We start from the raw sequence: 121,403 nt of genomic DNA, 5'->3' as shown, positions 1-121,403 counted from the left end.
GGTTTTACTTCAAAGTGAGATCTATATTGCAGTGTAAAAACAAAGCAGCCAGTATTTACCCTGCACAGAAACAAAATAACTCACCCAAATCTAATTATCTCTGCACAAGTTACATCTGTCCCACCTGCAGTGCACATGGTTTTGTCCATCTAAGAAGGATTTTGTCAGAGTGAACTAGAATAAGGCCCAGTGTCACCAGGTCGACCTATTTCATGTGTTAACCTAAGCTCTGTCAAACTGTATGTCAACCTTGATAGTGTCGACCTAGTGGCCATATCCTATTTTGCACAGCTGAGATGTTGGCATTCAAAGGGTTAAGGACAAAAACCTTCTCAGGAAAAACATAATATTCTTCTTTTAGAGAGCAGATAAGTGATGCCTGCAGAGAGAATGTATTAACTCACTCCGAAAGTACGAAGAGGCCAAAAGCAAATGTGCACAAAATGTTGAGATGCATGATCTACAAAGGGTATCGTACAGGTATTGTGCTGCAATAGAAGGCCTAATTCAGAGTTCCTGCCCTGCTAGCTTGGCACAAACCTTCAGATCATCTGCTCAATACTAATTGAGGGTGTACTTCACACTTACTCCCTAAAGGACCCAGAAGTGATCTCACCACCATATGGCAGTCTAGCCAATGGATATGGATTCTTGCCTTCGATGCTGACTAAACTGTAAAGTTTGTTGGGTCGAGGAATTAACGCCATCAAACAGATTACTTTAATTATCTGACCTTCACTCAAAATGATCTATCGGATTTAGCCTGCCTGATGGAGCCCGCTTGAGAACCATGTACCGATTTATATTATCAAATATATATATTCCCCTGCATATTAAGATATATATTAGTCCAAAATGAAAGGAGGCACTCAGACACAAAAATTTAAAAAATACAATAAACATCTGTATTCGCACCTAGTGCTTTCGGGGTTTCCCCCGTTCGCAGGGCATAATGCACAAGAATATCTATATTTCATTACAGAGTTGGTGAGATTGAAAAGAAGATATTCGTCCATTGAGTTCAACCTATACCAAATAAACATTTGGAATCTCACCCAATTAGTCCAGCCAAGATCACCCTATTGGCGAATCATTGCAAAAAATACAGCAATGAGTCCACAATCAGTATTCAATTACAGGTGTTCTTGACCATTTTAGGTCTGTTTTGGTCAAATCAGCATGAGTGAAAATGGCTGCAAATTTGCCGGAAATATCAAGAAAGAAAAAAACCACATGGAACGGCAAATTTGCTGCAAATACATGTGCTTTTCGCCGTTGCTGGATTTTTCATTGAATAGGGCCTAATCTATTAGGGAATCTAATTTACCTGGTAAAAAATCCTGCAGATTGAACACCCCCGTAAACCTGAATTAGGTAGTTTTAAGATAGAACTCCCAGTGATAATTGGCCAAGGTATTTAATAGTCGTCCCTCTATTATATAAACCAGAGTGTTGTAACCCTGAATATTTTTAGCCGCTAGAACATGTTCTTAAATGTATTTAGTGAGTCTGGTAGCACTACCTCTGCCGGCAGAGAATGTCATACCTTGACTGCTCTATCTGTAAAGAAACCCTTCCCTCATAGGGTACAAAATCTCTTATCTCAGGGAATGCCCACATGTCCTGTACATAGACCTCAAAGTGAACAGATCTAATATATGGAATCACAGACATGGGAAATGACAGGTTTAAGTCTGATTTGTTCTAGAGAAGACCGAATACCTTGGCTGGGGAGAATTGCCACTAATAAAATCACAATGCTCCCAAGACTTTTGGAGACAGGAGGAATCTCAACCAGTTTTCTACCTTCAGCAGGTAAAGGGTAGGTAGACAAAAACCTTTGAAAGGCTTGGAATTTTTTATGTAGTCAACCCTGCAATAAATGAAAATCCATTTCTTCAGACGGAGGTAAGGAGAATGCCTGTTTTGGTCTCTTACCAAAAAATGAAGAACAAGCAGGATCTGCAGCCTCGTCGTCCACATTTAAGTCTAGCTTGACCATGCCAAACAAATCCTCCAACCCCGGAGAAGCCTGTTCAGTTTACTGCGGTGCAGCCGCCTGTAAATCCTGCATGTCTGGAGGTGCAAAGTCTCCATCCTCTAACTCTGGCATTTCATCATCAGAGTGCGGAGTCTCTTTTTTTTGGTAAGAGAGTGGAGGACTTGAGATGTGGCTTGCTCTGGTGCCAGAGCTCTAGTTCTAGATCAGCTTGCCGAGATCTGGAGGTTTCTCTGTCTCTCTGGGAAGATATAAGCTCAGAGGACAGGCATGACATAAGTGAGCTGGCAAGGGTATCCCTTTGTGATTGTAACACAGGGGTGTCTACTGTACATTTATCACAGAACAGTATCCCTTTAGAAGTTTGTATAAATCTAATATTACACTACTTACAAGCAACCTTTTTGGAGATTCCTCCTGCTATGCTATATCTAGTGGTTAGCATTACTGCCTCACAGCACTGAGGTCATGGGATCGATCCCCAACATGGCTCTATCTGTGCGGAGTTTGTATATTCTCCCTGTGCTAGCGTGGGTTTACTCTGGGTACTCCAGTTTCCTACCACAATCCAAAAATATACAGATAGGTTAATTGGCTTCCAACAAAATTAACCCTAGAATGTCTGTGTGTGCTTGTACATGTGGTAGGGAATATAGATTGTAAGCTCCACTGGGGCAGGGACTGATGTGAATGTTCAAATCTCTGTAAAGCGCTGCGGACTATGTATGCGCTATATAAGAAACTGTTAATAAATAAATATTGTATACTCTACACACACACTGGACAGGAGAGACAGTATAAAGAATACCAGCCAACCCAGAAAATGGGACCGCATTTTTCTGTTTTCCATCTTACAACTGAACTCTGGAAACCCATAAGATGAGTACCCTCTTCACCTTTTTATGATGTTTTAACCATTTTTAATAAAGTCAATCATTTTACCCTACCTGCCATTTGGGACAGGGGGGGGATGCAGTCAAAATCCAGAATGAGTCATAATACCGACAAGGACAAAATCCCGACATTTAAAATCCCGACAAGGTCAAAATACGGACAGAATGTACAGGTGAAACTGTCAACATGACTTTGGGTCGACAGGTCGACATGGGTTTTTTGGTATTATGACCCATTCGGGATTTGGTCCTTGTCGGTATTATAACCTATTCGGGATTTCATACCGAATCCAGACAGGGAACACTGAGGATTCACTGATATGCCAACTTTACTCATACATCTGTGAGAAATTGAAGAGGGGGAAACCCCCAAATACATTATTTACACTGTATATGCATACTGTTACCAGAGATTTTGTGAGTAAAATCAAAAGGGAACACTCCCCGTCTCATAAAATCTTCATTTAAATACCGAGAAAATTCCATTGTGACATTATTACACGAAGATCTTTATGCTTTCTTTTTGCATGTACATCTTCTAAAAAAAACTTGCAAGGAAGAAACAAAGGAAACGTCCTGCACTAGGGGAGTAACATCCAATTTTGTTATTCAAAAGCGCTCACAACCAAAATCACAGGTTTCTTACCTAGTATAAAGAAACTCCTTTCTTTATACTAGGTAAGAAACCTGTGACTTTGGTTGTGAGCGCCACAGGCCAGCAACAGCGCTATGGCCTAATTTACATACAGCCCAACACTGTCCTATATTGCTCTAAACCCCACAGCTTTTACTATCTAGTTACATTGCCCTAAGGAGCAAGCACAAAGTGTGACCAAATCCCACATAGGAATGGAATCGACCATTTGAAATAATCTATGGTTTTTGGCCGATGCTGAATACCTTTGCCATCAATGGGGCAGAAGTAGATGGTTTTCCTCCATTGATGGCACAGCAAAACCGATGTTTTGCTTTTAGTTTTCAAAGTGCCAGGACATGAAGAATAGCCCCGACACCCACGAGGTCCCGTCCCGGTGTTTTGATTGACCCACAGGCCAATCAGTCAAACAAAATGGATGACCATCGATTGGTAAAGCTATCGATGGCCATCCCTACTCCCGCAGTGCACAATCTAAGACTGTGCCTGGGAGGGGAAGTAGAAGGGGAGGAGTTGGCCACATCCATTTAAATTGCCCATGCTCCCTGTTCCCCACTAAAAACTCCAGTGCCGCCTAGTGGATGAAGGAGAAAATATAATTTGTGGGGGCATTTGTTTTGGTTTTTGTTCTGGGAATGGCTACCAAAACACCCCAGTTATTTCCTATACTAATCTGGTCAAGCCGGCCAAAGGGCCCCTAAGGCAGGAGGCACGGACACCCTGGGCCCCCCACTTAATGGGACTCTGGTCCATATATGGAGCTAGACATGCCTTTTGGGTGGGGCATGACACTCCCCCTCAACGGGAAGCCATGCAAAATTCTAATACCAACTCTAATCTCTCTGAAACTAGTTTTCAAAAGTAGGCAAGTATGGGTCAGTGTAATGTTCTAATTTGTCTAACTTCCTATCCCTTTATGTAAAAATCTAGACTTTTTTCCAGGATAGCATACCTCCCAACAGTCCCGATTTTATCGGGACAGTCCCGATTGTCAGGGCCTGTCCCGATGTCCCACCCGCGGGCGGCAGTGTCCCGCGGTGTGGGGGGGCTGTTGGGAGTCCCCCCTGTCAGCTGCTAAGCAGCGGGGAATAAACGCTGTGCGCATGCGCACAGCGTCTATTCCCGCAGACAGGGGACTGGGGGCATGGCTAGAGGCTCACAGAGCCTCTGGGTCATGCCCCCATAGCGGCAAAATGGGGGCGTGGCCTCATGGAAGAGCCGCGAGTATAGGCCACGCCCCCGAAAATTTCGACGCGCGTCCGGCGCGCAGGAGCTTCGTCCCTCCTGCAGACCTTCAAAAGTTGGGAGGTATGGGATAGCCTGTACATTACTTTAGTCCTGGGGTAGCCAACCCTAGTCCTCGAGAGCTACCAACAGTGCATGTTTTGAAGGTCTCCTCACAGAATCACAAGTGAGCTAATTAGCTCCACCTGTGGATCTTTTAAAATGTGTCAGTGATTAGTGAGTGCAGCTGTGCAGCAGCTAGGTTGTCTGGAAAATGTGAACTGTTGGTAGCTCTCGAGGGCTAGGGTTGGCTACCACTGCTTCAGTCATTTGTAAATGGGGGGGAATATTGGGGGGGGTGGGGGTGTGTGTGCAATAATGTGCCTATGAACAGCCTGACCCCTAAATTCAAAAAGCACGGTGATGTCAATAATAGTTAATAAGCAGCAACATGAGGTCAATCTGTACTTTTTAAACCCCTGGGGAAGAGCACCGGGAGATCTTGGCCTCTGTGCTATGCTCAACCCTGTGTCACAGATTTCCGACAGCACTTTAATGGTTAGTTGTGTTGGATAGGAGAGCACTAGCTGTATGCAGGCTGGTGCTGTGCACAATCTCCTGCACTCAGTACTGATTATAAAGGATCAGCCTATAAGGGTTTAGTAGTACCCCTGCTTATATCCAATGTCACTGCCAGTGCGCCTCTGTGCAAGCTGCAGCCTCCAAATGGAAGTTATATCCAGATGATAGGAGGGATTTTCTGCAATCAGGCACCTTTACCAACTTTGGAGCTGGGGGTCCCAGAGCAGTATTATTAGCCCTAACAAGTTTCTCCTTTAATAAATAGCAGACATTTCTTCAGAGGGTTGACCACACACCTGAACATTAGAACGATTTTCCTACAATATTTGATGTGTAATTCTGAAAGCCATCTAAGTGCATGGAATACAGTTTATTTCCACTGGTTGTGAATGAGATGGTGGTCTCCATTTGTAGTTGGACTCTGCCATTTAGCGTCACACGGCGGGTCATTTCCAATGTTCTCTCTACCTTGATGAAAGGTCACTTTCATTTGTCTGGCTACATTAACCAGCAGCAGTTTTATTACTGGGCAGAAAACAATCCACATCAGCTTCTTCAAAGACCCCTACACAGCCAACTGGGCCATCTGAGAGCCGATTATCGTGAATCTGCGGCTGTGCATTGCAATCTCACCTGTATTTCACCTCTGCTGCTGCCTGATTGACAGGCAGGGGCATTGAGAAACTAAAAAATTATCAATAGCGATAAATCCAGCAGCACCGCAGGTAGCTGGATAATGCTATTGTGAGCTGAACAAACAATTTAATGATGAGACAAAAAGCTACACAGAAATTTTATTAAAACAAAATCATTGTATGAAGCATTGATGAGGTAGGAGTGAGCCAGAGGAGACGTGGCCCATGTCAACCAATCAGCTGCTCTGTATAATTTTATGTAATGCAAATCATAGATGTTTCAGTGCTGATTGGTTGCCATGGGCCACTTCTCCTCTGGCTCACTCCTCCCTTATCACTGCTTCATGCATCTACCCCATTATGACTGATCAAATAATTTCAGAATTGTGAACTAATTAATGGCAAACATGAATGAAGTCTGAGTGAAACAATAGGTTTGACTTTGTATGTTATTTATAAAATATTTTAATTAGTAAACATAAGTACATTAAACTGTACTTAAAAAATATTTTCCCCCCCACAGGCACACAACACACAGTATTATACAAGAATGACTTATGTATACAGGCATAGCAGACACATTGCTGGCCGATGTTATTCCACCATCGCCAGGTCTTTCAGAGCATGGCTGCGTGGTTTCTTGGCTTTATATCCTGGTCGGAGAAATTCAATTTTCCTTTTCTTAGCCTCAATCTTTTTTCTGTGTTTCTTAATCTTCCTCTTGGCTGCCAGGTCAGGGTTTGCCACAGCCTAAAGTAAATACAGGCACATACGCTTACATTAGTGTATTATGTTATGGTTCTTGTGTCCAAAATCAGACATAAAAGTTACAGGAACAGATTATATACAGTACAGGCCAGACAATGAAAGCATCTGTAGGAAGCATCACTACGGTAACCTCAATAAAGGACATTTGCAGATGCACACCTTATAGTACCAAGCACTGCTAATCAGAATAACTACAATGAACGCTGAAATCTAAAGCCCTGTACACAGTGAGATATTGGCTATTTTGTCTAAGTAATAATAGTCTATGATCTAGTCAAAATTGCCTTGCCTGCACAGTCAGTCAATCTATGCTAGAAAATATGGACTAAGCAGGAGAAAAACTGAGATTTTGGCTACCCTTCTAGGCAATTTTGACTATCTAGTCAAAATCGTCTGCCCAAATCTCAGTGTGTACACCCCTGTTACAGTGTGATGTCAAAGAAGCCAGGCCACACCCACTCAAGGGCCCCACATATGAGTACAACACAGGTTCTTAAAACCTCTGATAAATATACAATGGGACTGTTATATTATCAACTCACAGGCCTAATTAACATGTCCAACTGTTGTGAAATGACAAATCCCAGCATGCCCTGCCACAGTTTCAGCATTCCCTAACAGCACAACTGTGGCAGGGTAAGCTGGAACGTGTAGCTTAGCAAAAGTTGGAGAACCACTAGCAAATGTGTAACCATAACTGGACTAATTATGGAATAAATCCTTGTATATAGCAATCAATATATTGTTTGGGGGGGAAATGATAGGCAACCAATACCAGCAACCACTAGTAAAAGCATACATTACCTGCAGGGCTTTTTGTTGTTTCCGCATAGCTCGCTTCTGATTGACTTGCTTCTGTACACCAGAAAAGGACAAAGAGAAAGTCCCCAAACCAACCAGGTTCTTTAGAAGGTCTATGATTTCCTGAGCGAGGTTTTTCAACGTTGGGTCTAAAAAAGAAATAAAATAAAACATTTTTATAGTGTGTATGTATGGATTTATGTATATACCATATATACTCGAGTATAACCCTACTTTTTCAGACTGAAAAAAGAATAAAAAAATGTGTTCCTCCACGTGGAGTGGAAAAGGTGGCGCTTAGACCTGGGCTGGATCACTGGCAGCTGCTGGATAAAGTCGGATTTGTCAGGTCCGAACTATAGAAAACCACAAAAAAACAAAGAAAGCAGCGCCAATGGCTTGGTATTCCAATAAGTAAAATTAAATATAAATAATTCTAAGGATGAGATTAGACTGATTGTACAGTAAAATCAATACATTTTATTCAACCAACAGTGACCATAAAATACTGGTATTACATCACCTCACGTGAGGAATAAAAATGGGGGGGGGGGGGGATTGGGAAATAAAATATGGGCTGTCCGTTCCTATTGTGCCTTGGATATTGTGCCTTGGATAATAAAGTGCAAATGCAAGAAAACAAGGGGGGATAATTGTGTTACCGTCCACCTGTAGATCGAGAGTTCTGGGCATTCGGTTTACTCCCTGGGACTCAAGGCCTGAGTGTTTGTGGGCCGAGTCACCTTCCAGATTAAGGGAGTCACCCAAGATTTGTATTCCCAAAGCTGGTACTGGGGTCCTTTGAGGTGTTTTCGGATAACGTCCAAGTTTATGGAGATGTGGGGTCCAAGCAAAAGTGGGGAGTCCAAGGCTGGTCCGGATCAGTCCAACAGGTTGTAAAAGACAAGACACCTGACGCGTTTCGCCGTCTCAACAGCTTTGTCAAAGGTGATGGTATGGTGTGTTTGAGGGGTTTATATACCCGAGGTGTTTTAGGAGGGGGCTTGTATGCAGATTTCCTTGGGTCCTTGCTTCCTGTGAGGCCTCATACACTGTGCCGTAATACAATTTGCGCTATAAGTGATCTCTAATAGCGCAAATTGTATTACGGCATGGTGTATGAGGTCTCACAGCAAGGACCCAAGGAAATCTGCATACAAGCCCCCTCATAAAACACCTCGGGTATATAAACCCCTCAAACACACCATACCATCACCTTTGATAAAGCCGTTGAGACGGCGAAACGTGTCAGGTGTCTTGCCTTTTACAACCTGTTGGACTTATCCGGACCAGCCTTGGACTCCCCACTTTTGCTTGGACCCCACCATCTCCAAAAACTTGGACGTTATCCGAAAACACCTCAAAGGACCCCAGTACCAGCTTTGGGAATACAAATCTTGGGTGACTCCCTTAATCTGGAAGGTGACTCGGCCCACAAACACTCAGGCCTTGAGTCCCAGGGAGTAAACCGAACGCCCAGAACTCTCGATCTACAGGTGGACGGTAACACAATTATCCCCCCTTGTTTTCTTGCATCTGCACTTTATTATCCAAGGCACAATAGGAACGGACATCCCATATTTTATTTCCCAATCCCCCCCCCCCCCATTTTTATTCCTCACGTGAGGTTATGTAATACCAGTATTTTATGGTCACTGTTGTTGAATAAAATGAATTGATTTTACTGTACAATCAGTCCAATCTCATCCTTAGAAATATTTATATTTAATTTTACTTATTGGAATACCAAACCATTGGCGCTGCTTTCTTTGTTTTTTGTACTTTTTCAGACTATTTTGTATGCTGAAAAAGCCCCCCTCGGCTTATACTCGAGTGAGGGTCCCACTTGAGTCAATACGTTTTCCCAGTTTTTTTGTTGTAAAATTAGGTGCCTCGGCTTATATATATATATACACACACACACTTCTTCAGCTGGAGTGTAAGTGGATACACCAGTTATAAAACGGCAATGTCATTATTTGTTAGCCTGGTAATTTTCATTTTTTCCTATTAACAGGTTCATCCTCCCTTGACCAGTAGGGGGCACCTGGACTTAATGCATTAAGATCTGCTACAAAAATTAGCGTGCTAACAAAGATTTAACTTGACAGATATTGTATTGTTGTAATGTATTTATATTTTTTCTATCTTGCTTAAATAGATGTTTTTTTGTTAGAAGTGCAATGTGTTTGAGATATAAGTGTGATGTTTTTTTCTCTTTGTATGTAATCTTGTGGCAAGTAATTTGCATTTTTGTCTGTAGTATCACAGATTCACTCTGCATCACCTGATCACAACAGGTGTCTAAAGGCCCCTACATACGCAGAGATGTGTGCCAGAGATACATAACGGGAGATTCAGCACAAGAGATTTCACTCTTGTGACTCATTTCAGACAATGAGCCACATACAGAGAGATTTGTGTCAGAGATTCATAATGGGAGATTCAGCACGGGAGATTTCAAATCTGTCACAGAAAGTGAAGTAAAAACACTGCACTTCATCACAAAAATGTTATTATTACTGAACACATCTAGCACATAACTTTATGTCTTCTTTAATAAGTATTCTTTCACCTCCCCTAATATGCTACCCCCCCCCAAAAAAAATAAATAAATCATGGTGGCTAGTGGTTCCCCCTGAACCGAATGCAAACCCATATGCAAACTATTAAACGTTGGTGGTACAGTGGGAGCTGACAAAAAAATACTTACCAAGTCCGGGGTCCAGCGTCTCATCCTCTGTCATACAGACAATAATTTTGTAAAAAAAAAAATGGCATGGGGTCCCCCCCCCCAGGCATGACCAGCCCCGGGCTTTTTGAGTGGTCCTGGTTCCCAAAATCCAGAGGACAAAGTGCGTGGGGTCCCCCTGATTTTGGGGACCAGCACCAGGCTCTTGAGCTGGCCCTGGTTTCCAAAATACGGGGGACAAAATGAATAGGGGTCCCCCATATTTTGGAGACCAGCACCAGGCTCAACTAGCAAGGGGTGTAATGCCATAGCCAGGGGACACGCTTGATGGTGTCCCGTGGCCAAAGCATTACCCACCCTAACTAGTCAGCCCAGGCCGGGAGTTTTTGGGGAGGTGGGGACCCCCCAAATAAGGGGGTCCCCCCTCTCCAGGGCACCCCAGGCCTGGGCTGCAGCCCGGGGCTATCCCCTGCACCCCTGGGCGGTGGGTGCAGGGTTGATAGCTTATTTAACAGTAATATTGTCTTTTACAGTAGGACTACAGGTCCCAGCAAGCCTGCCCCACATGCTGGCACTTGGCAGAACCACAGGTACCAGCATGTGGGGCATTAAAGGCCCGCCGGTACCTATAGCCCCCCTGTAAAGGAAATATTAAAATAAAACAACAAACACTGGTTTTAAATGTTTTATTTAATAAAAACACAAACACAGAGTTTTTAGTATTTTATTAAACTGCATCTGGTCTTCACCTGGGGGCAGCGGCCCCCTAAGCTCTTTTGCATGGCCGCCGCCTCCCAGGGCTTCTGCCTCTTCATCTGTGTTCTTCACCTGGGGGGCGGCAGCCTTTTAAGCTCTTTTGCATGGCCGCCGCCTCCCAGGGCTTCTGCCTCTTCATCTGTGTTCTTCACCTGGGGGGCGGCGGCCTTTTAAGCTCTTTTGCATTGGCCGCGCCTCCCAGGACTTCAGGAGCTCTTCACTCCTCCTCCGCCGTCGGACTGACTGCCCCGACCCTGTCTCGAGCTGGCTAATATAGCCAGCTCTAGGGGGCGGGGCAATGACGCGGCGAGCCGTGATTGGCTGGCCGCGGCCATTTTGAAATTTGAATTTTTTTTTTTTTTTTTTTTTACATCTCCGTGACCCGTCCCGATGCCGCCGCGCTGCCGCCGAGAGGAGAGGTGAGGTGGGGGTGGCGATGGGTGCTCCTGCTGGTGGGGGAGGGAGGTCAGGGGTGGCGGCGGTGCGGGGTGCGGCGGTTCTGCGGTGCGGGGTGCGGCGGGTCTGCGGCGTCCGCAGTCGCTCAGTCCTGCTCATCTGCCCGCAGCCACACATGCGGGAGATGAGCAGGAGCTTTCTGAGCGACTGCTCTGAATTGTACAGCCCGTCCGTTCTGAATCTTGGACAGATTCAGAACGGCGGGTGCGCGCATGTAAATCGCTGTGTGGGCTATATACACAGCGATTTACATGCATCTTCAGGCATTTTCTGAGCGATTTGTTAGAATCGCTCAGAAAATGCCTGAATATCGTGCTGTATGTGGGGGCCATTAATTAAAGTCCTTCACACCTCAATAGGGGGAGGGAATGTTTTCACAAGGATGTGGCTATAAATACTGTGTATGTGTGTAACTTTTTATCCTGATGACGAGATTAAATCTCGAAAGATCCTGAACCTGTGTGTGGACTTTTCTTTCTCCAAGACGCCCAAAATTATTTGCATATTTGCACATGTAAAATTGATATATTGTGTATTTAATGAAATTGTATATTCATAAATTTCTTTTTATTGTTCCCAACATTGGAAACTTTGAAATGCCATAAACATTTTTGGTGTATATATATATATATATATATATATATATATATAAGGTGTTCCACCTTGATAATAATATATTTAACTATTCAAGGCACCTTTAAATCCGCATTAGATCTGTGGCTTTAATATTCTTTTGCACAAAGTGTGTCTGTGGTGAAACTCAAATCACCTGTATGGCTTTCACCCCACCTGTCATTAGTACATGACATCACCGGCATTTCAGAGATTCTGATTGGTGGATAGTTGGGATAAATTATCCTCGGGTAGTCACTGAACCACGCCCTCTGACGAAACATGTTAGGGCTTGGTCAGTGATACCCGTGCTGACTGTGTCCCGGCGCTGTCTTCTGCCTGTGTCCCCGGCCTCCGGTTTCCGAGTCCTGTCGGCGCAACCCAGCGTCTGCGAGTCCCTATCGACCTGATGCCAGTGGAGATGCGGTTGGAGCAGATTTGCCGTGGTATTGTTTGTTTAATCATGTGGTAACCAGCCCACACTGTTCTTTTATTGGTACGAGCAATTGCTTTTATCCTTTTTAAGGAGTGTTTGTTCCTCCATAATAAATATATCGTTTACATGCACCATGGAGCGCCCCTCTGTTCTATATTTTCTCTAGATTCATACGTCCTGATCCTGGATGCTTGGTCATTTTCCAATTGAGGGAGCTGCAGTCTATATCATTGGACTTTGGTGAAACTTCTGTGCCTCTTTGTTTAAAGGGCTAACATTGCTGTACTCATTAGAGACTTGAAAATCATCAGCGCCACCTGCACTACGGTTTTTTCTATATATATATATATATATATATATATATATATATATATATATATATATATATATATATATATATATACACATATATATATACAAACCAATGTGAGTTGAATCCAGGTCAGTGTTTTTATTTAATTTTTTTATGATGAATTGATTTTATTACATTATTACAGTAAAAGTCTGCTCCCCAGCAATGTCTCCTTTCCAGGTGCATTTTTTCAAGTATACCATGTGCAGATATACGGAATAAGTGTACTTTAATATCGTGCTCCAGCATATTGGTGCAAATAAGATTTCTTAATTGAAATTGGTTATGAAGTTGGGCGTGTTGCAGCAAAAGTGGTGGTGGGGGCAGAATATGAAACTGGAAAGGAAATCTGATCCCTCCCTTCCCTCCAATCAGTGATGAAGGGCAGCTCCTCCTCACCTTGTTCCGCATACGTGCTGTGGAGTTCTCTGAAGAGTGGAGCGATTATAGTCGGCAGAAACGGCGTCACGTTCTCCTTTCCAAGGTCTACTGCTATTGCGCCAAGGAATTTAAAAACAAATATCCTCTATAACAAGAAACAAAAGAATGCAAACAGATCAATAACCATTTATTTTCTCAGTTACATTTACTACACTCTAGAGCCGTAAAAATGCAGAACGAAGACAAACTACCCTGATTGCAAAATGCTTTGTTCTAAACATCACTATGCCATGGAACTATCCTACAGTTTGGATAGTTTGAAACGAAAGGCCACCCCCCCCCCCCCCCCCCCATCCCCTAGTGCGATATGAGCACTTTTCATGCTATTCCGACGCATTGTTGTGATGAATCGCATGAAAAGTGTAATATCGCAGGTCCTTTTCCTGCCATTGCGACGTGCATTCCCATGCGCCTCGCATTGCAAATCCGGCGGGCTGCCATGAATATTGGTGGCAGCCAGCAGCCCTTGCTGGGATCGCATAGGATACATTGTATGCAAATGGAGCGCATACAATGTATCGTATGCGTTCCAGGCGTCCAGGACCTGCTGGGTGAGTTGGTGGGGGTGGTGTCGCATGCAATATCTCCCACTAGTGAATGGGGGCCTTGAGTTGCAAAATAGTTGCTCTATTAGAGGACAAGAACATGCAAGTACATACAGGAGCATAGAACCAACATTATATTTCCCATCAGGAAAACCCCTTATTGTAGCTGTGATTTTGAATAGAACATATTTTGTATAGCCGATAATGTCTATCGCACCTATATTTTATGGGAATCACTGCCATAAAACATGTCAGGGTTCCGCCTTAGTTTGGAATAACTACTAACTCTGGTCATACCAGTGGCGTAAGTTCATCCATATAGCCCGGAGGCAAGATATAAGCTGGTGCCCCCCCCCCCCCCCCCATATAGAGAGGGAGAGCAATGGAGAGAGAGGAGGAGAATGATAGATAGGGAATCATGGAGAAAGATTGAAACAAGTGTCATAGTGAGAGAGAGAATGTCAGGGAGGGAGGGGGAGCCAGGGAAAGTGAGGAAATGAAAGGGTAAAGCGAGAGACTGTCAGGGCTAGAAAGAGAGTGGGTCAGAGGAGAGGGTGCCTGAGTTTGAGAGGGAAAGAGAAGAGGGTGGTGAGATACAGCGTCATGGATAGAGAGATTGGTGGGTGAGAGCATGGGAGGAGAGAAATGGTTAAATAAAGAGGGGTGACAGAGGGTGATATATATAGAGAGGGGGTGAGGCAAAGAATGAAGGGGATCAGGCAGAGAGAGAGGGAGTTGAGAGAGGGGTGTCAGGCAGAAAGGGTTCAGGCAGAGACAGAGGGGTGTAAGGTAGAGAGAGGGGAGTCAGGCAGAGACAGAGAGAAAGAGAGGGGGTTAAGGTAGAGAGAGAGGGATGAGGGGTCAGGCATATAGAGAGGGTGGTGAGCCAGAGAACAAGGGGGGTGAGAGAGGGGTCAGTTAGGTAACGTGCATGTATAGCTCCCGGCCACCAGCAGCCCCCTGACCTTAGCGACACCGCTAGAGCCGCGGTGCCGGAATTTGCATGACCTCCCGTGCCTCTGCTGCCTTCAAGGCCTCATGGCCTGCACGCCGTCCCATCATGGAGCCAGGCTGCAGTCCGCTTAGGCGGTGATAGACAGCTGCCGGCGCTGCAGATCTAGTACGGCCTTCAGGGGCTGAACACCCACAGACGCTGGGCTGCTTCTGGGCACCCTCTCCCTGCAGCCGCGTTCCCCTGCTCCCGCTGCCGCCACGCACTGAGTCGGAGACGCGGACGTGGGGCAGTGTTACACTGAACTAGCCCCGGCGCTAGAATAAGAACTGCAGTGGGCGGCTACAGCGGCGGGGAGTGTGTGACAGCCGAGCGAGTGCCGATACCTGCTGAGGGGAGAGGGATGGGGACCGGAGAAGTGCATAATGAATGAGCGGGTCCTCCGCAGCGCTACTAACCATCCGTCCATCCCTCTCCCCTCAGCAGGTATAGGCACTCGGCTGTCACACACTCCCCGCCGCTGTAGCCCCCCCCCTGAAATTCTTATTCTAGCGCCGGGGCTAGCTCAGTGTAACACTGCCTGACGGCCGCGTCTCCGACTTCATCATACCTATTGAGTGGGGCACTTTTCCTCACAGGGGCTGTGGAATCTCTGGCCGGACTCCCAGGAGGCAATGGAGCCAGTGCCCCCTTAAGGCTGGCGCCCGGCGGCAGATGACTCCATTGACTCCGGGAGTTCCACCACTGGGTCATACAGAGTTATGTTAATGAAATAAAAAAGGTACACACACATAGATGTGTACTCATACGCCATACTGTGTGAGTGAATCAGCATGGCAGAATACAGTCTTTTTCTCAGACTTTTGCATATTATTCACACTGCAAATAAAGCAAAACTCCACACAAAGGGCCTTATTCTAGTTTACTCTTAGAGGCAAATTCCTTCTCAAATGGACAAAACAATGTGCACTGCAGGTGGGGCAGATGTAACATGTGCAGAGAGTTAGATTTGGGTGGGGTTTTTCTTCAAAGTGAGATCTATATTGCAGTGTAGAAATAAAGCAATCAGTTAGTATCCCTGCACCGAAACAAAATAACTCACCCAAATCTAATTCTATCTGCACCTGTTACATCTGCCCCCCTGCAGTGCACATGGTTTTGTCCATCTCTAAGAAGAAGGCATAAAGTGTACTAGAGATACTGTGGTGCAACTTTAACCGCACAGGAACTGAGTTTTAAACATGAAAAAAAAAAAATTGTTGATTAAGAACTTGGCACAAGTACTGCAGCATCATAGCACTTATATATATATATATATATAGACATATATATATATATATATATATATATATATATATATATATATATAGACTTGTTTACACACAGATGTAAAAATGTCACTCATCAAATTGATCACTAAGCTAGCAAAGTAGTTTTGTCACTCCAAGTTGTTTCATTTATGCAAATAAGATACACATTTTGAGAAAGAACGACTCAGCATTGTCGAGTTGCCAGCGAGGAGCTGTTTGACATGACTATAGACAGTGTATTTGAACACATCTGTATTAAAACCGAATAAGGGTGGAACTCTGTTAGCAGTGGAAATTTACAGCAGGTGAAAAATGGTAGCCTCAGGCTATTCATATAGCTGGCAAACCAACGTTAACACGCTTTACCCCATAGAATCTGGCATAAACTCCAAACCCGTAGGTTAACATGATCGCAAAACCCGCAAATGGGCCATTTCACAGATTTCTTTTCCTGACGGCTCACACTCTAAAACTGCATCCTGATGCCGCCTCTATTTGCATATCCCCTTGGTAAATTAGTGAGATACTTCCACCATAAATTTGATTTGCAAACATATAAATCAGTCATACTCACTTTTAATGGAATTTTAGGTGTGTGGGCAGCTTCCCTCTTGGCCAGTATTGACAGTCTTTTCATAAGCCACAACAATGTGGCAACTTTTTCATCTTCTTTCTCCTTCTCAGCATCCTTTTCTGTGTCCAACTCATCCCCGGATGCTTCCTGCTCCATAGTATCATCTACTTTTTCTTCATTATGGTTTTGCGAACTATCTTCATTATGGTTTTGTGCACTATCCACCTCAGGGTGAAGGAGGTAGATAACTTTGGCCACATATAACAAATTCTTAATAACCTAAAAAAAATGTAAAGGGTAAACAAATTCCTTTTTAGACAATATAACAAAATAGTCATGTATTTATTCTGTGCATTTTTTTTTATATTTATAGAGCAGTCAAGCCAAGCAGATATAGGCAGGTGATATTTGAGAGTCAGTTTAGAATGTTTGCAGCTCAAACCAAGATATCATTGAGGCAATCATATCCACCAGTATATAAATAGCATATGGTGCATTACCACTGTATGACTGTAGATGTCACTTTAGACAAGTAAACCACGTACAGATACAAGGATGCTTTGCAAGACAATATGGTGTCAATTTTCTAACGTTCCTAAAATTGAAAAGTGCTCTTTTCATTTTCAGAAGCTTCAGTAACTCCGGAAAGATATACACAAAAAAAAATTTCTCCACTGTAATAACTGCGCCTAGAGCAGCAATAAAGATCACCAACAACAATAAGGGATAGTTCAGTCCCTCTACACAAATGATACAAAACAAGAAATGTGATGTGATCCTTGTGGCGCTCAAAATATATACAAACAGAGAAGGATAGTAAAAAATAGTTACGTGCTAATAGTTATGTATAAAACACCAACGCGTTTCAACAGTGTCTGTCTTTATCAAGGCACCTTGATAAAGACAGACACTGTTGAAACGCGTTGGTGTTTTATTGTGTTGGAGAAGGCTGTTTGAGTTCCATTTGTTATCAAACAAGCCCTTCCTTTTATAATTATATTTTAAAATAAACTTCACCAAGTTTTTAAACTTCTGCCTGGACGTTACTTCATTGAAAAGAAACCGTTACATGAGGATCCACTATGAGGATAATGTAAGCATACAAGTGAGCATCTGAAAGATACCTTGATGTGCTTTGTACCATCTTTTTGAATGTAAGCTTATTGTAAGCATCATTCATTACTGCCTACACAGGAAAACCTCATTTTGTCCTTCTGGGGAAGAAAGTCCTAATAAGAACTGTTGAGAAACATATTACACTATATATGTCCTTGTTTATCTGTTTTTTTTATGTATGAATTACCCATGAAAATCTGATGGGACATATTCCACATCTGGGCCATATGGAACATATAAGCACGTAACTATTTTTTTTACTATCCTTCTGTTTGTATATATTTTGAGCGCCACGAGGATCACATCACATTTCTTGTTTAGTAACTCCGGAAAGTTTGTATGTCTTCTTCTGGCTTAGACATGAGGAATTATAATTAGGGATAAGTATGCATATGGGCGAAATGGCATACCGGTAGTAGACTAGGTCAAAAGAGCGACATGGAAAAAGGCAGCTGCATATACTGTAAGTTGTACAGTACTACTACTGTAAGTTCAATATGGAAATGGTCAAAATAAAAAATGTCAACAATTTTATTTAGATTTTATGGTGCAATTTACCATTTTTAGCTACATGTAACTTCAATTAGTGTACCGCTTTGAGGAAATTACATCCAATATGCATAAGATCCTTTATTTGTTATCAATCTACTAAGCAAATTAAAAAAGTTACTGCTGGCAAGTTCCTACAAAGGAAATGTCATTCCCATTATACATGCAGGGTGTTCCATTGAGAACACTAGAGGTGGGAGTGGTAAAAGAAGGGCAGAACCTTTCACTTGTAGTGCTATACTCCTGTAGTATCCCCCAGACTGAATGCAACAGGAACACTAAACAAAACGGTATTCATTTACTATTGCCAGGACTGTGTTTTATAATGTGTAAGATATGTGTGTGAGCACCTTTGAATGGAATTATTTGGTTTCCGCTATTAAAAGCATACTAAACTCATGTAAATGTAAGCGCTGTTTTTCTATGTGACGATCGCTCTACAAATGACACTGGCAAAGACCTAACGAGAACTAATCTTTTATTAATTAAAAATGTACCTGTTCCCCCAGTGTCTGGTCAAGAAATTTGGACTGCAGCTGATGACAGAAAGCAAGAGCAAGGTTTTTCATCTGTGAATACAAATAAATCTGTGTAAGCATCATCATGTCCAAGATGTATAAAAATCTCTAAAGGCAGGTTAACAAGACACAAAATTTAACCATCTTATAGTATATTACTAATATTTATAGCACACAAATGATATGTAAAACTTATCCCCCCCCCCCCCCCCCAAAAAAAAATTATCAACCAAATAATTTTTCTCTGAATATAAAAAAATAATCATAAGAATAATAATACTAGTTACAATAAAAAAAATAAAATAAGCTTTTTTTTTTTTTTTTTTTTTTTAAACAATGAGATTTCTTAAACAAAAAAAGTTTATTAGTTAGTTTTTTACATTGCAGGCTGTATAGTCTGGCGTATGTGTTACCTGTATACCTTTAAATATATTTTCCTCATCATTCTATACTTTAAACTTGGTAGATACATTTGTGTGATAGGTGAAGATCTTTCTGGGAAAAGCACTGGTTACCTTTGCTTCCAGGTTATCTGCTAAGAACACAGCTGAGGATTCAGGCTGGGTCTTCTGCTTTGCCTTTCTGGCCATCCATTTACTAACAAGTTCTTCAGGTTTTTGAAGAGAAAATAACAGTCCAAAGATCTGAGAAGACGTTAACCAGACCCAGCTATGGGGATACCACAAATGGGACTGAACATAACCTGAAACATAAAGAAATACGATAAATCTATTGAGAATTAATTGTACGTCAAACACTGTATAATGTCTGGTTATGTTTCATACCACTTAACTGGGTGAAGAATTCTCACAGGTTTCCGTCAACATGGAAAATGTAATAGGGTCAGAATTTGCAGATTTCCGACATGAGATTGCCTGAATTTTCAAATTAACAATCACATATAAGGAAAACTAGGTTGGTTTTGCCTTGTAAATGATTCCAAGTTTACAAATATGGGCAATCTTGTCCGAAATCCCTAACGTGCAAACTCGGACCCTTATACATTTCCCAGGTTGGCTTAGCTGCCCCCAACATTCTAAATCTAAAACATCTGTTCACATTTAAAACAAGAGAGACAACCCCAAGCAGACAGACAGAAACAGAATGTAAGTACCTAAGGAGACATTCTGGCCAGCTTATGCTGTACCTCTCCTTGTTGAACCCTTAAAACCAGTGAAGGTCAAGTATAACCGGTGTCTGGAGACGGACCATACCTGGCAGGGGGAGGGGTTCAGCAAGTACAGGAGGAGTTCTATTATAAGGTCCAGATTCAATTATCTGCAGTCATTAACCATGGGCTAATCAATCTGACTTTAAGTAATTATCTCTGCATAATGGAAACATTAAGCAAAAAAATGGTGATTTTCCTCCTCTATTACCAGAGAATCTATTACCTCCATCATTACAGATTATACAGCAAAATACCAATAGTAAACAAGGGCAGTGCTATTCTTATTCCCTGTAAATCTAGAGCAGGGGAGGGTTCATACCACATATTTTATTCATGTGATCTCTGTACTTTGGCAGCTCCATAACATTGCACTCCTTCATCAGCTTAGTAACCAGCGTGAGTAAAGTGAATAGCAGTCTGTCAGCAGCCTTCTCTTCTGTCTCCTCTTTTACCTGCAATATACAAATAGAAATTCAGATTTGTACCACAAAACATGGGTCCCCTCTGCTTAATCAGACAATAGGATACTCACATCTTCAAAATGAATGGGGTCAATCTCGCTTTCAATGATCATAAAAGTAGCTTCAAGTCTCTGCTCAAATTCAACCCCTTCGACTTCAACAAACAATCCGCAGGTCAATGCTCCTAAACGCTTGTGAGCAGACTGAAAAGACAACAAAAACACTGTTACCCTTTATATCAAATAAGGAGACCAATCTCTATATTAGCAGGACCCATGAATTCTGGGAAACAGACAACTATATAGATATCTCCCAGCATGAAGGCATGCAGAATCAGGATAAAAAGGGCCTGAACCAATATGCCACATGCCTACGCCTGATTTAACCCCTTCACAGATCAGATCCTTTTCCATTCACCCACTTCTACGGCACCCCCTTAACTGTTTGCACAAGTATGCGATTCCAATTTTTCCCACCAAAACACACAGTATGGAGGTCCTAGTAATTGATCCATTCACCTTTTTATTGTTTAGCCACTGAGTAACCAGTGAGAACATCAAATCCTTCTGCTGTTCATTGACTTTTTCAAGAAGAGATTTTCCAGCTAGGGCAGCCATTCTCTTACACTTTGTAGAATCATCATTCACCATTAGCAGAGCAAGGGGAACAAACATAAGACCACAGTATTGGTTAAGTATTGCCTAGGAAAAAAGGAAAAGAAGAAATGTTGGGTTTCTGAATGAATGAATGAAAAAAAAAAAACAGGATTTAATGCATAGACATTTGCTATTTAGATCAAGACAAATGTAGATATGAACATTAGGGATATCTTGAAAATAAACATGCTTTACATAAAAGCCAGATCTTACTTGTGGGAATGTTTGGAACAAATAAGCAACCATTTCCAAGGCAGAATCTCTTCCAGTTTCATACTCATAGCTGTGTCGGGAAGAAAGATTTGATTAATGCCTAATACTGTGATACAAATAAGCATGTGTGAAATGCTGCGGTCATGTGATTACAATCTCATACGTCTTATTTCTATATTAAAAACTTTATTGTTCATTAGCGCTGAACAAATGCAAGGACTTGTGCAGCTGGATGTCCATTTTCCATCTAGAAACAGATGTCCATGTCAACAGAAAATGCATTCTGAGTTGCAGTAAACACCATCAGGCCATTATTCACACCTCGCTGTATTTTATATGTTTGCACTGTACAGATATGTATTCTTATCATCACTCAACTTCCTCTATAACCTACTTTATGGGATCAGGAAGACATCCCTGTGGGGCGCTACACAAATCAGCTGTTCATCTTCACCAAATGACGTACACGTGACCATTCCTCACTTGTAACACACACACACACATACTCAATTCTAAGCAGCTCAATGAAATGATTTGTAGCCACAGAACATATGGGGATTGCACATGTTATCAGAAAAGTCATAGGAACGGGCCACATATTCTTGATATAAAGCTGAACACATCACATAATGCATAGCTAAACTGTACTGAATGGCCGAGCGTGTAGTCCCAAGATTCATCTCTTTGTGTTTCTATCCCTGACACATCCCAGTTACTGGTTTGGCAAATCTCAGCATCCCATTATACTATGTTCAGGCATATGGCAGTAATAGATGGCTTCCAATAGATATATCTGGAAAACAACTGTAGCCAGGGATGGTGGCTTGTGTGTGTGTGCTCCTCAAGCCAAAATCAAAGTGCTACACACTCAGCGACACTAGGAATTTCTTGCATTTAGCCAGGCCTGGTCCTTGCATAGGATGAAAGTAGCAGCGGACAAGGGGGGTTATTCAGACCGGATTGCTGCTCTACGAAATTGCAGAGCCCTGCAATTAGATAGGAGCGGCCGCCCGCAAGAGTGAAATCCCGCCCTGAGCAAGGCTGCAAACGGCTAACCAAAAATCACACCGATCGGCGTATAGCTGCAAATCCATTCACAACTCACTCACCATCTAATTACTTTTCCAGCCTGTGCGTAACCCAGGACCTACTCAGCCAGTGCGACAGAACAGGAGGATCGAGGCTGGAGAAGATGTTACGCACCCTCCCTGACTCCGCATACGCACGCCTGCGTTTCCCCGCCACGCTGGCTTCCCGTCAATCAACTTGCATACGGCAAGCGATCGAGAAGACACTGGAGTTTTTTGCTGAATGACTGCGCATGCGTACGGATCATAGAGCGCACGAGCGAGGCCAGACCATAATCATCCACCCCGCAAGCAGGTCTGAATAACCCTGAAAGATCTAACAGCGCTGTAGCAGCTGACAGATACAATTGCAGCTCCTTCTGTAGTTATAGATTGTTAGAATTCCATATAAATCAGAATGAAAGTAGGAAAGACCTTTGAGTCTCTGAATAATTAAAGAAATGGGTAACCATTCTGTCACCCATGCTTCTCAGAAAGTAAGTATGGACCTTTGTTTCTGCACGTTTTGGAGAAATCCCTGCAGCTGGGGCAGTCGGCAATCCATTCTGCAGTGTTTCAGACAAATATTCAGTTGGAAGAAATAAAATACTATTACTTCAGCTTACTTTAGTTGTGCAATTATAAACTCCAAATTCTGTCTGAGTTGGTCACCCAGCGGGTAGTCAAGCAAATACTTCAGATAGATCTGTAAAGACAATTGAAGGAAAAATGACTAAACGGGTTACTGAAGGGGTCTGTTCCAGTTACTTTCCTTTATTGAAGCAGCTGCTACAGTAAAGAACGAAACAGCAAACTGCTGGCAGAAGAAACTAAATGAGTTGAGAGCCATTTCTAAGCTTAAGTGGCAAGAAAGTTGCACTTTTTGTTTGTTATTTTACCTCCAACAAACCGACTAGTAACTAACCATAGCCTTAACTATTACGAAAAACCGAGTCAACCTTGTTTTTGGCATCCACATGACCCCTGTCAACCTATTGGCTGTCCATCTTTCATTTGGATACAAGCATGACTTGTCTATTTGTTTACCTATATGTAGTGATAAGTAATATCTATACTTGTCTATTTGATTGACACCAGTACCCCAGTGATGTATGCTACCATTCCTCTCTGGGAAGCTGAAAAAGGTATTGCTGAACAGCGCTACTATACACTGACCTGACGACACTGGACTCTGACGGGGTCACTCTGGGCAGTGACTGCTAATTTAGCTACCTTCTGCATCACATCATCCATCTCTGGTACAATCAGCTTCCTCGATACAATAGCCTGTAAGATTAGGAAAAACAGGATGGGTTTATTTAAAAAAAAAATATCAACCAACCAATATTTGAGAAAATGGAAGTATTTTTTGTACAGTCGCAAATGCCTTATCTGCTTCATAAAATGAAGATACTTTTCAATCACTAACAAAGCATGTAATGTTAGTGAAAACACGTCAAACAGCACATGTTAAAATTCATGTAATTAATGCATGTGGGCTTAATACTTTTTGAAGAATTTAATTCTGTCAGGCTCAAAATAAAAGTTACACAGTAGCTCACCCTTCCAGTAAGTGCTTAGTGTTCACATAAGGCTGTAAGTAGGGTGCTGTACCCTGCCAGATTTAAAAACAGCAAAAGGCCCATGCCCATTTAGTGGCGCCCTGTTAAAACAGCCTGAACGGTGTCTTCCCCACCAACATGCTGCAGTGTTGCGGTTGCAGATCACCGCCAGGTGAACAGATGCCATGCACAGTGAAGGGAAGGCTTTGGGACAACCCAGCATGTCCGTAAATGTAGGGCATACCCATAAGAGTGATGTAATGAGATGTGAAAACACAGAAAAAACAACCCCCCCCCCCCCCCCCCCCACTAAACATCTCCCACTCCTAATGGGGAACACTCAGATGCTGATCTGGACTGGTGCCCCATTGGATAGCTTGGGCCTGTAGGCAGAGCTCTAATTGGACACTGAGCAGGCTGCTGAGCACTTTGGTCACTTAGCCTTGTTTGCTCATGCATAAGCATTTGGACCAAATTAAATGATTAGATCAGCTCTGTAGGTGTTATTCTCTGTACTAGCAGTTACTGTATTGCTCATGCAAAAGTCATTAATTCAATATTCTACACAGTGATTACCTTTAACAAACCAAATGCTGTAGCTTGTCGTGATGAATCGTAAAGATCCTCCTCCGCATATCCCAGCAACACTTGCAGCTGTTTCTCTGTTATGGTTCCCTTCATGCTCCGTACCAGTATAGTAACACACTGCAAAGAAACACTACATGGTAACAGCAGGCAAAATAATAAACTATAAATGAATGCTTGTCAATGCGTAACTGGCAGTTTTTGAGCTAGAAGAAGACAGAAGCACAAAACAGACATCATGCCCCCGGCATTCTAAATGGAACATTTGCTATGGGAACTTGCTTTGTAATCTAATGAACTTGGAATGCTGGTATACATTTAATTAGAGATGTGCAGGCTCTGATTTACTCTGATTTCAAAGTAGGATCTTATTGGCTATCAACTGCCAACAACTGTTATGTGATTTGGGATAGCCAATAAGATCCTGCTTTGAAATCAGAGTAAATCAGAGCCTGCACATCTCTACATTCAATGTTATTAAGAAAACTGGGGTAAACTTTGAACATAAAGTACTGTTAGAGGTATACAAGAGCAGGTCTGCACTATTAGTGATTATGGGCCAAATACTGATGAACAAAGAGTGCTGAATTAGACTAGCAAGCATTTGCTGAGACGGATTCAGTATGAAATCCCGGCGGTCGGGATCCCGGCGTTCAAAATCCCGACGCCGGAATCCCGACAAGGGGGGGGGGGACGTGGATCGCCCCCCCTTGCGGTCTCGCTGCGCTCGCCACACAGCGGGCCCGGTGCCTCGCTACACTCGGCACGCTAATTTATTCTCCCTCCAGGGGTGTCGTGGACACCCACAGAGGGAGAAAGTGTCGGGATTTCGGCGGTCGGGATTCCGGCGTCGGGATTCTGAACGCCGGGATTTTAACTGCATCCCACTGTGACAGTGCTGTTCTTTAACATGCATACACTATTAGATATTATTAACCATTTCTTATAAAACTCAGCAAATCCCATTGCTCTTTACAAATGGAAACAACAGTGATAGGAGAATAAAAGACAGTCAGAGATAGGAAGGCCCTGCATACAATCTATAGGAAATAGGCATTAAAACACAAGGATAAGGTTCGTGGTATGCTGTATGATATGGTCACACATCAATATTGGCATAGTTAAAAGATAAGGAAGATAAAATAAGTGAGTATATGTGTGTGCTGTACAGTGGGAATGTAGGCATTTCTGGAATTCGATATGCAGTCTGAAGAGGTGAGTTTTCAGGAAAGGCTTGAAGGTTTGGAGACTAGAGGAGAGTTTTATTGTGCATGGCAGAATCCACAGTGTTGGTGCAGCACAAAGAAGGAAGAGCATACAAATGTCATCGCTGATCTCATCATTGAAGTAGGAAGCTACATTTTGGGTACTGATAATGGGTGGTGGGTTGGTGAGGGAGGGATGACAAGGGATTTAATTGTATTAAATGCTTTCTTGGGATTAATGTCCAGAAATAAGTGGAGTTTGAAAACAATCAATAAAGCAGTTTATTACTTCTAAGGTTAACCACAATTGAGTATTATTGTATTAGAAAGGTTTTATGGATTTGTACAAAGTACTCCACTAAGAAAGAAAGCAAAAAAAAAATACCCCAGAAACACAAAAACAAATGCTTGGGCACGCATTAAGCAATCTTCATTACAATTTTGGTGATTCAAAGTTTATTCTGAAAGAACACTTTTTCATCTTACTTCTATTTCAATTAAAAAGTTCATTTTCAGATTGATAAGCGTAATAATCATGTAAGAATCAGAAAATACTCTGCAGGATTATACGTCACTTTATCAAACTGCTTGTTATCTACAATGTATGTGCACAGGCTTTAAGTGGTTGTTATGTTTAACAGCTCTTCTAAAAGCTACTGCTGAGCAATAAACATTACTACTCCTAAAGACCATGCTCTAGTCCCGCAAGCAGCTTATACCTGTGCTATTACTATGACTTACAGATGAGATATAACACTTGCTCATTCATTCCCTTAGGTATCCTGTTACCAACCATCTGTCTACACTGCCAGTTAATCAGCTGCCCTCACCCAAACTAAGCAGTGAGGAGGAGCAAATCAGAGTAACCAGTAAAGGGGTCCCTTCAGCCGCTAGACACAACCAAACGCAATTGGTTCCAGGAAGTCTGTAGTAGCAGCAACTTTTATCTTACAACTGGGGGTAAAGGTTACCATACACTATGCGACTTCTCCCTTCGGGGGGTCCGACCCAGGGAACCGATCCAGCATGACCGATCCGATGAGCAAGGCATTGTTCATAAGATCGGACACATTCTATTTGGTCAGAATTCACCCGATTTCTTGGACAGATCCGATAGAAACGTGTGAAGACGGGCCCACATCTCATACTGTATAAAGGGCCTTAATACATTAGTACAATCTTGACACTAAGGGGTTTATTTACTAAAGGTCTATTTTGATCAATCTGAAATCAATATTAATCAATGTCGGACATCCAGGGCTAGAACACAATAAATTTAGTTACATTTAAATATGAATATAAAAATGACACTCAGAAAATGTGAATTCCAGCCCTAGAAACCCATCGATCCCAAAATCATCTAACATCGACCTTTAGTAAATATACCTCTTCGAGTAGAGGGAGTGTCGGGTGGGGAAGCTACAGCAAGCAATGCCCCAAACCGTTCTTAACCCCCAAAAAGAAGGCAAAATATAATCCCAGTAATATGCTATAGAGGGTGTCGTTCTGTATTAATCTATAATTACACCAGTCTCACCTTGAAACAACTGACCACCAGATGGAAATTCTGCCCTTTGGCTGCTCCTGCTTTTGCATAGTCTTTTAATAACAGGAAAAGCAGTTTAATCATCTGCTCTGTGTTACTCTCAATAGCAGGCAAAGGAAATTTCAGCATCCAGATGAGGGACTGCAAAGCTCCAGTGATGACCTACAAAGAATTAAGGCATAGTTAGTCAGCACAGAAAGGATACACTAGTGTTCAGCTGTGTCACATACTGTCCACTTATATATCACAATCCAGGGTGTGATAAAATCGCATTTATTTATTTCTCCTAATGTATGGCCTAATTACTGAGGAATATAGTGAAATAATGTCACTTACAGACTGGAAAGAGACTCAACATAATTCATGGTTCATTGTACACATGGGACACATGCAGATATAATCACAGAGGTAGAAGTTCTGACCTTAACGTCCATGGACTGCAGGCAGCCAATAAGCATCTGTACAAAGGGATCCAGCATTTCCAAGACGTTTCTCTCAGAAGAGTTCACTTTAGATTTCTTTAAACTCATGTGCAGCAGCTGTGCAACAAGAACATAGACATAAATCCATCTACAACAGCACAATGCAACCATAACATACTGTATGTAACAATCAGACATATCAATATTACATTCATAGCACTCAGTGTGTGTTTCGGAAGGATGCTGTTTGGAATAAATCCAATTGGTTAAAAAAACAAAACTGCTGGTATAACGCAAGCTAACGTAAAGCATACATCGCAATAAGATTCTAATCTATTTCTGAACTCTGTAATGACGAACCTTGAGTCCAGAGTCTACTAGAACATGCATGTTGGTCCTGCTGCTGACGGCTGCTTTCCTGCCCCCGCGGGGCAGAGGAGGCTGGATTATCAAACAGCTCTTTGGTTGAAGGCGTGGATCTGGAGGAAGTATTTCAGAGTTTTTATTTCTAAAAAAGAAAAAGGAAAAGAAAAAAAAGTCAAGTCATTTATTTATTAACAGTTTTATATATAGCGCGCACATATTACGGCAGCACCTTACAGAGAATAGTTGAACATTCACATCAGTCCCTGCCCCAGTGGCGCTTATAAGCTATATTCCCTACCACATGCACACACACAGACATTCTAGGGTTAATTTTGTTCGGAGACAATTAACCTACCAGTATATATTTGGAATGTGGGAGGAAACCAGAGTACCCAGAGGAAACTCATGCAGGCACAGTGAGAATATACAGTACAAACTCTGCACAGTTGGAGCCATGCTGGGAAGCAAACTCGTGACCTCAGCGCTGTGAGGCAGTAATGCTAACCATTACACCCTCTGTGTATTTACTGCAGCTACCTGGATAATTAAATCTATCATCTCAGTGGATACAAGCTACACGCAAGAGCTGGTTGGACAACAGCAACCGGCAATCCCATCAGCTTTAGAAAACCTAAAGCCAATCAAGGTAATCGAGATGTAGAGCAACAAAGAATATTACAGTCCAGCCACTACTACATGTCTATGTGATTAGTGTAAGAGGGGCTAATCACAGTACCTACACATAACCACAGCAGACACTAGTGGCATCCAGCTCTGTATATCAGTGTGTGAATTTATGATGAGAAAAAAAATTCAGACATCCAACTGCTGTTTTTTGGAAACTTAATGAAACCTACTTTTCCTTTTCGGTTAGGAGTAGAAGGTTTTCACTGATGAGACCATAACTGAGTAACAGGAGGGACTCTGCTGTCATATCCTTGTTTGCGATCAAACCGAAAACTGTTCTGCGAAGAGCTTCATGCACTTTACGGGCCAGCTTTAAACTTGTCGTCTTCTCCAAAACCTAAAATTTAACAGCAATGGGAACATTTAACGCTTATGTGCAGACTTCCGCGCAATGTGACATGAAAAGCCTGCATTGTATTTTTCAACTCATCACTTTTCTGGGAGCAACAGTAATAAATACTACCTTTTAACTAAAACAAAGGGAGGTAGGATTTATAATCTGCTTCTGAACTACAGATCCCAGCATGCACTGACAGCTGCACAACTCTCACCTCTTTGAAGGGAAGGATTAGATTCACAACCATGTCTTTTCCAACAAACTGTGCGAGGAGTTCATAGGAATCGTAGCTCTTGCTGCTTCTGGCCTCCATGACTTTAGAGATAATCCCTTTCACTTCTTTTTCCTCTGCGATGTCCCCAAACAGCTCATGATTAAAAATCTTAATTGCAAGAGAAATACAAATATGAAAATCATTTGAACTATTTTATTTCTACAAATAATGAAATAGCTGGTGTAAGCCTAAAACAAAAATATTTTTTCTTTCTTTATATATATCATATAATTTTTGGTGGATTTCAAAATATTCTGATGAACTTTATTCATCCATAAAACTGGGTAAACAACAGTCTGGAAATTAGAAAAAATAAGAAAAGAAAGTGAGTGTGTGTGTTGGAGGGTGGCGGGAGGAGGGGAATTAGGCACCACCAGATATTTGTAAACTCTGAGTCATATACAGCCAGACATGGAGACCAACTTGTACATAACCATTTAACTATTTCATCAGGTAACTTAGGTTCCTTCGCACCTCTGTGGTGTCTAGAAAAAGGAGTGTAGATTTTGGGAGAAGTGCTCTTGACCAAACACTTAATACTACCTCAGAATTGCGACAGGGAGCATTAATTATTTAATTTCAGTGAACTGGTGCATATTCCTTTATAATCACGTTTGAAATGGGAGAGAACATCCAACAGCCCCCCCCCCCCCAACAATCTAAGTCACAAAGTTGAGATAATATTGACACTGCCCCTGAAATTTGTAGGCCTCATCCCAATTTACCCAAACTACTATACCAATTGGAGCACCAGTGTTTTGTGGAGGCAACAGTCTATAAACAAGGTTTTTGAATGAAGATGTACCCAGGGGCAGCCCTGACCAACTTGGTGCCCTAAGCCAAATGTTATTTTTTTTCTAAACCATAACCATGGGAAGGTCTCTCAAGCCAAATTGCACCACAATTTCACCCACAACAGCAAGTGTTCCAAAATCAACATTGCATACTGTATGTACAGTACTTTCTGTACTTTTACTAATATTTAAGCAGAAAGAAGTCAAATATGATCCCCCTCTGTCACTATATGGTAATGTCTCATGGTATACACCCCCTTCACCTAGTGTAAAGAGCATGCTTTACACCAGGGCTGGGCAACACTGGCCCTCCAGATGTTAATGAACTACACATCCCAGCATGCCTTGCATCAGTTTCAGCATGGCCACATAGCAAAACTAATGCAAAGCATACTGGGATGTGTAGTTCATTAACATCTGGAGGGCCGGTGTTGCCCAGCCCTGCTTTACACACATATGGGGGGGGGGGGGGGGCAATTAGGCTGCATCTACACATTGCATTTTAGCGGGATGCTGTCTAAATGGATCCCGTTTAGCAGGGTGCAGTTTCTTGTGTTTACATATGTGTTTTAGCAGGATGCAACAGGCTTGTGCATATATCCTCTTGAGTAAGCATCCTGATAAACAGCTCCTGTTCCACTGCATCCTGCTAAACCGCAAGGTGTAGACGCAGAGATAGATTTAAATATACAAGTTCCTTTCTGCCAAACAGGTCCTTTTAAAAAGGGACCTGTCAAAATGCAATGTGTAGATGCAGCCTTAGAACTTTTTCATTTAATGAGTGTGAAAAAGAGAGGAAGCCTCAAGTTCTACTGCCTGGGGCTATTCAATTAGAGCTCTTTTTGCTTGCCGAGTATATTAACAGTTTTAGGGTGTTAACACAAGTGGTAATGGGTTTGTGTCACCTGAAGACAGGCAATTTAGCCCCTTCAGTGGCAATCCCGAGAATTTTCCGGGCTGTGCCTCAGTGCCCAGTCTGGCAAGCCCGGAAAATTCTCGGGATTGCCACTGTTTAGAGCGGGCAGCGCTGCTGAGTTCAATCACTCAGCTCCGTCCTCTATGCCGCGCCTCCTCTGGATTTTCTATTGAAGTCCCTGGCGTCGGCTTAGGACAAGCCGGCTGCCGGGACAGGGATGGGGTGCAGGTCCGGGCAGCGGGTGATTGACAGTTCAGCGGCACTGCCTGGACCCAGGGAGGCAGTGGTGTTTTTTTTTAAGGGAGCACTCCCCATAAAAAAAACTCACCCAGCGGAGAGGGCTCCCAAAAAAAAAAAAAACACCACTGAAGGGGTAATGGGGATTTCTTTTCACAGCCTGGCATTGTCCCTATAGTGACTACGGCCTGCAGGCAAACTGAATAGTCTCCGGGGATAAATAAACCTGCATGAAATGTCCATGTCTAACTGAATTCCACTCCTAAGAGCCAGCCTTGGTCTTGTACCTGAATTAGAGTGTCCACACAGCTGTCTAGGTCTCCGCTCTTCAGGCTGGCAGCAAGGTTTTTCAGCAGTAGATTCACAGTAAATGTTAGCACATGAACCTAGTTTTAGAACAGAACAAAGGAATATAGTTACTAAGGCAGAAAAGGGCAAGAAAGATATGAAAACCTATCAAGTAATTTAAAGGCATAAAAAAAAAATTCAGATGCTCTGGTAGGGTATAAAATGTGCTGTATATTACCTGGTATCCTTTAACTAAGACAGATTTCATCTCTTTCAATATATAGTGTAGGTATCGAGACCCAAGCGCTTCTAAGATTTTAATTAGAGTGTTTCTAGCGATGTCACGGATTTCCTGAAACCGGTTTCGAAGGAGAACACAGATCTTCAACAAGATGCTGAAATGGAAAGACGAATAGGAAAGAGCAGTGAAATACCACATCTATCTAGAATTAGAATAAACAAGGATCTTTTACAGCACCAGAGTGCAAAACTAATGTTAGAGACAAGTCACAGAAGACTTTCCTCATATATAACAGAAATTATTTAAATATATTTGAAACAATTTGGCGCTGTTGTAGAACTATAGGTGCGTACACACGTACAGATTTATCTGTCCGATCTATCTGGTGGGAACATAAACCTGGAAATGTATGTGAGCAAATGACAATCAAAAACTGTTCCCAAACACTTAAAAACATACAGTGACAAGTCAGACAAATTGTTGAAATCATATATTTACTAAAATTTTCCTGCATTTCAGCGGAAATTTTTGATTTTCATATGCTCCCAAACATTTTCATGTTTTTGTTCCCACCATATAGATCGGACAGATAAATCTGTACGTGTGTACGCACCCTATGAGAGGGCGCTGTTGTAGAACTATTTGCAGTCTGTCTCCTCACCTCTACACACTTCAATAAATCACAGCTAGGGGGGTATTCAATTAGTGCAGATTTTTCGCCGTGGTAAAAAATCGAAACTTTTCTCCGTTTTTCAGGGCAAATAAGGGATTCAAGCTATTGAAATGAAAGCCTGATTTTTCACTAAGGCAAAAAAAATTGTAAGTGGACAAAAACACCTAGATCAGTGCGTTCGACACTTTGAGGCATTTTTCTGGCCATAACCTTTTTTGCAACATAGGTGATATCATAATGGGAGTGGTCTACTGGCAGATGAAAGTGTGGCACTATGTATCCCAGCAGCTGCCTCTATGCCATGCCCTTGAAATTTATTTCACACAAACTTTTACATTTAAAAATTGTTTGGTCTCCCTGCATCAGTGTCTATACACCATAGTGTTTCGGCAACACTATGCTAGTGTATAATATTATATACTAACAATGATTACTGTCAAGTTGTTTTTATCTAATGTGTATATATTATGCACTAGCTGATAAATATAGATGAAAGGCTATCACACTCACTGTGATCTAGTCACGCAACTGTGACAAAATTGCTCTTATGCCTTAACGAACATGTTGATCAGCCATAGTGTAGTCAAACTGACCAAGTTAAATATGCTTAGCCACTGCCATTAAGGGCAATAAAAAGACAAATGCATTTTATGTAACCAACCCAGTATGAAAGTATGGCAGGGCCTTGCCACCCTCAGCCACAAGTAAGTAGGTATGGAGTAGGGAGGCCAATCCCGGGCCAATTTTTCAATTCTGGGATTTGTATTGAAAAACAGTCCAGTTCCAGCATTGACCTCTAGACACTGGGAACTTCTTAGAAGCAGTCCTTTGGCAGCTTACTAGGTGGGTCAAAAATGCCGCAAAATCCGGGGATCCAACATAAGTACAATACATTTTCTTGCGTTTTTTAAGTCATGAATTGAAATGATACCTGGGAAGATTGGCTTCCATAACCTCTTGAGGAAGTGTCTGCATTAGCTTCACCAAAGCAAATGCTATCGGAACACGGACAACTTCTTCTTCACTGACCGACTTCTTTTTCGCCATCTTGTGTTCTTCGTCACTCTTAATCTGCAGAAACATTTATTAATGGAGAAGTAGATCCTGCTCAGACTAATTATCAATAAAGAGGAATAATACCTGAACTACTTATCTGTGCTCAAGAGTAGGAAAGCATAAGTAAACCAATCATCAAAACTATGTCATGTTCCATATGAGGTATACAATTACTCCCTCCCCAGTCACATAACTACAGTTATTTTCCAACATAAATGTCTGTCGTCCCTTTCTGCTTGAGGACTTAATTATGCTGTGGGCACAAGGTTATAAAACTTGGATCAGTTATAGGAAGGGTCAAACAAGGTAAAACGCTGAGCAAAGTGTGTACCCAGTGAGATCTACAGTGACAGGGACTCGTGGGGTGCTGGGAAGTGCATACACACTTGCCAAGGCCAGTGGCTTCAAAGTGGGGGTGTGTGCATAGGGCATGCTGCATTCCACAGCAGCAGGGCCCTAACTGTGTCTCCTGTTGGACTTGACTCGGCAAAATCATTACGGATATCAGCTAGTGTGTACCCAGAGTTAACATAGTAATATTTTATAGCAGCAGTCTTCAGTGATTGAAAACTAATGGGTATGTATTTTCTATAATTAAGAAAGATGTGGGTGGTGGAGCGCTTTATATTTGGAGAAAATATGTACTATTTGACCAATTGAGTATTACATAGAAAAGTATTTTTAATTAATATCACATAAAAAAATAATAATAAAATCACAACATACAATTAGCATGCTATAAAAAAAAAAAATATATAATAATAAAAAAAAAAATATATATATATATATATACACACTGAAATAGAAATACAGTAAAAGAATTGGCAATAATCACCCCTGTATTTATGGACCTGGTTATAGAATTATGGTGGATGTGGTATCTCACTTGTTCCTAGTGTCGCTCTCTTGGTGTGGCAATATATTACTGGATTGGTGGGTGTCCATGAACCTGATAGGTAGCCTGATGGTATCAACTCCCGACGTGAGGAAAGATGGTACACGTCTCACGGAATGGAGGGCTCCAAAAGTTTGGCAGGTGGTGGTGTCCCTTTTTTTGAAAAGTCCAGGGTCGATTATTGCCAATTCTTTTACTGTATTTCTATTTCAGTGTATATATCTATATGTATATATATGTATGTTTTTTTTTTTTTATAGCATGCTAATTGTATGTTGTGATTTTATTATAATTTTTTTATGTGATATTAATTAAAAATACTTTACTATGTAATAATCAATTGGTCAAATAGTACATATTTTCTCCAAACTTAAAGCGCTCCACCACCCACATCTTTCTTTTTTCTAGTCTCAAAAATTAGGGGTCTAACCACCCCCAGGTGTGAGCAGCTCAGCAAACAAACGCTCATCTCCCATAGCGCCTGTATATATATTCCCCGTCATCTAGGTGGCAGGGCATATATATTTGTTCTATTCTCTATAATTAACCTGCTGGGAAAGCATAAGGAAACAGACCACAGTGACAGTGGCCCTTATTCTGATCGGTGCGGCCGGATCCGAATATGCGTCCAGGACCGTGCGTGGGAAACCCCGCCTTCCATACGGATCGCCAACTCCGTCCGTACGCGGTAAGAAGCTGGCCGAACGGGTCGCACGTGTATTTTTCACGGAATACGCCTCCTTCATCTAAGGGAACCTCCCCCATCATTCGATGGTCGCAGACCATCGAATGCAGGACCGAGTGCTCCACCAGCTCCCGCAACCTCAGACCACACGGACATTTTTCCGTGCAAAAGCCGGGATCTGGGCGGGCAGCTGACATCCGGCGATGTCATATGTCTGCCCCCTACACGTGCGTCACGGCCGCATTACCATACGTACGCCCAGCGTTTGCATGGGAACGCCCATGAAACGCGGGGCGTATGCATATGGTAATGAGCCCAAATAGCCCTTCACGCCCCTCTCCACCCCCTGTTCGGAGTGTTCACATATCATGCGGGATTTGGCCGTACGCCCCGCTCGCACATGCGCAGACACAAAACATCGGCAGGCCGTACGCACGCGGATATATCCGCACCGACCAGAATAAGGGCCAGTGAGAGGAACAGAAGAAAATAAGCATGGTCTCCCTGAGTGTGATACAGACCTTTGCATTAAGGCACTTCTGCAGCTTTGGGATGAGGTTATTTGTCACGGTCTCTTGAATATGACTGATGAGTGATGCCAATTCTTCCTTGTTTCTTGGTAGGGAGTTCAATGGTTGGAATTTTTTAGGATTGCTCTGCTGATTTGCAGGATTCTCATCAACAGCAGTATCCACATCCTTGGGGGTTACCTCTTCAGTGTCCATTTGCTCTTCTCCAACTTCCTGCTCTAATTCCATGACTTCCTCCTCTGCATCTTCAGAGTCTTTTGTACCTTTACATGGAACAATCAAGGCAGAACAATGATATCATAACAGGATAAGCAGAGGCAATTATACCTCCACATGAAGGAACAGTCATATTTAAAGCCTGTGATAGACAGTAAAAGGAAATGCCAATCTTACTCACTTTCTGTATTATTAGCCGTTTGCAGCTGCTTCTCCAAAGTGCCATAATCAAAATGAAAAGCATCAAGGACAGTCACTAGCAAGCTGTACAAACAGAGAACATGGTTACAATCTGCGTTTTTACCAAAGACTCCTGAGGGGAGATGTATTAAACCTTAGAGTAGGCCTTCCCAACCACGGTCCTCAAGGCACACCAACAGTGAAATCCAGGCTTCAGCACAGATGAGTAAATCAAAATAACTCAGGTACTGATTAAGTCACCTGTGCTCCTGGATATCACTAACACCTACACTGTTAGTGCACCTTGAGAACCAAGGTTGGGATTGCATGCCTTAGAGCATGGGTCTTCAAACTATGGCCCTCCAGATGTTGTGAAATACAAATCCCAGCACGTCTTGCCAGTTTTGCTATAAGGGAGTGTATACTGGGATTTGTAGTTTCACAACATCTGGAGGGCCACAGTTTGAAGACCCATGCCTTAGAGAGTGACAATGTGGAGAGAGAAAGTAGCATAACTCTTAAATGCCATGTTGTATGCAGTGTTTGGCAGTTTGGAGTGGTTTGCTCTTACTTTATCTCTCTCCACTATAATCACTCTCCAATACCTAGTAAATGTTTCCCCGGGTTCTGCACAGTCAAGATATCACCAGTCTGCTCTGGGCTTGTAGACCATTTCCTCATGTGCCGGCTTTCTCAATGTAGATAGCACACAATATGACACAGGGATAAACTGATCCACGCTGGGCAAGATGTACCAAGCCTAGCAATATAGTGGAGAAACAGCCTGTGAAATGGTAGTTAGGAGCGGATTAGCTTCTACTTCATCATTCTCCAATATATTTATTCAAGAACAAAGATTTCTTTCCAAAGGAGCATTTTTCCATGGCCAGAAGTTTCAGTTGCAGAGGTAAACCTCGGTTAGTTAGAAAAATATCAAGGGAAGCCATATTTAATGACCTATGATAAACCTGTGTGACAGGAAGTGTTTGGGCATACACCCAGAGATTTCTTGGTTAGGTGCCCATCTACTGTTTTCAGGGACCAGTGGAGGATGCCTTCCACAGATAAGTGGGTTACAGACATAATATAAAGAGATTATGTTATCAGCATCTCTGGTCTAACACTAAATAGTTATTTTGCAAGAAAATGGCCAAGCTTCAATCAGAAATGTATAAAGTTATCAGGCAATTAAAGGCCTCTAGGGTTCAACAGTAATTGTACCTGTACCCAATGGCAAAAAGAAAGATGGGAGTGTCAGAAATCAAGGATGCCTATCTTTATACAGCCATTTAGCAAGGCCATCAAAGTCTTAAGGTTTGTGGTCAGTGAAAGGCATTTTCAGTTAAGGGCCCTGCCTTTTTGTCTGTCAACAACTCCTCCCGTGTATACAAAAGTCATGGCAGTTATGTTGAATGTTCTAAGGTAAAAGGGAATAAACAAGGCCCCTTACTTAGATGGTTTACTGTTTAAAACAGAGTCAGATGAGGCCTTTCTGACAGATCTAAGGGCACTGAAAGTGTTGCAGGGCCATGGCTGGGTTATAGATTGGATAAAGTCTAGGTTGATTCCCTGCCGTCAGATGGAATTTTTGGGTCTCAAATTAAACACTGAATTGGCCAGTTTTTCTGACAGAAACAAAAAATCAGGGGTACTGTGTTTAAAAGATAGTCACAAGGATTTGGGGACTCCTAACTCCATCAGTTCTCAGTTTTATGAAGTGGTTAGGGAAAATGGTATTTTCATTCAAAACTATCCAATAGGAGATGCCACGCCAAAATTTTCCAATTAAACATTCTAAAGAGTTGTTCAAGATTCAATCATCTTTACATTCTGACCAATTAAAAAAAAAAAGAAAATAACTCCAAAGATAAACCAAAGAAAAACTGTGCACTTTACCTGACACCTAATTTTTGGTTGATCTGCCCCATCTGAAGCACATGGATGAAGTGCTTTAAGTGATACATGTACGCAGACCAGGACAAGTGCTTACAGACAGATCCTATCATTTCAACCGATGCAGTGACCATATTTTCATGCTGAAAAAACAATTAAACACAAATATTGGATTATAGCAAGATGACCGTAGTGGTAGTGTATACACACACACACACACACACATATAAATAAAACAATAGCAATGGCTGTATAGCTCACAGCTCTCATACACTCCCAGTTGCTATATTAATTCTCAGTTGAAAACTAGAAGTAACTATACGGTTATATGGCTATATAAAGAAAGCATATTGAAGCTTGAAGTTGCAAGTCAATGGTTAAAGAGAAAGATAAACTACAGACCTAAGACTGGAGCTTCAAGCCAGAAAAACAGGTTAACACCAGAAGGTCACAACAAAGACACTTATAAGACATTTCATTTTCTCAGCACCATACCTTAAGCATGTTTTCATCAAATATAGTGCTGGTGGCATATGGCATTATGTAATTCTGTAGGGATTTGGAGGAAAGCACGGTGTTCCCTTCAGTTATGTTCTTTGCTAGTTTCCGCAATGCCCTTGCTCTTCTGTGGATCTTAGAAGGAAGTAAAAAGACAAATGTTACAGGTATATCAGGTGGAGGCAATCAGTGGTTTCTGCATAAATAGCAGGTACAAAGTAGGTTTCAAACACCAAAGACCATCACACTGTAATTACCTGGATGTGTTTCATATTCTCAAAGAAGTCCATTTCTGGATCATTGTAATCTGTAAGCTGAACTAAATCTGAAAATTCCGGATGCCCAGGGAAAGTACGGATCAGGTTAGAAAGCAACGTGGTGTAATCCTGCTGAATATTCTTTGTAAAGCAAAAAGAACAGTAATTAGCAAAAAAAAAAACACGTATAACAACAAATAATCTTGATCATCCGTAGATCATGTGAATACAAAAAAAGTAAAGCATTATCTTTAACCTGAAAGCATGCATCTGTATCCCTGCATACGCAGCGGCGTCAAGAGGGGGTGGGAGCGAGTACTTTTTACCCAGGCCCAGGTCTGCTGGAGGGGCCCGCTCCTCCATTGCAGGGAGCTGGGCAGTGGGGAGAGAGATGACAGAGCACAGCCTCTCCCCCAGATCAGCACACACTGCTCAGTACCATGTGTTGAGCTAGGAAGAGACAGATCAAGCACCAGCCTGTTATCTCTATAACTCTCGGATATTTTTTCACGGGGGCGTGTCCAAATCCCACCCAGAGGCCACACCCCCTCCATGTTACAGGGGCCTGGCCTACCTGTCATCGCCCCTGTGCATAAGAACGTAGTTATATACACAATAAGGTCCAAAAGTCCAATATACACAGTATTGCAAGTTTACGCTCACACTTATGTACCTCTACTTTACTCTTGAGTCCAGTTTTCAAGCTGACGAGAAGCGTGCGCATAATGATCTCCCGGAACTCCGTAGCAGTGTGCTTTACTGCTGCCAGCTGCTTCATGATACTGGTGAGGCAAAGACCTGCATTGTCACTGAGAGACATATCGCCAAGCTGAAATACAGAGCATTTTATGGTAGTACAATCAATGGAAAGGCGCGTTATGTCCATCGGGGACCGAATTGTCAAATTTAGAGACCAGAACTCTTCCGCAAGCAATAAAGAAAAAAAAATCAGATGACATTCCTTGTTTATCTTACGGTCCATCCCTACTTTTGACATGAGGGTAAATTTATTAAGTTGAGGGTAGCCAAAGCAGCAGTTTATTGGCAACTTTGACTGATAAGAATATATGCTAAACCAGGCTTGCTTAGCATTTATATTGTCGTTTTAAAAGTATAGGACAAAGCCACCAATAGTGGCACCTTAGTAAACCTCCTCTTCAGACAAGAAGCTTTATCTTTCACACTTGGTACCTCTACAATAATTTAGAACATGTTTATGACACAAGCATGAGATTTGCCAAAACAAACTAGATATATATGCAAGGATGATATTTGACTGCAAATACTTACTTGAATGGTGTAAAAGCAATTGTGCATGAGTGGCAGAATATAGTTCACATCTATTGTCTCCATCTCTTTAATATAGGAATTAGCTTTTTGGAAAGCGGTTAATCGGACATCAAAGTTGATATCGTCTAAATGTCTTCGATCAAATGCATTCAACTGAGAAAACAAAATAAAAGTCAAGATCTGTTTTCATACTAACACACCAAAATGTACCACCCACCAATAACCCACCACCAACCTTAATAGCAACATCAATGATATACTGTAACTCAGGAACAAGTTCTGCCAGAACCTGAAATCAAGATTCAACAAGATCAATATAGAATTGGTTAAATATCTGGATGAGGGTAAATGAACTTGGAATTATACATATACCATATTTGGGGAAAAAAGAAGCAAATACAAGATTACAAAACACAAAGTGTACCTGAAATGTGACACAGAGCGTCTGCCGAGATAACTTGTTCTGAACCACAGCAAATAATTTACCCAAAGGCTTCAAGAAACTCTTTGGGTCCATACAGTGTCTTAGTAGATTCTGCACCGTCTCCAGGATATCCACCTCTGTGTCCTAATGTAAAAGAACGGGTACTGAAAATTAGCCAGTGTTCCCCATGGATATTACTGTAGCCAGATATGTTTTATACAATTTCTAAAAATACTTTGTGTTTGTACAATCTATTTACAGATTGAATGGTTGAAATCTATACATTCATTTTAGGTAGGCTTCAATGAACAAAAGTAAATTTTTAATGTCCATACACTAAGCAAATCAAAAATATGACCATCTAAATGACCATGAAGTGACACTCCATACACCATCCAACTTTTTAACAGATTTAGTAGACTGATAAACCATCAGCCAATCAGCTCCTACCTGCTATGTCACAGGCTGTGTTTGAAAAATGACAGGAGCTGATTGGTTGGTGGTTTATCACTCTCCATTTTATCACTTTTCAAGGCTTAGTACATCTCGCCCAGTATCTGCCTACTTCTATGACATCAGAAAAACTTTCAGCTGGAGAGAAAAATGGTCTAACTGAATTGTATGGAATCACATTTCATCATGGTTTAGCTGGTAAGAGAATCATTAATTTGGTTAGTTGAATGCATAGCATATGACCAGCACCAAATTATGAGATAGGTCACCAATTCTGCAAACAACTTGAGCAGAAGAAAGAAAAACAGGCAGATTTCGGCTTTTTAGAATAATTGAATCTGCCACACTGAATCCAACAGAATGATTTTAAGTTTGCCTCAGTATGACTCTAGTCATTGTGCCCTCTTCACATACAGATATAGCAGTGTCCACCCAGAAAGATGGAATATTTTATACAAACGATCCTATAGCACAGAATCATGCATCAGCTGCAGATAACTAGCATGCCTGCAACATAATTACTTACCTGAGCGGTGTTACTTTTATACAAATAGGATATAAGGAGGCTGATGAGTAGATTACTCTGGTCTTTGTCTTGAATAAATTTGCTGATCCTGCAAATCAGAAATATTTACAGATAAAAGCGATCAAACCACTCTCATTTATGATTATACAACATTAGCCAGCACACTCTAATTGACTATTGACGCTAAATAAATGGACATTTCAAAAGGGGTTATTTATAAGTGTCATATGGGTCTATTTACAGAGCCTTCAATGGAAAAGAAAGTACTAACCATCCAGCTCCTGTCATTTTTTTTAAACACAGCCTCTAAAATTACATGTAGGAGCTGATTGGCTGATACTTTCACACCAATGCTCAGTAAATCGATCCGTACGCTTTCAAAAGCGGTGCAATTCCTGCAAAATGGGCTGTAGCACGATAATTAAAATGGCAAAACCAGCCTGATTTTGAATCTGCAGCTGAGATCGTCGGAATCATACTGTTTCTGAAAGCTCAGACCCTATCATATAACCTCCTCAGTGTACTACTGTGGGAAGGGGAATAAGGTTACATCAAATAAGAAAGTTTACAGTTTCCTTCATAGGGTTACAATTGCAATATCAAGTCAATAAGGTTGGTAAATACAGTAACATTGGGTATTGGCATATGCAGAATGCAGTATATTTAAAGCCCCATAAAAAAAGAAATCCCTGAAGCCCCACTAAGCACTTGTTAGATACATAGATACCAAATACGGTAAAGTCTTTTAGTCCAAATGTCGGTCCAATCTGACTCCTCTCACGCGTCACAGGTGTGTGTACAAGGTAGAACAATAAGTCATACTGATGTTGCCACACTCAGCTATCCTACGGAGTATCTTTTGAGTATCTTTTTCGCGCTAAGCTTGGGTTGGCAAGTGTGCCCACATCTAAGTACTATGTCTAAGTACGCAGGCCATAAGGAATACATAAGCAGTGTACCAAGTTGCAGCTCACCACACTGACGCACCCCCCCTTCAGGTGTGCCCAAGTTGCACAAAGGAGGAGTGTGGCTACATCTTTATGCCTTACTGTAAATGGAAATCGCTTCTACATAACATCAGTATAGTATGTTGCAATAAAACCTATTTTCAGATCTAGTTTCTTTACATCCAAGTCTTTTACTGAAACCCCATGTCTAATGACTGCCGACCAAGAAGTAACATTTTACAAGACATGAGCAGTAATCTAGGTTTGATTGGCTAGTGCTGCACAACAGGGAGACAGCTTACTTTGAAAGGATGCTGAGCTCTTTGCTGACTTGTGCCGAGAATTTCTTCCTCCTTATTTTGTCCGCATTGAGCATGCTCTTACTCAGGTACTGGAGAATCGCAGGGACGTGGGGGAAAACCAACTTCACACCAGTGCTTGGACATTCTAATTTTAATAAATAATCCATGTGTCAATGATAGCAAGTGCACACTCAGAGAAAGAAGTACACTAACTCAGATACCTAATCGTCCCACTTACCTTCATTTACATTGGTTACTTCAGGAAACACACAGCCATTTACCACCAAGGCAGAAAGAGCTTCTGTATCTTCAAAGTCCGGGATGTTCAGCAGATTATTAGATATGTCTATGACTAAATTTGCTGTGATTTCTGATAAACTCTTCGTTGATAGCAGGGCAAATGTATTGAACAGTGTATCATACTCAGGCTGCCCAGGTTTTTGCTTGCCAAGTAACGGAAAATATCTACAGTAAAACAAATAGGAGTGGTGATTACAAATCCACATTGTAATTGTAGTAGGCTATGTACCGCTAGTACAGTACACAGCCTGCCAGCTATTAGTATCAGTATTTCAAGATGAAAAATGAGCATCAATCTTGTGCCCCCCCCCCCAACCTATAAATATTCTGACACACCTGGAATGAATTTACAAACTGCTGCTTTCATCTGTTCTTAAACTCACCCTGCCCTATGAGGCTCTAAAATAGACATGTGGGGTTATGCGAGTGGGCTTTTACCCATAATGAACGCATCAGCATTACCCAATATCCTACAATTTCCTTATCCACAGGACAGAATACTTGCCATTAAGAGCAATTTACAATGGCAGTATTCTAATCTCAAATATACATTTGCAGACTCAACTACACTAAAATGTTCATGGAACTGTGCTTTGTAGATGCTTATGATCATCTTGTATTGATATTCTTTTCCTAATCAGATCAAAGGTTACAGTTTTCAGTTCATATTTCCCAGTGTATCTTTTGAACAGGAATGATCCAGTAATCACTTTACTTTGGTGCAGCACAGACGGTGTAATGGTTAGCATTACTGCCTCACAGCACTGAGGTCATGGGTTCAATTCACACCATGGCTCTGCATAACTGTACAGAGTATGTATATTCTCCCCATACTTGTGTGGGTTTCCTCCGGGTACTCCGGTTTTCTCCCACAATCCAAGAATATACTGGTAGGCTAATTGGCTCCCTACACAATTAACCCTAGAATGTCTGTGTGTGTGTGTGTGTGTGTGTGTGTGTGTGTACATGTGGTAGGGAATATAGATTGTGAGCAGCTCCACTGGGACAGGGACTGATGTAAATGTTCAAATATTCTCTGTAAAGCGCTGCGGAATGTGTGCGCGCTATGTAAGATACGGTTAATAAATAAAATAAAAATTACTTAGAGACATGTTATGGCCATAGGCGAATCTAGGGGGTGGTCCAGGGGTGCACAGGACCACCCATTTGCCCATTTTGTAGCTGAGGGATGGGGCTTTCCAACAAGCCCAGCCCCGTGTCTCTAGCCCCATGGGAACCGGAGATATACAGCCAGGCAAAGCTGGAACGTTTTCCCTATAGGATAACATGGGACCCGCTAATTCCGACCCCCACCCAGTTCAATGGCTGCCAGTTCCCCCTTCGGCATCACTGAAACTCGAGGTTGATCTCAGTCGAACCCAAATCGCTGGGCCTTCAATATGATACCAGGGTGATATCCATATGGGTTAATTGGTTCCAGGGATATTGAGGTTAAACCGTTTTTTTTTTTTTTTCATTTCTTGTAATTTCATGACTGTTTATGTTCTTTGAGGGCAGATTTCTCTGGAACCAAACAGCCCAGTTTCACTGGACCAAAATCATTCTAAGCCAACTCAAAAGTTCTTCAATATGATATTACTCATGTAAATGGGTCAGTTGGTTCCGAAGATATAGCTGGTTGGTTAAAGGGGGGTAGGGAGAGGGGAGTGGTTGTCTCTCCCCCTCCCACCAGAAAATGCAGGGACTAGGCTGGTGTATAAGGGGTCAGCCTGGGAATGTCCCTGCATGATCCTGGGACCATATTCCCGGGTAAATCCCTGCATTTTCTGTTGTGAAAGGGGTATTATTTCAGCCCGCACCCCCTTTAATCATGTGATGCCGGTGCCCGGCGTGCTCCCCCGACGTCACGCACAACAACAGCGCGCACAATATTTAAAATGTCCACTCGGTTAGAGGGGACACCAGGAGGGGAGTGGGAGCGTGCTCTGCGCTGTACTCTGCTCCTCTCCCCATAGAAGCAGCTGCACAGCTCTCCATCTCTCCCTGCAGCAGCAGCGAAGGCTCATATAAAGATTTACAGTAAGTGGCACTTTTGGGGGGAAATTGCTTAAGGGACGCTACAAGTGGCAGTATGTGGGGGCATTACGCATAATGTGTCGCTTAATGTGTAAGGGGCATTACGGTGTGCAGCATCATGTGTAAGCGGCATTATGTGTGCAGCATCATGTGTAAGGGACATTATGTGTGCAGCATCATGTGTAATGGGTACTATGGTGTGCGGCATCATGTGTAATGGGAACTATGGTGTGCGGCATCATGTGTAATGGGTACTATGGTGACAACAAGCAAGAACCCCCTAGCAATGAGCACGTAGGTAAGCAACACTTATGTGGCAAATATGTAATGGGCATTACGGTTGGTTATATAGTATGTAATGGGCATCATGATGTGTGGCACAATGTGTAATGGGCATTATGGTGTGTGGCCTTATGTGTAATTGGCATTATGGTGTGTGGCTTTATGTGTAATGGGTATTACGGAGTTTGCCAAAATGTGTAATGGGCATTACTGCGTATGGTCTAAAGTGTAATACCACACCCCTTTTTGTGATGCCACGCCTCCTTCCCATGAGTCCACGCCCCCTTTTTGCCGCGCGGCTACGCCGCGCAAATGTCCCCCTGCTGTTATGTCTAGATCTGGGACCAGCCATTACCATAATTCTAGATTCGCCTATGTTATGGCGGGCATAGTATAAAACAATGGGCCGATTGCAAGGAATATATCAACTTGTCTAACCATTTAGTTTTACAATGCAATGGATCTATATGCAGACATCTGCTCTTCTAGCCATGTATTACCTGGAATTCTGACTCCAAACATGAATGAGCTTTAGCACAAGTGAAGGCGAATGCTGACTTTCCAACTTAAGTCTGCTGATCTGTAACAGAATAAAATACAGTTCTGCAGATTTTAGTCATTAGCATGCATTAATGGGTTGTATAAAAAAAAAATTATTACTACTTGGTACCGTCAATTTATGTCAGAGGTTTGGTTTAAAAAAACAAAACAGATGTAACTCAAAAGAATCAATGTCTCATAAATCTCACAATAGAAAAAGGAGAGTACCAAAATCTGTCAATACAAATACAACGTAAATTAGTCTCTGTACTTTTTCCTAAACCTGTCAGTTCATGGAAAGTATGGAAAGAGAAACGTCAATCATTATCATCATCTGTCATCCTAGTAGAAATGAATACCTAAAATGTCACTTACCTGTGGCCAAATCACTGCAAGAAAAACAGAATCAATCTCCTCTGCTGAATAGGGGTAAGTCTCAAAGTCGCTGAAAAAATCTACTATGCGCCTCATTCCCAGTCTCCTCAAATTCTTTAGTGGATTAATAAACTTAAGCTGTATCTATACACAAATCAAAGGAGAAAAAAAAAAAGTTTAGACTCATCTCTTGCTTATCTGAATATAATATTTATGTATTACAAGTTATTTATATAGTAATACTAGTAATCTCCATAAAAAATATGAAATGACAATTTGTTGATTTTATTTTGTGTGTGGGTGTGTGTGTGGATACAGCATATATTATCCTTCATATGGTGCCACAAAGGTTCCACAGTGCCCGACAAAGCACATAAACAAAGAAGCACAACAAGAAAACAGTGATTTATACTACAAGACAAAGCCCTATTAGTGCCTAGTATATAAACATTGTTGAATCAGTGGTCATAACACTGAAATACGCATCAGGGTGGCAAAAACAGATAAGGTGCCATTGTAGGGAGTATGGAGTAGATGACAGTCTGACAGAAAGTAGGGATAGGAAAAGCACATGAGAAAAGGGGACTTTGCTCATCAGAACTTACATTTGAAAGGGGAAAATTAGACACACGGGTCAGACAATGCACATGGAACAGAGGGTTAGGATGAGAGATGGCTGGGTTTGATGAAGAAGAGGGTCTTAAGAGCTCTTTTGAAGTTTTGTTGCGAGGAAAAGTCTTCTAGGGAGAGGTAAAGAGTACCATGTGCAAAGTCTTGGGAGATGGGAAAAAATAATCAGTAGGCAGGTGAGATAGCAAATATATGTGGAGGGATGAGCACAGGTAGGAATGTGAGGGGATACGCTCAGATGTATATTGTAGAGGAATGGGTGACGGCTTTGTTGGTGAGTGTCAGAAGCTTGAATTGGATTAAAGGGGAAGCAGTCAGTGTAGGGCTACTGAGAGAGGGGAGGTATAAAAGATGCACAAGTTCAAAAAAATGCAGACCTGTCAATGGTTGACACATGGAAAGGTTGGTATGGGTTTCTAACAATTTTTCTCTTTCTTAATTTTTTGGACTTTCATACTGTACTTCACTATCCACACGGATACCAATTGGGAATGGCATCTGCAGCATGACCAACCCAGCAATTCGACACAGGTTAAAAGATTGGTCACCCTGTGTATAATGGGCAAACCAGGTTAAATGTGAAAGTGGCAGACCCGGCACTGAGATGTGACAGCAGTATAGGTTACCCGCTTTCTGTCTCTACTGTTTTCATTTGAAGTAAAGCGACACTCCGTGGCAGATCTCTCCAGGCAGACTATTTAAGCAAAAGTTATGGGAGTCAGATCTTTGTTTTTATATTTAGTGAAGAAGACTTATGTTTGTTCAAGTGACCCACATTTGTTAGAAGCACTTTAAAAAGGCATGTACTTCATATTAAAAGGACCAAACAAACACATTTTAATAGCTATAATATGAATGGTATCTGGTTGATCGAGCTACAAGATAGACAGTAATTCGGTCCTGATGGGGAAAAAAAAAAGTGTGACAGGGTCACAAGGTCACACACACGTTTTGTTTAAAAAAAGAAACACATTTTCAAATGTTCCATCATTTACCATCCATATGGACTACAACTGGGACTAGTAACTAACAAAAAGCAAAACACCTGCGCTATAAAGAATCAGGAGATATTAATAACATTAGTGATAGATTATCACGTAAATGACAGTATTCCTGACAGTGCTGCTGTCCCGTTTGGGGCTGCTCAATGTCCCAATACAGAGAAAAAACAGAGGGAAAATACAAGACTGTGCAGAGTAGGAATACTTTAAAATTACATATTTAATGTATGCACTGCATACAATTTCTCTCTGAAGAAGCCGCTGAGGCTAACAGCAGGCGGGGAAACGCGTAAGTGATAAAGAACTACAGACATCTGTCTCATTTATGCATTCCAGGATCCTTATCTGCAAACAGCACTAAATCCAACCTCCATGGTGTTTCACGCCGGATAAAGTTGCCCTACAGACATTCAGCGTCAGCAACTGGGAGGCACAAGAGGTCATTCTTATCTTCTAGAGGTTACAAGGTACCTTTTAACACTTTGAGGCACATTTATCAAGATCGCATTTTATAATGCGATCTGGGCGGAATATTAACGCACAGGATCGCATTGTAAAATGCGTTCATATCGGGGAATGTATCAATTTTAAGGGCGCAGGGAAATGGCTCCGAAAGGAGCCCGTCCCTGCGAAGCCCTAACTGGAAGCCGGGGGGGGGGGGGTCAGCGCATGCGCGGTTATGCACTGACCCCCGCCGACCACTCTTACCACACTGCCCTGCTCGGGCAGTGCGATGTGTAGCCATAGGCTACAATGGGCTATCGCCATATCAGAATGGCGATATAGCCCAGGGATGGGAAGCCGGGCTGCCCGATGTTGATACATTAGGCAGCTTTGCATCCCCCATAGAAACCTATTGGGAAAGCGGCCGGCGGCGCTGCAGGGGGGATCGCAGCAGGGATCGGAGATTCCTGCTGCGGTCCCCCTATGATACATTTAGGTGATACTTAATATTTGCGGCTAAAGCCCGAAAACTTGTGTTTTCGGGGATTTAGCCGCAAATATGGTTAGATAAATGGGCCCCTTTGTGTCTGGACAGACAGGACTTTAAAATGAATGAGCAACAAAGGTAACCTAAGGTTTTTTACTAACAAATAACCGCCTCAACCTACTTACTACAAACGGCTTAGAAGATTAAGTTGACACACCTATGCACCCATAAGAACTGCATGTTCATAATCTTTGGCAAAGAAATATGACTAACAATGAGATATTAATATTATACCCCGTTCTCACTGCAGCCAAATTCCCGGGTCTAGCATGTAGACCCGGGAATTTTCCTTTTAACGCGGGATTTTTGGCAGTGTGAACGGGTCGCATACCCGGATCTCAGACACGGGTAAAACCCTTCTTTTTACCCGTGTCTGAGATCCGGGTATGCAGACACGGGTTGACCCATTCACACTGCCGAAAAACCCGTGTTAAAAGGCAAATTTCCGGGTAGAACTTCTTCACCCGGGAATTTGCCTTGCAGTGAGAACGGGGGTCCAGCGCGGCAGTCCCCGGCATTTCAATGCCGGGGAAAAGCCGTGTATTTCTCACTCGCAGTGAGAACACGGCATTAGTGCAATTTGCTGAACTAAGAGCCATATTGAAATGCTATTAATTATCTGTTTAAAGGGCTATATCTAACTGCTTCGTTTTATCTGCTTTATAATTTGTATTGCATCATCTGCATATAATAGAGTGGCCACCTTAACATTGTGTTATTTGAACTTTTTAGATTTTATTTTTCATTTTTTATTAAATATATCATTTTTTTTTCAACTGTAGATTTTTATTGATTTTCAAAGAAATTATGGGTAAAAGAAAAGGGAGGGGGGGTACAGAAAAAAGAGAAGGAGGGGGAGGGGAGGGGTACAATGCTGGGTTACAATGATGGTACTTTCTGAGTCAAATACAGTTAAGACATCCAAAACTGTTTACAAAACATCATCAAGATACAACCCGATAGAAGGACCCTCAAGTATGAAGGGCCTTGGTTATAATCTTTGACAAATCCCACTGAGATTAATTTTCGCCTAGAGACAGTTTATACCTTGCCCAAGGGGCCCACTTTTTCAAGGTGGGGATCGTGGATAATAGGTTCAGGGGACAATCTGAAGTTTCAAATTGATAATTGGAGTGAACTATATTCGCAACCTCAGACCAGTGGGGGACTGAGGTGGTTCGCCAGTTGCGCGCCAGGAGGCGTTTGGTGGTTGAAAGAATTTGGCTAAGTACATATACCTCCGAGGGGGAGTTGGAGTGTGGGAAAAGGTGAAGTAAAGCTACTTTTGGGTGCGGGTGGATTACGCAATGTGAAATAGTGGATATGAGTTGGAATATATGTTTCCATAGATCATTAAGTTGAGGGCATGACCAGAATATATGGCAGATTGTCCCCACTTCTTGACATTCCCTCCAGCATGCCCTCTGTGTGTTCGGCCAAATTTTGTGGAGCAATGCCGGTGTCATGTAGAGTCTATGAACAAGTTTAAACTGTTGTTCAATATGAGAAATGCACTTGGAGCTGCCCAGATTTGCTCGGAATACTAGATTCCATTCATCGTCCGACACTGGACATCCTATATCCTGCTCCCATTTAGATAGTGCAGGGAATTTAGGTTGTCGGTTTGGGGTTATAATTGCTGTGTACCATCTGGAAATGGCGCCTTTTTTGTGTGACTTGTTGATAAGGGCCTCCACCGATTTAGGCATCGTTCGGAGAGAGGCCAGCGAGGGGGAAGAGTATTGTAGCCAGTGCCTCACTTGGAGGTACTTGTAAAAGTCACTCCGTTGGATTGAGTACTTAGTCTGGATTTGGGAAAATGACATTAGATCTCCTGCGTGAACAATATCACCCAGGGTGTGAATGTTTGTCCAAGAGTTAAAGGATAGGTTAGGTATCAAGTATGTTAGGCTTTTAAGTGATATGTCCAAAGAAGGTAGGGACAATGTGTTTATTCTAGAGGCAAAAGTGTGCCAGGCTTTACAGGTCGAACTTACTGTAATTGAGGGAAGGGAAATCTGGATCCCATCTCGGGGGGGCAGGCCCAGTAAGTCCAAGAGTGGGAAGTCCGAGAGGAGCCCACGTTCAAGTGCTACCCAAGGTCTCTGATCAATCTTAGGGTCCCAGGCTCCTATAGAGGAAAGGAGAGTTGCTGTCTGATATGCTTGGAGATCGGGGAAAGCTAGGCCACCGAGGGGTTTGGGGAGGGACATTGTCGTACGCGCTAGCCTTGGTTTCCTCCTCTTCCACACATAAGATAGAAATAATTTATTGAATTTAGCAATTAGTGTGTCAGGAAGATTGACGGGGATTGTCCTGAATAAATATACAATTTTAGGAAGTAACACCATTTTGATAGCTACGATTCGTCCCAGCCATGATACATGTTGCATCATCCATTCTTGTGTCAAGCGTGAAAATTTAGCTAATAGCTGGGGATAGTTAAAGGATATGATGTCTCGAATCTTAGTGGGAATGTGAATGCCCAGGTATTTAATACTAGATGATTGCCATGAGTATGTGTATTTGGCCTTTAAATGGTTTAATAAGGGTAAGGGAAAATTAATAGGTAAGGCTTCTGTTTTAGAGCAGTTGAGTTTGTAATAGGAAATTCTCGAGTATTCCTGCAGTACTTCATGGAGATGAGGGAGCGAATCAGCCGGGTTCGTGAGGGCTAGCAAAATATCATCTGCAAAAAGGCACACCTTGTATGAGGTGCCGAATAGAACCGGGCCCGACACTGTGGGGGTATTTCTAATGGTCGCCGCCAGGGGTTCAATTGCTAAAGCAAATACTAATGGAGATAGTGGGCACCCCTGGCGTGTGCCATTTGTGATCTTGAAAGGAGCAGATAGTAAACTGCTAAGCGATACTCGAGCTGTAGGATTAGAATATAACGCTATGATAGAGGAGAGGGCTCTGCCGGCGATTCCAAATTTGAGCAAAACAGCTCGTAGATAGCCCCAATGGAGCCTATCGAATGCCTTCTCTGCATCCAGCGATAGCAAAAGGAGAGGCTCAGAGGAGGCAGAGAAGGCATCGAGCACTCCAATCACCCTTCTCGTGTTGTCCGGAGCTTGTCGTCCACTCACGAATCCCACCTGGTCCTCGTGTATTAGGGATGGGAGGACCGGTGCCAGTCTATTAGATATAAGTTTTGCATAGATTTTTACATCGGAATTTAGGAGGGCAATCGGGCGATAATTAGCCATAATCGAGGGTTTTTTCCCAGGTTTGGGGAATGTAATTATTCTTGCTTCCAGCATTTCTGCTGGGAACTCTCCCCTAGTGGAGGCCTCTTCGAATACTAGTTGTAAAGGGTTAACCAGAATCTCTTGGAACAGTTTAAAGAAACCATTGGTGTACCCATCTGGGCCCGGTGCTTTATCTGGGGGGAGTTCACGGATGACTTTAGTTATCTCGTCCGCTGACCAGGGCGCTTCTAGACCTTGTAACGTGAGAGTGTCTAGGGAGGGTAGAGATAGCCTATTAAGGAAGGATGTTATATGAGAATGGGTTGGCTGGGGGGTCTCGGGGTCCTCTTGTAGGTTATATAGGGATGAATAATAGTCCGCGAAAGCATTTGCCATATCTGATGGGTCTGAAACTTTTAATCCCTTCAAGGTTTCAATTTCTTTAATGCGTTCCTGGGCCGTTTTACATCTAAGTTTCCTTGCTAGCATCCTACCTGCTTTATTACCCTGTACGTAAAATTTCTGTTTTAATTTAAACATGGTTTTATGGATTTCCTGTAAGGTCAGGGAGTTCCATTCTTCTCGGGTTTTAAGGAGATCTTTATAAATGCTTTTATCTGTAGGGCATTGTTTAAGGGTAGCCTCTAAAGCTGCAAGCCGACATTCTATATCTTTACGTTGTTTGTTATATTTAGCGCGTAGTCTAGCCGCGGCTTGTATAAAGGAACCCCTGATCACTGCTTTTAAGGTGCACTAATAGTTATAGACATTCGTGTCTTCAGGCGCATTTGTCTCTAGAAAAAGTTGAATATCATTCTTTATAGAGTCCTTGATATCGGGGTATTTTAACAGATATTCATTAAGGCGCCATTGTCTGGAGGATGTTTTAAGATCATCCAGGCACCAGTGAAGGGATATGGCTGAATGGTCAGACCAGGAAATGGGGACTATTCTGGATTTATGGACACGCTGCAATGTCCACTTATCTGTCAGTGCAAGGTCTATCCTTGAATGGGAGTTATGGACCGGAGAGTAAAAAGTGTAATCCTTACAAGATGGGTTCTTAGCTCTCCAAACGTCATATAAGTCGTATTCGTTCAAAATACGTCTAAATTGTGAGGATTGATCATTGGTGATGGGCTTACGTGTGGGACGGATTGGTGAGGACTTATACAAGTGGGGGTCTAATACTAAATTAAAATCGCCCAGAATCAATAATGCTCCTGAGCAAGTGGATTGGAGAATGGAGCAGAATTTGCGTAGGAACGGGATCTGTTTGGTGTTGGGCACATATACCACTGCGATAGTGACTTGTTTGCCTTCTAATGTACCATTAAGGATTAAGAAGCGACCCTCCGCATCGGTCGTCTGTTTGCTTAGTTTAAATTGACAACTTGAGGAGAATAATAGGGCCACTCCCGCCTTTTTTTTAGGGCCGTTCGAGGTATAGCAGAGAGGAAATCTGTGGTTAGAGAACATGGGTGGAGTGGAAGCCATAAAGTGGGTCTCTTGAATAGCCACTACATGGGCCTTTAATTTAGCGAAGTGATTTAAAGCTAGTCTCCTCTTGTTCGGGGAATTGAGTCCCTTTACATTTATAGAGAGTACATTAACCATAGTCTAAGGTTCGGATAGAGCTCATTTGTATTCCTAATGTGTACCAGTGGACATTTCCTAGAAGGACTTGAATCAGGATATGGTCTGTCAATATTAACCGCATTGGATTAGGCGGGTCGTGATAGAAGTACCAAATAGTAAAGAGTTGGGCTATGTGGAAAGGCTGAGATGGGGGAAGGGCGTGGGTACAGTAACTGAAAAGGAAAAGTAGTAAGTACCCGTAAGTACTGTAACCTAAGGCCACTATTATTGGTGGCACGTGGGTGGACGTGGAGGCCATTTATGCCACCACAGCTCTCCCTGAAATCGCTTGTTTAGACTAGTTATAGAGCTGTCAGTACAAATAACCTAACAGCATGAACAGATAAGTCTATTTATTACTAATCATCATGTTTAAAAGTGTATGAGATCGGAAGAAGTATATAGTAATACCAAATTGGCTCTACAACTTATTATTATAGTTATAACATGTTAACTGAAAGAGTCCAAAAGGACGAATTGGTCCCCGCAGCGTAGAGGTTGTTCATAAAGTAATGGTTGATCAGAGTAACCTGCGACTGCTGCGGGACTCGGAGCTAGCTCTAAAATTATCACAGAATACATTTATAACTGAACAATATGTATAATTCTGGTGAACAGATAATGTAAAGGATACGTGAAATTAAGTTGCAATCGACCAGTCTTTAGTTATATGAGGATGATTGGGACCCGTTGTGGATATGGAATCGAGATTCCATTTGACCAAAAGTTTGATGCCTTCGTCCGGTGAGGAGATGACAGAGGTCGATCCATTGCGACGAACAATTAGTTTGGTTGGGAATCCCCATCTGTATTGTATGTCGGCTTTCTGTAGAGCTTTGGTGACAGGGAGGAAGGCCCTGCGACGGGCGATCGTTGACGCTGATAAATCTCCAAAAATCTGTAGATTTCCCATTTCCGATAGTTCGTGGCTCTTGGATCTTGATATGCGTAGTAACTTCTCCTTTATATGGAAATAGTGGAAACGCATAATAGTGTCTCTAGGAGCGTCTGCTGGTGCAGAGCGGGGTTTAGGAAGGCGGTGGATTCGGTCAAGTAGTAGTTCTTCAGATCTCATGTCTGGAGCTAGGCGTTTGAGGATGTTCATCACATGAGTCTCCAGGTCCACGGCGGTTATCGATTCGGGGATGCCCCTGATTTTAATATTGTTTCGTCTGGAGCGATCCTCCAGATCTCCAGCCTTCAGTTTTAGGGAATCGACTTCGGCCTGTAGAGCATCACATGTCGAGGCGAGCTCGTTATGTGAATTAATCAATTCCTCGAATTTGTTCTCCAAATGATCGGTTCTCTGACCTATATCGTCGATGCTTTGTTGACAATTTTGTAGGGCATTTTTGAACTCAGCAGATATGTCCTCTTTAAAGGAGGACAGCAGTTGCTTCATAAGTCCCACTGTCAGAGGGGCATCGTCACCTTGGGTTTGATCTTGATTCGGCATGGGCCTAGTGGGATCAAACGGAGTAGACAGGGCCGACAGACGTTTGGAGGAGCCTTTATCTTCAGGGGGTAATTTAGTAGAAGGCGAGGAAGGTTGGGGTTTGAAGAAATTCACTTTGGGGTTTCCTGGGTTGTCCCTTCTTGGTTTAGGCATGACAGGGTAATGGATGTAAGCAGATCACAATTTTTTATTGTGTCGGAAGTGGCCAGATTGCAAAGGAGGTGATTTTGTTGTATAGGCCAGAACTAGTTACCTTGTGGAGAGCTGTGGTGGAGTGGGTGAAGGGGTTAACACATTGTTAAGGTCCCCTGGGACGCATACTTTTATGAAATGCTGTAATGAAAAAGGAAGGGCAGGCTATGAACCCACCTTATTACACCTGGCGGTTCACCTCTAGACCCGGGCCAGCTCAAGATCTATGCAATGCTACTGCCCATTGCTAACGGGTAAGGCGCCAGGGGGAGGTGACAGGTCTAGCCCGTGGCCTATGTGCTTGTGATATCCGAGCTGCAAATATAGGAGATGGAGTATTGAGTCTGGGGGAGGCAGTAATGAACTCCAGCAGTCTGTCTGTACTCCCACAGGATCCCAAGACTAGGTAGTTATAGTGAGCAACAAGGTCACAGTATGTAACAGGGCCACCGCCAGCCAGGTACCAGGGAAAGGTGTTCTTCCCTATAATTTGAGGTTTAATGTACACCGGTGTGAGGGTTTGCAGCTATGGATGAGGCCCCTCCGGCTCTTCTTAGAGGAGGCTGTGAGTTTGTGACGTTGTAATGGACACCAGTTTATAAGGTGCTGGTGGGGGGAGCAGAAATGGCGGGCGGAACAAACCAGCGTGCAGGTTCACCCCCTGGTGCCGTATCTCAGCAAATGTCTGGGGAGGCAGGTGGGGAGATGCTCGATGCACAGCAGCGGCAGGGGGGCCGCGGAGACGGGGGAATCCGTCGCCCGCGGCCGCAGACAGGTACTATACCTCTGAGCTGGGGCAAGATGGCGGGCGCCGCACTATTCTCCTGGCGCAGCTGCCGTCGGGTTCTCAGCGCCGAATCACGCAGGCACGGAGGGATGGGATCCCGATAGCGGTGTCCGCCAGCATCGATGGTGAGTGCTCCGGTCGCTGGTCCTTTCAGGGTACCGCCGGCGGAGTGTTTTGGTCGGGATCACTAGTTGAGAGCCCGGCTTGATGAGGGGGACAGGCCGCAGTCCGCAGAGGAGCCTATTGTCCCTCTCGACTCCGCGAACGCTGTCCTCGGTGGTGGGAGAGATAAGTGACTCGGTGGGGGTAGTTTGGGCTCCTATTTGGGCTCTGAAGATGGGGTAAGAGGCAGTAAATCTAAAGGGGAGCACGGAGCCTTAGTGAGATGCGTCCTCTCGGTTTGCTGGTCAGGCCACGCCCCCATTAAATATATCATTTTAAAGTATTCCACTAATATGGTAAAACCTACAAAAGGACACCAATAAAAAAACAAAAATAAAAAAAAACAACTTCTACTGAATATTATTATTTTAGCCCTGTCTACCTTTCACTGTAGATCTGTTGAACATCAAATATGAAGTAATGGATTTATATTTTGTGACAAAGATCCCTATTTAGGGGTTCTTTGCATCATCGTAGGCACTCAGGGCATGGGAAAGCAGACAAAGCACTGGTTTCATTCAAACTCAAATGCTATAACTTCTCTGCTACAGAGTGTGCATCCTCTCATGAGGGCACATTTTTCTAAACTGAGATGTGGTTGGCGGCATAAAGGGGAGGCGCCAGCACATCCTGTTGAAGACGTTTGGGGTGAGATTTAATAGGATGAGAGATTCAGAAAGTGAGAGATTCAGTAAGAAATCTCCAGTTTTTTAAAAGCAGCAATCATTTACACTGCAAAACCAGTTTGATTTTGCAGTGTAAACGATTGCCGCTTTTAAAAAAACTGGAGATTTCTTACTGAATCGCTCACTTTCTGAATCTCTCATCCTATTAAATCTCACCCTTAATGTGCATTGACTCCCTTGGACCCCATCTATATCCCATTGTAATAAGCAACCCCAGTATCCCTTACGGAGGCTAGAGAAAGAGAGTTTGAAAGAGGTCAAAATAATGTAGACCTTTGTCCCTCCCTAGTTTTCAATTATATTCATGCTAAAACCAAACCAACCAAAAATTACAGAGCTGCTGATGCCTGAGGCTTTATCATGCAGAGGTGTGTGTGTCTGTGTTTAGAGGTGTGTGTGTGTGTGTGTGTGTGTGTGTGTGTGTGTGTGTACAGAGCCCCATTGGGCACAAACTGGTGGATGTCGGCACACCATTGAGGTGAGGAGCAGTGTCACTTTTTATTATTTAGTTTATTTCACAGGTGACACACCTCCAAGAATGGAGGAGTAGGAAATAAATCTACCAGACCGTTTCTCATGTGCTTCGGAAACCGTTACGTCATGATACATTGCTATCTACTAATGTTTTTTTATTTTACACAATTTTAAAAGCTTCACATAGTCCTAAATTGACCTTTCATTTTTTAATGTTATAAATATTATCTCAATCCAGATCATAAACACGTTCATTCTGTTGTGATGCTGATCTATTTATATGCCTTTTGAAGCTCATGACGGTGATATATAGCCACTTATCATTTATTTATTATTCTCCAACATTGTCCATACGGTCACACTAGTCCCCATTTTTCATGCATACTCCGATCCAATTGCACTGCTCCAAGAGTTTCTATGTATCGATCATATCCACATATATACCCAGCTCCCATATGTAATACATACATATGCATCTATCATATACACAAATATACCCATTTCCCATACCTTTATCTATATGCACGAGATGCGGTCAGTTTCCAGGCATTCAAAATCCCGACCGCCAAAATCCCGACACTTTCTCCATCAATGGGTGTCCACGACACCCATAGAGGGAGAATAAATTTGTGGCGAGCGCAGCGAGCCCGCAAGGGGGGGGGGGGGGGGGACGATCCACGTCCCCCCCCCTTGTTGGGATTTCGGCATTGGGATTTTGACCGCCAGGATTCCATACCGAATCCATATAGACCTATATACCCAATTCCCAAAACGTATACATACATAAATATATATCATATAAACATATATATACCCAATTTTCATACCAAATACATACCTATGTATCTAGAATATAACAAAGTAAGGGAACAGCCTCAAGGTGTATTCCATGCTAGCTATCAGACAATTTCATGCACCTGTTTGGGAAGCTAAACTTTGACCTTTCCTAAACCATGACTTCTATAAGGCTTAACTGCCCCTCTGTAAATAAATACCAGCACTCAGGTCATAAACACAACCATTTCAGTTTAAAATGTGGATCTTAGGGCTGTTAAAAGACGTGCCCTAAACGAGGTGGAATTTTAACTAAAATTAAAGTGTTTTTTTTTTGCAGATCTAACAAACATCCTGCCCTTTTCAGTTATTGCAGTATGATTCTTAAGCGATTAGTTTACAGACCCAAGAACGGTTTCATAATCATTACTCAAAGAGAAGTTTGTGCCATTTAACATCTTGAACTTTTCACACCTTGATGTCTAATGAAGCGATAAATGAACTCTGCAAATGACTGCCTGGCATATGAGACGCATATCTAAGAGTTACTGACTCTGAAAAACTGCCGTAAAGTCAAAGTTTAACAATTCGGAGAAAGGAGATTGCATGTACTACAATGTTATAGTTGTTTATAAGAACATATAGAAGGTTTGTATGAATATGTAACACATGACTTTAAGTGAGGTGATTACTTTAAAAGAAGAAAAAAAAACAGTGATTACCTTTAAAAGTATTGTAAACCAACCCAATGTCGCATATTTCTTTTCTTACTAGCATGTTCTCATTTATTTTTATGGAGGAAACCATAGTTTTATGCAATGTCCCATGCACTCCATGGTCTGGCGGACACCTGCGAATGGAGGTGTGCCCCTGCCTGCTTGGGGAGGGCGGATAACGCCACATGACATCAGTGCCCGCCCCCAATTTACACAAAACCAGCCAGGATATAAGTCTAGGCTTACTTTTATCTGCGAAGAGGAAAAACCATCCAATGGTGAGTAACCATCAAACGATTTCTTCTCTGTGTGGAAGAATGCGAGCGGATGTGTTATGGCGTGTACACACGTTCAATTAGGCTTTTCCCGATGCGATCAGACTGCATTGTAATTGAATCGCAGGGCAAGCGACCCAGATGCGAGTTTGACTATATAGTCAAAATCTCATGCTGATTGTACCTGTGTGTGCACACCATAAGCGTACACACCCGCTCATATCGTGGCACGGTGATTTGGGCAGCCGGGTGGGCATGCATTTGGCGGGGTGGCATTTTTCTGCTAGCTAGGCATATATATATGCTGCCTAGCGAGCAGGTCTGAATTACCCCTAGGTGCAGATTGTTTTGTATGTACAAAAGATAGATACATTTTTCAGAAAACAAGATGGTCAGTGGTAAAGCAAACTATTTATCTCTATATTCTGGATTGTTCATTCTGTAGCTCCAAGGAGCTCAAGGGAAATCATTTGTGATATCATTGTTTTATCGCATAATGTGTGCGGGTCTTTAGGCAATATTGTCGTCATTAATATGTTGTCAAAGCGCCAACATAGAGAAATACCTCATAAATCTAGCCCCAATAGTCTGTATGCGGAGAACAATGGAATTTGACACAGAAAAAAATCTGCATAGCAGCACTTCATATGCAGGTTCACACTCAATCGCACACAGATATAAAAGTGTCATATCAAACTAATCAGCAGTGTCTACTGGTGCATCCCAGTGGCATCAGGTTGGTGTTCAGCAAAAAAAAAAAAAAAAGACATGTTGAGAATTAGATCCTAATAATAGGTCGACCGTGTTTAGGTTGACGCCATACAAAATGTCAACCCCCTCGACAAACGGTTGACCTGTCAATGGTTGACACATGATGCGGTTGATTTATTTCCCCTTTTTTAAACTTTTTAATACTTTACCATCCATGTGGACTACTATTGAAAAGGGTAAAATGGCCTGAAGTGTGGTGTGACTCCCGTAGGAGTATGGAATATGGAGAGACCTCAACAAATAAAAATTGGCGATCATATATCTTCCCCTATCAAAATTAGCACGGGTACGCCACAAGGGTGCGTCTTGAGTCCACTTTTATTTTCCCTTTTAACTTATGACTGTTATCCGCAGGCGGATACTAATTTTATTATAAAGTTTGCGGACGATACTACAGTGGTAGGTCTTATTAATGATGGATATGAGAGCGCCTATAGAGAGGAAGTTGATGTTTTAGTTAGGTGGAGTACTGAGAATAATTTATTATTAAACCAGACTAAAACAAAATAAATTATTATTGATTTTAGGTGAGGTAGGAAGACGGAATTAATGCCCCTCCAGATCAATAACTTAGTAGTAGAGAGGGTTACAGATTTTAAACTATTGGGAGTAACTATCTCTCAAAACCTTACTTGGTCTGCCAATACTGACTTGATGGTTAGGAAGGTTCACCAACGTCTTTTTTTTTCTGAGGAAGCTTAAAGTGGCTGGGTTTTCTTAGTTAAACCTGATTAGGTTCTATAGAGGAGTTATTGAAAGTATTATTTCATACTGCATTGTGGTATGGTTTGGTAACAGCACAAAAAAAGACCTGATTAAACTAGATAGGGTGATTCATTCTGCCGCGGCTATTATAGGCTGTGAGCTGCCCTCCACTGAAGAGATCTTTGTTAAAAACTGCCGGCGTAAGAGAGACAGTATTATGCTTGATCCCCACCATCCTTATTATAACATGTTCTCATTTTTACCATTAAAAAAAAGGTTAAGGCTTCCTAAGTTAAGAACTACACGTATGAGAAACAGTTTCTTTCCCTTAGCAATTATTGATTTTAACCAAGATCGTTAATTGTTGTCTTTCTATGCTTCGTACTGTAATTTCGTTGTTGTTCAATTTTTATTGCGATGACAATGACAATAAAACTGTTATTATTATTATTATATATCTTTCGATATATCGGCATTGGCTGTGTTGCAAAGCCAATGCAAAATATTTGGCCGTTGCTCAGATATATCGCTTGTACACATTGGCTGATGGTGTATCAATATATCGAATTCCCGATATATCAGCCATTGTGTGCGCACCTTAAGGTTATTTGATTGAACTACAAACAGAAATCTAACTTGTCCCGCTTTCAGACAGCAGCTGCCGAATAACCCAGCATTTACCCGCATGTTAAGTGCTGGGTTATTTCAACCCTCGCTGGCAGTCCCCCTTCACACAGGAGTGCAAATCACGGGTCTAAAATTTAGACCCGGAGATTTGCTCTATTACACTGGGTTTTTGCCTGTGTGAAAGGGATGATCCGGATCTTAAACTCTGTGTCTCAGACCCTGGTCATTTGCAGGGTCGGAGACCTAGAGTTAAAGATCCGGATCGACCCTTTCACGCAGAAAAAGGACATGTGTATTTAATGAAATTCCGTGGTGGAACTGCTTTACCTGGGAATTTCATTTTCTGTGTGAAAGGGGTATAACTGTTTCTGAAAGGTAACTCTGGGTTCTAGGCTACCTCTCCTCTACCAGCTGCGTTTACATTGTAAACTAAGGACATACTATGGAGCAGGTGTACTAAGCCTCGGAGAGATCATAAGAGATCAATCAGACCAAGTAATTTTCCCGACAGTCCCTGTAACACAGCTAGTACTTTCCCTCTCCACTTTATCACAATTCCAAGGCTTTTTACATCCAATAGAGCAATTCTAAAACTTTGTTCAAGCTACAAGATAAGGAAACATTTTATCTTAACACAATTTTGTCCCTTTAAACTATGTTATATCTAAAAAAAAAAAAAAAAATTTTAATCAGAAAATATTACCCAGAATTACCTTGGCCTCGCCAATGCCTCCAATTATTATAGATGAATGTTGCCTCAACAAAATATTTAACCAATTTTCACTAAATTTCACAACACTAGGAATAAAGTCCCATAAACTCTAGAGGGTACGGTGAACAATGTTGCTAAGAAAGCGGCTTCTGACCAATATTGCTCACAATATCGTCTAGTGTGTACACTCAAAATCATTAACGATGCGCGCTCCAGCGCTTCATTAACGATGATTAAGGTCTTTCGAACAAACAGGTCAATTTTACTATGTAGCCAAACAACATACATGTTTTGTGGGTCCCGATGACATCACTGAACGGTTTTGTCGTCCGATATCATTACGTGTATGCACAATATCATCCACGACACCTATATTCGTGCTCTCAGACAGTCTTGCCGCTTTCACCTAGCGCATCAGACCATTCCTCTCCACTGACGCGGCCAAAATTCTCATTCACTCTTGTCATCTCTCGCCTTGACTACTGCAATATCCTTCTCTCTGGGCTACCTCTCGCCCGCCTCGCCCCTCTCCAATCCATTCTTAATGCTGCTGCTAGGCTCATCTTCCTCTCCCGCCACTCTACCTCTACCTCCACCTCCACCTCCCCCCTCTGTCTATCTCTTCACTGGCTCCCCATTCCTTTCCAGGTTCTCTTTAAACTCCTCACCACCACCTACAAAGCTCTCTCCTCCTCCACCGCTCCTTACCTCTCTTCACTGATCTCTATCCACACTCCCTCCCATCCTCTTCGCTCCGCCACCGACTGACCACTCACCTAACCACCTCCTCCCACTCCCGTGTCCAAGACTTCTCTCGCGCTGCCCACCTGCACTGGAACAAACTCCCGCCACCCATCAGGCTTTCCGATTCCCTTACCCCCTTCAAGCACTCCCTCAAAACCCACTTCTTCCGACTAGCCTATCCCTCCTCCTCCTCCTAACCTCTTTTGCTCCTCCTATCCTGCCTATCCTGCCTACCCTACCCCTCCATCCGTTCCTATTTATCCTATTGTTTTCCGTTCTTCCACCCACCTCCTTTTAGTCTGTTAACTCTTATGAGTAGGGCCCTCCTTCCTCACGTACTCACCCTACCTCTTTACCTCACCAGTGCTCCTGTCCTGTTCTTCCCTTCCTCTACTTCATCTTCAGTCTCCTCGACAATTTCGACACCTACCTCCAAACTGATGCAGATTTTAGTTCTACCAGCTATACCCCTATTTATGCTGTATTTTAATCAACACACCCTGTACGTTACCTTCTAATGTGTTTTTTGTTTGTTATGTACGGTGCTGCGGATACTTTGTGGTACCTTATAAATAAACGTACTACTACTACTACTACCCTAGCGTGTATGAGGCTTAACTTGTGGCATGAAACACAGATTTATTGAGGAATAAAAACATGGAATTACAGCTCATTACCTTATCTTTCTGCTCAAGAATATGACACGCGGCAGCAGTCATGCAGAGTAAAATCTGAAGCATCTCAGGTAAGTAAGGGCTGATCAAGTGACCCAGATTCTTCAAAACTACCTCCAGACTATTGAGTAAGCTGTGCTGGCGCCCCAGAGGCAGCACATTGGAGAGGTCCAGCTGGTCTACACACTGCTGCACCATAGCGAGACAGCCTCCTGTGAAATACAGAAGTATTAGATACAGCTTGGGAGAAAAAACTAAAATCTCCCCACATAACTGAATTCAATTCCTATCACTAGCACAAGAGTGAGAGGACTACACAAGCTTTCATTTTCTATATTCTCAAAAGATCACAACAGCACTTTCAAGAACCACAGAGAAATAGGTCCACAGATAATGCAGAAAAATAGACAGTAGGACACTCACTGCAGCATCTGCTAATGCTTAGGGCAATGCTACACTAGCATACTAGGGGACTGATTCTGGTTCACTCGCAAAAGCAAATTCTTTAATGGACAAAACCATGTGCACTGCAGGTGGGACAGATGTAACATGTGCAGAGTTAGATTTGGGTGGGGTATGTACTTCAAACTGATATCTATATTGCAGTGTAAAAATAAAAGCAGCCAGTATTTACCCTGCACAGAAACAAAATTAGTCACTGGCGACCTAATGACTGCATAAAAAACCTTCAAACTTCCAATGAAGATTAAAATAAATGCAGCCCACTAGATAATCTGTGAAATAAATAAATAATAATAAGCTATTAACAGTTATATAGCGCAGCATATTCCGTTGTGCTTTATAAAAAAGACAGTGATCCAACAAACAGGGTATTTAAAGGTAAGAGGGCCCTGCTCTCAAGCTTACAAACCAACATTCAATATTTCACAAACCTTTACTCGGCTACTAAACCAGACGGCCTTCTCATCCCCACTCAGATAGAATCCTTTCCCATTCTAAATGCCTTCCTTCTTTGCAAAGCATAGCCATGCCGCTCCCTTATATTGCTATATCGCCCTTAAATATTTCCCATTCATTTAGACTCTTCCTTGCTCCCTCCTACCCTTTATTTAATTTTATAGATGCATAAAAATAAAATAAAACATTGAATTTGTCCCTTTTTATCTTATGGGGCCAACAAACGGGGCGATTTCAGCCCATTTTCTAAGTGATCTAACTAGATAGCTTAGAAAGAGACCCATCACTCCACATGTAGGGTCATAGATAGCGATCGCTATTATCGGGTGATTAAGATTCTGCATGCAGGATAAATCTAGTTGGATCGACAGTCAGGGTCAGTGTTCTCACCGGAGAACTCAGGCCCGACAGATCACTCAGCGCACAGCGCTGTGTGTTGAGTGATCGTGCTGAGCTAGCATCACTCAGCACAGTAGCCCTGTGCGTAGGCCCCATAACTATACTACAAGTGATTGTTATTGACTGGTTTACTAAATAAGGAATATATGCAAAAAATAAAAAGTACAAGGCAGGTTTGCTGTTTATGCGACATCATACCATCTCTCAGATGTTTCACTGGCTCATACAGAAGATCTAGGTACAACCGTAACTCTTCAGGCAGTGAACCAGCAATGAATCGGAGAACAATTGACATTCTGGTTCCTGAAGCTGCCTTGCCCTGTGTTTTGCTGCCAGTTTTGCTTCTCATGCGGCCATATAATAGTCTATGAATAAAAGAAAAATAATCATAATGCACATTTTCTAAATAAAACTTATTATTAACTATTAGGAGTTTCCGCCATGCATCTGCTATATTACTATGCTACTCCTGAACTTCCACACCAAACAAGATAGCTACTGGCAACATATACATAATAAACGCCCACCCCGATCAGTATACAGTATAAAGTCTGTTCTGAATTGCTTCCATTCTCTTGAACACCCTCCTCCCAGCCTCACAATATGTTCCCAAAACTCATTTGGCTTCCACCACTCCCCTAACACTACAGTCTTATGGCCCCCATACACTTCTGTGAGGTATCGCATGCAACACCCCGGCAGCAGAATCACATGTGATATATCATATGTGGTCCTTTTTCATACACTGGGGCAAATGTATTAAGACTTAACAATAGATAAATGCAAGGGTGATAAGGAGAGATAAACGTCCAGCCAATCAGTTCCTTACTGACTTTTTTCAAACACAGCCTGTAACATGGCAGTTATCAGGTGATTGGCTGGACGTTTATCTCTCCTTATCACCCTTGCATTTATCTCTTGTTAAGGTTTAATACATCTGCCATGCTATACCAGCAAGGGCTCCTTTAGCCTTCTTCAACTCTGCCAATTTCTATCTTAAATATTATCTGCTGTATTCATTCTGTTCAACACTACGGAACCCTTGTAATGCCTTATAAATAAATCATAATACATAAATACCTCATGAGCACGGGCATTAGATCTGGCCTGTGGATAGACTTTACAATTGAGTTTTCCTCAGAAATACTGAAATGGACAATTTCTTCCTTAAAGCTTTTATCTTCCAGTAATCTTTGTAAATTTTCCCTGTAAAAAATGTATAAAAAAAAATAAATCAAATAAAGCCAACAGCTAAAAGCAAGAGAATTGGAATACAGCAATTGACCTGCTAATATAACAGAATATATTTGGGGTATAAAAATTCAAAATTATAGTTTCAAATCTGTCTAGTTGATGAGGTGGCAAGCTTTATGATCAATAAGCATTTACAGGCCCAAATTGGGCTCCAAAATTTAATGAGAACTATTTTATCTTTTAAATCCTGAATTTCACACAGGAAATGCTTTAAAATGTACTACTTTTATGGACATTTTATTAGCTGCAGTAGTTACTAATGAACCCTACACAGCTGGCAGTATCTTGATTTTTTTTTCCTTCCTAAGGAAGGAGAGAAAAGAAAGTCTGCAATAAGGGACATGTTTTAGTGTCCGCAATCATATATGCATCCACGAACTTGTCCTGGCTCCTGTGTGCTTTTGCGCAAAAAAAAAAAAAAGGAAGGGGGGGGTGTTTAAGTGCTCGATAATGAAAATTGAGCAAACATTTACTGAGCCTAATGGAATATCCCCCACTTAATGTTAAGGCACTGGCCAATTTTGAGCTAAAAGCAGCCCAGTTTTGTCAATTGAGCTGCTTTCACCTCAAAAGCCCCCCAGTGTGTACAGGGAAAAAAAGTGTAGAGTGCAGGCAGGTATGCGCACCTGCATCATTGCTGGCCCCCCAACAGGGTGGACGGCTTTTCCATAGTGTCCACCCTGCTAAAATCGCTAAAACAGGCGAAAAATGCTCAGTGTGTAGTAAATGAGCGATTTTCACATCATCGCTGTGCATACACGCTGGGCAAAATCTCCCTGGGGTGTATGGACCTTCAATGTTATCCTCTTTAAGGTCCATACACACTGGGCAACTATGCCCAGTGTGTATGGACAGCGATGATGTCAATCAATCAATCATCGCTGCGGGGAAAGCTGCTCAGTGCATACACACTGAGCGGCTTTCCCCCGCCCGGCGCCGACGGAGGGGAGAGGACGGCTTTGCATAGCGCGTGTGTATGGGCCTTTAGTGGTATCAAAATAAGCAGATATTCAATATGAACAAAATATTTTGAAGTAATTTTTTTCATTACCAACAACAAAACAATATGCTTACTTGTAGGGTAGCACATGTGGGTGTTTGTAGCTCAGCACACATTCCAAGGCTACTCTTTGCACATTCTGATCTTGATGACACAACAACTGGATCGGGAAATAGTGAAAGATTTAATAATATGGTGAGATATATATGTGTGTGTGCAGGGCAGCACTCCCGATAAGTACTAAGGCAGTGATGCTAACCTTGACACTCTAGCTGTTGTTGAACTACACATCCCAGCATGTCATCACTTTTAGCATGGCCAAATAGTAAAACTGTAGCAGGGCATGCTGGTATATGTAGTTCAACAACAGGCGGAGTGCCAAGGTTAGCCATCACTGTACTAAGTGGTGGTGCCGTGCCACTTCCATGCACTAATTATACTGTGTGTATATATATATATATATATATATATATATATATATATATATATATATATATATACATATACATATACAAGTAAAGATGTAGAGGGCGCTGTTGAAATTCCCACCACCTTGTTTTGTGCTCAGGTTTCAAGCAAATTAACAGAATGAAAAATTCAATAATATTTATTTAAAAATAAATGTATGACATATACAAATTAGGTTTCTTGTGAACCGCATGGAAACAACCCGACGCGTTTCGTCTCCGAAGAGACTTCCTCAGGGGTACACAGAAATGTGCGGTATGTTGAGTTTAAAAACCAATCTTTAAAATTCAGAAGACAATTCGGAATGATTCCGATGTTGATAGGCCTTCAATAAGGACCCTAGAGCAAGACAGGGCGCTGGAAAAAGGGAGGATTGTACCAGAATTTGGTGAATGCAAGTGACCTCTCCTACACCTTTTCCTTTTTCACCACGGGCCCCGAAACGTTGGTTTTTTGGTTTCTGAATACACTTGTTGAAAAGTTCCTGCTGAGTGCCGCTGTTGTGAGTTATTTTACTATATATATATATATATATATAGAGAGAGATTTGATAAACTGCGCCCGTAATGTCAGTTCATAGTATACCAGTATAAACCGTCCACTGTTATATAAAGCAGGGGATAATAGCACCAAAGTTCACATGCAACTTGCAGCTACTTCTTTCTCTGTATGGAGGTCCCTGGAATCCACAGGGTAAAAGGATCTAGAAGGAGGCAGAAAGAAGGCGCTTCATGGTGCAGTATTTTGATTGTGAAAATTTATTAAGAATAAAAATTCCAAGGTACAATTAAGCATAGACTCGTACCATGTGTAAAAACACTGTGGACTGGGTACCACAAGGCTTAGGTAATTAAAACCAAAGGCAAACTGCTCACACTGTACCGGGACCTTGGTATCACTCGAAACGCTGCAGAGCTGGCTTGCACGGAAGCGTATGAAGGAGAACCACGTCCAGGAGACCAGTGATCAGAGTAGTAGGCCACGCCCTGACGCGTTTCGTCACTGGGGACTTCGTCAGAGGGCGTGGCTACTACGTGCGCTCATCTAGAATATAAGGAACTATCCCTGTCACTCAAGACCAGGTAAGTACGCCGTATTGGACAGCTAGACTGAGAGGGCGGGTGGGCGTGTCCTGCATAAGTAAATGGCATAGACAGGAAGCATGATAGCATTAGACACCGCTAGTAAGCGGGCGGGTACCGTCAATTTTGTGTGCTATATTAATGAATTATGTAGCCTGTAATCCAATTGGGCTATTTTTTATGATGTCCTTTATGATGTGTTTTTTATGATATGTTTCACATGAATAATGTTTCATATGTGGTTGTTTCTGATTCAGAAACCCCATTTTCCTGCTTTTTGGGAGTAATCGATATGAGATATTTCCAGCTAGATTAACATATGTTAGCTAGCCGATATGGAATGTTTTTTGTAACGTTTTCTTGTGATGTGATTTTATGTAAATTGATTGTCTTTTATGTTTTAATCCAAGAAGTAAGCTGCTCGCACAAAGTATCTGTACCAGTGGTATATAACAATTTTTTATAGATTTTTCCCTTATTTTTGAAAAAAATCTTTTTTATATTTAGTGTATGTAGCTCTCATCCAGCACAGTACACAGTTGTTTATCAACGGTGATTATTTTATTTTATGTTAGCCTATAATACTCCCTATTTAGTATATATACATAGTTTGTGACAGCCAAAGAAGGCGTCTGTGTCCCTGATGTCACATTCCTTTTTGCTTAGATCAAGCTTTTAAATTGATTAGAGATGTCCTATTGGCGTATTGCACAAGATATATTATACGCAACTTTGTTTATACTTGTTGCCATGGTAGCGTGGCCAAGCGCCGCTTTGGTTTAGGTATAGTTATAGCCACTCTTAGCAGTGAATGGCTGATATGCCTGCTTGTCACTCTAGTGACGTGAAATCATTATACCATCCCTCCTACTCGCGGTGTCCAATACCGCGCTGTATTCTCTTCACTCGCGTCATTCAGATGACGCGCCTTACATCTATCTGCCTTTGGACAAGTGATGTCCAATACTATGTGAACATTCCCCGTCCGCGTCATGGTGATGATGGAAGACACACCCAGCGGCCCGCGTCACTTGATTGACGCGTCACGCTGGTACCCGCCCGCTTACTAGCGGTGTCTAATGCTATCATGCTTCCTGTCTATGCCATTTACTTATGCAGGACACGCCCACCCGCCCTCTCAGTCTAGCTGTCCAATACGGCGTACTTACCTGGTCTTGAGTGACAGGGATAGTTCCTTATATTCTAGATGAGCGCACGTAGTAGCCACGCCCTCTGACGAAGTCCCCAGTGATGAAACGAGTCAGGGCGTGGCCTACGACGCTCCTACTACTCTGATCACTGGTCTCCTGGACGTGGTTCTCCTTCATACGCTTCCGTGCAAGCCAGCTCTGCAGCGTTTCGAGTGATACCAAGGTCCCGGTACAGTGTGAGCAGTTTGCCTTTGGTTTTAATTACCTAAGCCTTGTGGTACCCAGTCCACAGTGTTTTTACACATGGTACGAGTCTATGCTTAATTGTACCTTGGAATTTTTATTCTTAATAAATTTTCACAATCAAAATACTGCACCATGAAGCGCCTTCTTTCTGCCTCCTTCTATATATATATATATATCTATATATCTATATCTAGATATATAAATATATACATTTTATTTTTAAGTATATATCTATTATTACAAACACATTATACAGTATATACATAAACTCTACTTGCTAATTAATTTGTTACCCCACAGAGTACTGTACATAGCAATAACACTCCAGAGTTTTTATTCTAGCACCCTGCAGCTAAGCAGTGAGGCGCTACTGTCATTACATATAACATTTTGCCCTTCAAAATAAAAATCTGCCCTCCTCACTGATTAGGTGCAGGGTGATCGAAAGATCAATGCTTATTATAGTAATATTTAGCAAATAACTAGAAAGCATAATATCCAGATCCTGTCACCACAAGGATTTCTTCATATTTATGCATTAACTAGTCTTTTCATGACCTCGGAAACATTTTAATATACATTTTTTTTTTTTTTAACAGACTATGCATACACACTTTGTTGTATACTTGAGAATTTGAACTCAGGCTAAATAAATGAGTAACTGAAAAGGTTATATATGGTACAAAGTAGAAAATAACAGAGCAACAAAACTGTACCAATGTCATTAAGTTGATAGGAGGTTTTAGTTATATCCTTTGAGAAAAACAGTAGTACGGATAATAAAATCATACACCTTAAACCAGTAGAGCAATTTGCTTTTCTTACAAACACACAATTAGCACACAAGGACCACAAATATTACCTGGGTATAGAGATCGTATAACTTGGGCTCCAGGTACAGGGAACGAGGATTTGAAAACTTGGAAAAAACTTTCAAATGTGTAATAAGTTGCCTTCAAAATAAAAAGTAAGACTCAATTTTAGAAATACAATGAAGAACTTGGCAAATTCCAAATAATATTTTGCATACAATGTAGTCACAGAATATAGTATAGTAACTATAATTTTTTTTCTTGTACCAAAAAATTGTTCAGACATGACACTTGAATCAATGTAAAGTTGATCAGAAAGATCGATCTTGAGATCGATTGCAATCATGATTGTGTACAATTTCCCTTGAAATTCCAGGCAGTCCTTGGTGGTTTTTGGACACACAATCTACTCACAATCCATCATACAATCCATCTTAAGGTGCCCATACACTAGTAAGATTTATCTTCAGATCTGGCTGGTTGGAACAAAAACATGGTTATTGATGAGTGACAGTTTGTCAGTTTTCCAGCATTTACATGCAAATGGTCAACTGTCATTTGCTCTCATCCATAACCAGGATGTTGTTCCAACCAGACAGATCTGCAGATAAATCTGTGTGTGTATGGTCACCTTTACAATCAATTGAGATTGTATGATTGGGTACAATATCTTTCTGATGTATGGCCACCTTAAGTCAATCCCTCAGGTGACAGTTAACGGTATGTTGGTAAACATCAGGCAGGAAAGATCACTATAATGTAGGGATGATGGAGATGATGATGATGGAGATGATGATGATGTAGTAAAAACAATTAAGTATGTAAATGGTTGACATATTAACTGAATTAAATGTTACATTTTAAATAAGTAGGACAAGTATATAGGTAGAGTCTCCCGTATCCGGAGATCTCTTATCCGAAATATTCCAAAAACCGTGTTTTTCTTTTTAGACTATTTCAGATCCCCACCCTCCCGCCCCTTTTTTATAATTACCAAGTTCCCCGATGTCCACAGCGGCCTTCAGGATATTCTTCAGCGGTCCCAGGAGTGCATTGTGTGGGTGCGCTGGTGACGTCACCGGCGCGCCTGCAGACTCGTACAATGCACCCCTGGGATCGCTAAAGAAGATGCTGAAGGCCACCATGGATGCCAGGGGACACCATGGGACCAGGTAAGTAGTGAACCCCACATGGTTGACTGGGTCTGAAAGTCAACACCACAAAAGAATGACTGGTATATAAGGCTGGCATTTTTGTGTTGACAACTTGAATCTGTCAACCTTTTGATCATGTCGACCATATGGGGTTGACCTATCGCCTATGTCAATTCGGCAGCTCTGTCACATAACATTCTGGAATCCACTGAAACAAAGGTTTTCCCCATTAGATAGTACAGTATATTTAGTGTTGATTCTGGCACCCTGATCCTTTAAATCCCATGCAGTTTCTCTTACCTGTATGGGGTGTCACTCTGTGCTTGGTGCATTAAACACATAGGTAAATATATGAATTGACGTTATGGGGGAGAAGCGGTATTAGCGCCATTATCTGTGCTAATACCACTTCTCCCCATCCATACAGGAGGAAAAGCATGCTCCATGTGTGCCCCTGTCATTATCAGTGCCGCCATCTTTCAGATAGCACATGGACATGTGTTCAGACACTTGCAGCTATCGATATAAAACAGCTGCAGGTGTTATCCATACACTGCAGCAGGGATAGCGATTTCCCTAGCTGTGGCATCTGCTAGCTCTGGCCAGATCTCAAGCATGTTCAGCGGAGTCAGCTGAGTATTAAAACATAGGTCATCGGAACTAGGTTGATGGGCTTTGATGAGGCTTGCTCCCCCCATTTTGGCTCCTGAGATGTTAATATATCTCAGTGATACATCTTCCTGCTTTCCCTCAGTAAAGAGACAACGCTGGAAGAGATATACTGTAGCAACACAATCTGTTCTGCTATAGTACAGTTATCCCACTGCTAAACAGTGCCTTCATATGCTACAATCGAAATGTCCAGTAATATTTCATTTAGTTTACTGCTTGTAAATGGAATATACAAATTAATCTTTAAATAGAATGTTAAGGGGTTTTTTTTTGTCCAGGTAAGTCATTTCCGGTATTGTTATCCTCTTTCCTGAATACAGAAGTACTCACCTTAATCATTTTAAATTCTTGAAAAGACCAGATTTAAATGGGGTCAACTGACAGTTTGCAATGAAGTTGACTGGATGACCGCTCTCACAGCATTACAAAGTATCGACTACCCAATATTTAACTGCCTACCCCCCCAATGCTGAAGCTGGAAGAACTAAATTTCCAAGCATGTCCCTCCCCAGTGGGTTTTTATCAAAAACATTAAAAAAAAAATATCTAGAACATGCAAACCTGTGGTAATCCAAAACTGGAATTCACACTTTTTCCACCTGGAAAGAAAGGTTTGCATTTCAGGTACTAAAATAGGTAAATCATTTTTAAACAGCAAAGGCCCCAGGCAAGGAATCCTCATGGTTCTGAAGGGAGGGAGGAAAGGAAGGCATGCAAGTCATAACGCTATAAGGCTAATGTTCTCCTTTTAAACTACAATGAGTAACCTAAAGACTCACAATAAAAAAAAAAAAAATCTGCTTCTTAAATCAACCAAGGAATAGCAAACAGAGAAACCATGTCCATCCTACAGCCTGCTGACACCACTAGCAGCCATATAATAAACTATGTATAGCAACGCTCTGAATTGCTGTCTCTCAGTAGGCGTAATTAGAGATTATGGGGGATATTCAATCACCGGCGAGCATCTGCCGTCGGGGAGATGCCCGCTGGGCCCTATTCAATGCTGTCTTCCCCGACAGCATTGAGCAGGGTATCTCGGCAGAACGAGCCCCACATTACAAGATGTCGAGATTATTCTGCCGAGGACGGCCGGGAAGTGACGAGCTGCAGGCTGCAGCTCGTCACTTCCCAGCTGCAAGTCGCGGCCACGTCCCCTTCTCGTTCCCCTGCAGGTGGGACATTGAATCCCACCTGTGTGTTCTCGGTCGAGCTGACTGAGAACGGGACTGGGTTACGGCGGTCGAGAAAGCTCGACCGCCGTGACCCCCACATTGAATACTCCCCTTAAACTGCAGACAGAACTGAGGTGTAGGTATGTAAATAGTATGTAGTAGTGATAAGAGGGGAGAAAGGAGTGAGTCGAGAAGTGTGTCATGGCAGCCAATCAGCTTTGAAGTAACCTTTATCATGTGTGTGTGTGTGTATATATATATATATATATATATATATATATATATATATATATATATATATATATATATATATAGTTCAAGGGTAAGACCGCACTCACACTGCAGAGTGGTTCAGCAATCAGCAATCTGGGGTGCCAGACAAGGGGAATGTGCTTTGTCACACAACCCCAGTTATAGTCCAAGAGTATCCTCCACAGCTTCTGTGGGTGATGTCGGGCACTCGCCTTTATAATTCAGAGATGAAACTGATTATAAAATCCAATTTGGGCTTTATTGCATTTATATATATATATGGTTCGTGGCTCCCTGGGGTGCCTCACGATGCTTGAAGAGGTGACCCGGGTTGGTTGCCCAGTACCAATACAATTTATTTATGGTTAATGTAGTATGCAGAACCAGTTCTGGTGGCTTCCAAATCATAAAATGTTAGCAACCTGTTATAATTCAACCCAAGGATGACATCATTTGCTTTTTTTACTTTCTAAATTTCTCTCTAATAAACTTTTAGACTAGGCGTACGTGCAAAAAAAAATACTCTAGGGCACGGTGTTTCAAAAGTTTGGGAACAACTGACTTGGCAGCTGATTGGAGAAGTTGCCCAAGGCAACCACAGACACAGTTTCCCACTGCTTCATACATTTACCCCCCAAGAGTCAAAGGACAATTGCAGGAGAGGAAGTTCCTGGGCAATACTGGGCATGCTCTGATGGGCAATGCAGTCAGCAGCCAAAAGCTTAATGCTGGGTACACCCTAAACGATGTGCGTACCCAGCGAAGTTACGATACATTGCACCGTCCATACACACTGCACAATGCAGTAGACAACAGCACAATGTATAGTTGGAATGCATGCCATCGCTCCCCAAGTCATCCTCCGTTAGGCATGCAGCAGAAGCAACAGGATGACCCATGATACAGTCCTGTGGGTGTATGCAACCAGGATATAAAACAGTTCAGAGAATATCCCTACCAACAAGCACAATAACAATGTACTTTCCCTTATATTATACAACTCCGATATGTTTAGACATCTAACATACTAGGAAGAATGTATCTTAGCACCCAACATGAGATTCTTTTACACTTAAACCACTGAAACAGGACAACTACACAAACAGTAAATGCCAACGTGCAGCTTTAGAAACTGGGTAACTCAGTAAGATAATTAACTACCGAAAAAGTTTCAACTTAATAAGGCCACGAGTTCAAGTCAAAATGTGTGAAAACAGAGTAACTGAACAGCTGACATGTGAATTTTTGTTGCAGGCGCGACCAACTTAGTATAATAAAACATCTATTCACATATAACTTTACCAGCAGCCACTAATATAAAGACAACATGAATTATAGATTTCATACTATTAGAGAACAGTCAAACTTGTCACAAAATTATTTTAAAGATAAAACATTCTATTCCTACATAGGTGAACGGTGATCAAGCCCTGACAGGCAAAATAATATCGTCCACCCAGAGTTCCCGATGTGTGCACAACTAGACCGACTTTATTGAAATTTGAATACGATTTTTATATATAATTCTAAAAAGTGTCTATTCACTTTCTCCCCTATGTTCTTTATGACTCTTCTATTCCCATTTCCATCAGCCTGTGCATGTATTGCTCACATCAAAAGATTGAGGCGAGATCTACTAAAAGCCTTAAAAAGTGATAAAATGGAGAGTGATAAACCTCCAACCAACTACTACCTGACATTTTTCAAATGGTAATTGGCTGGCTGTTTATCACTCTCCATTTTATCAATTTTCAAGCTTAGTACATCTGGCCCTGAAAACCCAACCAGGAACATCTGTCTCTTGCGGTGGCCATACATTACGTTGACTTCTCCCCTTGGAGAAGTCCCCAGTTATCCCCCTCGCGAGCTGCACGGGACCTTCCTGGGAGGCAGGATTGCATGATATATATCACATGTCCTTCTGCATGCAATCCCAGCCAATCCAAGAGATTGCTTCTGCAGCCAGTCTCTATACGATGCACTCGGGACCAGGCATCATATTGGACCAGCTGTCATTCACCTGCAATTTGGGCTCTATTCTTGCGATTTATCACCGCAAATCCAAGTCCAAATTGCAGGAGAATTGCATAGAGTAGGGGGCCTTTAGTACTCATGTGCGGAGTATGGATCCCTGTGCATAACAGGAACAGAAACTGTTTTGACAAAGCATCAGCTGCCCAAAATCATACCGGAGGTTCAAAACATCTCTACGTTTCCTATATAAATTGTTAAATGAGCCAAATGCAAACTATTTTCAATCTATTCGACCACAGGGCTGACATGTGGACATGCATGCAATTCCTATATACTAAAGTGAGTAAGCACTGTACTGTTACTAATGTTTTAACCTAAAAAAAACATGCATGACAAACATGTAAGGTTTTTCTGTAGTGATACAGTCTTCCATATGCTCATAACGCATGGTTTGACTGGTCTTATAGTATATAAATAAGCTCTGCACAACTCACTTTGAAGCAGCTCTTCTAGTTTTCTTTGATCGAGACCCAAAATTTTGAGTGTCATCAAGTTCTATGCCGTCTTCTTCCATCAGTGCATCTTCTTCCACATTGCCACTTTCTTCAGCAGCATTCTTTATTTTGTCCAAACTTTTCTTATTAAGGTTCTGGGAGGGAGCCACTAATAAATCTGCAGGGAAGTATTCATTGCTGAAAGGAATCATTGGAACAACTTGATTATATGATTGGCAGAGTTTGGATCATAACAGTCTAAATACAGACAATGTTTTGCACCATAAGCTCTTAAGCCCCATACAAAATCGGGGCGATTTCAGCCATTATCGATCATATCCCCGTACGGGGTGACTGCCCCCGGAAGCACGCTCCCACGACCAGCCGTGGGGTGGTCGCTGGTCGGAGGAGCATGCTCCTTCGACCAGCAGCTACCCCTGGCGATCAGCTGCTTCTCCCCACAGTGCCTCCTTTTCATCAGTGACCATTTCTGGTCGCTGATGAAAACGGGACACTGAGCAAGATGTTGCTCAGCAATATATTGCTTTGTGTGTACGGAGTTTTACTTACTAGTTACACTAGTCATGAATATTTCTATAGCACTACCACCATTCCGGTTACTACAAACAATGTGCATACTTAACTCACTCAATAAATCATGTAATTTAGTAAATATATGAATTATTCTATCAGTTCTAATTGTTTATATACAAGTGCTTACAGCCATGGACCTTTCAGCTGCAAAGTGTTGCCCAACTTGGTCACTCAAGTGTTTTAGTGATCACACACAAATCGTCAGATCCTGTAGTGGCTCAATAGATGTGACCTGGAAAAGGTTTAACCTCTCTAGACTAGATTGTTAACAGTGCTCATCTGCTACCAATCCTGGAGGACAGTGTAGCTAGATCTGCTGTATACCATTAATCAGTCTCCTGGTGCTCTATGATGCGCAGTGACAGATGAATAATGGCGACCACCTAACAGCATGATGTATTGGGCACAACTCCAAATTGCCTTTTGGCCCATTCTACCAAATCAGCGCGCACCTCTTGGACAGCACAACACAGTGCCAGTGTGGAGCAATTATGCAAGGTGACTGTCTGCTTCTCAGTATATACTGATGAAGTTATTATCATTTATATGGCACCACAAGGGTTCCGCAGCACCTGACAATACATAGATGAGGTGATTTACAGTACAAATGCAAATCAGGACAGGTACATGGTAAATAAAAAAGACAGTTGCAACAGTGGACACTGATGCAATTATAACAGTGGCAGAGATATATTCTAAGAAAAGCACGAGGAGAGAGGGCCCTGCTCGTTAGAGCTTACATTCTAAAGTTCTACAAATGTATTTTTTTGTAGCTAGAGACACCAGTTATAAAAAAAAAGTTGTGTGCAACCATAGCCAAGCATACCCTCTTTTAGGGAGCATCCTCATGGTAACCAGTGTCCCCCAATAGGAGAGAGGGCATAGCTTGAGTGTTGATCTTGTTATAAATGTATCTCTATTTCCTATGGACCAAATTAAGGCACTATGGGATGTAGAGGGGGAGGAGTCAGCCAACAAACCAGTGTAGTTTGCACTTGAGACTGCTCCTTGATCAGTGACCTCTACACTCCATGGTATCCAGTGTCCCCCAGATGGAGTAAGAAAAATGAATTTAACAAGGAGTACCATAAACCTTTTTAACTTCTGATGCTTTTGGTAAGGAGCTTTAAATTAAGTTTCCAAACAATAAATAATCATGGGATGCTCAGTCTAGTCACTACTAAGTGTAAGTATCACCTACAGTACAAAAATGCTTTCAGCACTCTGGGCCAGATGTACTAAGCTTGAAAAGTGATAAAATGGAGAGTGATAAACCACCAGCCAATCAGCTCCTACCTGTCATTTTTCAAACCCAGCCTGTAACATGGCAGTTACAAGCTGATTGGCTGGTGATTTATCACTTTTCAAACTTAGTACATCTGGCCCTATTATTTTTGCTATTCAAGTCCTTCAAGCCTAGATGAATTGCATGGAATTCCAAATGTACCACAATATCCACATGTTCCTACCTTATAAATCTCAGGAGAAGAGGGGAAAGTTCTCTTGACCTGGGTTCTACCCTCTCTGGGAAGAGAGACATTGCTTTCCAGAGCAGAAAACGAAAATTGGTGAAATCAGTCCTGTCATTTAGATCACATCTAGTTTTCAGAAAATCACAAAATAAGGCTCCAAAGTCTCCTGCCTCCGAGCCAGTAATATGCCAGGAATTGCTGTTCTGTAGCTCTTCTGATAGCTCATCCTGTAATTCTTTTTCTGTATAAAAATGGGGAACATGTTAACCAAACTATTACGCATAATTAAAACAAAGTGTACATTGTAATTCTAATCAAAAGAACATGGTGAGCATGAAGGTTGTCCATACACTGTAAAATTGCCAATTAGGATGTTTTGGGTCTAAATGTCAATAGATTGCGGTTTCTAGAGGCCTCACACTGGCCAGCTATTCAGTTTAACACCAGATATCAGTTGTGCCTAATGTAAAATGTAGTGGTATGATGAATATGCAAATTCGGAGAGACACAAGACTGACCTTCACAGTATATAAGTGAATAGCTACCACCTGAACTAAAGCTATTAAAAAGGCAGATAAAGTATACAGTATGGGTACCCCAAACCTGAGCCCAGCGCTGCTTGTATACTCATTTACTTGATGAAAACATTAATTTACACATCTGTAGTGACTGGTCTGTAGCTTTTCACTTGAAATGATTTCTCCATTAGACTAGACTCGATTTAGCATTCTGATGAGGTTGTGAAATGATCACAGTATTAAAAAATATATAAATACTCTCCAATATTTATTATCTGCCTATATTAATTTAGATGTTAATTGGTCACCAGTACTACATTACCAGCATGATCAGCAGATTTTTCCAAATGCTCGTAGAAAACTTTCCAGAAAGCTTTGTTTTCCATTTCATTTGCATGAGAACTGTGAATGATACAAAGAGGTCAGAGGTTCACCCTAGGACAACAGTTTTAAACAGGGGAAGGGACTCTTAGCTCTTGAGAAACAAAAGGTTAAATTGAACACACCAGTATTGACTGGGTGTAGGAGCACTCTCCTGTCGGCTGCAGTCCTTGCTGGCTGACCATAGAACAAAGTATTAAGAGAAAGAAAAATGGGCTGCGCCAGCAGGAGAATGATCGAGCACCATGAAATACGCACAGAAATGTTTATTTTTAAACTAATAAAAAACTATTTAATGATTAGATAGTAAATATACATCAAATAATAAAAATTCATAAACATAATAAAGCATACATGTAAATAATACAGGATTGTTAATGAAATAACTGTGTGGGCAGACACCGGTATGGTTTGTAGTATCAGTCCCATTATGTTGAAAAAAATATTTATATAGATTTAGTTATCGTCCCAGAAAAGTTGAAGAGTGAGAGCCGAGGATCCCCAATCCTCACTCCATCAATACCTTCTTTCTCCCACTGGCACCGCAGCAGGCTGCGTTATACAATAAATAGAGCTTACATCTGCCTCCTCTACCTGGCATTGCAGCAGACCACACTCATATCTTGTCAGCTATTCCAGCACTGCGGAGACCCTCTTATGGTGCCCCACCACGTCTGCCAGGTAAAGGACGTATTATTATTTTTTTTGGCTGTGAATCCTTCCATACAGCCACAAAAGCTTTTTAGCTTCACACAGTGCCTGGATGGAGTGAGAATTGGGGATCCTCGGCTCTCACTCTGCACCTTTTCTGGGACGGTAACTAAATCTATATAAATATTTTTTTCAACATAGTGGGACTGATACTACAAACAATACCGGTGTCTGCCCACACAGTTATTTCAGTAACAATCCCCCAGTGTACCGTATTAATCACATGTATGTTTTATTAGGTCTATGAATTTTTATTCGTTGATTTATATTACTATCTAATCATTCGTTTTTTATTCATTTACAAATAAACATTCCTGCGCTTATTTCTCTTTGTGGTGCAGCACATTTTTCTTTCCAACAAGTTTTGTATACTTTCCAATTCCATGTTGCCTTAGATAAGTTATCTAGTACAAGGTGTAACATTAACTGAACATTTCCCATTCCCACGCCTAGGTGAACCAACCCTACAAATCCATAATTATCTATGTATTACCCAATATAGTGTCTCCAGCTCTATTTAGCCAACCTCCTATGCTTGTGCATGTTTAGTAAATCAAGAAAACATGAAGGGTGAACTGATCTAAATTTTTTAACCAATATGAATTGCCCATTTTAACACAGCAACAACTGAAAACAAGGCCTGTTGACATATACTGATTAACGGTGCAAATATTATTACGGATATCAACAACAACCTAGTTACTATTAACCCTAAACTTGATTGCAATTTTATAAAAAACATAAATAAACCAATTTATAAATAGTTAATATACATATAAAGAAAATTAAAAATCGGATTATATGTACTTACACAATCAGCTCAATTACTGGATCCCACAGAGAGCTAAAGTTAACGTATAACATTGCCAATAAATATCTCAATGGGATCTAAAATATATAAAGAGAGTAAAATCATCACTGGAGTAAATCACTGCATAATTCCTACTGAAAATCCAGTTAATTCCGTATGCTGTATAAAATGGGTGAAATAGTCTTCTCTAGTCATATGGGAACGCACATAGCAAAGATTAGTGGTTCTCAGACTCTACCCTCAGACTTCCCAGCAGGTCATTATTTGAGGATGTTGGTCTGTGGAAGGTGGTTGGATAATTACCTACCCATCAAAACAGTTGGACTATGGTAGTACTAGTAGAGGACTGGAGAACCTCTGCCATTTTATTAGTGTGTAGGGCACAAGTCATAAATGAAGACATATTTTTAAGTATCCAGTCTTAGGATAACCACTACTGAGTGACATGGTCAATACGACAATGTTCAACATAGCATAAGGTCGACCTGAGTTTTTCACTTTTTTTATTTTTTTTAAACCTTTTATATTTTATTCTATTGTAGACATGGTCGACCCTATGCCCCAAACCCAAGCATACAAATAGAAAATAAACATCATACCAACCTCCTGAAAATGCTGCTTTACTACTGCCTGCACAAGATCATGCCTCAATTTCCTAAGATGAAGCAGTTTTTCTCGACATTCATGAACAGTAGCTGGTACAAGCTCTGCTTGCAGGAGGATTGAAAACACTGACAAAACATCTCCTTCGTTAGGTTCCTACAAATTATGCAAATACTCATTAGGCATCATTTTATGATCATACCAGGTTACAGTGCAGAGAAAGGATTACTCACCTTTACATTTGCAGATGTCTGAATAAAAAAATTATTTAAAATCCGTATGGTTAAGAGGCGCACCTAAATACAACAATAAGGGATACATATTAAATAAAATCTTATGCTTTGCCAACAGTCACATGAATGTCAATTAAGGAGACCTTTATCGTGAGAAATCCTAACAATATTTAACATTAAATCTGCATATACTGTAAAAATTTGGGGTTGGGATCAGATCTCAGACCCTAATGCATACACAACACAGGTAATATTCTAAAAATTAGGTAACATTCATATCTGTAGACAATGAAGCATACAGCCATCTCTATTTCAAAAGACATTATAAGTTAAAGACTTAATATTGATTTTAGGGTCAATAAATATGTACAAAAAGAGAAGGAAAATAAAAGAAAATGCCACATATTTTGTTCGCATGTACAAGGTTGCTGTATGTAGTATTAACATATATGACCGCACGGATAGTGTAATGGTTAGCATTACTGCCTCACAGCACTGAGGTCATGGGTTCAATCCCCACTGTGGCCCTAACTGTGCGGAGTTTGTATATTCCCCCCATGCCTGCGTGGGTTTCCTCCCACATTCCAAAAATTCCATTGGCTTCCAACAAAATCAACCCTAGAATGTCTGTGTGCGTGTACATGTGGTATGTAATATAGATGTAAGCTCCACTGGGGCAGGGACTAATGTGAATGGTCAAATATCCTCTGTAAAGTGCTGCGGAATATGTGTGTGCTATATAAGAAACGGTTAATAAATAAAATAATAAATACCTTTGATGAGTTGGATGATACATTATATTGCAGCTTTAAAAAAATCTCCATTTGAATATCCTGTGAAAGTTGCTCTTGACACCCGCAGAACACTAATCTAGTGAAATAAAGGTCAGCCAGGAGCAATGCACATGGATCAGAGGGGACAATTCTGAAAGAAAACCAATAGCACAATTGAAATCTCATTCAGTGACCATTCACAGTAAATGAAGACAAAATAAAGGCAACCAGCATCAGCACATCTACATGTAACCACATCACCCAAATACATTACGTAAATAGTTTTGAAGTAGATAAAAAACGGGTGGCTGCATACATCACAACAACGATCTCAACAAATAAAAGTGGCAAAATTAAATTACATTTGATTTTACATTTAGGTTAAGCAAGAGCTTAAACAAAATGTTAAGTCAACACAGAGAGATGTAATGGTTAGCATAGCCCTGATGTCATGGGTCCAATTTCCATCATGGCCCCGATTGTATATTCTCCCAGTCCTTGTGTGAATTTCCTCTGGGTGCTCAGGTTTCTTCCCAAAATATACTGGTAGATTAACTGGTGTGTATTTGCATATGCATATGTTGTATGGAAGAGACTGTAAGCTCCACTGGGGAGTGCTGCGGAATATGTGTGAGCTATATACAGTAGTCTTGCACTATATAAAGATATATGTAAAATAAAATGTTAAAAAAAAACTATAACTAGTTATTCAACAAAGATCATTTTGCTATCCAGAATGTCGCTGGACCAGGTTAAAAACAGACAAGCAACAATCAATATGTAACTTACAGTAGAGTATGTCAAAATGTAACAAAAAACTGGAAAGAGAAAGGATTGTCTCTTTGCTGGCGCACTAAGAAGAAAAGAAGATAAATTTGTTTAAAATATACCTTTTATTTATAAAAAGAGAAAATTGTTTACGTGAAGTATTCCTAAAGAGAATTGAATAAAATAAGTATTAAATTACAGCTGTGTGTGTTATTTCGTATATTTAATTCTATAATGGTCTCAAATGCTGATGTGAGTGTCTAAGTATCCTGTCCTCTTAATGTACAGTTGTATCCAAATCCTTTTTTTACTTTCACTTTATATTGGAAACATTGTTCCTTTTTCGCTTTATTTACTAAAGATTGGATACATTAACTTTTATAGCTGCTGCTAAAGATAGACAGGATATCTGGACTATTCTGTATTGTGATGTTTTCACAGTAAATTGTCCTTGGCTCTCATACAGCAAATGCACATGATATTTATGTCAAAACCTAGATGTTGGAGACCTTCTTTGTAAGTAGCCAATGCCTCATTACAGGTCTCTCTTTCACTGATAGGTGGGTTCCCCTATATTTCTAGGGAGGAGTCGGTAATGTGCACTCCAATTTGTGTACAGTATATTTGAAAACTGTACATATGGTGGTCAATCACCAAATTACCTGTGCATTATTATACAGACAGGCGGCGTATGGGTTGATTGTTGTGGCTGGTCACATATATGGTAATATTAAATGGCCATATAGTGCTTATTGTAGCCAGATACCCTATCAGCCAATTCAGTGACTATTATGTTAGCCGCTATCATTAGTCCCAAACAATGTATGTAGTTTGTCGCTGCTGATCAGGCAGTGTCTAAATTGGCTAAGGTAATGGTCACTGTGATCTATCTGACAGCATTAACCGGCCGAATCAGATCATTTGTGTGCTGGATAATTTGGACAGACACTGCTGTCTCTGGCAGAATATACGCCGTTATGGATTTCTCCAATAAATTGCCGGTATGGTGTGGTTACTGTCTCCAATAACTTGATCCCCTCAATTCTTAGGGGATGTAACAATTACACACCCCGGTAAGGACATTTATATAATGATTTAACAGGCAGGGAGCATGTAAGATAATTGTTGCTGCTAATTTACATATAATTGTTAAGCAGCTAGATAGTTTATAACCTGGCCAATTAAATGCGCAAAAATTCCATAGACTGCACATACATTTCAGCAATCAATGGACCCCATGAGATAATTGCATTAACAGATAATGTCTGAGAGAAGGATATTAATTGTAAACCATTTGTGGTAGTTTGCAATTAATATCCTTCTCTCAGACATTCTCTCAGACTCCTCCCTAGAAATATAGGGGAACCCACCTATCAGTGAAAGAGAGACCTGTAATGAGGCATTGGCTACTTACAAAGAAGGTCTCCAACATCTAGGTTTTGACATAAATATCATGTGCATTTGCTGTATGAGAGCCAAGGACAATTTACTGTGAAAACATCACAATACAGAATAGTCCAGATATCCTGTCTATCTTTAGCAGCAGCTATAAAAGTTAATGTATCCAATCTTTAGTAAATAAAGCGAAAAAGGAACAATGTTTCCAATATAAAGTGAAAGTAAAAAAAAGATTTGGATACAACTGTACATTAAGAGGACAGGATACTTAGACACTCACATCAGCATTTGAGACCATTATAGAATTAAATATACGAAATAACACACACAGCTGTAATTTAATACTTACTTTATTCAATTCTCTTTAGGAATACTTCACGTAAACAATTTTTTTTTTATAAATAAAAGGTATATTTTAAACAAATGTATATTTTCTTCTTAGTGCGCCAGCAAAGAGACAATCCTTTCTCTTTCCAGTTTTTTGTTGTATCACACCATTGTCTCTGGCAGCACCAGCTGAACTGTAACTACGAATAAACGTATGACAATAAAAATTGGGGCCATACCTGGGTACAGCAAGTACCAACCTGTGCAAAAGAATCTCCCCTTGTCCCCTTTCCCCTGTAACTACTATGTCAAAATGTAGTCTTAAATAGGCGTTAAACTATTACTCATGAAAGATGCATCCCTATATGTCCCTCCTTAACATCTCAGGGGGGATAGCATCCCTAGCATATCTGCATTTTAATATAGGCAAGTACAGTAAAACCATAACAACATATTTGGTGAAATCTGGATACAAAACAATGTGTTGGTGTATTTTTTTCCTGTAAGTTTCAATTCCCATCCCTGCCCTTTATAGCATAGTGCTGGCAATTTTTTTTTTTGTTTAATGTAAGGCTTCCAAATCCATTCAACCTCCTTTATTTGCTGGTATCAGCCTAGGACAAGGGTGACTCAGGACAATTGCAGGGATGCCCTTGTTTGGTGGTCCAGGACCAATTCAATGTAGAGGGCCAAATGTAATAGGGTGAGAGTTTCAGAAAGTGAGATATTTTGGGAGAGTTTTCCCCTGTTTTTTAAAGCAGCAATCAATTACACTGCAAAACCAGGTTGATTTTGCTATGTGATTGATTGCTGCTTTAATAAACATGGGAAAACGCTCCCAAAATCTCTCACTTTCTGAAACTCTCACCCTATTACATTTGGCCCTGTGTTTGTGGCTTACAATCATAACATGTGAAAAAACAAAAGCGGATCCTGTCCCTCACCACATAAAACTGATCCTAAGAAATGACATATTAACACAATTTACTTGATTTAACCCTTTAAATGCCAAGTGAATTTGTCAAAATAGGTGTGAATTTCCAAGCAAACATTTTTATTCATCATAGTGACCTGTAATGTTTACCTTATATAGAAATATAATCCTTTTTTACACAACATTTTTATTTGAATCTATATAACAAATGCGAGCGACGCAGGCATTTATAGCCAATATTTTGCATATCTCCCACGAAGCTGTTGGCACTCATATTTTGAGCATCTCTCACAAAGATGTAATTTTTGCGGATATTTTTGTGCATCTCTTAGATGTTGGCACTCAAAGGGTTAATTTATTTTATTTTTTTTCTAAAATAAGAAACTTTTGGCCTGGGGTGCCATGAGTAAAATTCTGATATCTAGGGCGCCGTGATTCAAAAAAGTATGGGAACCCCCCTGGTCTAGGAAATATATATTGGGCTGGATCTAAAATGCACCGAGCTCTAGATCAGATTCCCAGATTGATATTTTTGAGGGTACATGTGTATGGAGTTGGAGATGTCGCCTATAGAAAGCTATCAGATTCTAGCTGTTGTCTTCTAGAAGATGCTGGATAAATAAGTAGATCTAATCTACAGTGTCCAAACAAAGGCACATGCAGTATTTGTATATAGGGTTTGTTTTGTCATCTGTTTGAGTGGAGGCATGCATTTCCATGTCTTATACAGTACTAAAGGTTTGTAAAAACTCCCATAGGTTATTTCATGAGTATGTAATATATCAAGACAGACGATAACCTGCAACGCAATGTGCCACTGTGCCATTCACCTATTAATGATAAAAGCGGGGTGATGGATTAACTCTGGGAGACATTTGCTCCCTGGCACAAGGCTGACGGGGTCTGGTAATGATGGCATGTTTATTTCTGGGCTGTTTCCAAAATGTATTCCTGCCCCTGCGAGAGGAGACACACAGGAGAGTCTTCTACCATGGGGTAGAGATTGGTAATACACAATCAGGCGGCTTTTGGGAGGCTGGAGAAGTGGGATCAGATGTTCATGCCTCCAAGTATGATGGGCAGACTCCTGCCACTGAAGGTAACTGTTCCTTATGAACAAACATTTCTTTATACAAAGTTAATTCTTTATATCACTTTAAATTTGTGTTCTTCACCAAATATAACTTACAGCAACAAGTTTTTCACCCATTCAACAGGAAGTATTTGCAGAATATCAGCAGAGTCATCCAAACTAAGGAGGGTACTCACAGCCTGGCAGGCTACACATAAAAGCCCTGATGGAAGGAAGAAAACAATCAGTGTGTTGACATCAAAAGAAACTCCAATGTTACTGTCTACAAATGCATAAACCTTGTATATTTTCCATCGGGTTCTTTCATCGACAAACCCGAAATTCATACACAGATAATGCGGAAATACTGGATAGAGCCAACCTGGCTCCTATATTATCAATTGGAAAACCTTTTACGAGCACGTGGGACTACAAGCTAGCACGCATCGCATAGTACAATACGGAGCCGGACACAACGGAGCGTCTATGGGCTCCTTTAATATTATACATAAGTATTCATATTACAACCTACTACACTTTGGAACTTACCCTGAGTGAACTTTGTTTGATTTATTAGAGAAAAAATGCATTCTATAAAGTTTGATAAAATCGGCCATATATTGTCCTTCTCCAGTGGTCTGTGTATAGAAAGAAAGAAAAACACGTGGAATAATATAAATTACATCTCAATACTTATATATAGATATATACAGTATATGGCATCATTTGTATGAATATTTATAATATAATATATCTATATGTATATCTATATCTCTATAGATAGATACATACAAAATTAAAGTTGGTTATTTCGTGTAGAATATATTCATGCTGCCAATCAATGTATTAGTAACTAGTGACATCACTGAGGCATGATGACCTGTACTCCTCAGTGAGGTTACTAGCACCTTGATAAATGATTCAATACTGATGAATGCCTATGATGTAGCTACCTTCGCCATGTGAAGGATTATGGTACAAGATGATAAACAATGTCTAGGTCGATAGTCACTAGGTCAACCACTTATGGTCAAGTCACTAGATCTACACCGAAAGGGTGCACATACCTTAGGTCAACACTAGCTTATGGTTGACAGTCAAAATGCAGATAAGAGTTTTCATGATTTTTTGGGCACCATGTAATCATATGTCAATATGGACACTGTATTTATGTACAGCGTCCTCTCTATGCCCACTTGGATAGTAAAGTATTAAAAAACACATTTTTTGGGAAAAAGATCCTGAAAAACTGCCGTCGACCTTATGACTGTCAACCTTGCCTATGTCGACCATATGTCCACCTAATGTAGATCGACCCTTTTTAGGTGTCAACCTAGTCACTGTTGACCATAAGTGGTTGTACGGAGTGACTGTCGACCTAGACATTGCCTATCCGCTGACTACATACCTGTGTGTAAGGGGTGGTTACAATTTAATATAGATAAGTTTTACCAGACTCAACCTTGGATTAAATAACAAAGAAAACGTAGTGTTCATGAAAATCATTATTCCCAATGTTCACGCTGATTCCAAATAAGTATAATTACCTTAAATGAGGCAGAACCAGCAGGGCAGCCCAACAGTGGGACAAGTCATGAACGTCTTCACTTGGAGTCTGCTGTACCAAAGACAATATATAGTCCAGGACTGGAGATTTAGGACAGTCCCCATTTAACTTTCCACTAATAAGCAAAATACAAAATAGGAGTTTTTACATAAATGTATAAAGTAAGCCAACCAGAGACCGGCCTTTGTGCTGAAGAACTCCTTGCAAACGGAGTTTACAACCTTGCCCACAATGACCATCGCTAAGCATTGGCAATTACATCTACAGCCACCCGGAAGTTACAGTACGGAGCTCCAGCAGGGTAAGATAGGGCCAGTTGTACCAGGCATATTAATCTGCTTTTTTTTTTTCCCCCGGAAGGGTGTAAACATTATTTTAAATAACTTTTTATTTTACAGGTGCCACTCATTCTTTTCTTATATACACATAGTTAAATTATTAGTGCTCTTTTAGCATAACAACTGTACAACTTTATCAGCAGTATAAGCTTGACCTTCAACGGTCTTCAAGGCGCGCCTTATTTCCAATGGTACCATGTGAAACTCTCAATCCCACGGTCTGGGGTCATCCTGGGCTCTTCCCACTTTCATGCTATCCAGGGCCGGTGCTAGGGTGTCCGGCGCTCCCTCCTGCAAACCGTAAAATTGGCGCCCTCTTACAAATACTGATGTGGTCAGTCTCATCTGCATTGTGCTTATGCCTAGCCGTGGTCTGTTCATGGGAGCATACTCACCATGTGATCTTATGAATTGTGGGTGCATGGGTGTGCTTATCGAGGCAAACGAGTCAGGTTTGCTGCAATAAGCATTTAAGCTGAGAAGGGGAGAGGGAGAAAGAGTCAGAGGGTGACAGGAGAGAGGGTTGACAGGCAGTCAGTGGGTGAGAGGAGAAAGAAGAGAAGGGGAGACAGTCAGCAATTTACAGGAGAGAGAGGTGACAGAGTGGGTGAGAGGGAGAGAGTCAGCAGGTGACAGGGAGAGAGTCATTGGGTGACAGGAGAGAGATAGAGGTGACAGGGAGAGAGTCAGCAGGTGACAGGAGAGAGAGGTGAAATGGAGAGATTCAGCGCATCACAGGAGAGAGGTGACAGGGAGAGAGTCAGTGGGTGACAGGAGAGGCAAAGAGTTAGAAGGTGACAAGAGAAAGGTGACGGGGAGAGGGACAAAGAGTCAGAGGGTGACAAGAGAGAGAGGGGTGACCGGGAGAGAGTCAGTGGGTCACAGGAGAGAGAGGTGACAGGGTGAGAGTCAGCGGGTCACAGGAGAGAGAGGTGACAGGGAGAGAGTCAGCGGGTCACAGGAGAGAGAGGTGACAGGGAGAGAGTCAACAGGTGACAGGGAGAGAGAGGTGACAGGGAGAGAGTCAGCGGGTGACAGGAGAGAGGTCATTGGGTGACAAACAGAGCTATGCCCCCCCCCCAACAAAAAAAATAGCAATATAACATTGACTCCCCCACACATTGTTAGTATGGCATTCCCCTCCTTCTTCCTCCCTGTTTATTTGCAGCAGAACTGACCTGAGGCATGACCTGACCTGAGGCATTGCTAAGCAGCTGCTCTTGTGTGTGCAGGTGGTGTGGGAGCTCCTGCTGCAGGGTGCTGCTACACTGTCCGGGCTGCTCAGCTCCCCTAATGCCTGCCTGCTGGTTCCTCCAGTACAGTCATGTGACTTCCTGTTCTCGTCACACCAGGAAGTAGAACACGCAGCACAGCATTAGGTCAGGAGGAGCTGCCCGGTGTCTGCTGTTAGAGCTGAATAGGGCTTCAAATGAGGTAGAGTAGTCACAGCTTCCCCTCCCCCCTCACCAATCTGCCACTGATGGGGGGTTGCCGCGGTGGTGCTGCCCGTTTTGTAGTTTGACAGGACAGCAGGGTGGGTATGGAGCAAAGGGAAGCGGAGGACACAGCCAGGTATCGGACTAAAGAAGCCATTATGCTGTCTGTCACAGTGTACCAGGCGCAGCAGCAGGGATGCAGAGGAGGGAGAGGCGCCTCTAGGGCCCGGCGCCTAACTGCTTTGCAGGTCTTGCTGAGCGGGTAGCGCCAGCCCTGATGCTATCTCCAAATCCTGCCACTTCATTGTTAGAGTCTATCCCCTCTCACCATAGATGAGTAGTAGGAAGGGGCGAGGAAGTACCTATGCACAAGGCTCAGTGCATGATATGTTGATTTTTAGTGTTTACTGCAATACTCGATCCACAATATGAGACTACAATTGTAGGCAACACTACATATAACTTGTGTGGGGTGCACCCTTGAGAGTAGGGGTAAGTACAATAGAAAAGAGGAAAGTACTTATATTTGGGGGGAACTCATGATTAAGACTTAACCTGGTTCTGGCCCAGTGTTAAAGAATCAATCCAGGTCATGGAATCACAGGTCTGTCTTGGGACATGACCTGGGTTATCCTTGAGTCAGCTACAAGGCTGCTGATTGGCAGGATCAGGAGCCTTTGGGAGATGCCATGTGAATGGCGACCACACAGGAACATTCGGTAGTGAGAAAGCCTCCGCTCCAACTTGTGTTCAGTATTCTTGGCCGGACACTAGTCTAGTCGTATCCGGGGCTTTATGTTGAAATGTATATATCAGTCTTTCACATAGCAGTCTAAATAGGTGTTCAGTCTTCTCCTTATAGAGTCTATTTGAATCAGTTATATATAATGTATTATTTGTGTGTATTTTGTACTTTTTAATTGATACAAACATTTTTTTGAAGCATCCTACAAACATGATGATGTTGATGGAAATGATGATGAGCAAAGTAAATAGATTGACGCAGTAACCATGGTGTCCGTTAGACATTAGACCTACAGTGACAAAGGTGAGGCGGGGATGCTGTAAGAAGGGAGTATAGCAGGGAAGTCAAGAAATAGTTGTCCACTCCCCACGCACATGCTATTTCATTAGAAATCAATGGTGGAGATACCCACTTAACCACAAAGGTTGTCTACCTTTTACAAAACATACTGAAGAGGTTAACCGTGCAATTCCAAAAGCTTGTGCAATGTCTGGCATGGCCTGTGTGACCACAATTCAACTGTCATAATTAAGATTGAAATATATTGTAAACAAGTAAAGGTGGATAGTTTGAACAATGTTAAGATATATGGTCTTACGCTTTTGATCTTCCCTCAAATACAAGAGGATATTTTTCGAGTGCCATTGAAGCGACAGCAGGAGGCTCAGCCTTTTCCAAAATGAGTTTTGCCAAGATTGCCAGGGCCTCACTCCTGGAGATGGCATCTCCACCAGTAAAGAGCGTCAGGATATACTGCAAGAAGCTTGGCAGAAAATGCTGAAATTTAAAAAATAAGAAAAAAGGAGCGGGAGTAGGGAATTAAAAACACAATAAAACAGATGACAAGCAAACATTCATCTGAATATGTTGATCCACATTCTATACCATATGTTGTAAAACTGCAAACACCTACCAAATGGCAGCTGCCAAAGTAACAATGGAAACTCTAGATTATGTGCATAGGAATTAACCACCATCCAGGGTGATACATTACATTTTTAAGCACAGAGTTTCCAGAGTGTCACTTATTACACTTCTAAAACAGACCTAGCACAACTGAGTGTTTTGACAGAAAAATGCAGAAGATGTCACCAAACTCAAACCTTGATTGTACATAGATTTCTGAATTCAAAATGATCTGGCAGGTTCATAGGCATTATAATTAAGAATCCTACATGCCTGATTTGAATAAAGCAACATTTTGTTATGGCCCCCTCACACTCCACACATCAGAGATAGAGATAGAGATATATCTATCTATCTATCTATAGATAGATAGATAGAGATAAATATATCTATATATATATATCTGTTTCAGCAGGCTTAATCACACTGACTGAGGTAATAATTAAGGCAAACATGCTCAACATGGATAATCTTTTCATTTAGACCAGGCATGTCCAACGTTGGCCCTCCAGATGTTTTGAAACTACACATCCCAGCATGCTTTGCAATAGTTTTAGCATTTTCTAATAGCAAAACTGTGGCAAAGCATGCTGGGATGTGTAGTTTCACAACATCTGGAGGGCCAACGTTGGACATGCCTGATTTAGACATTGAAAGACATGACGACCAGTTTTGGTAAACACTGGAATAAAGCATACAAGTAATTAATGGCTACTCCCAGATGATACTCACCTGTTCAAACTGATTCATTGGGAACATATTTTCTGAGAACTCCAGAAGTAATTTTCTGGAAAATCCACTTTCAAAAACCTAAAATGTGTATTTAATTAAATAGAGCAAATCAATATGCAGAAAGAGCTTAGGATTTTATATATCTATCAAGATAAAGAGAGAGCTACACACAGTATATCTCTATATAGAGATAGATATTCATTCAGAATCTATGCATTATGTACTATATATATCAGGGGTTCTCAAACTCTGCCTTCAAGACCCCACACAGTACACGTTTTCCGGGTCATCTGACAGGTGCACTCATTGCTGACTGACACAATTTAAAAGATCCACAGGTGGAGCTAATTATTTCACTTGATTCTGTGAGGAGACCTGGAAAACATGCACCGTGTGGGGTCCTGAGGACCGACTTTGAGAAGAGAATATTAACAGAGGAAGATAGGAACCTTGGCTTAGATGCTTCACTCTGTAGGGGTTGTGGGTACTGGATGCAGTTTAAATCCCGGTGGTCGGGATTCCGGCGTTCAAAAACCCGACGCCGGGATCCCGAAATCCCGACACTTTCTCCCCCCGTGGGTGTCCACGACACCCTCGTAGGGAGAATAAATTAGTGTGCTGAGCGTAGCGAGGCACCGGGCCCACGGGCCCCCTTGTCGGGATTTCGGCGTTGGGATTTTGAACGCCGGGATCCCGACCGCCGGCTTTTCATGCCGAATCCTGTGGGTACACCCTTCTCTACTTCCACTGTTTATATACATTGTCACCCTTTACAGAATATCGATACAGGCACTGTTGGTCTTTTGAAAGGGCAAAGAGACTTTGTTATACCCATGAAATCTCTTTTGAAAGCATATAAGCAGCTTAATAAACAATTAGTGTCAGTATATTATGCTGAAATGCATAGAAAAACTGCATTGGTCATATCTTACATTTTTAATAGGCAATGCTATGACCACTAACTGTTATAAATGTGGTAGTCCTGACGCTGATATTGTTCATGGTTTATGGTCATGTACTCAGGTGCAGACCATATGGTTAAATCTCCAAGATTATATAACATGCTCCATGTCCCTTTCATTATTGGTTAAATTAGCAGCAGCTACAAAAAATAAAAAAAACTTGTCTGAATGTTTTCCCTAAACCAGTGTCTATTACTCTACTACATCACAAGTTTCCTTTTTATTTTTGTATGGATTGAACAGAGGTGAATGTAAATAAAGAAAAAAAGGGCTGGGGAAAGGTTTCCATATTTGGCTTCCATATGTCCGTACGTTGTCTGCCCCCATTAAGCTGGCCTGTCATCTCACTTCCTGGTATAATTTAGAAGTGCTTGCCTTCAGGGACTCTCTTCTGAACCTTATATTTTTTAAATCATACTTTGAATAGAGGTTGTTTTTGTGTGCTATATGTTTATGGCTCCTTATTTAATAAACAGAACCTAGTTATAGATGTAAATTCACATTCCAAAATGTGTGTATTACATAAATGTACCTTATTTATGGCTTCTTTTATCTCAGAGATTGGCAGCGTAATGTTTTCATTGAGGAGTAAAGTAGAAATGATAGACAGAAGTATATTACAGCAAGTTGGTGAAAGGTTTGATGTTTGCAGCAACTCGGTTAAGGTCTGGGAAGAGAAAGCAAAGGTCATACATAGCAGCTGCTGTTGCATCTGGAAATCAGCGGGGTGATTTGTTCAGAAAAACTTACCGTACACACGCGTTCTGGATGTGGGATCTTTGCACCGCGATTGTGTTCCACCAAGATTTCATATGCCTCCAGCAGCCTTTCTATCTGATCTGAGCATTCTGTGTCATGACTATGAACCATTTTCCCAGAAAGCTCCAGCAGTGACTCCTTGAAAAAGAAAAATCAGAACTGACATTGTTACCCTACTAAGCATACCCTTAATCCTATATTCTAAATTTCTGTCATGTAAGATTCAGGGTTTAGAGGACATTATCATACTTTCTCCACCTATCCAAACCACTAATTTAGTAGTTTCAGTGCTTTTGCTTTTCTCCAACTACCAAATAGAAAACATTTGCAGTATCACAGACGAAAAACAGAGCGTAAAATCGTTACATAAGTGAGCTACGATTCAACACCAAAGATGAATTCTAGACAGAAAGCTTGAAGCATTGATAATGTGTGCCTTATGATGCTAACGGATAGATGCTATTGTTATCATGTGATGGTACTTGATTCTTGTAAGTTTTGTTCTTCGTTTACACTACTAATGTGCATTATTTCTAGGTAACTTGTGTGCAGCCGTACCTGAATATTATCGTACAGTGGATCAAAGTGTTCCCTGTGGATATACATTGTTGCGGATGTCACAAACTGCTTCAAAGCCTCCCCCACCAGACTCCAAGGCAGTGAATCCTTGGGCTCGGTCACAGGTCCCATCTTCTTTAGAATCAGTCGTATGGCCTGTCAAACAAAGCAAGCAGGCTGAAACATCTGTACTGTGCAATTCGGATATGTACAAATAAATAATGACGACACCTGCAAAGGTCATGAATATAGAAATATGTAGTACGGGTAAACCAAAGCATCAACACCCACATGCACGTCAACTTGTATTCATTTGGACAGAATTTATACCTATGTTTTAAGAAATGTCATCTGTCACCCAGGCCAAAGAAAGTCACACAGTGGAATAAAGGTCACCTTTTTCCTAATCTTATATGACCTCTCAGTTATTAAACACTTTTAGCTGTTGCTACTTATGAATGAAACCACCTTTTAACACTTAGGGGGATATTTAATCTCCCGCAGAAGTCTCCCGATGGGGGAGTTGGCTGCGGGGCCCTATTCAATACTGTCTTCCCCGACAGCATTGAACAGGTGATCTCGGCAGAATGAGCCCAACTTCACAAGCAGTCGGGCTCGTTCTCCCAGGAACAGCCAGGAATTGACAAGCTCCCGGCTGCAGCCTGCCGATTCCCAGCCACAGCTCGCGGGACATTGAATTCCACCTGCAAATTCTTGGTCGAGCAGACCGAGACTGGGACAGGGTCACAGCTGACGGGCCAGCCCGACAGCAGTGAGCCAACATTGAGTACCCCCCTTAAACTGCTATCTCTCAGTTGTGTGATATCTTGGGGCAGTTGGGTTGTGCTGGTCCAGTGGTACGTGCCCATATTTTTAGCCAACAGTTTAGTCAACTGCAATTCTTCCTTTGTCTGTATAGCACTACAAGTCTCAGCATGGTAGCAACTCTTGTCATTTTTTAAATTAGGATGTTCAGTTCAAACCTGCCCCCCATATATTTTATTCTTTTTTTTAAGCCAATTCATTACCTTTGTGGCACAGGAATGAAACATGTTCCGGACTCCTTTGCACATTTCAAACAGCAGCTGCCCCAACCCATCCACCTTTTGTGGATGTTCATTAAGATCCAAAAACATAATATTTAATAGCCCGTCCAAATCAGACACCTAAAACCAAAAGTTAAACCGTGGTCAGATCATTGTGTTGAGATCAGAAAGGCAACAGTATTGTAGCAGAGAAATAAAAACTGGAATTCACTTTTCCAGGAATTATGATACCAATATGAAATGCTAAGAAAACATGATAGAGAAGCAACGGTCCAGACCACCTAAGTAACTAATAATCGCTGTACTGCAATAATGAGAACATTAGCCAAAACAGTACTTCGATGAGGACATAAAAATAGGTAGTGCAAATTAAATATATATTTTCTCGATATTGAAAACTTTATTAATGTCATTTTAAGTGTCACATATGTGGCACTTTGGTAGCTAAGAAACTTCCTAATCCTGGGTACCCAGGGACTCATATTACTCAGCCAACCACCCCAAAAGCAGAAACTTTTCATCCTCTCAGAGAAGACTTCCTGCCTAAAATACTAGCCTCTATTTTTTACATCACATGAGTAACTGCCTTCGGTAACGCTTTCTCCTCTAACTTCACATAACTAATTGCACATGACGACTTTTTATTTTTAAGTTTGAAAAGAGTGTCTGGATGCCAGCTACTTACCTTCCTCATTAAAAAAGCAAAGCTTTCTGCTGCAAAATTTCGTATGTGCTCTTTATGGTGGGCCAATAGTTTACTGTATAAACTGAAGTAAGAGAAAAGGGTGTTATCAGCTTAGAATACACAATCCCATTTTCCAGAAGCATTGCTGCTGCTTACATAAGTTAATGAAGCAGGAGGTATCTGGTGTAAAAAGAAGCCTACTGCATGCATGTTTGATCATCTGCTGCGTACAAGGATGCAGAAACGGACCACATGCACATCGCCCAGCACAGCTCTTACACGGAGGCCAAAAAAATCGAGTTGAATGACGGAGACCCTAGACTTGGAACTCCCACAAAATGGAGGAGACATGCATCTGCTTTGAAGAACGTAGACAATCGCTGCCCCATTCCCTGCCAGTGGCTGCAGACTGCCAAACAAATGATGTCTGTAGCCATACAATGATGCAGGACCCATACTGCACATTGCATCCTTATTTAGATTGCGAAAGGACTTGAATCACCCCCAATGTTTGCCGAAATCTCCCTATTCCTCAAATAAAATCACAGGGTTCCACCTCTCACCCTGGCACCATCTCTCCATGTGATACCAAAAACCACAAGAATCCACATTCTTCTTATCCTCCTACTCGAACAACTCTTCTCTTGATCCTAAACCATCACAAAATCAGAAGAGCTCTGTGATCATCCCAACTTATGTACGGTGATGCGAACCGCTTGTGGCGCCTTATAAATAAAATGTAATAATAACTATAACTAAAATCTGTGATCTCTCTCTATTGGTATCTTTCCATGTTGCCCAAGCATGCAGTGATCACTCCAATTACGACAAAAAAGGTCTGACCCTATCTCTCAGCTCACATACCCCTCCAAGCTACTTGAGACTCGACTACACTGGGCTCACACACTAACTCCTACTACTTATTGGATCCAATTCAGTTAGGCTTTCGTTCTCAGAATATCACACAGACAGCACCGACTAAGGAAGTTAATGAACTGACCACTGCTAAGTTTAAGGCTATTAAGGGGCATACACACACACTGCGATTTTAACCCCTTTTCTAAGCAAGCCGTCTAGATCACAAAACACGTCGCTACTTGTTTATGGGCGATCTAGTCTCCAGGAAGCACAAGGGCAATTTACCAATTTACCAAGCCTACATTGCTCAGCATGCATGCAGGATAGGAGAAATCACCCCATGTGTAAGAGGCTTTACTCACTTTAGGGTCGATTTATTAAGCTCGGTGAAGTGATAAATGGTCTGGTTTTTATCAACGGCCAATTAGCTCCTACCTGTGAAGTCACAGGCTTGGTTTGAAAAACGAGAGGTAGGAGCTGATTGGCCGGTGATAAAAACCAGACAGTTTATCACTTCACCGAGCTTAATAAATCTACCTCTGTTTCCTAGATCTCTCTGCTGAACTTGACACTGTTGCTTTCTCACTACAATCCTTATGCCTTCAGGACACAGGCTTGTTCTCACTTGGTTCTCATCCTAACTATCTAATCGCTCATTCAGTGTTTCTCTGAATCCACATTACTTATCGCTACCTCTATTAGTTCGAGTACCTCATGGCTCAGTCTTAATATATATTAATATTTCCACTGGCCAATATATCACAGCCTGATGAATATGTCCTGGGTGACATTAAAACGTTTTAACGCTACTAAAAATGGATGGAGTGCCATACAGCCTGCATGTTATTTTAAATATCTCCTTGAAGGCACCCACAGAGCTGCTGTTTTAGGAGGCCATGCCGGACAACATCGATTGATTGATTGAGTGAGTGTGTAGATCGATAGATATAGATTGCGTCTTGCCTATAGTTTTACACAATAACCCAAACACCACACAACAGCAAACCAGATGTAGTGTAATCACCAAATGCAATATAAGCCATTTATATTTTATGACATTTCATCATTGACAATATGAATATAATAAATAAAACAACCTTAATAATAATGTGAATACCTGTAAATTGTTGGCATATCCTTAACCATCATTCTCCACAAGTACTTGTAAAGGTAAGACAGGGAGGTAAAGGACCACTCTAAAAGTGCAGTGTCTTTTGTTTCCAGTAAGGAAGAAATAACCTTAAAAAAATCTTGGAAATGGGGGTAGAAGTCGGCCTGAAGATCTCGAGCCAGCTGCACCACCAAACTGTATGGAATAAGAACAAAAGTTAATGTATCTTTTTAGAGTATATGTCATAAACTAAGACAAAGTACTTCTGCACTTGTTTTTTATGTGCAATGGAATACATTTGGACTCCATATACAAGAGCATTAACTATTAGCTGGAATGCTCATTGCAATAAGTTATATTAATGCAGAAACTCATTTGATTTCAGAGCTACCATGCATGAGAATGCTGGGCTGCCCTGGTTACCAAGCTAGCACAGTGATTGCTCAGTCTCATTTGGCCTGAGCTTCAGTGAACAATACAAGATGTGTTAATTTTTGACTAGCAACAATGTCTACGGTTGTGTCAGCAGGGAACTATGAGGGTAAAAGATCACATGCAAACAAACAGCATCAGTGGGCAGAAACGCATCCACATTTTATTCTGTGATGCAAGTAGTCAGTTTAATATAAAAAAAAAAATACCCAGTCTGACCAGAATACCACACAGCATGACTTAAATTGTTTGCAATGCGTAAACCAATCATCCCACCTAACAATGCACGTTTGAGAGTTTAACTAAGCAAAGAACACAGACAATGGCCTGCTGAGCAGTGGGTGAAGAAGAGATGATCCTTTGAATCGTCCTTCAGTGTATTCAAACATTTAAGTGTACATAAGGCACCGCACAAAGAACTTGCTTTCAACAATGATGGGCTATGTTGGTTTCATTATGTTGCGGGGAACAATATTTTGGCATAGTTTGGGTGCAATCATTACCTGAAGAAGGTAAGATCAATAGGACTAGGTGATCCTCTATACCAGTGGTTCCCAACCCTGGTCCTCAAGTACAAGTGTTCATGCTAGAACAGCCAGCTGTCTACCCCTGCAAGTGTGCAAAGGGAAGCCCAGCGCCGCCGTAAATGCCTGGCTAATCCTCCGCAGTGACTTCAGTAGGGCCAGGTCCACCACAATGGGATGGATGGCATTATCCACCATAATAAACCAGATGGAGAATTGCGTACTCTGTATTACTGGATGCAACAAAATGACATTGATAGGTATTAGTAAAAGTGTGGAAGTAGTACTTCGTAGCCTACCTACATAACCGCACTGTAAAAGCTGCATATTGGGCTGTCCATGACTTTAAAGCTGGGCAGCATTCTCTTGTCCCTTTTTCAGTGCATTACACTACATTGCTTTGATGTATACTTATTACCTTGTGCACCCAATCTTCCTAGCTACAAATCCAGACAACCTATTTCATATACATGATTTGAAGCAAAACCTGGGCGTTTGAATGGGAATGCTTACAAAGATTCACCAATTGCTGAACATCTCACTCTATTGCTGGAATGAGCATTGCAGATATGTCCACAACATAAGATTCTGACAACTTTTAGAGCTTTCAGAGCTCCAGAACATTGGGCGGGATTCTGCCTTGTATGCACTGTTTAGGTAGTTGAGTGCTAACATGCAAGCTCCAGAAAAGGTGGGGAGACTGGTTGCCAAAATTAAATGCTGAAATAAAATTTGTATGTGTTGTGGGCGAGTGTCAAAAGTTTGCTTCTGCATGTGCATGAATTCCATCATGCAGATCCACTGCAAAAGTGGCCATATTTACTGAAAGTCTTGCAGATGTTGCAGTATGCACAGTCCATCTGACAGATCTCCACAATACTCATTCCATCCAATGTGCTTTATTTAGGTTCATAGCAGAACCTGCTACTGCTATCGACCACATGACTGGGACCACCTCGCACTAGGCAAGACCATTAGGAATGACACATACCTGCGCAGCCTGGCTGTGCAGGTAGGAGAAGCACCACCATTTTTTACATCACAGTGGCTGCGTTTCAGGTCACGCAGCCACCACATCTGGCGGACGCATCTGCATTGCCCGTACCACTCCTAGAAAATTCTGCATTGCTGACACCCCCCACAACACCCACCGCCGCCACTTAAAGTACGATCGCATCCTTCCACCGCTGTCACTTATAGTGCAATCGTATCCTTGCAGTTGACCATGCACATGGAAACCTATTCCAGGCAAATATTGAAATCTTATTCTAATAACCACATGCGTTCACTTGGAAGCAACACTGATTTGAACATTCAGTTTCCAGTGAGACCAATACTTTCACTACCTTCTGAGTATCCAAACTAAAAGAATCTGCCTTGCAAAGGAGTTTTTGGTCATTAAGGGATCATTAAGGGTCAAGATCAGGAACCAATCTTGACCCTTAATGATCTCATCAGCCCTAAAATAACTCCAAAAATTTCTGTAAACATTTGAGGAGCTGTTGCTAGCCAAAAAGGCAGAGCCCAAAGATGAAAATAATGCTGGCCCACTGCAAATCTAAGGCAATGATGCTCTTCTCAGATGGGAAAATGGACGTACACATCCTTTAGGTCTATAGATGCTAAGAACTTGTTCGTCTACACACAGATTGTTATGGCTCTCATGAACTTCAATTTGAACCTGTCTATAATTATCCTTTTGTTTAAGGTTTTTACAACCAAATTTGAACAAAATTTCTGTTTTTTTGGACTAGAAATAAACATCCCTGTGTTATCTGACACGGAGGATATATTCCAGTTTAAAACATCATTATAGAGTAAAAGAAAAAAAATAGCAAAGGACGGACACATATTTGTACATACTCAAGCAGTGGTTGGAAAGCAAGGCTGTTCTTCACTTGTAGGTGGTTCTTTAGACTTTCCACTATGGCATTCTGGTGGTACACCAGGAGATGGAATGACTGGCATTTACTTGCGACTTCTCTGTAGAATGTAACTGAACAACAGGCAATTAGTCTTTCACTAAGTTCATACATTAGTAGCAATAAGTTATCGATTTAAGAGACAATATATCTAATACATCGCAATGGATAAAGAGCACTTATTTAACCCATTGGCAGGTATTCAATGCTGTTTGCGAGTGGTGACAGCGAGCAGGGCTTCCTGCTCGCTGTCACCACTCACCCTGACAGTATTCAACACACCCTCAGCATACGCCAATTCCCCTTCGCTCCGTTTTTTGAGCGAGGGAGAATTGGCGGATGCGGCTCCAGAAGCAGCGAGACTCGCGGCTAAAAACAGCGAGTTTTCTGCAGTAGCCGTGGGTCTCGCTGTTTTGGGGAATTCTCGCCGTCCTGTGACGGCGAGGATTTCCCCAGAACGTTGAATAGAGCGAGCAAGCGGCGGGGGTTAAACAGCGAGGATCGCTGGGTTTCTGCAATCCTCGCTGTTTAACCCCCTCGCCGGCCGCTCGCTGCAGCATTGAATACCCCCCATTGAGTGCCGAGTGAATTTGGCAAAATAGGTGTGAAAATTGCCAAGCAACATTTTTATTCATCATAATGACCTGTAATGTTTACCTTATATAGGAAATATAAACTTTTTTTACAACACTTATTTGAATCTATATAACAAATGTGAGCAGGTATTTTTAGCAGATATTTTGCACATCTCTCACAGATGTTGGCACTCAAAGGGTTAAGTACAACCATTTGATTAATAACTAAGCTAGCAAGTATAAAAAAATGATGTGGTTCTGTGCATGATTATATTTCCATTGTTCTAGATCAGGGTTTCTCAAACTCGGTCCTCAGGACCCCACACAGTTCACATTTTCCATGTCACCCGGCAGGTGCATTCATTACTCATTGACACATTTTAAAAGATCCACGATTGCGATGCGATTGTATAAGATGTACTACGGCCAAAAGATTGGGCGCCGTGCTAGGAAACAAGTACCCATTAAACATTGGTGGCCAGCCATACTCCCTGCTCTGTGTTAAGAAGAGCAGGGGGGCGGGGCCAGCAGAGTGTGTTGCCAAGTGGCTGGAGGGAGAAGTGCTCCGTGATCAGCAGGGCAAGGGGTGGGGCTAGAAAGCAGGGAGTGTTGCTGGGGACTCGGAGCAGGACGTGTGGAGCCGGCGCAGCAGCACTCGGACAGGGTGAGTATTATGACAGGCAGGGGCGGGGCGGCGTGGGGCGGTCCGCCGGGCTGAAAGTGGATAATCTTTCAGCCCGGCAGCGTACAGACACAGCGATGATGGATGGTAAACCATCAATCATCGCTACATCTGCTGGTAAAACCAGCAGATGAACCACATTGCTAGCGATGATTGGGAACGTGCATCATCGCTAGTCGGCAATCTGGGGGGCATACACACTAGGCGATTTTCCGAAGAAATTCAGCAAGTGTGTATGGGCCTTAAGAGCTACGGGGGGCCTGCACCAACCATCCTACTGTGTTCTAGATCATGGGTCTCCAAACTGCGGCCCTCCAGATGTTGTGAAACTACAAATCCCAACATGCCTTGCCACAGTTTTGCTATAAGGGAGTGTTAAAACTGTGGCAAGGCATGCTGGGATTTGTAGTTTCACAACATCTGGAGGGCCACAGTTTGAAGACCCATGTCTTCATGGCAGTCACTCCCCTCTTGTGCATCTGCAATGGATGGATATTCAGTCGTACTCACTTTCCAGGAGTAATGTCATTATTTAAAGATATTTTGTTTTGATGATTTGTTGAATTGCTAAAAAGTAACACCTCCAATATTTGTTTGTTTTTTCATAAATCATGAAATCGACCAGAAAAGTTAAACAGACAACATCCTTCACCTCGGGATGAAAGAAATGAAAAACACACACACAAAATATGACTAAATAGATCTGTATGTGCTTTTTAATGACACAGAAATACAACAGTTACATGTGTTACAGGCAATAAGTCTCGTAGCTAACGGTTATTAACCTTTTAGCTGCAGAGTAAATTCACAACAACCAAAGCACTTTGGCAGCTTGTAAAATCAGTGGTAGATTTCATTAAGGCAATTACATGGAAGTAATAAGACACACTTCCCTAACACCGCTCTATGTACTAGGCACACAGTTCACAGCATCACATAAAAGGTCAGATGTTTCCATTCAGCTACAGTAGCAAATCAATTGATGGATATTCTAATCCTTTACCTATCAGGGCTTGGAATGAAGAAATTGACCAAGAATTGAGCAGGCCTAATCCAAAGTGATCAAGAAGTCAGAAATAATATAAATAATAGATCACTTAATGTCAAAAACAAGATAACAGAACATTGGACAATGTTGACAAGTTAACCACAGCATTTGTACTGTCGTTTTCAACAATGAGGATTAGGAGGGAGAACAAGACATATAGGGGGACATTTACTAAGATGTGTATTATACTTCACATGTGATGTTGCTATGGGCAACCAATCAGAATCTATTTCTTATTTATTTAGCACCCTCTAGCACAGGCATGTCCAATCTCTGGCCCTCCAGCTGTTGTAAAACTACACATCCCAGCATGCCCTTCAATAGTTTTAGCATTCCCTAATAGCCAAACTGTAGCAAAGCACGATGGGACTTATAGTTTCACAAAAGCTGGAGGGCCATAGTTTAGACATGCCTGCTCTAGAAGATAGTAGACAGGATCTGATTGGTTGCCCATAGCAACATCACGTGTGAAGTAGAACAGTGGTTCTCAACCTCAGTCCTCAAGGACCCCCAACAGTGCACGTTTTCCAGGTCTCCTGGAGCACAGATGGAGCTAATTATTTCACCTTTGATTGTGTGTGGAGACCTGGAAAACGTGCACTGTTGAAGGTCCTTGAGGACCGAGGTTGGGAACCACTGAAGTAGAATACACATCTTAGTACATTTCTTAAGATCCTGTTTTAGTAGTTGGAATTAAAAGTTATCGCTTACTTCTGAAGCAACAATTATATTATTTCTTTCACATAGGGGCATACAAGTACAGTATTATGGCAAAATGCATTCACAATCTCAATGTACAGTCTTCTTAAATACTTAAAACCCATGAGGTGCAATATGGTACATGACGACAAATGCAGAATGGCTGCTTGATGGTTAATGTGGTCTTTAGATCCAGGGACCACCTGACAAACCCATATTAAGCAATAATAGGACATGCACAAATGGAAAGTCAATTGCGCAATATGTTTTAACGCTATAAAACAGCACTTTACACAAGTTCCCAGATCCATGCATTTCCACAATCGTGGCCGCAAAAAGGATCAGTTAGAGGCGATTTTTTTTCTTTCCTGCCCCCAGATAGGTTGAAAAAAATCCCCACTATTGCCAGCTATCAGGGACAATTGAATATACCCCTGGGTATCAATTAGCTGTGGACTTTTAACTTGGCCAATTGAATTCCTCAATTTCTCTCAAGTTTATGAATATTTCCAACAATCCTTTTAGTTACTTAAGTTACAGCATTTGCTCAATAAATTCCAAAACACAATGTACATACCAAAATTCTGAGTGAGGTTTAGATCCCTCCATTTCTGTAAACCTTCATAGAAGTATGTTTCGACATCCTATTTAAACAAATAAAATATGAGTTAATCTAGTTTAGGTATTAAATAGAAAAAAAAAACTTCAATAGTCAGGAAACAATTTGACCACAATGGGGTGTATTCAATGTGGCCGGTGAGGGGGTAAAACAAGCGATCATCACCATTAAACCCCTGCGCCGGTCACTCACCTTACTCAAAAAGTAGGGAGCCCGCTTTAGCATTTAGCAGCGAGTCTGGCTATTTTAGCAGCTGCACACGCCATTTCCTTCTCGCTCCAAAAACCTAGCGAAGGGGAAACAGCGTATGCAGGAGGTCCATTGAATACGGACCCTGTCAGCTGTGACAGCGAGCAGGCAGCCCTGCTCGCTGTCACAGCTCGCAGAAAGCATTAAATAATTGTAAGCTTGCAGCAGGGCCCTCTAACCCCCAAGTCTGTCTTTTGTACCCAGTTTGTTTTATCACTGTTTACTATTGTAAAGCGCAACGAAATCTGCTGCGCTATATAAGAAACTGAAAAAAATAATAAATAAAAAAATAAAAAATAAAAAATAATCAATAAATACCCCAAAAACATAGGCACAGTAGTGTTTTCTATGCTATAAAAGCAAATAAAATTAAATTAATATCAACCAAAAGAGAACATTGGAGGGTATCCAATTAGGTAGATCAGGTGGGAAAAGTCAGTTTCTTGTAAATTTTTTCCAGATATTTCACAGATTTTTCTTTAAAACAGGCTACAAAATTAGATCACCTGTAAAAACATTTCCTTATGAAAACCTTGTGTTTCAGTGGCTGAAACACAGTGGCAGGAATTTTGTTCTGCCTGCCTGAATCAGTTGAAAAAAAACCCTGATAAACTGCGGCCACCGCCGGCTTATCGGGGCAAATTGGATAGTCCGTGGTGAAACAATTATCCCGTAGTAATGTACCAAAGGTTATTCGATTCCCTTCTTTGACATCCACATTGTTTTAAAGTGCAAACTGTACTACTTTAAAGGTCCTGAATATTTAACATTACAAAGTTGATCTCTGTATACACTCGGTGCTCATAAGCCTTTATTATAAGGCCTATAAAATGTGGCAACCATAGGAGCAATTCCCTGTACTGACGATGCCTGGCTCAGGTTATCAGGGATATCAAACATATTAAAAATCTTCGATTAATTGATTCTGACCAATAACTATCAAATTCAGGGAGCCCGGAACTTTGAACAAGCGGGTTTTCCCCTGATTATTCGATGGATTACCAATTATCAATGTCCGCCAATTGGCAGAATGGGGAATTGCTGTTCAGATGTATGGCCCACCAAGTCCAGCTTATGTTTATTTATACAAATGATGGTTACAAAGACAAAAACTATGAAAGGCATCAGAACAACAAAACCCACAAAAAACACACATAAAAATCATACAAGATGTAACCTCATCTGAAACAAATAAATGATAGTCCAAAAAAATCAAATAGTGGATACCCAGCCAGTGATATTTGCCAGTGTTTGGGGTGGCAGTTGGTATGGATTCCCTATTTTTTGGACTGTGCTGCAGCACCCCTTCTGGTAATACATATTTCCTGTCTGGCTTCTGTTAATATTTTGGATGACTCCACAAGCAATGTGTATGTGTGCTTTATGTAACAAGGCAATGCATGCCTAGGCGCTGTGCAGCTTGGCCAAATATGTTCCATGTGTGATAACTGTACTGTCTCTCTGCTTGTATTGTTACCTACCTGGCTGTTTCTGTGACCAGTGGCGCCGCTGATGGCTGCCTAGGCGCTGTTCAGCTCGGTGGGTATGTCCTCCCTATGTGATAACTGTACTTAATGTTACCTTCCTGGCTGTTGCAGTGACCAGTGGCGCCGCTGATGGCTGCCTAGGCGCTGTGCAGCTCGGCGGGTATGTGTTCCCCACATGTAATGTCTTAATGTAATATATGTAATGCCTTCACCCCCCCACCTTCATCCCTGCTTGATGCTGCACTGTAAATCCACAAAAAATTCCTAGTGTGCGCAAGCATACATGGCCAATAAAGTTGATTCTGATTCTGATTCTGATTCTGATGTGATTTATACATACATAGAAAAATGTGGGTATCAAACTAGCAATTTTTTTTCTAGTTTAGTTGATGAATCAAATTTCAGTCGCACAGGTATTTCAGATTTACAAATGATTTTATAGGTTTTAGATTAATATATTTATCCCTAACCCACAGTACAATACATGTCAAAGCACAAATACATACTGCTTCTCAGAGCTGGATACATTAGGCTCCCAGTGGGCACAAGGGGCCTCTAGTTCACGCTTTCTGACAAAATCCTTCTTAGAAGGACAAAACCCACGTGCACTGCAGGGAGGCAGATGTAAAATGTGCAGAGAGAATTAGATTTGGGTGAGTTATTTTGTTTCTGTGCAGGGTAAATACTGACTGCTTTATTTTTACACTGCAATATAGCTCTCACTGAAGTAAAACCCCACCCAAATCTAATTCTCTCTCCAGTGCACATGGTTTTGGACATCTAAGAAGGATTTTGTCAGAAAGAGTGAACTAGAATAGGGTCCTAAGGGAGCAGATTACGTAAAACTTTCTTTAAAGGCATTTTTTGATATAAGTATATATGTAAATATAATATGTAAAATAAATAAAGCATCCCACATGTATACATCCAGAACATAAGTCAATAAGGAATTTGATCCATAAGTTTACACAGGCACAAGTAATACTTGCTGACTTTTTATACAGCAGCCTCCCGGTGAGTAACGAGCACCTGTCACCGAGTGGGGGGTGGGGGTGACGGTCTTTAATGTCATTGTGGCGCAACCAAAGTTTAAAGCCACAATTTATGGAAGTCTGTAAAGTTATATTAAAGAGACACATTTAACCTGCAAAATCTACCACCAAACTGCTATAACTTACCTCGGATAAGCCTTCTTGTCGGTTAATACGATGTATAATGTCGATGTTCACATTTGCAAGTCTTTCAGAAAACGTCAGAAACTGGAAACATGAAATTACATATTATTCATTGCTATAATGAGAATAGCATTGATCACACAGTTTTCTTGATCATAAACCCATCAAATAGTGGGGGTAATTACGACCAAAGACACTTCTCCTTCACCTACAGCTGGAATTTTTCTTGACAAATAATTTTATAACCTAATTTCCAAACAGTGTTTTATAACAAAAAGGTTTCTTCCACGTTTACAATCAACGTGTAAAAAAAAAAAAAAAAATAATAGATTACTACCTATCCATAAATCTCGCTAATACAGTTTCTTCATTCTCCTAAGTCCGCTGTCTTCATTTCACACTTAACTCCTCACATCCATTCTCTCTTGCTCTCCCAGTCTTGCAAGGTAAAGGCTTATCCAGACTTCAGTATTTCACTTATGAACTACTTCAATGAACACCTTTAGGGTTAAATCCATCCTAGCAAGTCTAATCTTCCTTGTTCGCACTACTCAGCAAATGACTATGTTAGATACTCACTCTCCAGAATCCAAACTGTTGATCCTCACGTACAAAGCCTTCAACACAACCAACCCTTACCTCAAAAATACTCTTGCTCACACCATTATCTTGCACCTATTTGTGAAATTGCTTACCACACCTGATCAGAATTCCCCCCCAAGTCATCAAATCTTTAAATAACTCATCACATTGCTATATGCTACCATAATTACCAGTACACCCTCATTACTGTTCCAATATCACCCACATATTTCTATAGTATTGGTTCAGCTATTTTCCCACTTACATGTAATCTTTCTCACCTAGTTGGAGGGTGCTGATCGGTGAGGGGGGCATATTTGCATTTTGTTGGGCTGTAGATATACATCACGTCTAGTATGTTGTCCTCCTCACTGAGCAGCACCCTGCACAGTAGTAAACATCACCTTGATCCCCCCAATCATTACTGCATTTATTTTTTCTACCTTGTATATCCCTTTTATATTTATACGCTCTGATTTCCCTATTGTGTGATGCTACATACCACTGTCACCTTACAAAATCAACTAAAATATTAACACTGGGATTATTGTTCCAAGAGAAAAACTTTAACCAAGTTAACTTTGCCTCGTAAATCATTGCAGATTTAAAAATACAGACATTCTTCACAAACATATACTATAGGAGCTTTTAAAATGAAAGCTTACCTATAGTTACTATAGAAGACATGAAAAATACCGGCAAACACTATTATTTGAATAGGATAGTAATTGAGTTTGAAAAAACTCAGGAGCCGAGGTGTGCTCCCTACCACCAGTGCTGTGCCTAAACGGATCCGATATGATTTCCCGGCGGTCGGAATCCCGACACTGGAATCCCGACCGCCGAAATCCCGACAAGGGGGGGACATGGATCGCCCCCCCTTGCGGGCTCGCTGCGCTCGCCACGCAGCGGGCCCGGTGCCTCGCTACGCTCGGCACGCTATTTTATTCTCCCTCTATGGGTGTCGTGGACACCCACGGAGGGAGAAAGTTTCGGGATTCCGGCGGTCGGGATTCCAGTGTCGGGATTCCGACCGCCGGGATCCCGACCGCCGGGAAATTAACCGCATCCCGCCTAAACACGTGCATAGGGGGGTCGTGCGATCGAGTGGACCCTCTCCCAAAGGAGAAGGGCCCTGTTTTTCCCCTAACCCCTCTCAGCCGTAAGGCAGAGAAGGGGAAAATAGGGATCGGTGGGTCCTCTTTGCCGGAGCTCAGAGGTACCCTCTTTCCTCAACCCCCGGAAGGGTTAGGACGGTGGGTCCTCCGCACCCGAAGGTTTGGAGAGACCAGCATTAGGCTTCCCTCCACCTTGCGGCTCGGGGTCGCCCTCGAGGGGACCGAAGCTCTCCCCAAAAGGATGAGAGCTTCGGCACATTGGGGAATGGTAGGCCCATAAGGGTCAACCACACAACCCAAAAAAACAAGTGACAAACTACAGAAAAGCGAAAAGTGCACAAACGTGAGAAGGAGAAATAAATAATATAGAGGACCCCAGCCAGAAGGCCGGGGTGGGGTGTGAAAAATTGTCCTACCCCATCCAAAAGGACGAGGTAAGGACGTGCAGCTTAACCTAGAGGGAAGTGCGCAGTGCAAGTGCTTACTTGTGCAAGGTGATTTTTGGGATCACCCGTGCAGGTTCGGCACCCCCGAGTTTCCCTGGGGGCACAGTGCAGCCTCGGGCCCTAGGCAGCCGACCGATCAGCGTCCGACCAAGTGTTTCTCTGCTCCCATCGTAGGGCACCTTCCAGCCCCTGGCATGGGAATGGGTACTACACTGGGCTTTTCGAAAGACTCCCTTAGGGGTTGCGGCCCCCTCGGAAGAGCAATCTACTAAGTCTCAGTGTTTCTCCGATCCCAAGGTTAAGGTACTAAGCTGGGCTTATCGCTGTCTCCCCATCAGAGGCTACGAACCTCTGGAATAGGAGCCATCTACTCAGTCCCAGCCTTTCTCCGCTCCTTGGGAATGGATACTAGACTGAGCCTTTCGCTGTCTCATCCTTCGGGGGCTACGAACCCCGTCAAGAGAGCCAAACTACTAGGCCCAGTGTTCCCCCCCCCCCCCTCCTACCAGTGGGTTTACGGAAACAACACCTCCTACCACTAGCAGAGGTGAAGGTACTCAGCCAGACTTTTCCCCACTCCCAGGCAAAAAAGAGGGGTCCCACACACAGGGGTCCCCCATCAGAGCAGCTACTCAGTCCAGCCTTTCTCTATTCTCTGCCAAAGGCCAGTCCATACCGACTGATAAGAACAGATACTACACTTGATCTTAGCCAAAAGGCCGAAAAGCGAATAGTATAGTAATTACCGTAATTGAAATAAGTGATGTTTGCAGATAAATATTTATATTGGTACTACCTTCTGCAGTATGTACTTATCAAGCCTACTTCTCACACATGGTTCCAGGATTTTGTTTGTGCGGTTACTAACCTCAGGAATGCCCTACCCCTAGGGTTACCACCTTCCCCTTTAATTCCGGACACATATTAATTACACAGGTTCTGTGGAAGTTTAAAACCAGGTGAAATGGAGTCTTGAAGTCAGCCAGCCAGCCACAGAACCTGTGTAATAAATATGTGTCCGGAATTAAAGGGAAAAGGTGGTAACCCTACCTACCCCTGTGTCAGACGCTCTCCCAGCATTCCAAGGTTCTGTCAAAAAACATCTCTTCACCCAAGTATACCTCTTCTTCTCCTAATGGTCAATCCACTACCATCCCAACTCTGGGATATATGGAGATATACGGAATGTGATATTTTGCATACATCTCTGATTTAAGAGATTAGCATTAGCACATACCCTGGGTTTATATTACGTATATGCCAGTCTCCTTTTGCGAGGTCGTTCACAGACTCCGTTTACCTGCAGCATGATTGACATGTTGACCCGTTATCACCAGTCACTATAAGGAAGCTGATGCTTACTCACATGGCTCCATACTTGAAAGCAGCACTGGGAATCGAGAAGCCCACAGGAGATTCATTCTGCTGCATTAGCATAATTGAGTATTGCTGCTATGTCCAAAGGCACAGCATCGACGATCACTGCATCTATCACAAGGCCCTCTGTTCTCTCCATTTATGAGACATATTCAATTAACCAGGGTGCACATAGCAGGCTTGTAGCAGTGCCCAGAGATATTTTATCTCAACCTGTGATAATCCTGCAGGCTCAACACACCATGGATTTCCGTTCGCACCCTCCTGAGGTGCAAAAAGAAATCCACAATAAGGGCTTTCTGGCATTAGTGCAACCACCAACATCACATTAAACCATAACTCGAGGCACTTGATCCAAAATCTATGGGTTAAAGCGCAATAGTGGTGGGCTTACCACAAGAAAAAAATGGTCCAACACTTCACAGCTCCTGGGTTTTAAGGGTGCCGGACAGCTCCCCGAGTCGGGATTCCGGCAGTCATTACTCCGACAACGGAATCCCAACTGCTCCCTCGTGGGGGTCCACGACCCCCATAGAGGGAGAATAAAATAGGTGGCAAGCGCAGCTCGCCACCGTGCCCGCAGCATGGCGAACAAAGCAAGCCCGCAAGGGGCTTCATTGCACTTCCCGCGCCGTGCAGTCGGGATTCCGACGTCTGAGTAATGACTGTCGGAATCCCGACTGTCGGTGAAATATACCACACCCGGCTCTAAAGCCTGGAGCTGTAAAATGCATTGTATGCATGTAGTGCATACACTACATGCACGAGGGAGCGAGCATGTAATGTATGCACTACATGCACACTCCCACATGTCATAATTTACATCCTCTGTCACACATACATGTGACCTAATCTAAGGATATCAGCGACAGCAGTTTCACGGATGTGGCCACTGACATACCTTTTGCAAGATTTCAGTGCGTACACACTACAGGTATATTGTATCACTGGGAGTTCAGGGGAAGCCGTTGACAACATTGTATAGTTTGCACATCACATGTGTAGCGGGCTAGCGGCTTATCCTAACCACCGCAATAAACCACACACACACCGTTTTATGATTGTAACAAACTGAAGTAGGCTAATCATGTAGAATGCATACTTTATCGGATGACATGCAGGAAACAATGTTTGCACAATAGCAGAGTACAGTATTTAGCATGGATCTTAAAGGAAAGATGTAAGGAGCACATATGATATGGAATACATTACAACTGATTATTTACAGTTTCCAGTAATAGTAATAATGCTCCATCAAACACATACCAACCCTCATACACTGAGTCATCCAAAGGAGGGGACAATGTGCTTTTCATATTGCAGTGGTTTATCCAAAGACATACAGTATATGATACATTTTAGTTTTGGAACACCCAGCTTGGAATATATGTGTAGTGGTCGGTCCTGTTAGCATGCTTAATGAATACAAATATATTAATGTGAATGCAAATAATTGCACTTATTAGAACATGCTGAGATAGTCCGACAGCCAATAGCTTAATAGGTACATATATACTGTGAGGAACAGGAGCAAAACTTTACCTTAAAGGTGTTCTCGGTCTTGTGGTGGGACGATTTTGTCTTCATGGCTTCTGGAAAATATATATACGTATTTCACATAAACAGTTGGACTCTGTGTTATATTGTTGCGCTTTCTCCTCCACACCAGCAGCACACGTTGCTAGATACAGGGCGCCGCCATCTTGCCCGGAGCAGCCAGTGACGGAGAACAACACAGGATTTCCGGAAACCCGAAAGTGTCTGCACGCTGCTGTTAACCAGCCAACCACCTGCCAAACACAACATGGCTGGCTAGCAACAATCATGCATCGTCAGGTTGGCTGGCTCACTGTAAAAAAAAAGAGAGAGAGAGAAAAAAACATCTACAGAACTTATTTTCGAATATACAACTCTCATTTTGTCCTACTCTATGGTACTGTCAAAAATGTCAACCGAATCTAATCCAAAGACCGACTTCCACATAAGCCCCATGAGTTGAAAAATTCTGTAAAATTTACAAATTGGCCCCTGAATTAAATGTGGCATTTACAATAATTAATAGTTCTAACGTATGTGTTTTGTTTATCTTTCTAACAATTATTTATAGGATTTTCTATTAACTATTGTTTAAATGGGATCTTTAAACATCAATATTTGAAATGTGTTATATGTGTAGTTTATACATTTAAAGTTCTATGTAAAGTTTGTATCAGCTGGGATAATTCAGACTTTATCATAGAATGCTCTCATGTCATAGCCTGATTCAAACCTGATTGCTACTGAGCGAATTCGCACAGCCGCCGGTTAATGATGAACTGCGCATGCGTATGGGCTACTATGCGTGTGCATGATGCCCGCTACCAAAGGAATCCTCATTTTTTTTATCAATCTAGCAATTTCGAAGGTGATTGACAGGAAGTATGTTATGCTGCTTTCAGACCGCATCTCTGGCTTTGACCCTGTATTTGGAAACGTTTCCAAAAACGGGTCTGCCAGATAAAACCCCTTTCACACCGCAGCACTTAAACGGTATATTACCGTTTAAGTGCCGATTTTTTGACACTGGCAGACCCGTTTTTGGAAACTTTCCAAATACAGGGTCAAAGCCAGTGCAGCCTTCAACCCTCCCCTCCGTGCAGCTCCCCCCCCCCTCGCGCGTGTCGACGCCCCCCGCGCATGTCGACGCCCCCCGCGCATGTCGACCCCCCCGCGTGTCGCCCCCCCCCCCCCCCCCGTGTCGACTTACCCCGTGCCGGTACCTCCGTTGTGGATCCCGGCACTGCAGCTCAGTATGCTCGGAAAGCACTTATGAAAAAAGTGTCTTCCAGAAAATGGCTGCCCCATAGGAAACCCAGTTTAAAAAAACTGTCTTTCGTATGGGGGCAGCCATTTTCTGAAAGACACTTTTTTCATAAGTGCTTTCCGAGCATACTGAGCTGCAGTGCCGGGAACCACAACGGAGATACCGGCACGGGGTAAGTCGACACGGGGGCGCCGACACGCGCGGGGGGCGTCGACACGCGCGGGGGGCGTCGACACGCGCGCGGGGGGTGTCGACACGCGCGCGGGGGGGCTCCAGTGCTGTGAATACTTAATGAGCGCTCATTAAGTATTCACTGTGCTGAATTTAGGACCCAGCTCATTGGCTGGGTCCTAAATACCGTTTCAGAACCGATTTTGAGCCTAAAATACCGGTTCTGAAACGGGTAGGACCCTGCATTTTAACCGGTTAGAAAAAACGTTTTTTTCTAACCGGTTAAGTGGTCCTGCACCTTTCAGACCGCACACATTACCGTTTTAAAACGGTAAAAAAACGGCAATATACCGTTTTTAAAGTGCGGTCTGAAAGGGGCATAAAGGTCCATACACACTGGGCGACTATGCCCAGCGTGTATGGACAGCGATGATGCTAATCATCGCTGCGGGGAAAGCCGTTCAGTGCATACATACTGAGCGGCTTTCCCCCTGCCCGGTGCCGACGGCGGGGGGAGGACGGCTTTGTATAGCGGAGGGCTATGCAAAGTCATCCTGAAAGCCGCTCATCTGCTGGTATAACCAGCAGATGAGCGGCTTTCCCGGCTATGATGCAGGAGCGCGCAGCAGCTCTCATCGCTGGGGCATACACACTTGGTATTTGAGCGACTTTCAGCTCAAAGTCACCCAGTGTGTATGGGCCTTAAGTGTCTGGTGGTGGCATCGAGGAAGTGCTAAGAAAAAAAGCAGATGTGCCAGAAAAAAATGCTGGATTTGCCTAGGAAAAGGCAGGCATGCCCAAGTGTTTTAGGGGAGGGTGTATGATGTCAGCAGCAGGTCGCATATGCCTGTATTCATCACAGTGACGGAGTAAATCCCTGGCTATTCCTAGCTTGCAGTGACTGGTGCCCTGTGGAAAAATCATTTGATGGGGAGCGGATTCAGACATAATAAAACTTCCCCTATACCAAGCAGTCTGTAGCATAATCTTAACATCCAGAATATCAGCAAATTTTATAGGGAGACTCATTAGGACATGGGAAGCAGAATTCTACTTTTTATTTTTTATTGCACATAGTCACTGATGGTGGTACTATATCGCTGTGCAATGTGAAAACATTCCGAAAAATTGACAGACAGATGAGTTACTGTTGTTATCATTAATGTAACACAAGTAGTGTAATGTTTTATTAAAGTTTAGTTGTTATTAATTTGTATGTCCATTAACATTATGTTTAAATAGTGACACAGTGGTTAGCATAGCTGCCTCACATAACTGGGTATTGGAATCAATTCCCAGTTTCCTCTCACACATACTAAGGGTACATACTAGTAGGTTAATTGGCATCCTAAATTATGGTATGTGTACGATAGGAAATTTAGGGCCTGATTCAGTACCACTTGCTAAGCAGCAGTCATTTGCTTCTTCGTGAGCAGCTTAATGCCGCCCACCACCTGGCTGAACGCCCCCCACTGAATCCCCTCAGTAACATGTGAGAGGATGTACAGTAACAAATCCCTCGCATGCGGCTGAAGGGGAGATAAATCATTTGATGGTCGCCAAACATAGAATGATTTCTCTTCCCTTTAGAAATAAAAGTCTAAACCTACTTTTATTTCCGTCTGAGTCCACCGAAGAGGGGGCGGATGCTGAAGTCATGTGACGTCAGGCGCATCGGCCAGCCTGCGATCCCAAGGGGATGCTCAGCGTTTTCATGGGGATGCCCATAAAACACTGGTCAATCCCCTGCTCCGGGCCAGTTTAACCACCGCCCCCCTCCCTCCCTTACCCGTGTGAAAGCCTCGGTGAGTGTGATACTCGCTTAAAGTGTTCTCACAGGGGGTCTGCACATGGCACATGCTCATATACACGCATGCGCAAGCACAGACCCTCCACCATCCGAACGGGGTCAAATTCCGTCATAGAATTTGACGGCAGATAAGAACCACTTGGCCCAAAAGGGGCTGACTAGATGGGCCAAGTGGTTCTTATCTGCTGTTAAATTCTATGTTTCCGCCCCATCCAATCCAACCAGGATCACCCCCTCAGTCCGGAATCCAATTAACTACAGTAATTTAGTACAGCTAATGGATCTGCTCAGGGCTATCCAATTAGCTCCAATGAGTGGCACTTATTAGGGATTATGCTTTGTTTGGGTGCCTCAGCCAAAGCATGACCTGCAATAAACAGCCTTCGGAGACCTGTTTTTGCGGGAGAATGCATGTGACCCCATGTGTAATCTGCCAAAGATGGGTAATTTACCACACAATAAAAATACACTATAAATGCATAGCCCGATATACTCTAAGGCTATTTAGCCAATTTTTGCAGTGCAAGCAATTGGATACCATATTTACCATATTTTATGTGTCACAAATCAGGTAGTCAAAAGTTCTTCCCTTTTGCGCACTGCTGATTGTCTGACTGTTACATGTCTGCTGGTCAGCCATGTCAGGGTTCTCCTGTAGCTGTGATTCAGTACAACAAGGGGACCTCCATATTGCCTATGCTCCAGCTTCTGCGTACTGTAAGTTGTCTCTGATGTTCACTTGAATGCTTCCATTCCAGTGTGCTGTCTGCTTCCCAGAGCAATACCTGGGCATGATTCAGTCTGCTATACCTAGTCTCCTGCATGCAGTCACCCTCATCACCCTCATGCAGTCACCCTCATCATACTATCTCTAAGAGCTGATATTGACTATTCAAGTTCCTACAGCTGCCAATGCAGATATTACACAGATTGATACATCCAGTTCTCAGTAAGCTCTCATTGCACTAGGATAGACATTGCTACCACAATTCATGATCCATATAGGTGACACTGAATGAGGACAACTATCAGTAACTCTTCTAGTTTCATTAACTCTAGTAACACACATTCCTGCCCTGCGGCCCCAGCTTCAAGTATATTCCAATCTAAAAACCTGACAATATGTAAGCGATTACTTAAGTTTACTACTGAGCACATCCATTATGACTCCTTCATCTAGATCAGGAATTCCCAACCACGGTCCTCAAGGCACACCAATAGTGCAGGTTTTAGTGATATCCAGGCTGCAACACAGATGGTTTAATCAGAATCCCTCAGATACTAATTAAGTCACCTGTGCTCAAGCCTAGATATCTACAAAACCTGCACTGTTGGTGTGCCTTGAGGACCGTGGTTGGGAATGCCTGATCTGGATAAACCATAGGGCCTAGATAAACAATTATTTAACATTTACTCAATATTACCCAAAAGTCTCTATGTGCTCTAATGAGCAGAACTTCTTCATATGTAAGCAGGGCAAACATGGGCATGGTTACACAGATTGTGGGCATAGTTGGCAAATAGGGTGCTTGTATTACTGTTATCCCAAGTGCATACTTACATACCCTCCCGGAACGCATGAGGCTTGCCCACCCTTCCTGGGGGGCCGGGAGGGGGACCCTAGGCTTACCATTAGTGCTACAGTAGGTAATGAATAACAAGAAAAAATATCTAATACCCCTTTTACACCAAAATTCCTGGTCGGACCCTGGTCTTTAAATAAGGGAGTTTCCATGGTTGGACCCAGCTTCATACCCCATTTACACAGCACCGTGACCCAGGTCTGCGTCGTTTCCACTGAACCTGGGTCAGCCCTGCTTTTCCCTATGGATGACATTAAAAATGTGCATTTTAGGACTGATAAACTGCCAGCCAACCTTCCCTCAATGATTTAAAATAAAAATTAAAAGATGTGACAAGTTAGCATTGAAAAATGTTGGTTTGTTTATTTTGTAAAATGTTTTTTTCAAAAAGTTATATTCAGTGCTCAAGGACACATAGCGGCATAGAAGTGCTGCATCTCCCATGTGCTCCCCCAGCCCCCTTCCCCTGCAGCAGCAGACCGAATCTCCCATGTGCTCCCTCCAGTTCCTCCCAGCACCCCCACCTGTATGCTTCCTGGCTGCTGTCCTTTCAGCGCTACCCGGATGTCCCAACCTGGGTTGGGACCATTTACACCACCCACAACTAGGGTGACCAACTCATCCCTTTAATCCGGGACACATATTAATTACACAGGTTCTGTGGCTGGCTTTCACCTGGTTTTAAACTGCCACACCTCAAGACTCCATTTCACCTGGTTTAAACTGCCACAGAACCTGTGTAATAAATATGTGTCCCAGGTTAAAGGGATGAGTTGGTCACCCTACCCACAACCCAGGTCCAACCAGTGTTCAACCCTGGTCAGGTCCTGGGTAGGAGACCAGTGTTACTGGACCTGGGTGGGCCCCTTTTACACCAGCGCTGACCTGGGTCCAACCTGGATCCGACCTGGGTCTTTGCCTCGGTGTAAAAGGGGTATAACACTGTTGCCATAAGTTCAGTGTCAACATGAGTTCTTTCTTTTTAAGAATGTTCCAAACAGTTGATTTGGCCACTCCTAATGTCTTTTGCTATCTCTCTGATGGGTTTGTTTGATTTTTCAGCCTGATGATGACTTGCTTCACTGGTAGTGACAGCTCTTTGGATCTCATATTCAGAGTTGACAGCAACAGATTCCAAATGCAAATGTCACACCTGGAATCAACTCCAGACTTTTTACCTGCTTAATTGATGATGAAATAACGAGGGAAAAGCCCACACCTGTCCATGAAATAGCTTTTGAGTCGATTTTCCCATTACTTTTGGTCCCTTAAAAAGTGGGAGGCACGTAATGCCTACACCGTTCACCTGATTTGGATGTAGATACCCACAAATGAAAGCTCAAAGTCTGCAGTTAAAGCTTATCTTGGCTGTTTCATTTAAAATCCATTGTGGTGGTGTATAGATTTTGGAGCCCCTATGCCTTCCTGGTAGGTCACCGTCTGGTCTCGGACTTCTTAGAATCTTGGAGACTGGTACATATATCCCCTTGTAGCTTTCTATCACAGTGCCTGTATTCAGGGTTGGATTATCAATGGGCCTGATGGAGCTGCAGCTCCTGGCCCACACTCCAGAATAGGCCCACAGTATCTGCAGAAGTCTTTGCTGCTTTAGTTAGGAAAAAAATATATATTTTCCTGTTACTGCAGACTGTGGCGCCTAGGCACCACTCCCCTCCAGCATCAGCGCCAGTGGATCAAATGCTGACATAGCAGGCCGCGCAGTGGAGTGCTTCCTCCCTGCGCCGCATACTCACTCAATCTAGGTGTCTCCTCCATGCTTCGTGATATCACCACGAGTGACAGCCCCTCCACTGTCGTACTAAGAGTCTGCAGTGCAGGACAATTGGCATGAATAGGCTCTGCTAGTAGTAATAACTGCTTGCAGAATCCAACTGGCTCTGTACTTCAAAGCTCCGCCCACCTCCACAAATGGGCAGAGCCTATATAAACACAGGACTAATGGCAGTGACCAGTGATGTTCTCAGTCATTGAAGACCTCCAGGGATTAGGGGCCTTATTCTGGTTCACTCCTTCTGGCGAATTCCTTCTTAGATGGACAAAACCATGTGCACTGCAGGTGGGGCAGATGTTACTTGTGCAGAGAGAGTTAGATTTGGGTGGGGTTTTACTTCAAAGTGAGATCAATATTGCAGTGTAAAATTTAAGCAGTCATTATTTTCCCTGCACAAAAACAAAATAACTCACCCAAATCTAATTCTCGCTGCACATTTTATATCTCCCCCCCTGCAGTGCACATGGTTTTGTCCATCTAAGAAGGAATTTGCCAGAAGGAGTGAACCAGAATAAGGCCCTAGGTGAGGGGTGGGAGGCAGCTCCTCCTCCTATCCTGCTGCAGTAGCTGCCCCTAAGCAGTCTCAACTGACAGCAGCACTTAAAGCTGAGTAATCTCACATGGGCACATGCTGCCAGTGCACAGAATGATTGAAAGAGCAGCTGTGCACCTGGCCAAAAGGAGTGGACAGATGGAAAGGAGACTGAACAAGGTGTCTTAAGATACCCATACACAATGCAATTTTTGTGTGTGAAGTGATGCGCGCTCCCGTGCACATTCCATTGCACAGCTCAAAAAGTATATGCTGCGCATACTTTTTGACCTAGATCGCATCACATCGCATGCTAATAGCACGCGATGTGATGTGATCTAGTCCATAACGCATACAATTATTGTACTGTGGATGGGCACCTTAGTTTGGTGGAGCAGATCATGGCAAACCATAAACCCTAAGACCATGTAAGTGAAGAGCCAGGCTGTAGTAGTGGGGTGGTCTGAAAGACTGCACTGTATGGCATATTGTAACCTGATGTCACTTCAAAAGTAAGATGGGGCACCACAGTGAGGAATAATGTGGTCCAACTCCACAATGTGGCATAGCAATGTATGTGGAATGTGAACAGCTATAGTTGGCATAATGTGGGGCACTAGAAGTTGTCACGGCTTGCAGTGGCATAATGTGGCAACATAGGCTCTTATTCTGGTTGGTGCGGATATGTCCGCGTGCGTTTGTTCCGCCGATGTTTTGTGTCTGCGCATGTGCAGAGGCATATCTGCGCATGTGCGAAAGGGACATATGTCCAAATTCCGCATGAATTGTTTACACTATGAACAGGGGGAGGAGAGGGGCGTGAAGGACTGTTTGGCCTCATTAACATATGCATACGCCCCGCGTTTCATGGGTGTTCCCATGAAAACGCTGGGCGTACGTATGGTAATGCGGCCGTGACGCACGTGTAGGGGGCGGACATATGACATTGCCGGATGTCAGCTGCCC

The 121,403-nt window shown here is 42.1% G+C and overlaps 1 protein-coding gene and 1 non-coding gene across 2 annotated transcripts; both read right to left on the bottom strand.

Annotated features, from left to right (window-relative positions):
- Nucleotides 1–6,423: 6,423 nt before the first annotated feature.
- Nucleotides 6,424–113,475, bottom strand: UTP20 (UTP20 small subunit processome component). Its single transcript, XM_083182218.1, has 62 exons — nt 113,289–113,475; nt 108,227–108,307; nt 105,271–105,337; nt 101,631–101,763; nt 98,818–99,006; nt 96,843–96,924; nt 96,140–96,277; nt 95,112–95,267; nt 94,545–94,691; nt 94,327–94,461; nt 92,833–92,910; nt 91,793–91,971; nt 88,656–88,790; nt 87,658–87,746; nt 87,226–87,331; nt 82,610–82,760; nt 81,837–81,899; nt 81,604–81,759; nt 81,001–81,077; nt 79,420–79,499; nt 78,577–78,820; nt 76,514–76,711; nt 70,843–70,933; nt 67,108–67,193; nt 65,860–65,985; nt 64,978–65,144; nt 63,466–63,674; nt 46,254–46,397; nt 45,839–45,918; nt 42,958–43,184; nt 42,720–42,864; nt 41,471–41,558; nt 40,492–40,635; nt 40,303–40,356; nt 40,068–40,220; nt 39,451–39,606; nt 38,778–38,918; nt 38,518–38,655; nt 38,026–38,165; nt 36,131–36,213; nt 35,725–35,996; nt 33,499–33,638; nt 31,892–32,048; nt 31,653–31,751; nt 29,359–29,526; nt 28,978–29,144; nt 28,115–28,262; nt 27,755–27,871; nt 27,324–27,494; nt 24,573–24,701; nt 23,611–23,721; nt 23,061–23,140; nt 21,368–21,437; nt 21,017–21,199; nt 20,570–20,701; nt 20,357–20,489; nt 19,382–19,569; nt 18,846–18,917; nt 16,684–16,962; nt 13,261–13,387; nt 7,561–7,706; nt 6,424–6,738 (listed from the first exon to the last, which is right to left on the bottom strand). Exons 1-62 carry the CDS (start codon nt 113,331–113,333, stop codon nt 6,583–6,585), a joined length of 8,346 nt encoding a protein of 2,781 aa, XP_083038344.1. The 5' UTR covers nt 113,334–113,475; the 3' UTR covers nt 6,424–6,582.
- On the bottom strand, nt 110,918–111,100 carry LOC146076322 (U2 spliceosomal RNA). Its single transcript, XR_014473740.1, has one exon. It is a non-coding gene; the product is annotated as a U2 spliceosomal RNA (small nuclear RNA).
- Nucleotides 113,476–121,403: the final 7,928 nt, after the last annotated feature.

The sequence above is a fragment of the Crinia signifera genome, chromosome 4, assembly GCF_055691185.1.
Source record: "Crinia signifera chromosome 4, ASM5569118v1, whole genome shotgun sequence".
NCBI lineage: Eukaryota > Metazoa > Chordata > Amphibia > Anura > Myobatrachidae > Crinia > Crinia signifera.
The sequence above is the reverse complement of the archived record's forward strand: the minus strand, read 5'-3'. Positions and strand labels throughout refer to the sequence as shown.

What these genes read in the sequence shown, in the direction of transcription:
- UTP20 (XM_083182218.1), bottom strand. Translation starts at nt 113,333, where the DNA reads ATGAAGACAAAATCGTCCCACCACAAGACCGAGAACACCTTTAAG. An exon ending in CTTCTCCTGAGATTTATAAG is followed by an intron (nt 76,712 to 78,576) that starts GTAGGAACATGT and finishes GATTCCTTTCAG; the next exon opens with CAATGAATACTTCCCTGCAG. An exon ending in CTCCTAACCGAAAAGGAAAA is followed by an intron (nt 28,263 to 28,977) that starts GTAGGTTTCATT and finishes TTTCTTTTTTAG; the next exon opens with AAATAAAAACTCTGAAATAC.